Source organism: Puma concolor, chromosome B2 (assembly GCF_028749965.1).
Source record: "Puma concolor isolate L17-30 chromosome B2, mPumCon1.1.hap2, whole genome shotgun sequence".
Classification (NCBI taxonomy): Eukaryota; Metazoa; Chordata; class Mammalia; order Carnivora; family Felidae; genus Puma; species Puma concolor.
In genome coordinates, this window is record NC_141671.1 from 136,631,541 (window position 1) to 136,754,601 (window position 123,061).

The following is a 123,061-nucleotide window of genomic DNA, read 5'->3' on the forward strand; positions in this document are numbered from 1 at the left end:
CTTGGGGACAATTTTCATCTTTAAAATATTGTCTTCCCAGGGTCTCTGGGTGGTTCAGTTGATTAAGTAAGCGGCTCTTGATTTCAGCTCAGGTCATGACCTCACGGTTGGTGAGATCAAGCCCTACATGGGTTCTGTGCTGACAGTTTGGAGGCTGCTTGGGATTCTGTCTCCCTCTCTCTCTGCCCCTTCCCTGCTCATGCTTTCTCTCTCTCTCTGTCTCTCTCTCTCTCTCTCTCAACATTTAAAAAATAAATAAAATATTGTCTTCCACTCAAGAATATATTATTTCTGTGGCGCCTAGGTGGCTCAGTTGGTTAAGTGTCCAACTTCAGTTCAGGTCATGATCTCATGCTTTGTGGGTTCAAACCCCATGTCGGGCTCTCTGCTGTCAGCTCAGAGCCCAGAGCCTGCTTCGGATTCTGTGTCTCCCTCTCTCTGTCCTTCCCCGGCTCACAGTCTGTCTGTCTGTCTCTCTCTCCCTCCCCAAAATAAATACACATTAAAAAAAGTTTTTAAAGAATGTATTATTTCTGTCTTTTTCTGACTTACTTTTGTGTCCTTCAGTAGTTTCCAGTTTTCTTCTTACTAGAAGAAGTTTATATATTTCTTAAGTTTATTTCTGAACAGTCGGTCTTTTCAATCTTTCTCTACCTGATAGGCTGGAAAAAAAAATGTCTCCTTTGTTTTTTTTTAACTTGCATGTATGTTATTACCAATGAAGTAAAACACTTTCATACATTTATTGTTCACTTGTAGTCTCTGCAAGTTGAGCTTCTCATCCTTACGCATCTGAATGGCAGTGAAGGCTTGAGAGGGTCCCCAGGACAAGTAAAATAATTGTTCAACACATTAAAAATCTAGGGGCGCCTGGGTGGCGCAGTCGGTTAAGCGTCCGACTTCAGCCAGGTCACGATCTCGCGGTCCATGAGTTCGAGCCCGCGTCAGGCTCTGGGCTGATGGCTCAGAGCCTGGAGCCTGTTTCCAATTCTGGGTCTCCCTCTGTCTCTGCCCCTCCCTCGTTCATGCTCTGTCTCTCTCTGTCCCAAAAATAAATAAACGTTGAAAAAAAATTAAAAAAAAAAATCTAATTCCTCATTCTCACAAAAGCAGTATCTCCACCTTACTTCTCTGTTTCTGTTAACAAGATAACAGTCCTCCATGATTCAGGCTCAGAATCACATAGCCTTCTTTGATAACTCTTTCCCCCTTCACGTCCTACTTTATCTCATTTGCCTAAAGTGATTTTTTAAAATCTACTACTAAAATTTCTCTTGCTTCTGACTCTTCCTTTTCATGGCCACAGGTTTGAAAAAGTCCTCTATCCCTTTGCCCAGAGATAATTGGCTTTCTGGTCTCCCCACCTCCCCTCTCTTCCTTCTGCACCTGAACAGAGGATACATGAAATACATATCCAAGCATATCCCATTGTTCATAAAACTTGAATGGTATACCACTGCTTCCTAAATCTGTCTTCCAACACAATCCTACTTTTTTCCTATAGTTCAGCAAAACCAAACTACTTAAGGTTCCCAAAATATTCTCTATGATTTCCTGATATACTTTCTCTTCTGCTATCAAATGCACCTGGAATGTCCTCCTTTTTTTTTTTTTTTTTTTTTTTTTTTGCAACCCCATCACTTCCTCAAGGCTCATCTGAAATATCATCTCCAAGAAGCCTGTCCTGTGATCTCCAACTCTTCTGAAGTCCCAGTGTAACTTTGTTTCTCTTAAACTACTCACCCTATTATTATCGCCACTATAAATTGTTTAAGCAAAGAGAATGTGTCTTACATGATGGTATCATGAAAAAAATCCTGGGATATGTGGTCAGAGGATCTGTTGAAAGCCCCATTGTTCACTTACTAATTGGTTTAGATTGGGTAAGTCATTTAACCTCTTGCCCTAAGATCTTTAGTTTGTGAATTGGTGGTGGGAGCAATAATGTGTATAACAAAAGAAGCTGTGAAGAACAAAGAAGATAATGTATGTGAAAAAAACCTGTAAATTGTAAAGCACTGTATAATAAATATTGGCTTAGAATTGATAAATTTAGTGTGCCTTGATTTTCTTCCCATTTGTTCACCATGCCAACGTCAATCAAGGTACCGTATTCCACATAAGACAGTTGCAATAATTTCTAATGAGATTTAGCATCATGATCTAGTCTCAAAAATGGAAATTGTTGGGGCACCTGGGTGGCTCAGTCGCTTAAGTGTCCGACTTTGGCTCAGGTCATGAGCTCACGGTTCATGGGTTTGAACCCCACGTTGGGTTCTCTGCTGTCAGCACCGAGCCCACTTGGGATCCTCTGTCCTCCCATCTCCCTCTGCCCTTCTCCTGCTCATTCTTTCTCTCAAGTAAATAAATAAATCCTAAAAAAAAATGGAAATTGTTATTGGTTGAGAAAAAGACATTTTAAACATTTAAACCATTTACAATGGTTTTGTAGCTGTTTAAACGTGAAGAGGAACCTTAAAAGTAGCAAACACCAATGGCCCCTTTAAAGATAGGTGACATTGTTACAGATTGTAAACAATTGCTAATCATGCTGACAGAAACCTTTCTGAATGAAACATATTTCTATTAAAGAATCTATGATATACGGTGACAGGGAGAGATAAAGATCAGAAGGTTAGCCATTCTAATTCCTGTTTTCAGGTCTAGTCCTGAGGCAAAGGATGTCTGAGTAAATGAAGAAGATTGTTGATTTCCCATGAACTTCACTGAGATTATTCTCCGGAAATAAGTTTTTTAAATCATTCGTAATAACAACATCTGGTGCTTCTCCCCACAGTGGCATCACACAACGCATGCATACCATATTTCATACACATAGGAACATGTGCACATAAACCACCTTACCTATCCTAAAAGAAATAAGACAAAAAAGAATGACTCTCTTCCTTCATATAACTATCTCCTTTCCACGAATTTAGAATCCCTCACCCAACACTCTTACTCTGAGAAATAGGCCCTGCTTTTGGCATATCCGAAAGGTCGGAGGCCCCCATGACCTTTCTACTGTCTCTTTCCAAGCTTAAGTTTCTCTCTATATTATCACCCATCTTTCTCCATTTTTGTCAATGTTATTATTGAAATACAAAATACATCCAGTAAAGTGCCAAACTCACACTGAATTTCAGTATACAGCTCGATAGATTTTTGCATACGTTTGAATCCAAACAACCACCACCTAGATCAAGATGTGGAACATTTCTAGTACCTCAGTGGGCTTCCTTGTGACTCCTCATAATCAAATGCCTCACCCAGAACCCCCTAGAGGTAAGTGCCATTCTGACTTTATCACCATCAATTAGTTTGGCCCGTTCTTGAACTTCACATGTATGGAATCATACAATGTGTACATACTTATGTGTCCAGCTGTTTTCTCTTCCCAGAGTATCTATGATATTCATCTATTTTGTTAATCAGTAATTCATTCCCGTTACATACATAACAACTTTATTAAATATAATTCGTATACCATAAAATTCACCCTTTCAAAGTACAAAATTCAGTGGGTTTTGGTATATTCAGAGTTGTGAAACCATCGCAATATGCAACGTTAGAACATTTTTAACATCCCCAAAGAAACTTTATACCGATTAAGTCACTCCAAATTCCTCCCCTTCCTCCAGCCATTGGAAACCATTAATTAATCTACTTCCCATCTATAGATTTGCCTATAAATGGAATCATACAATATGCAGTTTTTATTGAGTGAGTTCTTTCAGGTAGCATAATGTATTCAAGGTTCTCCTATGTAGTAGCATGTATCAGTACTCCATTCCTCTTTATTGCCAAATACTATTCCATTGATGGAAATACTACATTTTGTTTATCCATTTATGGGCATTTGGGTTGTTTCTATTTTTTTGCTATTATGTACAATGCTGCTATAAATATTTATGTACATGTTTTTTTCTGTGGACGTATGTTCTCATTTCTCTTGGATATATACTTAAGTTTTTAATTTTGATGAAGTTGAATTTATCTATTTTTCATAAGTGACAAAAGAAATAACAGTGGTGACGGAGGCTGTCAAGTTCGAAATCTACGGGATGAGCTGGCAGGCAGGAGACCCAGGAAAAGCCAATGCTGCAGTTTCTGTTCAAAAGCCGTTAGTCTGGAGAACCAGGAAGAACTGATGTTCCAGTTCAAGTCAGAAAGCCATCTGCTGAGGGAATTCTATTTGAGGGAGAGTTGGTCTTTTATTCTACTTAAGTGCTCGATGATTAGATGAGACACATGCACATTATGGAGGGCAATCTGCTTTACTCAGAGTCCATCAATCTGAAAGGAAATCTCATACAAAAACACCCTCACCAAAACACGCAGAATGATATTTGGCCCAGCCAAGTTGAAGCATAAAATGAACCAACACACTTGGGTCATAGAGTAGGCATATGTTTAACTTTAGTAGATACTGCCAAAGCGTTTTCCAACGTGGATAAACCAATTTACACTCCCATCTGTAGCGCATGAGAGTTCAGGTGGCTGTCTACCTTTCTTTGTCAACACTAGGTACTGTCAGTCTTTTAAATTTTAGCCATTCTGATAGGTAGGTAGTGATATGTCATTGTGCTTGCAATTTACATTTTCCTAGTAAGAAATTATGTGAAACACTTTTCCATGAACGCATTGGCCATTTGGAAGTCATTTTTGTAGAATATTGCTTCAGGAGTTTTTCCCCATTTAAAAAATTGCATTGTTCAGTTTTTCATAGTGATTTATAAAAGTATTTTTTTACATATTCTGAATATGAGTCTATTGTCAATATATATACTCAAGTATATTCTCTCTTAAGGGTGTCATTATCAAGACACTCTCTTGATAGTGTCTTTTGATTAGTAGAAGCTTTTTTGTTTTTTAATTTCCCATTTAATTTAGGTCCATGATCCATCTTTTTTTTTTTTTAGATCTATGATCCATCTTGAATTCATTTTTATATATGGTGTGAGGTAGGAATCAAGTATCTTTTCTTTCCATACGAGTAGCCAATTGCTTCAGCACCATTTGTTGAAAATATTATCCTTTCCTCACTGAATTGCAGCAGTGCCTTTGTCATAAATCAAGTTCTATTTTTGGATTCTCTATTATGTTCCTTTGGTGTATTCATGCATCCTTGTGCCAATACCACAGTGTCTTAATTACTGAGTCTTATGATGTCTTTACATTTGGTAGCGTAAGTCTTTTAACTTTGTTCTCCTTTAAAATTTATCTTGGTTATTCTAGGTTCTTAAATTTAAATGAATATTAGAATCAACTTTCAATTTGCATACATGCACACATCCAAACACACTTTGGGGAATTTTCTTCCTTTCTTATTTCTTTTTGTCTCCGAAAATGCCTCTTCTCCTAAAAAATTAAAACTCTCCTTTTGTGTCTGCAGTGTTAATCCCATAGGCTTCTCTTACGTGCTCAAGAGTCATCACGTCATACTTGCACCTTCAATTTTTTACTCTCCTTTGAGTTTTTCCCCTCAGCAGATAAACACAGCTAAATGTTTCTTATTTCCTACTAAAGCAAAACAAACAAAAACAAATGTTTTTCAACCTTTTCAACCCTCACATCACGATCCTCTGTCTGTGCCATTTAATATTTTTAAATATATGCATATACATTTTAATTATAAAATTGCTATCTCACGACACGAAATCTGAAAAACCTTTGTTCAGCCACTGCAAGACAATTAGGATTATTTCATAGCATCTTTATATGCACATGCATGTATACTTTTTGGTGTTGTGATCCATATGTGTTTTTTAAAATTTTCTATCTTCTTCCTTCACTTAATATTATAAATATTTCTCCATACTGTTCCATAATCTTAATAATTACTTTAAATGACTGCATCACACCCAACTGATTACCAAAATCCTAATTTTATTTTTTTTTTAATTTTTTTTTCAACGTTTTTATTTATTTTTGGGACAGAGAGAGACAGAGCATGAACAGGGGAGGGGCAGAGAGAGAGGGAGACACGGAACTGGAAACAGGCTCCAGGCTCTGAGCCATCAGCCCAGAGCCCGACGCGGGGCTCAAACTCACGGACCGCGAGATTGTGACCTGGCTGAAGTCGGACGCTTAACCGACTGCGCCACCCAGGCGCCCCCCAAAATCCTAATTTTAAAACAATAGTATATTATTTTAAATAATCGTATATTCAGAAATTTCTGTTGCTTCAATATTTAGTCTTCTAAGTAAATATTGGTATAAACATCCTCATTCATGTAGCTCTCCCTTTCATGACTATCAAACCTTTTGAAAGAATAGTCTGCATTTCATACTTTAACCTGTCTGCTCATCCCTTAACTCCTGAAACCTACCTGCTCCTACATTACTATCAAACAACTCTCTTAAAGGTCACACTCACCTTCTATTCAGCAACCCAATGTTTCCAAGCCTGCATCATCCTGAATCTCTTCATAGCACTTAATACTGCTGGCCTTCTTGAAATTCTATCCTTTCTCCTTGATTTCTGTATGATATATAGCCTAATTTCGCCTACTTCTCTTGCTTTCCCTGCTTTTACCTCATCCTCCAGGGTTGGGTTATGTGTCCTCCCCACTCTTCTTCTCCTTTGGCAATCTCATGGCTTAATTTATTTTCTCTCCACAAATGACATCCAGTGTATATCCCCAACTGTGATCTTCTTTCTGAACTCCAGTCCCATGTTTTCACGTGCTGATCATTTCCATCTAGATACATCTTTAGCATCTCAAATTAGGAGGACTATCACAAAGATCATCATCTTTCCTCCCACAACTTCTCCTCTTCCTATGTACCCTAGTCTTTTAGCCTTAAACGCTTGAGTCACCTTTGACTCTCACTTCTCTGTCTTTGACTCTTTGACAATTGTTCCCTCATATAAACCAGGAACTGTTTCATGAGTGGGCATTGTGATTCAGTTAAGGCCTAGGAGGGAGGGATGGCAAGTCATTCTGGGTAATATTTTGTCTCTCTTAAGAAGATCTTTCTTCCTCCTCTGGACATTATGACTTTAAGATGTGATCATTGGAACTGCCATTGCCATCTTGCCATTAGCCAGACAATGATGCTAACACTCATGACATTGGGGCAGGGGTGGAAAGAACTTGGTTCTTGATGATATTATTAAGCTTCTGGATCTTTCAAACCTGAAATCTACTCTAGTTTATAATTCCCAAATTTATGAGATCTAAATTTCCTTATTACTTAATCCATTTAAAATTGAGATTTGTTACATGCCAGTGAGAACATCCTTACTATCAATTCTTCATTATCTCTCATTTGGGCTATTGCAATGCTATGTGGTCTTTATGCCTTCAAACCTAATCTATTTCATACAACTGCTGCTAGATTCTCCTTCATAATGAACTATTTGACCTTGTCTTTTTTCTTATCCAAAGACCTTTAGTAACTTCCTATTGCCTAGAGAGTAGTTCAGACTTAGCCGCTCAGCATTTGTGGTTTTATACAGTTCTACTCTGCTTTACATATCTCATGTTACAGATACACAGAATTAAGTGCTATCCCTCGAATATGCCTCTTTCTTTCCTGCTCGTTTCATGTTTTCTCTCCCTGAAATACTCTTGTTCTACCTCCTCCTGTCTATATGCAACTTTCTTCTTGAAGCTGTCCCTTCCCTTCTTCCACCCCCTGCAAAGTAATCTCTCCTTCCCCTAAACTTCTGTGGTCTTTTTTACTGTCTACCTTGAATTGGTATTATTTCTATAGCATTATCTCTTCTACTGTCAGTGCTGTTCCATAGAATTTTCTGTGAAGAAAGTTAATGAGCACTTGAAATATGGTCAGTGCAATCGAGGGCCTGAATTTCTCATTTTGTTTCAGTTAGTTAATTTGAATGCAAATAGCTACAGGCAGGTAGTGGCCATTCTATCAGACAGCACAGTCCTAGACTAAAAGGCTCTTGAATACAGCACAGGGATTTTATCTTATTTTATCTCTGTAATCAACACAGAGCCCTGGAAAGGCACAGTGTGTTTTATTCTCTCTTATTTTCTCCAGAGACTTGTGGCTAATAGACACTGAATATTTATTAGATCATTAAATACGGAAATCACATTTACCAAAACAAGTGTTTCTAGCTATTTTTGTTCCAAATTCAAGTAGATTAAATAGAAGAATGGACAAAACTTGCACCTGTTGCTGAGAAACAATGGCTAGCCCACCATAAAAGAATCTATTTCTATCGCTCTGTCCACCTTGCAACTTTATTCCTCTTAGTCAAGTAGAGGAACTCTGCTGTTTAAGGCTCTTTGGTTTTTAAACTTTTCACTTTGCAATGATTTCAAACTTAGTGAAACATTGTAGGAATAGCACAGAAATTCCCATATTCCCCAAAGCTTTAAAATATTTAAACATTTCTTAGAATTTAAAAATCATCCTGTAGTTGCCAGGGCTGGGGGAGGGGAGGGAGGATTAGTTTTTAGTTGGGTTTAGAGTTTCTAATGTTGCAAGATGAAAAAGTTTTAGAGCTCTGTTGTACAATAATGTGAATATACTTAACGCTACTGAACTGCACACTTAAAAATGGTTAAGATGGTGAGTTGTGTGTGTGTGTGTGTGTGTGTGTGTGTGTGTGTGTGTGTGGTTTAACATGAGAACAGTTAAACCATCTTGGAAAAATAAGTTATAATTTTGTTATAGGCTCCAAAAAGGAAAATATCTTTTCTTTTATCCTGTGAATTATTCTTCCAGAAATCAATCTGTTCCTGCATTTTCAAAACCTCACTTTTTAGAAGTCCTTCCTTATGGCTCATTTAAAATTCCATATTTTATAAGGGAAGCCCTTTTTCATCATATTCCAACCTCAACAGAAATAAAATTGATTCTTTAATAAAACTAATAATAACATAGATTCACCAATTTTTAATTTTATCCATCACTGTCTGTATATGTGTATGGGAGACATGAGAGATGTGCGTGCATGCATGTGCATGTGCGTGTGTGTGTGTGTGTGTGTGTGTGTGTAATTTATTTTTTCTGAACCATTTGGAAAAAAAAAATCCCATAAGGTCCACTTATCCTTTAATATTCCCATATGTTTTCTTATGAATAAGGATATTCTCGGACATATCATATTCGGGGAAATTTAACATGGATATAGTTTTATCTACTCTACAGTCCATATTCCAATTGCATCAATTATCCCAATAATGTCCTTTCTAGCAATTTTCTCCTCCAGTAAAAGATCCAGTTCCAAATGTACATTTTGCATTTAGTTGTCATGTCTCTTCAGTTTCATTTAATCTGCAGCTTTGTTTTGCTTTGCTTTGTCTTATGACATTGGTAGTATTTTAAGAATACAGGCCAGTCGTTTTACAAAATTTTGTCCTTTTTTGCATTTGTCTGATGCTTCCTCACAATCAGGTCCAGGTTAAAGCTCTTCAGTGTATGTTCACACCTATCATACTCATAAGTTTATAAAGCACTGTTTCTCTTAAAATATACATTTATTTCATTAAATAAGTTTTCCTAAAAATATAAAATACGCAGTTCTACCATTTCAAAAACAGTTGTTGGCTCTGTGCTTTTTAGTGGTTTCAAAGACAAGTGAAATTTACTTAATAATAGATCCAATTTCTTTAAACTCATTTATTCAATTATTTTAACATTGAGTATGGAAACAATTCTTCAGACAGGACTACTGCATGTATCAAAGTTTGGTGATTTCTTGTTACCCACCAGTGAATAAAACTACAGCATTTCCATTTTGTGAATCTTTATTTTTACATCTCTTATGATATCAACAGGAGAGAAAATACTTAAATTCTGATATTGTAAATAACAAGCACTTTGGCTTTTGAGGTGGTAAAGGTTTTGAGTTGGTTCTTTATTCCAAGATTACAGGTAATTTTAAATGATGACTGAGGAAAAAGGAACTGAGAAAAGCCCTTCAGCTGTGTAGAAACCTGTACTGCTTAAAAGATACTTTACCAAAAAAATAGTCATGATAGCTATAGCACTCATCTGGAAACAAAAATAACGGTCCTTCAGAATTTTTCTGGGGAATAAGTAAGAATTGTTTTAAGGAAGAAACTGGCAGGGATATGGACATTTTGGACAGGGACAGAAAAAAATGCCGTAGTGTTTTGGACACCATGAAAGCACTAGAATCTTTAAATAAATATTTTACATTGTGAGAAATGTCTGAGTGTTAAACACTTTTTTTTTTATAGGGGAAATTAAACAAATATTTCTTTAAGAAGATAGAAACAAGTCTCCCCTTCTCCCCCCCCCCCCCCCCCCCCCAAGTTAAAGTGTCTTTGGCTCTGCTTCTAGGACTTCTAGGAACGTGCAATTAAAATAAAATCGAAACAAAACCCTTGCAGCATTTCGATTTTTTTTTCCCCCAAGCGCTCTAGAAAACTCCGAGTCCGACTTTTTTCAAGTCTCAAAGGTGGGAGTGCCGACGCTTCCAGGACTTCTCCCACACTCTCTTGGGACTCCGGACTCCGGGCTCCCGCTCGGGTCACCCCGGTCAGCCGACGGCCTCCGCGCAGCCAGGCTCCAAGGGGGTGTGTCCCGGCCCCCGGGGCGGCCGGACACCGCCTCCGCCGTGGGGCCCACCTGCTGCCCCCTCGGGCCCCGGGCGCGCGGGAGGCGCTGAGCTACCGGTGCGCCGGGGCCACCCCCAGCCCGGAGCGCGGGGCCCCTAGCCCGCGGGCGCCGCCGATCGGGGGCAGGTCCCGCCGCCCGCTTCCGGACGGGCCGTGCCGACTGAGCCGGGGTTCCTTTCGCCTTCCAGCGCAAACTGCTACCGGCCCCGTGGGGTGGGGGAACTTGCACTTTCTACACACACACACACGCACGCACCGACATACAGAGCCCTCCAAAGTATGAGAGATCGGGATTTAAAAACGTAGGATCCCGGGCCCTCCCCGAGCTCTTTGCGCCGGCGCCCCCTCTTGCACTGCCCCGGCGGCGGCCCGCGTCGCTGATCTGTGTTCTCCCTCCGGCCTTCACAAGGCGGGCGTGGAGTCTGCGAGTGTCGGGGGAGGGGTGCAGGGCGGAGAAAGAGCATCCCCGCGCCGCCGCTGCGGCGGCGGCCGCCGCCGGCCGGCTGGGGGAGGCCTCGTCACAGCCGCCGCCTCAGCAGCGGCCGCAGATCTCGCGGTGTTTGCCGGCGGCTGCGCCGCCATATTGTGTGACAGTATTTTGATTTGCACTGGGCTGGCGGAGCCGCGGCGAGAGCGAGCGAGAGCTGGGGGGGTGGGGGGAGGGCAGGCGAGCGCGAGGGGGGTGGGGGCAGAGGGAGGTAGGGAGGCCGAGCGAGCCGGAGCCGAGGAGCGGGGAGCGGCGACGCCACCCAGCCAGCGTTTTTGATCTGCAGCAGCCGCCGGCGGGGCGACCCAGCCCGACCCCCTCCCCTCCCCTCCCCCTCAGCCACGAGCGGCGGCGGCGGCGGCCGGAGGGAGTTGGCGGCGGCGGCCGATCGGAGGGGCTGAGCGGGGAGGGAGGGAGGGCTGAGGTGTCCCCCCTGCCGGGTGGAATCGGAGGCGGCGGCGGCGCTGGCGGCGGCCGTGGTGGTGGAGGCGGCAGCGGCGACGGTGGAGACGGCTGCCCTAGTGGGAGAGGCGGCGGCGGCGGCCGAGGAGGAGGAGGGGGAAGCGGCGGCGGCGAAGGGTAAACGGACAGCGCTGCCGGGCCTCGGCGGGATCCCCGGTCCCGGCTCTCCCCTCAGCTTCCCGCACCCCCCTTTCGTCTAGAAGGGGCTCCGCTGACTCGCAGGGCCCTTGCGGGGCGTCCGCTTCTTCCCCTCACTCTTCCTCCCTCCGCCTCCTTCCTCCCCCAGTGGCGAGGAAGAGTGGGAGGCCCCCCAAGTCCTCCCGACCGGGTGGGGGTGGGGAGTCTCGGGCCGGGCCTGGGCTCCGGGGAGTTTGTGTGTAGGGGGAGGGGGGCATTCATTGCAGTCGGGAGCCGGGGAGAGCCCCGGGTAGGGGAGGGTGCCAGGGGGTGGGGAGGGCCCCTGCCTGCACCCGTGCCCCCGGCCCGCCCCTCAGGCATGTGTGAGATGGGGGTGGGGGAAGGAAAACTCCTTTTTGGGGAGCCGTAGTCCGGTCAAGATGATTTAGCCAGGGTGTTGGGGTTAGAGACTGAAAGAGTTGTGTGGCGACGGTGGGGGGGAGAGCTTCGTTCCCTTTGCAGTGTTGGTTTTCTGCAGCCTTCTTGAAATGGGGAGCAAGCCCCGCTCTGAATATTCGGCCCCCTGGATTTCACTGGAGAGTTCTAGTGTTCTGTCCGATCTATCTCCAACCCCTAAGATTGTGGTTGTAGCGGGGAGGTTGAAAGGGTCTGGATATTGCTGAACAGGTGACAGGTGTATCTTTCTGTTGCTGATGCTGTCGGATTGCTCAGGCAGAGCTGTAAACCAAAGTTTCGGGGACCGTGTGAGTTTGTATTTATGTGTTTGGCCACGTTTCATTCCATATATAGTATATTTGAGATGTTAGGTTTCCATTCTTCAAGTCCGCTTAATTGTTGTGGAGAAATTCTTCAAATGTTTCTGATAAGAGGAGTTTCCAGGAGAGCGGAGGGAGTTTGCAGCTTCACAGGGGTTTCTCAGTAGCTCGTGAAATTCAGGTCCCCCATGCGAGGCTGTTTTTAGGAGCCTTTTATTCATTGGAAAGTTCTTGAACACTAAGGTCGTATATGAGGCAACGGTAAGGCAGTATGATTTTGCATCCATTTTGTCTGTTTTAGGTAAGTTTGTAAAGGTTCAAATTTTAGGGTCAGGTTGATTCACATTTTATAAAAGCAATTGGGGCTGTGCTTTAGCTCACTTAAAAGAGTATGTTGCTTATTATGCAATTTCAGACTTGGCTGAGAATTTTGGTGGGCATGGAGTAGAATTTTTGCTTTCAGTTTTTACACTATTAACTGGTTGCCACACTTTTCTTTATACAGTAGCAGAGTATTGACACCTTTTTTTTTTTTTTGTAACCGTGAAATCGTGATTGGTTTTAATAAACCCTGCAGTTTGAAACTTTAGTTTTGAAACCATTGCATTTTCTAATAAAGGAAGACATGCTTTTCATCTTATTGTATGTTTTGGCTGAACACTTAAATTAGAAACAATGGAAGGAATTGTCAGATAAATGAGCTACAAATTAAATTAGGGCCAAGTTAGTTTAAAAGGGATCCTGAAGCATTTAAAAACGTGTATGGAACAAATGTATTGAGTGATGGTACCATCAGTGTGTTAACAGGAAATAGAGCAAAAATTCCAGTGATTCAGAACTTCTGTTGGGGTTTTTTCTCCTTTAAATCTAATCAGTTTCTAATATAGGGTGCTTATGATTTAAATCTTTGAAGGATCAACTGAAAGTTGAATGTGTTAATTAGATGAATAAGTCATCCCCCGAATAGACTCCATTATTTCATTTTTCTCTTGGGTGCATGGAATAACTTTTTCTAAGTTTGGAAGTATTCTCAAAGGACAATGATGAAATGCAGCCCTTCAGCTTCTCTTCAGTGAACTGTCAAATGGTGGAGACTGTGCTTTTGTAACTCATTAAGAAGTGGGTAATGATGGGAGTCTCCTCGGATACAGATTTCCTGAAAAATACGTTTTAACTTAAATCAATCCTGTTTGATTGAAATAACATCTATATTTGGTCCTCTCTTTAATGGAAAGCAGTACTTGCCTTCAACTAAGGATTGTTTAATTACTGCATCTAATGAAATGAAGTTTTTAAACTCTGCGGAGTTAAGTAAGCGCTACCCAGATCCCCAGTTAATGTCCTTGAGTATTCCTTCATTAGTATTAGTAATATGGGTAAATTGTCTTAATGTGACTAGTCTGTGTCTTGACAGAAATAAAAGTATTCTATTTCTGTCATTTTCTCTGTAAGGAAAATTATTTTTTCAGAATATTGTTTAGGATGAAATATACACATATATCTGTAAACATGCCGCATTTTGAAAAATAGGTGTGATGTAGACCATTTACATGAAACTATGTTTCATGCCAAAAATTCCTTGAGGAATGTCAGAATTTTCTAAAACATTTTTAAGAGACATAAACTGATCAAGACTTAAAAGTTTATTTTTAACAGTCATCAACGGAAATTTTGTCTTTTATACATGTTTTGGAGAAAAAGTACCTGGTAATCTTGCCAATATGTAAAGTTTGTAAATTAATTCAGAAAGGCTTCGATTGCAGTAGATCTCTACCTGGCCAGGTTCCCGTCACCCAGAGGAGAATAGTGGTAGCACTTTTCATTGTTTCACTTCTGTCACCTCTGTATTTGGTCCATCTGAGACTGGGACTGTCTGTAATAAAAGGATTATGAGGCAGTAACAGAGGCCAGTGTGAAGATTGGGGCAAAATAATAATGAGGAGATAAGGGATTATTAGATGAAGAGTTTTAGGCAGCTGGAAATACGTAGATGTGGATAGTGGTGGCTACCAAGCATAGGAAAATGATCATGCTGAACTGTACTGAAGAGATCTGCTCTGAATCTTTTGAGAGACTTTGACCATAGGTATGTCATCTTATTTTATAGAAACGGTAAGGATTTGGAGACATTGAAATTGTATGAAATTTAAGTGTATGTTTGTTCATGTTATTTACCTCTGGCTCATATTTCCAAAACACAGTAGTTTAACATTTCATTTCTTATGATTCTGGTCCTAGGAAATCAAGGACACTTGCTTAATCAGAAAGCTTAAAAACCAGAGGAAGTACTCTTAGGGGTAGCCAGTATTGTATTTTTAGCATTCTCTTTTGTTGACCACTAAACTTGACTATGATCTTGATAGAGTCATAGATTAAGAATGGCTTTCTTTTTCTTTGTTTTCTAACTATTCCATCCCTCAAAACAATGTTTAGTACTAAGTATAACTACTAGCCTTCTAGCATTAAAGTTAAGCATTTCACTTAGACTTTTCACTCTGAGTTTTATTGATTCATTTTACGGAATATGCTTTGTTTCTAATTTCTTAGTCCTCAGAAAAGGAATGAGCTACTGTTAAAAGCACAGTAAAAAGTGTCAGCTGACACCTTGATATTTCAGAAGAAGATCCAGGTCACAATTGCCGCAAACTAAAATCATAGATATTAATACCAATGAAATATAACTGAAATTGGATTAAAGTTTAGGCACTAAAAAGTGCATTTGTTCAAAATATAATTTATATAGACCCCTTCCTTATCTCTTGATGCCTGATAAATTGCTGAATATCTTTTGATTTGCTCAACATTTTTAATGTAAAATTTTAATAAATTCTTCCTGCATTTCTAATCATCTGTTCCAGTTCAAAATTTGGTATCAAGGGAGTGATGAATTTTTTTTTGACCTTTAATAGCTTTATGTTAGTCTTGTTAGTGTTTCTTTCATAGTAAAGGAAAGAAAAAGAAACTAATATTTACTAAATGGCTACTGAAAGCCAAGCTTTCGTTCACAATATTTATTGAGCACTTACTGCGTGCTAGGGACCTTTGAGATGCAGGTGATGGCAGCAGTGAATGACATAGACAAAATAGCTGACCTCGTATAGTTTACATTTTAGTAGTAGAAGACAGATGACTAAAATGAATTGTCTAGGAGAAAAAAGTACTGTGGAGAAAAATAAAAGGGGGTTGGAGAATGGACATCGTTTATTTGCTGTTTTCACAACTGTGTAATGAACATTATCCTTGATTTCAAAAGCAAAAACTATCCACTACATAAATTTTTTCTTTAAAAATATACTTCATAACTTGTGCACACATTTATGTTTGTACTTTGGAGTTACAGTTCAGGGGTGCCTGGGTGGCTCAGTTGGTTGGACGACCGACTTCGGCTCAGGTCATGGTCTCGCAGTTTGTGGGTTCCAGCCCCGCGTCGCGCTCTGCTGAGAGCTCAGAGCCTGGAGCCACTTCGGATTCTGTGTCTCCCCTCTCTCTGCCCCTCCCCTGCTCAGGCTCCATGTCTCTCTGTCTCTCAATAATAAATAAACGTTAAAAAAAAATTTAGAGTTCAGTTGATAGCAATTTTCAAAAATTTGTTAATGTTTATTTTTGAGAGAGAGAGAATGCGAGTGGTTGAGGGGCAGGCGCGCGCGCGCGCGCGCGCGCGCGCGCACACACACACACACACACACACACACACACACACACACACACTCCAAAGCAGGCTCCAGGCTCTGAGCTGGCAGCACAGAGCTTGATCCGGGGCTCAAACCCACGAATGGTGAGATCATGACGTGAGTGGAAGTCAGAGGCTTAACGGACTGAGCAACCCACGCACCCCAATAGCAATTTTCTATTGTTAGTACTTCAGAAAACTGCTTTGTGGCTCAATAGAAAATCTGGAATCTGCTATCCTGGTTTTGCCAATGATTAGCTTTGTGCTTTGGAGCAGATTACAATTTGGTGGCCTCTCTGAACTTGTTTTCTTCTCTCTAAAATGCCTGTGATATCAATAAGGTGGTTGTGATTATAAATTACACATTTTGTGTCAATTATCTGGTACATAGAAGGGGCTCAGTAAATTGTAACGTTTTTTGTTTACTGCTTATGGGAAAATTCTGTCAAATACACCTGAAGTTGGTGACCCTTCCAAGAAGCTCTCCTCGCACTCTGTGGGGCATTGTTTAATATATATTTCATTTGAACAGCTAAAGCATTCTTGTCTGATAACATAAGGATAATTAATATATATCTGTAACCTATAGTCACTAGTACTATCCGGAACACTTGTACAGTTGTCTAGTCAATGTGATATTGGGAGTAAACCGACAGTGTTTTTCTGGTGAGGGAACATTGTGACATAGCTTGTCATTTAGGGTGACAAGCTGGATCACAGCATTTTGACAAATACAAATATTGGGTAAGATTCCAGTTTATGCAAATACTTGTGAAACATTTAGTACAGCGTAGCATATTGTAAGTATTCAATAAACGTTTGCTTTTTTCACTCATTACTCCTTATTGTGTGAAGGGTGTAATCGAAGAGTTCAGAAAGTATTAAGGAAAACTTTTACAAGGATAAAAGAATGCAAATTGTTGATGAGTTTTTTTGAGGGAAGAGTGGGATAGCCAAATTGCAGTATTTTTCATTTTTATTCTGGGAGATCACTAACCGAGCTTCTCAAGGACAGACTATGGCTTCTTTTCTTTTTTTTTTTAAAGTTTATTTATTTATTTGAGAGAGACAGAGACACCAGGAGCAGGGAAGGGGCAGAGAGAGAGGGGGGAGAATCCCAAGCAGGCTCCACGCTGCCTGCACAGAGCCTGATGCAGGGCTTGAACTCCCAGAACCAGAAGATCATGACCTGAGCCGAAACCAAGAGTCAGACACTTAACCAACCGAGCCACTTCAGCACCCCTGGACCACGGCTTATTTTCATTTCAGTCTTAATTTCACCATATCTTCAGTGGCTGGCCTCTACTTAAGAGCTCAACAAATGTGTGTTCGATGTTGAATAGTTCTTAGTTTTTCTTTGTATCACAACTCATTTTGGTAGTAAGCCACTTCTGAGTTTGAAAAGTGACAGTACTGGACTTAAGTCTTTGAATCTGTAGTTTAAACACAGACTCAGATGTCAGGCAAGGTCTTCTGAATGCCATGTTTTTTAATCTAACCAAAAATTTGAAAAATACCCTAGAAATTGAGAGGAAGAAATCAGTTATTTGCAGCTAGATTGGCATTTGTTAACCTATTCCTATGAAGTTGTTGACATTAAAGTGAAAAAGTGAATAGCAATGTTTACAAGTAGAGCAGAAAAAATAATTCATGCATAATTACATGTTCTTACCTGTTAAAAGACAAGTTAAGCTTCTCTCTTAGGGCACTTTTGATGAAACTGTCGATTTATACTGGCTTTATGAGTTAAATGGCTCAGTCACGTTCTTACACTCTTACGATGTGGGGAATATTGGTGTTTTCACAGAAAAGAGAAAACAACCCACCCCACCCTACTTTTAACAGTAACCATTTTTCATATGCTTAAATCTTACCATCAGCCAGCTTTTTCCTGTTCTGTGGCAAGTTGTCCTCTGCCTAATGAATAGTAATTTTACCTTTCTTAAAACTCAAGAGTTTTTCAACTTCTGAGACATTTAGTCATTTACACAAACTGTTTCTTGGCTTTTTAAAAACTGCTCCTCATTGCTTTATATTCAAATTTGGTATGTTACAGTACTGTTTTAGAAATGAGATAGAAATATATACAATTGAGTATTTTGCTATTCTTGTGGTTTTTGTTGGCTTGTTTTGAACTGTAATAACCTGCCACTGAAAAGGGATACTTCTACAGTGTGTTAGTGTGAGTGGCTTCAGAAAGAAAGTCTGATTTATCCACAAACAGGTAGAACATAGACGAGGGCATAGACGAGGGAATCTGTAGTATTTTAATTGCGTTGTTAAAGAAAATGACATTCTTGTTTCACTTAAAAACAAAAACAGTCCTAGTATAAGTCACAGAAGCCAAAAAATAGAGGTTGGGAAGGTCCTGCAGAGAAAGACAGGAGAGAAGCAAGAGTAATGTAGAATTTAACAAGGATTTTGGTGGAAATACATGAATACTGGTAGTGATTAATAAGTTATTCAAAAGAATTAATCCATTAAAGCAAGTGACCCCTGCAACCAGTACCCCCAGCCAGTCCTACGAAAACAATTCAAAGCAGTGTCACATTCCTAGATATATTACAGGGGTTAGTGCTACCACCAAAGTCTTAAACATTTCTGGAGGTAATTCTGACCGTTTAACTTGCCTGCTTACTTGGTGCAGAAGACACATTCTGGGAGAATGAGCGAATTATTGCCCCCTCCCCAAAAAACTATGTGACAGAGTCCTTTTTGATTAGTAAATTCTAAATCAGTAAATTTTGATTAGTAAATTTAAATTAGTAAATTAGTAAATTCTCCCTGGTTTATTAACTGTACCTCTATCTGAATTGTTACATAATATTCAGTTATTTTGAGTTTTACCTTACAGGTTTACTCTTAACATTTATATTTAGGAAAATTTCTTTTGGCCTACCTTAATGTTAACCTTTCCAGTGTTAGCAAAACTGAGCATGTCACAGGTTGCTTCTTGTCAGCTTGCCAGCTGGGCAGGCCAGAGATAACCGCCTGCTTCATCCCTACAGAGCCAATGGCAATTCAGTGCAGTGGTTTTCCATTCCCTATCAATGAGAGAAAATACTTGCCAAGACAAACTAAAACTTGAAATCAGCAACTTGACCTTACAGAACCTGGTTCTCACACTAGGCAAGTGCTTAGTCAGATAAATCAACAAAAACTAATTCTGGTATCAACTGGGGAGATAGGAGCTGAAGGGAGTTTACTTAGTTTTGATTCTGTCTGCAACTGAAGAAAATATTACTTTTGACTTGAGTTGATCTCTCTTAACTGGTCAGCTTGTCAACCTCCACCCCCTTTAGCTAATTATCTTAGCTTTTACCATGGTGAGGTTCAGCGAGGTTTAGTAAGAGACCTGAGCTTTAAGGTCACATGAGCCCTAGTTCAGCTCCCAAGTTGTATTGCTATTAGTATGTGGCCTTAGATTAATTGCTCAGACTTTTTGAGCCTAGGACTTTTTTTTAGAAAAATAAGTATGTACACTAATACTTAACTTGCATGGGAGTTTTAATCACATTATCTGTATTTCTTATATTACTTATATACAGACATGGAACCTAGTAGGCATCGATAAATAGTCAAAATGTAAAATATATCCTATGATATCCTGTGCTTTTCAAGACCGCTTTTCTTCCCTCTAACTTTGTTAGCTTCATATTGAGCAATTTCTATTTAGTCAGTTTAATTTTTTGAAGTATTAATCTTTAAAATAGAACAAGGCAAATTCTTGTACTTACATTAGACATCTAGCTTATAATTAGAAATAATAATTTTACTTTTGGAACTTTGCTTTGTTAGGTTTTTCCTTCAGGGTACTTACTTCCTTTATTGTTTTCAATAAATAGTATGAAAAGGGAGTAATTTCTATACAGTTTAATTGACTGTTCCTCTTTAGACCAAGGATGAAATAAACAAACATCACTGTTATTTTTTCATTACAAAATAAATGTGTAACTTCTTTGTATTTTCCTTACCCATTCCTGTGAAAAAGCCTACATTTTTCATTTGAAAGTAGTCCACACTCATAATTAAGTTCTTTTTAATGAAAAGCATTAGAAAATTGGCATGGGTCATATTTGAAAACACCTTAAATATGAGGTTAAATATAATACTATGAAACTTGTGCTACCTAAAAAAAAATCTTGTTACTTTATATAGAATGATCTTTGTACCTTTTCTGTTTTAAATTCCTAGTCAATGTTTTTTTGAGTTATTTCGATAATACTCTTCTGTGTCTGTATTTCACATTCTAAACGGATATAGTGCTGAGTTTCCCAACGTTTATTACTGGATGCTTTGATTTTTTTTTTTCCTAAAATTTTTTTATTTTAATCTATTGAAAGAACTGATGTGATTGTTGTAGAATATTTTGCTCTACTAATTAATATTCAGATCTATTTGCATAAGTAATATTTTAACATATTAACAATACCATTTGTTTATTGATCATCCAGTAAACCTCAGAACTTTTCCTGGTATTGCAGCAATACAAATAACCTGTTACTGAACTGTAAGTCCAATTGCTGTGGTTACTGTTAAGCAGTATGTACCAATCAATCAATCCATCAATAATTGCCTGCACTTTAATAAGTATGTTTAGAACATTTGGTAGTAGCTCTAGAGGTAATAAATACTCTTTGTCTAAACGTGCACTTTTTGTGAGGTCTGTGGTATAAACCTAGAAGCACAAAGGATAGCGGAGATCTAACCATTTATCATCGAATAAATAACATTGTTGCAGAGAGGATTATGAGCTCTGTGTTGGTCTTTCCAGTGTCCTTTCTATAGCTAAATAGTTTTTCTTTTAGCAAAGTCATGTGTAGTGCCTAGGATTATTTATATACACAAAGGTTCCATTTTTATTTTCCTCAAATACTATTATTTTGAAAATTATGTTTTCAAAATTGTTTAGATGGATCGCTTAATGCTAGTAATAATTAGGTCAACAAATTTTGCTTTTTTGCCCTTTGCAACAGAGTTCATCTTACATGTAGCAAATCAATAATCAGTTGCATAAGAATTTAAATTGAAGAAACCTCCCTTTGTCTGTTTGTTTGTTTATTTATTTATTTATTTAATGGTTATTCATTTTTGAGAGAGAGAGCGTGTGCTGACAGTTCAGAGCCTGGAGCCTGCTCCAATTCTGTGTCTCCCTCTCTCTCTGCCCCTCCCCATTTCTCTCTCTCTCTCTCTCTCTCTCTCTCTCTCTCTCTCTCCCCCTCTCACACAGTCTCCAGTAAATAAACATTAAAAAATTTATAACATTCAAATCTAGGGTATAAAATAAGATAAAGATAGATACTGGCTTCCATATTCTTGACTATCTGAACTATCCTGTCTTTCATACCAGCATTTCCTGATCATAGGTTTTTATTGGTACTGAGTCATCCCTAGAAAATAATTGTGGAGAAGATAGAAATATAGGCAAAAAACAAACAAACAAAAAAAAAACACCTTGTTTTTTTGACAGGAATTCTGAACACTGTGTATGTTCCACTTTAATTCATTGAGCACTTTGTATGTATAGTTGCTTGGCTAGTTTTTAAAAGGCAATTAGTGACCTGATAAACACGGACATTTACTCTTTGGAACTGAAGCAGATGTGTATAGGCATTGAAGTCAAGTAGTTGCTAGAATCGAAGAGAACAAGTACTTAGGAGATACCTAAGATAATCATCGTCAAACAAAAGTTGGTGGAAATACAAGTACCGTATATTTGCATTGAGAGTAACTTGCAGTTTACTTTGTAGCTAGCATGTACCCGAATGGTACTTGACTAAGTACTGATGTCCACTTTATGATGATTTTCTAAGGAAATGGAAAAATAAACATGTGGAAATTGGAGTTTCAAAAAAACCCTTTCATTTCCACATGGACAATTACGCTTTTTTACATAGGAAAATGTGTTGACATGTTGGTTGGGCTTGCCAGCTTGCCTTTTCTTTTTTCTTTTCTTCTCTTTTTCTTTTTCAGGATTTTTCTAGGCGAAGTGATTGGCTGGCCCGAGTGAGACATCCTCATTCTTTTCACATCTTCCCCTCACGAACAACGGCATAAATTGACAGGATTACTGTTCAGAGCCATTCCTGTATGTGTGCAAGTGGAACAGGAAGTGCTCTTCCGGGAGTGCTGGTTCATGGGAAGATTGAACGGGTGATCTTCACCTGAACCAAACTACAGGACTAGTACTTCAACTTTTCTAGGTTGTCACGTGATAGGAAAACTAGAAAGAAACTCCACAGCCTTTGCACACCTGTGTAAAACCCAAGGAATCTTGCCCGACTGATTCTTCCATTATGCTTCATCTCTGCATTCTTGATTAGTTAATCTAATTCACTTATCCAATAGTTTTGGAGTAGTTTTGAGTTTCTGCCATGTGCTAGGTACTTTCCTAGGTGAGGGGGATGGAAAGAGGAATAAGATCCAGTTCTTGCCTTCGAGAGACATGTATACAAACTAGTATGCTATTCTGTAACACGTGCAATGAGAGAGTTATAGATTAGGAGTCTCTAGGAGTGAGCATCTGACTCAGTGAGTGAGAAAGGAATAGGAGAGGGAAATCGTCATAGGAAAGGTGAAGCTTAATCTAAGTGTATGTCAGACAAGGAGTACAAGCTGGGAGGAGAGAGGCTATTTCAGAGAAAACAACATGTGTAAAGGGTGAAAATAGGAAAGTCCATACACATTCAGTAACTATGAGTAGTTTCACTGTGTGTAGGCACTAGTGAGGGGTTACTGGAAGTGAGGTGGAAAATTAGAAGACAGGACATGAAGATACTGCCTGCTCTGTAAGGTAGATTTGCCTTCATTCTATAAATGATGGAAGGCAAGTGCTTAAATTAACATCCTTAAAAAGGTATTTCTGGCTGCAGTGTAGAGAATATTTAGAAAAGAGCCAGGCTTGGGAAGGTCAAGGACGTGGTACCTGGGTGGCTCAGTTGGCTGAGCGTCCAACTTTGGCTCAGGTCATGATCTCTAGGTTCGTGAGTTCGAGCCCTGCATCGGGCTTGCTACTCTCAGTGCATAGCCCGCTTCGGCTCGTCTGTCCCCCTCTTTCTGTACCTTCCCCACTAGTGATCTCTCTCTCAAAAATCAATTAAAAAAAAATAGAAAAGAGCTAGGCTTGGAAGGCAGGGGCAGGCCTTATAACCATGTATTTGGATAAGGAACTGAATTAATCAAGTCAGGGATTAAAGAGCAGAGTAGGAAATGAATTTGAGAAGCGAATACCGAGTGTGAAGTAAAACAATGTCATAATGATCACACATGGCCTGGTTTGAGTACCTGGGTATATAGTGTAGTGCCTGCCATTTACCAATATAAGACATACCAGGGCAGTAACAAGTGAGGAATATATCTGAGTTCTTTTTATTGTTTTCAAGGTTCCTATGGAGAGAAAAGAGAAGCAAGACATTGCTTTATTGCGGGGAGGCAGAGAAGACTTCTCTAATTAAATGACATTTGAGTAGGTACCTGATGAAGTGATAAAGGGAAAGAGCTGTCCAAATAGAGGCAATAGCAAGTGCGGAGGCGTTTGGGGGGGCGGGGGGGGGAGTGCTTGCCATATTCCAAGAGCAGGAAGGCCACACTAGTTGGAGCTGAGAGCAAGGGGAAGGGTAGATGAGATTCAAGTATGTATTCCTCATAGTGTCTTTAGATTGTAGGAAGGACTTTAGATTTTATTCAGGATGTGATAGGAAGCCCTAAAGAGTTTTTACGCATGATCTTTGTGCTTTTTTTCTCCCTTCTTAGAACATGTCTATTTGTTTGCAGTTGTATATATATGACTCTATCATTTATCATATGTAAGATTCGTGTAACCATCACAGTCAGGATACAGAACTAGAATTCTTCTGTCACCACAAAAAAACCTCTTTGTGTTACCCTTATATAGTCACACCTTTCCCCCGACCTTAACCCCTGGCAACCACTGATCTGTTCTTTATCGCTATAATTTAGTGCTTCAAGAGGGTTATGTAAATGGAATCATCCATTATGTTATCTTTTGAGACTGTTTTTTTTTTTTCTTTTTACTCAGCATTATGCCCTTGATCCATCTAAGTTAACGAGTGTATGAATAGTTGATTCTATTTTAACACCAAAGAACTATACCACTGTATGGATGTACCACAAGTTGTTCAACCATGGACTGATAGATTTATGAGTTTCTAGTTTATAAAAATAAAACTGTAGAGTTTGTGTGTGTGTGAAAATACATTGTTATCTCTCTGGGGTCAGTCCTCGGGAGTGTTTTTGCTGGGTTGTGTGGTAAATATATGTTTACCTTTTTAAGAAGGTGCCACTTCTCCAGAGTGGCTGCCCTATTTTACATTCCTACCAGCAATGTATGAGACATCAATTTCTCCACATCCTTACCAGCATTTGGTACTGTATTTTTTTATTTCAGAAATTCTAATAGGTTTAGAGTAACATCTCATTAAAGCATCCATTTGCATCTCTTTAATGGTTAATGATGTTGAGCATCTTTTCATGTGCTTTGCTCTCTGTATATCCTCTGTGGTAAAGAATCTGTTCAAGTCTTTTGCTCATATTTTAATGGGATTTTTTTTTTCTCCCTTTTTTTTTTTTTACCCTAGAGAGTTCTTCAAATATTCTGGATACAAATGCTTTGTCAAGTATGTGATTTGTAAATATTTTCTCCTGGTCTGTGGCTTATCTTTTTATCTTCTTAATGGGCCTTTGCAGAGCAAGAAAAAATTAATTTCAATGAAGTCTAATTTATCCATTTTTTTTCCTTTTGTGGATTGTGCCTTTGTTGTCAAGTCTGAGAACTCATTGCTTAACTTTAGATCCCAAATTTTCTTCTAAAAGTTTTCTAGAAGTTTTACATCTTGAATATATAGATCTATGATCCATTTTGACTTAATTTTTATTTAAGATGTGAAGTTTAGATTTAGATTCATTTTTGTCTATGGATATCCAGTCTGTTCCAACACCCTTTGTTGAAAAGTATCCTTCCTCCACTGAATTGCTTTTGTACCTTTGTCAAAAATCAGTTGGTTGTACTTGTGAGGGTCTATTTCTGGATTCCCTATTCTGCTCCATTGATCTTTGTGTCTGTTCCTCCACAAGTAACTATCTTGATTACTGCAGCTATATACAGTATGTCTTAAAATCAGGTATCGAAGTTCCTCCAGTTTAATTCTCCTTTTTTCAGAATTTTTTGTAGCTGTTCCAGTTCCTTTCCATGTAAAATTTATAAAATTTTACAAAAATCCTGCAAAAAATCCTGGATTTTGCTAGGAACTCCATTAAATGCATAGATTAATTTGAGGAAACCTTGTCCATGTTTTGTTAGACTTCTACCTAGGTACATTTTTTTGGAGCAATTATAAATAACACTGTGTTTTTAATTTTGGTTTCTAGTTGTTCATTGTTAGTTTTTAGCAGTATGATTGATTTCTGTTAGTTGACCCCGTATCCTTTGACCTCAGTAAGCTAAATATTCTAGGTGTCTTTTTTTTTTTTTTTTTGCGGATTCCATTGGGTTTTCTAATGTCTCTGTGAATAGAGACAGTTTTATTTCTTCCTTTCCAATCTGTATGCCTTTTATTTGCTTTTCTTGCCTTGATGCTGTGGCTAGTATTTCCAGTATTATGTTTAATAGGAGTGGTGAGATCAGACAAGGTTGTCTTTCTCCTGATCTTAAGGGTAATGCATTCAGTCTTTCACCATTTGGTATATGTTAGCTGAAAGTTTGTGTAGATGCTGTTTATCAGATTGAGAAAAAGCCCCTTTCTGTTTCTAATTTAAGAATTTTTATTATGACCAGGTATTGAATTTTATCAAGTGCTTTCTCTACATCAATTAATAGGTCATGGTTTTTCTTCATTAAACTGTTAACTGATGCTAACTTTCCTTTTTAAAGATTTACTGTGGCTGCTGTGTGGAATAAACTATGGGAGCGGGGCCAAGATATAAGCAGGGAAACCATATTGGAAATTTTTGCAGTAATCCGAATGAAAGAGGATAGTAACTTGGACTAGGAAGGGTGAGAAGAGGTCAGATTTTGGATATGTTTCAAACCTTGTGTGGGCAGGAATTGCTGATGAATTGGATCTGAGGCATAAAAGAGAAGTCAGGGGTGACTCCTAAGATTTTTGGCCCAAGCAATTGGAAGTATGGAGTTGCTGTTTACTGAGTGAGAAAAGACAGTGATGTCTAGCCAGTTTGCGCTAGGCAATCGAGAGTTTGTTTTGTACATGTTAACTTTGAAAGGCCTATTAGACTTGTAACTGGAGATAACAAGTAGGTGATTGGGTATACAAAATAGAATTCTAGCAAGAGATTCAGACTAGAAATTTGAGAATTATCAATGGAGTTGACATATGAGAAATTATAGTGATATTTATTAAAAACTATACCTGTCACCTTTTCACTGAACTGTTATCAGAGTTTATCTATCTGTTAGCAAAATGCCGTATTCTCTTACCATGTGAAGAACTTTGTTTAAATTTGGATTGGTTCTGTTTATCACCAGACTGCTGTGTATCTGACATTACGTGACGTGCACCAGAAATTATGTGATGGGGGGGATATATATTCCCTATAATACTGTATTTAGCCATGCTTTTTGATAGGCAGATGACTGTAATAGTAGTGTGTCTTACTTATTTTCAGAGGTTTGTCCTAAATCTTTATAAAAGGAAGTATTTCTGTGTGTATTGTGAACAGGGTTTGACACTATTTAAATGCCTGATAGGCTTTCTGTGGCAGGATTTCTTTTGTAGGTAAAACAGGACAGCCAGGGAGACAAATCAAAAACAAAAATTAAAAACAGGAGTGCAAAATAGCTAGCAAGGAAAAGACTTCGATTTCTGACTTAGGCCCAAAATTAAATCGCTAAAGGGAAGAGGGTGAGCCTCAATTTACAGAATTGGTGAAAAGACAGATCTTCTGAGTTCCATTCAGATATGTTTACTTCATATAAAAGTGTTTCAGAAAATATTTTTTAAATGCCACAATCTTTGTTGTTATAACTGATTAACTCTAATAATATTTTCTTTTTTTATACTTAAAAATGTTTTTTAAATATTTATTTACTTTAGAGGGAGAGAGAGACAGAGTGCGAGCAGGGGAGGGGCAGAGAGAGAGAGAGGGAGACACAAAGTCTGAAGCAGGCTCCAGGCCCCAAGGTGTCAGCACAGAGCCCGATGGCGGGGCTCAAACTCACGAACAGCAAGATCATGACCTGAGCCAAAGTTGGTCGCTCAACCTACTGAGCCACCCAGGTGCCCCTCTAGTATAATATTTTCTTACTGATAAAGAAATTTATGTGTCTCTAGCACTTTTAGTTCCTCTGTTGTACAATTTACCAAATTGTGTTACAATATTCTGTTTACTTCTCAGTTTCTCCCACTAAATGTCAGGTTTTACAGCATTAGTACAATGCCTTGGCACTTAAGCTCTCTGTAAGTATTTGTGAATGAATGCATGAACACCTACTACTAAAGTTTAAAGCTAATAACCTTGCTTTTGAAAGCAAATGAGTTTTTGAGATTCCAGAGTATGGGTTATGGTCTTAGATCTCTTCTGAGTACTACATTTTCAGTTGATGCTTTCAATGAACATTATACCCCGACAGAATGCGCATAGCAACATTACTAACCCAAAGTCAGTGAGACACACATTTTGCCTTTTGTTATCTGTTCTTTTTGCCCTAGTGGTAATGGATTTATGCAAAATCATCTCAACTTTGGCCCAGACTTGTATTGAATGGCATATGCTTTACAGATAGTAAGCTGAGCTTAGAGTTTAGCCCACAGTTAGTGACATGCCTCATAGGATTTTCATGTGCACGTTTATTACCTAGTCCTTCTCCCCATTTCCAAGTAGATGGTACAATTATAGGCCATGTTTCTCTTCGGTAATAATTATACTTTTAAAAGCATTTTCATATACTCTTGTTCCTTTGAGCTTTACAAGACAAATATACCCTGAGCCTTTACTGTTCCAATGCAGATTTAAGCACCCTGAGAACAGTTATTTTTGCAACCATGGTATTTTATCTCTAAATCCATAGTGTGTTTGTACATGTATGTGTATATATATATACATATATATATATATATATGTATATATGTACGTATGTATGTATCTACATGTACATATATGTCCCATTAGTCCATAACAGATTAATAAAGTTTATAGGAAGAATCTTTCTCTGAAATTGTTGATGTGATAAATGCTTAATAAGTGTTAGAGGTTTATAGAAAACTTTTTCAATTATAACATAGCTATAAAATTATTACCAAAATAATAAACTTAAAACTTTATAATAATTATTGTTATGCTTCTTTTCATTTGGCTTTCTTGACCCCACTCTTTTCTGAATTGTATCTAACTTTGACTCTTTTGTTGTAAATTCTTGGTCTTTAAGTCTCCTCTTTTCCTGCTTAGCACCTTTTCTGTAATTCCCTGGGTCATTGTCACTACCTTCTCCTAAAACTCAGTACTGTGTAATTCTAGAAAACCTATTGCCTGTCTTGGAGAGGCAATTACTGGGTGGGAGACAGATAAGTTTTAGACAGAGAACTTGGGTTCCTAGCATAGCATCGTCAGGCTATTTAGTTTTACTTGTTCCAGTTTCCCTGCCCCGCCACCCCCCAGTCTTCCCCCTCATTCACTCTGAATTCCAGTGCTGTTGGTCTAAGAACTTCCCTTTAGGAAAAGTCATTTCTATTTGGTTATAATCAACAGTAGAAATTGTGTTGTATGGAAACCATCTTTGTTTCCTACCCACATTCCCATTATCCTCCTCTTCTTCCAGTGAGAAAGATTACTTAGAATAATATTTACCACCATCACTCCTACCACCTCACCCCACCCCATCTCTGGGATATTGATACATAAGTTTTTATATTTCTTGAAATAAATGAGGCAACTTGGTAGAGCTCTTTGAAGAAAAAACAAAACTTTATGTAAGGTGTTTGTGATTAAAGCATTAATCAATGAGTAGTGTAACACTTCATTCATCTAGTTTCATTGGTTATAAATATGCTACATAAGATAATTGAAATTTATCCCAAAATGTTTTTTTATAGATTTTGTGTATAGAGATTTTTACAATATATATACACTATGTAGGTTTTACCTGTGTGTGTGTGTGTGTGTGTGTGTGTGTGTGTGTGTGTATACATGTATTTAGTAGTTACAAGTATGTTTCTTTATAATGTTTTTATATGATGTACTACCTTCTGAAATAGGGAACATTCCCCTTGCTCCACACTTAACCTGTTCTGGAAGATAGAAATGGCTTCTTATTCCCAGAGCTTCGGAATGAAGAGTCAGAAACCCTAGGTTCTAGTCCAAGCTCTAACAGTAAATTCCTGTGTGAGATATTTTGGTTTTTTACCATTGAATCCATGGGATCTGGAATAGTGTCTGGCTGCAGTAGGTGCTTATTAGCAAATATTCGTGGAATAAATCATTGTTTTATGTCTACATTAGCACTGCTTTCCTGATTTATTACTTGGGATTCAGTACTACCTAGTAAATAAGCTTCTAAGTTTTTAATATAACAGGAGTATCTAGGTTCTGACTGGGGCGAACTATTTAATTTATATTGTCTTTTAGTTGCTTCGTGGAATTTTTCGCCTTCATGATGTATCTTCTTATATACTTAAAGTTGTCAAATGATTTTCTAATACTTCATTTAATGAGAAGTTTCCTTACCGATTACATTCTGTTTGTCTATATTATATGTAAGCAGTGTCTTATTTACAAGGATATAGCCCATGTCCCCAGGGATCTTATAACCTAGATGAAGAGACACACAAATGAAACTAGAAGACTGATTAAATGTTAGATCATGAAGCACTGACCTACAGGTACAGTGGGAGTTCTAAGAATAGAGAGATCCATGTGGGTTGAAGCAGTAGCAAAAGAATTCAAGAAGGAGATGAAACGAATTGGTCTTGGAGAGTAAGTCAGAGTTTGATAAGCATCGAGATGGAGAAATGACATTCTAAGCCAAGGCAGTAGCGTAATCGGGAAGGAAAACTGGGTTAAACATGTTCAGACAAGCCCGACTGGATTCCTACGGGTGTGAGGACGAGTGGGAAATAAAGGTAGGTGGATTTAGTAGAGTTTTACTCTAGGTTCCATGAAACCGAAGAGGTCTGAGGATAGAATTTAGAGGGATCCCTGCACTTAGATGAGAAAAAAACTCCACATCTTTATGTTTTCACTAACAGAAACCTGTACCTGCAATTTAGCATTTTCTTCTGACAGTCCCGTATTTACAGTGGTTCAACTTAATGATTTTTCAACTTTCTGAAAAAGAGCTACACATTGAATAGAAATCTCACTTCAGAGTTTGAATTGAGATCTTTTCCTTGGCTAGCGATTCCCAGTGCTGGACTCTCTATGCCGCGCAGTGTCAGGGAGCCGCTGCCCCAGGCAGCCACACAATCACGAGGGTGAGTGACTGGTACACTTACAACCATTCTGCACCCGCACGGCCATTCTGTTTGTCACTTTCAGTACAGTAGTCAATAGATTACATGAGATAGTCAACACTTTATTATATAGTAGTCTTTGTGTTAGAAGATTTTGCCCTAATGAGGTGTAAGTGTTCTGAGCACATTCATGGTAGTCTGGACTAACCTGTGATGGTTGGTGGGTTAGGTGTATTCAGTGCATTTTTGACTAACAAACAGTATTTTCAGTTTACAGTGGGTTTGTTGGCACGTAACCCCATCATAACTCAAGGAAGATCTGTACTGTGATTCTAAGCAGTAAAGCAGTGCCTATGACTTTATTACTAATGGTAAAAGCACAGGGATTTTCATATTACTTTACAGTTGTTGATATCTCTGAATATAATTTATACAGGTTAATAACAAATTATGGTTATTAGACTTCTAGATTTTATTTTGTTGAGTGTTAATAAAGAAGCATATATATCTATATCTATATGTATCTATATCTATATATATCTATATGCATCACCAATACAGGTTTTAAAAAAATACTTGGTAACTTTCAGTATAATTGGTTTTCTTTGTAATCACTTATGCATTTAAAACCATCCATATTTTTCACACTTTAGTGAAATTGGCTTTCTTTGTAATCCTATGTATTGTATTTTATGCATTTCAAACTATTCTGAGAGGATATTTGTAGCTTTCTTCAGACTGCCAAAGGGGTCAATGGCACCAGATCTAGTGAAACCAAACAAGAAAAGGCCTTGAGAACCCTACCAAAGAGTTTTAGTTGAAGTGAATAGTAGAGGAGGAACCTAATGAATTTTTCTTTTGTTTTTAATTACAGAATAAATACAAGTTAACTTAGAAGAATTTTTAATTTTCATTAAGTTTTAAAAAGAGGGAGTTCTTTATTTTACAATATAGATAAACATAAGTTTACAAGGCAACCAAAACTTGTATAATCCCACACTCCTTATCCTTACCCTCTTAACCATGTATCTGTTCCAGTTTGTTAAGTTTTTGTGCAAAGGAATGAAATATTTAAAGTGGTTAGGTAGGAGCATTTCTTAATCTGCTGTACTACACTGGGTCAAGCAGGAAGACTTTGGTGTCAGGGAGGTAAGCTGTGGGTCTGGTCAGTTAGATGCTGGATGATTGGGATAGTATGGGTAGCAGTAGGGGTGGGCTAGAATTGGCATTGCCAGGAGGTATTAAGAAAGAACTTTAAAGGGGTTGGTGGTAATCATGGTGGCCGAAATGCATGCAGTGGTGTAGGGGAAAGTACCAGAAAGTTAAGAAGAGAGTGCCTAAATTAGGATTCCTGGAAAAATACTCTACAGGTTCACAGTGCTTTATCTGTAACCCGAGGCCAGCTTTGTGTTTTAGAATTCGAAATTCTTTGAATTTTAAAAAGGAAACATGACATTTATATTGTATATTATGTAATGCCCCCAACAAGGTGTGAGGCATCACCCAGTTATTAAACCCTAATTATTTCTGCAGTGAAGCATGGAAATAGTCACAGTAGGCTAAATAAGCCTATAAATAGCCTTAAGTCAGTAAGTCAGTTCAAAGCAAATTTTTGCCACTACCAGATGAGGTTTTTTTTTTCTTAAGATTTATTTTTATGTAATCTCTGCACCCAATGTGGGGCTTGAACTTACAACCCTGAGATCAAGAGTCACATGCTCTCCCGACTGAGCCAGTCAGGCACCCTGTGCAGAGGAGTTTCGACATGAAGTTTCATGGAAAAAATCTTTTAAGTACTTTTAGATTTCAGAACTATGGAAGTAATTGTAAACTGTATTGATTATAACATCCAGTGAAGAGAGTCTTAGGAGTTGTGTTTTGAGGAATATTGATTATGAAATGGATGAAATTTGAAAGAGAGGTAAAGAAAGGCAAGAGAAGTGTTTAGGTGACTTCAGTTTTCAGGCTAAAAAGAGAGTTACTACTTCTGATAGAAATGGGAAGCTGAGGAGGGAAGCGAGTTTGGGCAGGATTTTAAATTTAAGCTTACTTCCCTTTTATTTTTCAAGTGTTCCATATTGGTAGAATGAGCTTGAAAGTTTACAAGTGGAATGTACAATTTCCTTTTAAAATAAGCTCTTAACACACTGTATACATTGTATGTTAGCTAACTTGACAATAAATTATATTTTAAAAAATTAAAATAAAATAAGCTCTTAATTTTCAGAACTCACAGTCTCTGATGTTGAGACATTAAAGTACTTCGGGTTTGAGAGTGGTTGAAAGGTGTTGTTCCTGGAGCATTAAAATTGTGGCCCTGCTCGCTGGGACAAAACCTGGAAAACATACTGAAAAGGAGTAGAGTAAGGTACTTATACCATGGCAGGATTCTTTGTGTGGCCGGACCATTAACGTGGCCATATTTGTAATGATGTGAACACATACAGAAATGGCAGCTGCAGCTGCAGCGTGGTAGCCGACGCACTTTGAATGCTTACCGCAGGCCGGGCACTGTTCTAAATGCTTTACAGCAAGCAGTCTCGTGCCTCTCTTCCTTGTAGCCCAGGTCATGACTGCATCTGGGTGGGAAGCGTTAGCATAGCTAGCGGTATGATTTTGATTCCCAGTTCACCTTAAAAATCGAGTGAGGGGCGCCTGGGTGGCTCAGTTGGTTAAGTGTCCGACTCTGGATTTCGGTTCGGGTCATCATCTCACGATTCGTGAGATCGAGCCCCGCGCTGGGCTCTGTGCTGACCGCGCAGAGCCTGCGCGGGATTCTCTCCCTCTTCCTCCCCCACTCACGCTCGCGCACGCGCTCTCTCTCTCTCTCTCTCTCTCTCTCTAAGTAAATAAATATTATAAAAAAAAAACTGACCAACTTCAAATTCTGTACATTTAGACAAATTTTAAACATAAAAATCCAGAGTATGGATAATTCATGAATATGTAGAATTGAGTAGGTTTCAACTTTATTGCTATTCTGTGATTTTTTTAATCTACTTTGATACATGAACTCCTATTAATATTGTCACATAAATAACATCTCTTAGAAATAGGAGCAGACAAGTCTTTAATAGAAATGGAAATAAGGACAGACAAGTCCTTAGCAAAAATGAAATAGGGTCCAATAATTACTCTTAAAATTTAATTACTTAGCCATATCTACTGTACATACATATATGCATTTACTTTATGTATAGTTTAAGAAGGCAAATTTTGTCTTAAACCTTTATTCAGATTCTCCCACTGACTTGTATAATACAAAATTGAGGTTTTTAATTAAGTAACGACGTCAGACTGGAGTATATATAAGCGTCCTTTCAGTATCAGACTGTACGGCTGTGAATGTTTAGATTTTATCCAGTGGAAGAGAAGGCCTGAACTACACCTTAAAGGAGATTCTCCTTCGATTATGCTGGAAACAGTACAGAAAAGGTGCCTGAGGAAGACGTGCAAGGACTAGTGTCAAAACTCGGCACCACAGAGTTGTGACAAACCAGAAGCACAGAAATAATGATCCTAGAAAAATGAAGAATGTGTACACTGCTGAGCAGAAAAATTTTCAAGGAAAGAGTGATTAGTAATTGTTCAAATTAGTAATCAGTCAGTCACGTTAATAGAATATAGAGGAAAGGGGGTCTCTGGGTGGCTCAGTGGGTTGAGTGACCCTTGATTTCGGCTCTGGTCATGACCCCAGTGTCATGGGATCAAGCCCCACGTCAGCCTCCATGCTGAGTGTGGAGGCTGCTTAAGATTCTTTCTCTCCCTTTGCCCTTCCCCATTCTCTCCCTCTCTCTCTCTCTCCCTCCCTCCCTCCCTCCCTCTCTCAAATTAAAAAAAAACAAAAAAAAACATGGAGGCAGGAACCCTGTGCCTGGAGTTAGAAAGCCACGGATACATTTCTGGCCCTAAATCTGCCACTGATTGAGGTTTTGATTAGTAAATTACTTAATTTTCTAAACCTTGCAAAATGAGAATAATAACTACCTAGCTTCCTCACTGGTTTTGCATGAGGATCAAATGATATGATGAATTAGAAAGTACTCAAGAAAACTTAAATACACTGTGGAATTAAGTTATTGCAAAATGGTGGATGACGATCCTGAAAAGGGTATTGTATTTGATGATTTGAATAAAACTATTATCAAGGGAGGAAACTTGGAGGCAGATTAAAAGAAAGTTGAAGCCATAGTATAACTACTCTGTAGAGGAGTTTGGCAAAAGGCATGAATGGTAAGACACAGGTGGCCTAGCATAGTGTGTTCATTCCTTACATTGCTAATGCAGATTTTGGTATGTATGTTTGTGTTTCTCACTTGTTTAGGAGGATGTAGGGGGCAGAAACTGTAGCTCATTCTCTTTCCTCAGTGCCTTGAATACAGTAGCAATTTTAATAGCTTTGTGAAGACATACTTGTTAGAGGGCTTAACTGGTAAGGAAATACTTTGTGTATTTCCAGTATATTGTATATTGTATATACCAGTATATTATATATACCAATTAAGGTAAGGAAATACATCCACGAGTTTATACATGGATATATGTTTAAGATGGTTAAGACTCAAACATGTTCATAGGTTGAAGGAAGAACGCTAAGCCCCAGATAACCATTTCAGAGCGTAGAGAAAAAAAACGTAAGCTTCCCAGTCCTTTGTACAGAGCCAGCATAACATGATAATAAAATATGAACATAAAAGAAGAATACACACCAATCTCCCAAAAGTTGGTGCAAAAAATGCTTAATAAAACTACCAAATGGAAACTACCATTACATTAACAGAATAAAGCGTAACCAACTAGAATTCACTCTAGAAATGTAATGATAAATTCATTCACGTTTAGTGGGTGAGAGGGGATTATGAATATCTTGAAGGATACCAAAAAGGGGGAAGTCAACATTTATTTCTAATAATCCTTAGTGAAACCAGGATAAATGAATATATTTAAAATTTTACATACCTCAAACCACAAGACTGCATTTTGTTATTAGACATGAAATACTAGAATTTCTATTTTCGTGTTTAGTGAAATACTGAATTCCTTTTTTAAAGTCATGAATCAAGGAAGATCTGGCCAGTGTTACTATTCTATAACATTGTCTTTGGAATACAATGCAAAAATTAGACCAAAATACAAAATAATTGTTGAAAGGGAGGAGACAGATTTATTATTTGTAGATGATCTTGTATATCTGGAAAAGACAAAAAAAAGAATCAACCTACACATTACTATGAATCATGAGGTTTCATTATAATAGCTAGTAATAAAATACCAAACATGAAAACTAACTGTTTAAAGTATTTTTCCAGGGGCGCCTGGGTGGCTCAGTCGGTTAAGCGTCCGACTTGGGCTCAGGTCATGATCTCACAGTGTGTGAGTTGGAGCCCCACATCAGGCTCTGTGCTGACGGCTCAGAGCCTGGAGCCTGCTTCGGATTCTGTGTCTCCCTCCGTCTCTGCCCCTCCCCTGCTCATGCTCTGTCTCTCTCTCCTTAAAAAAAATAAACATTAAAAAATACATATTTTTCTTGGTGGACTTTAAACTGAAAGTCCATCTGTATGGGTTAATGAATGGGAATCCTCATTCTTTTTTTTTCCTAAAGTTTATTTACTCAAGAGAGAGAGTGAGAGAGAGAGAGAGAGAGAGCGTGCGCATGAGTTGGGGAGGGGCAGAGAGAGGGAGAGAGTGAGAATCCCAAGCAGGCTCCACACTGTCAGTGAGAAGCCTGATGCTAGGCTCGAGGTCACAAACTGAGGTCATGGCCTAAGCCGAAATCCAGAGTCAGGTGCTTAACCAACTGAGCCACCCAGGTACCCCAGGAATCCTCATTCTTAAATACTTTTTTTAATTATTTTTTTTAATGTTTATTTATTTTTGAGAGAGATAGAGCACAAGTGGGGGAGGGGCAGAGAGAGAGGGAGACACAGAATCTGAAGCAGGCTCCAGGCCCTGCGCTGTCAGCACAGAGCCCGACACAGGTCTCGAACTCACAAACTGAGATCATGACCTGAGCAGAAGTCCCACACTTAACTTACTGAGCCACCCAGGCACCCCTAAATACTTTCTTTGGGTTTTTTTTTTTTTGTTTATTTTCCTTCTAGGGAATACACAGACAATTTAATTTTATCATCTCTAAGTAAATTGAAGTGGGTTTTGAATAGACACTTTCCATGTTAACTTTTAAAAAATATTTTGAAATAAAGTTGTAGCAGTGAATAGAATGACTTTAAGGATTTTTTTTTTTAATTCTTTGTTACTTTTGATACTTGCTGTATTACTTGGTAATGCTAGGAAAGGTGTAATCTGATCTTTGAACCATATTTGGTAAATAGTAATTTTGTATGGAACCCGCTGTTCTATCAGTAAGAGGAAAATTATTGCCCAAATGTAAGGCTTTTCTTTGCCCTTAAAGCATTTCCTGACTTAAAAACCAAGTTATATTATGCGTGGATTCTTTTTGCTTTTTTTTCAACGTTGTTTTTTTTTTTTTGGGACAGAGAGAGACAGAGCATGAACGGGGGAGGGGCAGAGAGAGAGGGAGACACAGAATCGGAAACAGGCTCCAGGCTCTGAGCCATCAGCCCAGAGCCCGACGCGGGGCTCGAACTCACGGACCGCGAGATCGTGACCTGGCTGAAGCCGGACGCTTAACCGACTGCGCCACCCAGGCGCCCCTCTTTTTGCTTTTTAAAGTACACTACTCCAGATCTGTAACTTTTTAACAAGAGATGTGTTGACAAAGGTACTTTCTATTTTATTTGGAGGGAGAAGAATTACATTGTTTACCTTGCTTACCACTGATTCCCTTTATGTTCTAAATGTAAATTGTTATATTTGTATTCATTATCAGCTCTCAGAATTGAGCTCTCGGACACATTTCCTTTGTAGTTCTGAAATCAATGTTGATAAATCAGTTGTGTCTCTTAGGATGTGATGCAGTTGAGTTATTTAAACCTAAAGCTTGTTACACACTGTTGTTGTAGTATATATGAAAATGAAAACTTAGGTAGACCTGTATGTTTAGAATAAAAAAATGTGTTTCACTCTGTAGTAATGCAGAAAAATTGATTATCTACTGTGTGCTAGGTTGTTAGCCACTTGTGTACTTTAGCTAATTCTCTTGACAGTCTAGTAAAATGAGGTGTGGTATCCAACTTGATAGAAAAGAAACTTCTGCAGAGAGTTTTAGTCCAAGGCCATGCTGACACAAGATTTGAACCTAGATCTGACTCTGCCAGAATTTTTTCACTGACAATATGCCATCGTGAAAGATGGAAAATTTACATTTTTCTTAAAAACTATTTTGATTCTGTTTTGCTTTGCTGTGTTGCTAGTCACTAGAAATGCAGGGAGTTAGTTCTTTGAATCCTTGTCCTCACTAATTATTATTATTATTATTATTATTATTATTATCATTATTATTTTGTCTTATTAGCAGTTGCCACAATCTGCCATCATTTGACAGTAGCAGAGAATTCAATTCATTTTGAGTGCTGTGGCATTTGTTTCTTAGAGAAGCTCCCTCGGGTGCCAGCTCACCAAGTGTAAGGACATCCTTGCCAGGCTCTCATGCAACAGTCTACCATTTTTAATATCCTACCATTTCTGTAACCTCTGTAGTTGTGTGTGTGTGTGTGTGTGTGTGTGTGTGTGTGTGTGTGTGTTAATATGGACCCAACAAATTTATACCAAAAAGATTGAACCTATTTTGGTAATGGAAAAAGAGAATTTCCAGTGTGGTTAAGAACCACATCTTATGAGCTGTTTTTTTGCCTCCCACTTTAAGAATTACCAAGTATTTTTAAAAATTGGAACTTGAAATTCAGTTCATTGCTTGGATGTATTTCTGAAGAAACCTCTGAGAATTGATTGTAGGAAATCAGGGGAGCAGTTAGAAGACAATTGGAAATAAGATAGTGAAAGAAGAGCAAAACAACCTGGAAATGAGGACTTTACAATTTTAATTTGACCAGTGAAAGTGGATTTGTTGTTTTTCTCTTTCGTCTATTGTCTGTGGTCCCACGTTGGACAGTCTGCTGCTGAAAGTGATCACAGGTCTCACGAAGGCCACTGTTTCAGTAGCTGGAACTGGAAGTCGGGAGTAGAGCTGGGTAAAGAAAGACAGTGACTTAACTCATGTAAATGGCATCTTCTGGGAACTTAACAACTTAAGAGATCCTTTTTCCACCTCAGAATATCTTGTGTGAGACGCACTGGGGACTACATCATTGCATCATTGCCATTAGATCTCATAGTGTTACCTGGTCACGTTTCTCCTTCCGCCTGCCTCTAGTTTACTCTAGTTTCTCTTCTGCTTTCAAGGCTCCAGACCCAGTTCCTGGACCTGCCCTGGAAAAGAAGTATCCGGTAGAGATGAGCTCACTGCAGTTACTTAATTAAAAATTTGTAAGCTGCAAAAATGGCAAAGGGCCAACCAAGAACAGCTACAATTTGAATTTTTCTATTTCCAGGTATGCTAAAGTCCACGGCACCAGTCAAGCTTAGCCTGTGTAACTGCCTTACTGTGACATCTATAATAACCAAAACTTTACTTTCAAAATCTGTGGTCTTCTTGCTTTCAAGTATGGTAACATTCCTAACATCTAGGTAACATGCAGCTACTCTTGACTTTAACTTACTTTTGCCTGAATATTTCTGATTTAACTTGTTTGCTAGTAGTAGCAAACTAATGCAAAAACAACTTAGGAAAAATAAATTGGAAATACTATTGAGTTAGATACTGTAAATGTGCAAAAACTACTCTGGTCTTCAATGAAAAGTAAACATTATCGACAGCAAAACTGTCTTCCTTTAAGAGGTTCACACAGAGTCTGAATAGTACGTGGAGTTAAATAAGTGAAACTAGTTCTCTCAACCATTCCACGCAATGCACGTCTTCACATAGAGTCAGTGTTTTCTTCAGCAGTTGGAAGTAGAACCAAATAATGTATTATATAGTACTTCTACATAAAGAGTTTAATTTTAAATGTAAGTGTGTAACTAATACTTGCTGTAATGATACTTGATTATTCAAAATAAATCCAATAAGAAAGTCATAAGTAGATTAAATTGTCCTGGAGTATAACAACAAAACCAAAAACACGTTTCCTGTTGCTTAAGATTTTAATGGAGTGAAAACTACTTATGAAGGATTCGAGGGCTGAGGTCAGTTAGCTTTTAGGGGCATTTATTGCTTTTACCAATTTGTATAGATTTAGAAACTGGATTAATCCATGAAAGGTGATTTTATTTACTGAATGGGCAGATAACCATACCTATCTTTTGTTTTTAAAGTTCAGTTCAGAAGAATTGATCAGAGAAATTTTATGTCCCAACTGTGATTTTAAAAGATGATTCTAATATCCTAGCTTCTGCTTCAGAAATTCTCTCCTCCACTGTTATTGTATAATGAATATGTCAGCCAGTCTAGTCACCATTGGGTCCCTGATTATGTCCCACATGAATTGTTTGGTATTGAAAGGATTGAATCTCACTGAGTGTTGTATTAGGACCGGAAAGAGAGCTACTATCAGAGTTATTACAGGATCTTTACTGCCGATGGGTGAATTGGGGGAGAAATTGAAGAAAGAATTGCATTTGAATTTCAAGTCTTGTTTGTTATCACTGGGAGACTGTTAGTAATGGTGAAATTTTTCTACATTATTGAATGCAAATTTTGTGTAAAACACTGTACTAGGCCCAAAGGGATGTGCAAATGAATAAACTTTGCTTTCGGTGAGCTCACAGACAAGTGATACCAAAGAAAGTACCATAACAGGAGTGCTAACAGTATACAGGAGAGTACCAGATAGAATCAACTTTGTGGGGAAGGTAACATTTCTACTAAGCCTTGAGGGATAGATAAAAGTCTTTGGAGAGAATGGCAAGAATCTAGAAACCTTAGAAATCTAAGTTATAGAAATGAAAGTATATAGGGGCACCTGAGTGGCTCAGTCGGTTAAGCTTCCGACTTCGGCTCAGGTCATGATCTCACAGTTGGTGAGTTCGAGCCCCACATCAGGCTTGCTGCCATCAGCACAAAGCCCTCTTCAGATCCTCTGTCCCCCTCTCTCTGCCTTTCCTCCACTTGCACTCTCTCAAAAATAAGTAAACATTTTAAATATTATTTACTTCTTTAAGAAGTAAAGAAAAAAATTATTTTTAAGTGTATAACATGTTCTAGAAATTGTGAGCAGTCCAGTGTGCCTAGAGAACAGTGGAGTACAGGATGTGATAGAAGACGGAGCTGTGTCATACTTTTGAATGTCAGGTGAAAGTTTTTGGACTTAATTCAGTAGCAGGGAATGGGTATCCATTGAAGATTTCTTAGCCTTGGTGCACTTAAGTCTGTGAGTCTTTTGAAAAGCTAACTGTATTAGAGTAATTGGCTTGATGAAGTTAGATTTTAACAGTAGTGGTACCTCATTAAGGACACTTATTGTTATATGTGCCAAACGTGTGAAGAGTTTTTCCTGCAGTTTCTCATTTAATCCTTACTACAGGAATGTGCAAAGTAACTGAAATGATACATGTTAGGCATTTAGCATAGGACCTGGCCCATAATAATGGTGAACCAGTAATGCTGAACCATAGCGTTTATACTATAAACTTAGAGAAAAGTGTTCTTGTCCACCTTTATGTGTTATAACTTTCTATAAAGTATTGTGTTTATTGAGGGACTCTTAGGCTTAAGATAGTAACATTAAACCTCTTTTTCTACAACCCCCTACCTCTTTTAAACAATTAAACCATCTCTTTGGTGGATGAGTATTTCTTACTCCGTTTGAGAGTAACTCAGCATTAGTTCACGTTGAGTTAGCCCTTGGTTGAAAATCAAAGGGACCTGGCTTTTTTGTTTTAACAGGACTGAGCATAGAGCTAGTCGTGCACCTAAACATATAGCCTGCATGTAACGTTTAAATCAAAATGTAACTGTAGATCTCATCTTGTCAAACATCTGGAATATTGTTAATTGTTGTAACTGTTAACTGTAACAGTAACAGTCTCAGCATAGATAACATAGGCTTTATTATCTTAAAGTACATATAGTTGGCTAAGTATAGGTATTTTCAAATTATTCTACTCTTACTCTCCTGCTCAGGTATCAGAATACAAATACTGATGGACCATCTTCCATCCATGTAACCTTTTACCTGGCCTCGCTCCATCTCCAAAATAAGTGTATATTCTTTCAGAGTCTTTCCTGTAGATACATACAAACTATCTTTTTAAAATACATTTTTGTATCCCTTTTTTAAATACACAGATTCTGCCTCTTTTTTCATTCATTAAAATCTTCTCTTTCCATTTAATTATTTAGATATCTTATTCCACCAAAACACACACACACACACACACACACACACACACACACACACAGCTACCTGGTATTCATTAGTGTTGCTATACAGTAATTTACTTAGTCACTTCCCAATAGCAGTTGTTTTTAGTAATACACACTAAGGAGGTGACTTTCTGCTCCTCTTGAAACACATGTGTTTGTCTCTAGATGAGATGCTCTAATTTATATAAAGAGACCTCTGGTACTTTATTATCTGCAACAGACTTCATTCAGCCTGCCTCACAGCTGACTGCAGTCGCAGTGGGGGTTGACACCACAGTTGTGCACGGCCGGCCTTGCAGACTAACTTGGTGGGAAGTGTGTGTATAGATGTCTCAGTGTCTCTCTCCATGATGCTCCTCAGTTAAAAGGAATATAACAGTTGTCCTCTGTGCCTCACATGTGGGGAGGATAAGGTGAGATAATAGACATGTGCTGATAAGAAGTCCCAATATAAATCTGAATTCTGCTAGATTATAATCTTCTCAAAAGCAGGGACTATATTTTACTTATCTTTGCATATTTAAAGCACATCGCCTGGCTTATAGTCGCAATGTTTATAGAGTGGATCCTAGAAATGAAGGTGAGCCAAAAAGTCGTTCAGGCCCGTAGAATTTTCTCAGATGTATTTTCTACATTATCTGGAATCTGTACATTTTTCACTGAAACTTTCCCACCTTTTCAAACTTCACTCATTTTTCTACTCTACTCAGCTGTAATTCTAATTTATCATGTTCTTTCGTGGCCTTTCCCTCAACACAAACAGTTGTCAGGGATATCCTTCCTGCGAGACCTTTATTATTCCTCTGTAATTCCTAAGCTCAAGCACGACATTCTTTGTGACATTTTTCCTGCCTTTCTTCAGTTCCTAAGTTTTAGGCACTTCTTCCCTTGACCTTCACTGCAGCTTATACACCTGTAAATGGCACAGAGTACTTGTTGCTGTGTGCTGGGGCATAGTGGTACATCTTGTGGCGGGGCCTGGAGCTTCAGAGATAAATGACCTGAACGGAGAAGGTGAGAGGCATGTTTTTGCTGACTTGTGGGAGGCAGCATGCATGATGCAGAGAGCAATGAAAATCTTCTGTGATGTGCCCCTCCTTACCCCACTTCTTCAGCCTCGTCTTTTGTCACGCTGTCTCCTTGTGAGTCTCACCCCCCGCAGGTCAGCATTAGCCAGCTCCTTACGGTTTCCTGAACTTGCCACGCTGCTTCACCCCGTTAGGTCTTTCCCTAGGCAACTACCTATGCCTGAGTTACTCTTTCCCTCTCGCCTGTCCAAGAGAACACATTTTATCTTCCAAGACCCAGCGTAGGTGTCCCCTTGTTTAATGAATCCTTTCCTTCAATCCTCCCCTTCTCCTAGAATTGGCTGGTCCCTCCTTCATTTCTGCTGTTTACTGCATATTATATCTGTATCCATTATTACATTTATTTGTTGAATGTTTGTTTTCCCCTACTAAAATGTAAATTAAAAAAAAATTTTTTTTTTTTAATTTTTTTTTTTCAACGTTTTTATTTATTTTTTTTGGGACAGAGAGAGAGACAGAGCATGAACGGGGGAGGGGCAGAGAGAGAGGGAGACACAGAATCGGAAACAGGCTCCAGGCTCCGAGCCATCAGCCCAGAGCCTGATGCGGGGCTCGAACTCACGGACCGCGAGATCGTGACCTGGCTGAAGCCGGACGCTTAACCGACTGCGCCACCCAGGCGCCCCTAAAAAAATTTTTTAATGTTTATTTATTTTTGAGAGAGGGAGATTGACAGAGTATGAGCAGGGGAGGGGCAGAAAAGGGGGGACACAGGGTCTGAAGCAGGCTCCAGGCTCTGAGCTGTCAGCACAGGGCCTGATGCAGGGTTCAGACTCACGGGCCATGAGATCATGATCTGAGGCAAAGTCAGAGGCTTAACCGACTGAGCCACCCAGGCACCCCTAAAATGTAAATTTCTTGAACATAAGCAACTGTGCTTTTATTAATTTTAATACTTTCAGCACCCACTATGGTGTAGAGTAAGTATCAGGCACTCAACAAAGTTTGAGCTATATATATATATACACACACACACACATATATACATATATATATACATATGAAAAACTACATATGAAAAATGTACATATGAAAAAATATAAAAACGATAAATTAGAAAATGGGTTGTGTCATAAATAAAAATGTTAAGTAGAAGATCACTTTAATATATTTTTACAGTTCAGATTTCCTACTTAATTAGGAAAGCCTTTGCTGCAGATTTATGGGTAGGTATTTGTAGGATGTGATTTCTGTTTCTTTATTTGATTATGTTATACAACTAAAAATATTAAATTGAATATTCTCTAAGGGTATCTAATTTAGAGATTTGTGAAATAGATTTGTATATAATAAATTTGCTGATAAAAGTTTCTGTAGAGTTCTGAGATTATTCTTGACCATCTAATAAAAAATTCATTCACCATAACTATAACAAGACAAATAGCCAACTATATACAACAGTTTCATAGTGTTAGATTGAAACTGGCACATACTAAACAAAATTACAGCATGGTGTTGTATTTTAGAAACTTGATTCATTTAATATTGCCTTACCAATTTTAACTTTGCTCTTTTGAATTCTCTGTGATTTCCTTTTCAGGTTCTGAATAATCTAGTAATGAAATACTTTATTTAAATGTTGGTCTTTACATATAGATTTGTATATATTTTCTCCATTAGCAGGCTTAGCAGTCTCTATTAACCACAGTTGTATTACCAATCAAGTGTATGTGTATAATTTTCAAATTGCCAATTTAACTTTTCGTTAGATATTAAAACATTTTAGTAGTTATTACGAAAGCACTAATGGGGAGCCTGGGTGGCTCAGTCGGTTCAGCCCCCTGACTTCGGCTCAGGTCATGATCTCACAGTTCGTGGGTTCAGGCCCCATGTCAGGCTCTCTGCTGACAGCTCAGAGCCTAGAGCCTGCTTCAGATTATGTCTCCCTCTCTCTCTGCCCCTCCCCTGCTCATTCTCTCTCTCCTTCTCTCTCTCTACCCCCAAAATTAAATAAACATGAAAAAAATTAAAATTGAAGAAAAGACTAAGAACTGTCCATTTACACTGTGTCTGACTCATGAACATAATCGACCTGTGCCCTGTGCTATAACACACACACATGCATACATCTACCAGGCAGCCAGAAGTCCACTTTGGGGAGAAGTCAGCTGAGGGCCATGACATTAGAAGGAAGATGGGCAAAATTATATGAGATGAACAAAAAGAAAGCATGGGGCCAAGCGAGTGATTAGAACTGCACAGGGATCAGTTGATAAAACTTCTCATAACTTTCTCTTAATCTGCATATAAAGATGCCATTTTAGATTAATATTTTAACCAGATTATTATAATTTTCACATGCCACTGAGTTCATTGGTTCGTTCTAAATGTTGATGGTTGATACAAGATGCAAACTGGTACTTCCAAGTGCTTTCATTTTCTTTTATCCTCTCTTTTTCCCTTTTACCCATAATAGGAGCTTCTTGTCATATCATTTATTTATATCATGTTTTCTTTCCAAGATATTTATGCACAGGACGGATTATCCAAAAATTACAGGGAAAAGGGAGCACTGAAAAATAACTTTGTCTCCATCTTAAAGCCCTAATATATTGGAAAAAAAATAGTGAGATATGAATTGGAAAATACACACAAGGTAGTTAGTTATATAATATGTTTTGATGAATTATAACCATTCTGTCTTAGATTTATTGCACTTTTCTTGATCCTTAGAAAATGGTAGCACTCACCACAAAACCACAGTACATAAATTGCCAAGTGTGGCTGACTTGCACATTCCTTTAGAAGAACTTAAAACTGGTAAGACTTTTATCCATAAGGAATGGCCAACATTCAAGGACTTGAGGCAATGTAGTAAATGAAAAAGTCGGGAAGTTTTCTTGTTTAGAGAAGGAAGTATAGATCATTATGTACTTCAGCCATTAGTGTTAACCTTTTCTTTTACAAAGTAAATTATTGCAGTGTTATAAAGTTGAGAAATCCATTTTCTGCTACCAGTCCCTTGCTCCTTTCAAGCTTTTAAATAACATAAAAGCTGAACATGATAGCTAACTTCATGTAGCATTTAGATGACTGATTTGGTATGTTTACTGTTACTTTTGCAAATAACTAGCTATCTATGTAAAGTGTTTCAGTATTACAATTCTTTCATGCTAAAATTTATGCTAAAGAGGGATTATGATTCTTAAACAGTGATAGTATTTGAATTTTAGATTTTGATTACATGGCTACAATTCTTGCATTTTTTAACTCTTTAGGAAAATAACTTGATATTATAGATTGGTGGAGGGTGGATGGGGGGGGGAGGAGTTTGCTTTGCCTTAGTAAAGTTGTCATATCATGCTCCAAGAAATATAACTCCAATAATTTGCTGTTAAAATTTTTTTGAAAGTTTTTATGTTTAATTAATGACATTTGTAAATTCTTTTGAGGTTAATCAAATGTGAAGTACATCAACTGTTACCTAACTGGCATTTGATGAGATACTTAGATAATGCATGAGTAAAGTAAAAGGTATTTAGAATAGTGTGTGTATGATTAGGCATGGAATAGACTTCTTTATTTTTAAGGTTTAATTCTGAAATCTTATTGGGGCTAAAGGTTTCAAAATTTGCTTTAACTTTAATTTTAAAAATTGTAGGGGCGCCTGGGTGGCGCAGTCGGTTGGGCGTCCGACTTCAGCCAGGTCACGATCTCACGGTCCGTGAGTTCGAGCCCCGCGTCAGGCTCTGGGCTGATGGCTCGGAGCCTGGAGCCTGTTTCTGATTCTTTGTCTCCCTCTCTCTCTGCCCTTCCCCCATTCATGCTCTGTCTCTCTCTGTCCCAAAAAATAAATAAACGTTGAAAAAAAAAAATTAAAAAAAAAAAAATTGTAGCACCATCCAGCTACTCTTACTGTGTATCAATGCTTCGTTCTATGATACTCTTTAAGAATAACTCACTGCACAGTCTGGTAATGTCATCCAATCCACAGAAAAGACACAAATTATAATCAGTTATAAGAAACTATTAACATCATTTTGACAACCAAATAGATAAAACATTCTGCCTTCCCAGTAGTCATCCTGGGGAAGTTACTGTTCACAGTTGTTAAGGTCAGAGGGGCTTTGCAGTTCAGACAGTTCTGTTAAAATTTAACATCTGTGTTTCTAAAAATCACCATGCTATGCAAATCATGAAAAAGAAAAGCCACAGGGTTTATGGAAAAAGTGGAGTTCCAGATACAACACTCAAAAACTTTATCAGAGAACATTTTAAAAAAGATAGGATCCTTAAAAAATGACAGTATAGTTTTACCCATGTTAAATGACTAAGAAATATGTACTCCTATAACGTACAAATACGGTACTTTGGAAAAGATCTGAAGTTGGCTTATGGAAGTGAGCCATAGATGTGGCAATTTGTTATCCTGAAGTGGTCAAAGAAGGGTTTTCTGAAATCAGAAGGAAAGTTGTAACACAAGATATGGCTAGCTGGGGCCACATGCTCATAGGCCAGCTGAGGCAGCTGGCGGATGTTTGAGGTGTGTTACATTTTGTGTATTCACATGCAGCTTGTTTCAGTTGAGCGTGGTTTTCCGCATCCAACTAGTATTTCTAGCTGGTAAATAATGCTCAAATTGTTCCCTATTATTTCAATTGCATTGGAACAAATTTGCAGTTTCAAAATAAGTACTAAGCAGCACCGACTTAAAGCTGAGGGTAAGGGAAACGCTTGTTTGGATAGATAGAGACCACTTTTTATACTAGTCTTCAAAATCCAAGCATTTTCTGACACGCTGGCTCAGTCCGTAGAGCCTGCAACTCTTGATCTTGGGGTCGTGAGTTCAAGCCCCACGTTGGGCATGGAGCCTACTTAATCAATAAAATTATTTAAAAAAATAAATCTAGGCATTTTCTGATATGTAGAGATTTATTGCAGCAAATATTTACTGAGCATCTACTACTTAGCACACACTTTCTAAGTATTTAGGACACAACAGTGAACAAGGTAGTCTTTCCACTTTGAGAATAACAGTACTTTTGTAAAGAATTTTGTTGTCAAGGGTCAGTTTTAAGAAGTGAAATTACACACGTGAAAGGAGAAGTCTAGCAAGGAGTCTATTGGACAACAGGCTTTTCTCTAACCTCTGAAATTATATACTTTCGCAAGATAATTTCACGGGGTCCTCTCCCACTCAAGATTACATTGTTTACAGAAAAAATTATCATCTCTTAAGGTTATTAACCAGAACTAAATTTTAGGATGGTATATATGTTAAAATGGGAAGACCTCCTTACCTTCTTGTCCTATAAGCTAAAAGAGAATCCTAATGCAATCGAGAAGTAAATTTTAGTTTTATATATTTCATTCCATTTCTTTCTGATACTCAACATGAACTATAATTAAATGTGTTTCAGTAAAATTCAACCATGCAAGAATAGGGCAAAGATAAATGATAGTTTACATAATAATATTAAAACTTTAGTGTTCTTATATCTCAAGGCCTTTCTCATCTCCTGTAACTACCCCCCCCCAAACTCCTTCTTCCTAATCCTACTGTCCCTCCTTTCTTCTAGCCAGACAGATGACTATCTCCAGAATCTGCCTCAGATTTGGTTGTTTTGCTTCATACTTTTTTAACCTTCTTTTTTAAAAATGTTAATTCCAGTTTAGTTAACATGCAGTTACATTAGTCTCAGGTGTACAATATAGTGGCTCAGCAGTTCTGCACATGACTTGGGCCTCCTCACAATAAGCGTATTTCACTCGTCCCTCCGCCCACCTTCCCTCCGGCAACCATCAGTTTGGTCTCTATAATTAAGAGTCTGGTTTTTGGTTTCTTTCTTTTTTCTTTGCCCATTTTGTTTTGTTTCTTAATTTAAACATATGAGTGAAATCATTTGGTGTTTGTCTGTCTCTAACTGACTTATTTCACTTAGTATTGTCCCTCTAGACCATCCATGTTGTTGCAAATGGCAAGATTTCATTCTTTTTTATGTTCTTAAACTTCGAAAGTAGCCATGATTCTATGGCCTCCCACTCGCTCCCTCAGCCCAGAGAGCCCTTTAAACACATACAGCACAGTTAATACCACTTAGGTAGCACTCGTGTACAGCCTAGACCCATATATCCTTACTCCCTCTGTGATACATCTATTTTGATGTTTTAAAAGTGCCCCAGACTCGGCATGTTCAAAACCAAACCCGTAATCTACCCCTTTGTTTTCTTGGGCCTGTTCTATCATTTGTAGATGGGACCGCCATCCAGTTGAGCAGATCAGAAACCAGTGTTGACACTGACTTCTTCACCCCAATATTTAATCCATCAACAAGTTCTATTCATTTTTCCTTCCTAAATATCCTTTCAGTTTTTCCTTTTACTCGGCCTCCATTGCTGTTTCTGTAGTTATAAGCTATTAACCTTTGGCAGCTAGACTACAACAGTAGTTTTCAAACTGAGTTGCTCATATATTTTGCCCTTTTCTCCATTCTGTAGCTATTCTTCATACATACATGATTTTTTGATCATGTCCCCTTCCCTGCCTCTGAGCTTAAATCTTCAGTGACTTCCCATTACTCAGAAGATAAAAGTTCCAAATTTTAATGACCTGCAAGACACATCATGACTTGGAGCCTACCTTCTTCTTGCTCTCTGCTCTCTACAATTTTTCCTTATGCACAGTGCTCCTTTCTAATCCTTTTTTGAATGTGAAAGAGATGAAACCAATGTGATAGCAACAGGCTAGGCTGGGGTGGCAGCAGGAAGTAGACAGAAGGTAAAATAGTGCCCAAGTTCGAATAGCTACCTAAATTACAAACTTGTGTTGATGTGCCTCTAATCCAAGAATTTCCGTGACCTGGAGAGCAAGGGCATTGACTAGTACTTGTATCTGCACATTCTAGACACTCCTTAAGTGTGTGGGTCATGGCTAATTAGACTAAATGATTGTCTGGTTTTCAATATTCTGTGTATCCAGTTGCCTCATAAATGCCCATAGTTAGCTGCGTTATATTTCATACAGAATCTAACATTGGTTTGTTTCAATAATGTGTTTAGTTGTAAAATTTATTTGCTTACCGCCAAAGGCTACATTAAAAATAGTTATCTCGCTTTGTTCTTAAGGTTTACTTTTGCTGGATATAGAAAGTGGGTTGATGTTTTTTCTTGCAACACTTAAATTATGTCATTTGACTATTTTCTGGCGTCCACAGTTTCTGATGACAAGTCAGCATTATTAGAATTGTTCCCCTTTGTGTCATTTCTTTTGCTGCTTTCAACATTTTCTTTGTCTTTGATTTTTAGCAGTTTGACACTTATACCTGTGCGTGGTCTTCCTTGGCTTTTCCTGTTTAGGCTTTGATATTCTTAAGTAAGATCTTTTTTGCTGCTGTTGTTGTTGTTGTTGTTGTTGTTGTTGTTTAAAACAAGCTCTGGCCAGTTTTATTAAAGACAACTTCTGCATACTTTTCACCAGTCTGTTCTAACAGGCTTCTAGTGATATCAGAATCACCTGGGTCAGGGCATCCTGTGCAGAATTTTCCACATGCTGTGCCCAATTCAGTAGTATGGCCACTGCAGAGATGGACACGAGTTTTGGCCAATGTGACATAGTACTGCTTCAGATTTCTTCAAGGCTGGGCAGCTGTTGGCCGATTGGCTAGTTTTGCCTTGCCTTGTCTGGTCATTTTTAGAGTCTGCTCCAACCCCAGCAAGGACTTCCCACTTTTCATGAGGAGTTGGAGCCTAGAGTTGATGGACTCCAGCCATCATCTTCTGGATGGTGTTGCAGCCACCATCTTCTGCCTGCTGTGTGGGATGACCCCTGACCAATAGCAGCCACACATGTCTGAAGTGACCAAAGTCTTAACTAACTTGGGGAAATCTTTAGCCACTACTCTTCAAATAGTTTTTTCTACCCCATTCTCTCTCCTTTATCCTTCTGGCTCTCCAGTTACAAGTACCTTAGACTTTTGGATATTTACCCTTAGGTTCTCTTCCTACCCTCACCTACCTGACCCCATCCCACCCTCAGTCATTTTTTTATCCTCCATCCCTTGGGTGTGAATAATTTCTATTGCTTTGTCTTCGAGTTTACCGACTATTCTGTCATTTCCAATATATGGGGAATCCACCCAGTGAATTTATCTCAGACATTTATTTTTCACTTTTTGAAGTTATGTTTGGTTCTCTTTTTTAAAAGAATATAGTTTCTGGCTTTTTGGTTTTTTGGGGTTTCAGGGGAGTGGTTTTTTGCTGAAATCCAAGCATGTGTGTCCTTACATCTTTAAGCATAGTTAAAATAGCTCCTTTAAAATCCTTATGTGCTAATTCTAGCACCTGGGTCGTCTTGGGCTTGGTCTCCCTTGGTTGCCCTTTCTCTTGAGTATGGGTCAGTTTTTCCTGTTTCTTATGAATGGCATGTAGAGACTCTGGATTCTATTGTGTGCCTTCAGTAGTGAGTATTGATGTTTGGTTGGTTTCCTTCCTTGCTTGCTTGCTTTAGGAGGCAGTTAACTTGGCTGAACTCCCAGCTTCAAACTCTGAAATCTCAGTTATTTTAGCTTTGGCTGGGCTGCTTGGAATCTCACATATGTGTAGTTTGGGGATCAGAGATGTGTGCAGAATTTATACATAGGATTTGGTGCTTCTCTCCTTGCTGTGATTTACTTACTAGGTTTTCAGCTGTTGTGGGTATGCCAGAGTCTACCCTTTGGTTCATTAAGCTGGTACGGCTGTAGGTTTTCTGTCTAGGTTTTAGCCACCCGAACCAGCTGAGGCCTGCTCTCTGGCTAAACGCCACTAAAAAAAATGGAAAATCACCCCATGCTGTTAACCTTCTAAGTACTGACTCCTCCTCCTCCCCACCATCTCTATTACTGGTTATGCCTTCTGCTTTCATGTAGTTGTTTTTATACTTTGTCTAGTGTTTATAGTGTTTATGAGAGAAATGAGCTAGTAGGAGCCATTCAGCCATTACAGGAAATGAAATCCCTGAAATACAGTTGTACATATGAACAATTTTGTTGTTTGTGTACTTGATGGTCTTTATTAGAAAAGCAAGTGTGATAAGACTTTTTCAAAGAATTTGGGAACTTTATGCTTTAATAATGGGATAAGTTGAAATTTATTTTCGTGATTCATCCTCTTCTAATAAAGGTGGTCCTGAATTAGACTGAAAATTCATTTATTTGCCTCTCCCTCAAATTGTGCAAAAATTTCCACATCTAGATCATTTGAAAAGTGTTTTAGAAGCAAAGTAATGTGAAGAAACCATACAGTAAAACTTTCATTTCATGCAGCAGATGTTGCATGTTTGACCTAGGTCCTGAGGTGGGTATAGCAGTGAATTTCAAAGTTTTTGATCCTGTGGAGTTACCATTTTGCAGATAGATGGAAAATAAATAAATACATACATATCAGGTATTGACACGCTATGAAGAAAAGTAGGGTGTGAGGTTGTGAGGAGGAGACTTGTGGCTTTATTCTTGGGAGATTGGTCAAGGAAGCTACTGTCTCTGAGGAAGTGACATTCCATCAGAGATGTTAATGAATTAAGAAAGGGGGCCGTGCAAGTATCTGAGGGTAAAATGTTCCAGGCAGAAGGAGCAGTGGTGCAAAAGCCATAAGGGAGGAAAGAGTGGCTTTTTCGAGAACTAACCAGAACCGAGGGGACTAGAATGGTAGAAGGTGAAGTCTGAGGGGTGGTAGTTAGCCATGGGCCTCGTGTTGTAGGACTGAGCAGGGGATTTTGCTCTGGTTTACTTTTCACAAAGATCCCTCGATAGAATGAGGGGCGGAGGGGGAACAGAAAATGAAGGCAAGGGACGAAACAGGAAGAGACCTTTGCAGTGGCAGTCTGTGTGAATTACAGTGGTGGCTTGGACAAGAGCAGTAACAGAGGTGGGAGAAAGTGGTCAGATTCAGAATATTATTTTACAGATCCAGCCAACAAGACTTGATGATGGATTAGATCTGGGATCTGAAAGAAGGATCAACTGGATGAATGATGGCACCATTTACTGAGATGAAAAAGACTGCGAAAGGATTGGCTTGAAAGGGGGGAAATTAAGAGTTTCCTTTTGGACATAGTAAGTTTGAAGTGAGCTTTAGATGTCCAGAAGGAGATGTCAGGCAGGTAATTGGCTAGATTAGTGTGGAACTCAAGGGAGAGCGCTCCCTTGACATTGGAGATACAAATGCCTCTGTTTAAAGCGGTATATTTGGATGAAATTACACTGCGGAGGAGTGTAGGTATAGTTGAAAAGAAACCCTAGATCGAACTCCATTGTCCACCAACATCTAGATGTGCAGGAAAGGAAGAGGATCTGACAAAGCTGAGAAGGAGCTGCCAGCAGGTAGGAGAAAAACCAGAAGAGTAGAAACCTCAGAAGCCAAGTGAGGAACTTGTTCAAAGGAGGAGATTGGTTGACTGGGTCCTCAGCTGTGGTTAGATGAGGACTGGGGACTGCTCATGAGGTCTGACAGCCTGAAGGCCTGCGGCAGCTTTGAGAAGTATAGTTTCAGTGGAGAAAAACTGCGAAAGCCTGATTGTGTAGGCTAAAAGAGATTAGGAGGGAGAAAGGGAAGACACTGAGGTACAAACAACCCTTCCTTTCCAGGAGTTTTAGCCCAGAAGAGGGAAGGGGCAGAGAAATGAGCTGATGGCTGGAGTGAAGTCAAGGGAGGCTAGCCCAAGTTGAGCAGTGTTGTAGCTCATTTATCACCCCTTAAGCTATTTTAAAATACCATTTACTAATTTTCAGTACTCCTCTTTTCTCCTATAACCCATTGTAATTTTTACCTGTGTGACATAACTAAGCTGAAATCACATAGACGAAACAATTAAGGAATTTAATTAAATGATAATAAAAAGCTAAAAGGCTTTACTATGCATGATGTCTATATATTCTGTGGAAGACTCAGAAGTTCTACCATAACTAAATTTAATAAAAAATATTTTAATATCTACTGTTATGCTGAACAGTGCTTACACAGTGCTAGCTACATGAAGGGAACAAAAGAGACCTAATTCCTATATTGATGGAGTTTACAGATTTGTATTTTTTAAGCTTATGTTAATTAGCAAGGTTAAATGAGAAATACTACAGATAAGAAACCTGTTTCAAAGAGATTGTCTTATTGTTAAATTTATCATAAAATGACATGATCACACAAATAGCATTATATTTAAATATTTTCATGTTATTTAGGTTTAATATACTTACATACTATTTATATGCCAAAAGGGCTTTCAAAATTAAACGTGGTTTCCATTAGGAATAAAAAGAAGGTAGGTAGTTCTCAACTTTGGCCACACCTTAGAATTACTTGGGGAAGTGTTAGAAATCCATATGCCCAGGCCACTCCCCAACCAATTAAATCCAGACCTTTGGGGTTGAGCCTCAAGTAATAGTATATTTTAAAATACTGATTTTATTAAAACAGAGGGAATAAAATGCCACTGATCCCCTGAGAATGAATTCATTACACATTTAAGGATTAAGTATATCTGGAAATTAAGAAAATGTATTGGGTTATATAGCTCATTATTAGACAAAGCATGCAAAGTCATTTTTAGAACCAAACTTTATCAGGTTCCAAACTTTAAAAATTTTGAGTAAATAAGATAACTCACCTCAGATTCTCTTCTAATTATTAAGAAAAATGTCAGTAATGTTACTCATTTTCCCCGTTTAGAAGAATGAGGGAAGACATCCTTGACAATAATTTCTTAAATGCCTTTTGGCACAGCCATTATAAGGCATACAAATAGGGATTAAACAATCTAAAAGTTTGACATCAGGAGTTATAAATTGAAACGACAGTATAACTACATGGAAAACATTGTAGGACTAAATAATATTTTGATAACTTATATTAAATGTTAGGTACTAAAGCACGTGCCCTGTGTATTGAAATTTTAAATCCACAACAATATTCATTCTCTAATCAGTTCTCATTAAAATTTTTTTCTTTCTTTCACAGAAAATGCTTGGACAGAAGAGATGAGTACTATTTCCACTAAGGCCTAGAATTGCCTACTGTACAAATAGTCCTGATCAGGCAATATACGAATGGCCCAAGGAAGCCACCAAATTGATTTTCAGGTTTTACATGACCTGCGACAAAAATTCCCTGAAGTACCTGAAGTTGTTGTATCCAGGTGCATGTTACAGGTCAGTGTGCAATGATTTCTGCATTCATTCATACAAACCTGGGTTGTTGTTTTTTTTTTAATTAGAAGAAAACTCTTTTATCTTCCTGTTGGCACTCGTGTGCTCCGATGAAAAGAAATGAACTTTGGTGTCTGATAGCCGTGTGGCCTTTAACGAGGTGTTTAGACTCTATGGAATACAGGTAGTACCTACCTTGTGAAGTAGACGTGAGGACTAAATGAGAGCCCAGTATAAAGCCCTGATACATGGTCCATACTTACTCTGAGCTCGCTTCACTTTTCCCCTGCACTTTTTAAAAATTCCAGATCTTCATATGAGAGTCAGGAAATCATTAAATAAGGAGTCAGGAAACTTGGGTTCTGATCCTAAATGAGCACCCCAAGCGCATTTGGCAAGTAATATGCCTTCTTTATACTTTAGTTTGCTTGTCTGTGAAATGAAGGAATTTGACTTCAACAGTGCCTCAGGTTCCAATTTTAAAGACAAAAGTTTGTTTTTATATGTTTTAATTTAATCTGTAGGTTTTCCAGTTGTCACTAACCATCTAATAAATGTTTGCATTTTTCTTGCGTGTACAGTCTTAGAAATCCAGAATTCTAAATATTTGGTGACAGTTGTGCCTTCTCATTTGATTAAACTGGAAATCTCTCCATCAAAAACTGCTTTTCCAAGCTTGTTAAAAATAGAGATAGAAAAAAGTAATTTGGGCTCAGACATACTTTCTCTTGATAAATTAATTTAAAAGTTTGAAATTGTATGAAATTGTTAAAGGCTCGATATCTGCTTGATACAAGTGACTACATTTTGTTCATACTCCTGTCACCTTTTATCTGTGCATTTAATTGCTCTACCTGCCTGTAGCCTAATCCAGTTTTGGTCTCTCCAGTCCTCCTTATTACTTCTGCCAACGTGTCTTTCTAAGTGCAGATTTCATCATGTTTTTACCTGCTTAAAAACCTCATGATTGTTTTTTCATACCCTTCAGAATAAAGTTCATATATTGCGAAGAGGGCATACCAGGCCTGTGATCTGGAATCCTGCCTTCTTCTGCAGCCTGGTCTCTTGCCCAGTCCTTCCTCCTCACACCCTATGCTGCAGACGTCCTCAGCTGATTGGAATTCTCTGAACATGCCTCGCTCTTTCTATAATATAGTGTTTAAGAGCATATGTTTTGAGTTAACAATACTGTATTGTATACTTGAAATCTGCAAAAAGAGTGGCTCTTGAGTGTTCTCACCACCACTAAAAAAATGCACAGAGACAGAGACAATGTGAAGTGGTGAATGTGTTAATTAACTTGATTGTGGTAATCATTTCACCATGTATAACTATATTAAATCATAACATTGTACACCTTTTAAAAAATCACATTGTACAACCTTAATATATACAGTTTTCATTTATCAATCATACCTTAGTAAAATTGGGGGGAAATAAATAAATAATAAAATTTTGAAATAAATAATCAAAAAATAACATGTTTGGGGTGATAAACAGATTTGAGTTCAAGTTTTGACAGTTACTAACAGTAATTTAATTATCCTCTCTGGCCCTCATTTTCCTAACTATACAATGGGAATAAAAAACTTAACAGTGAATTAAATATGATAAAGAAAGTAAAACCACCAGTAGGATACCTGAATCATAGGAAGTGCTTAATAAATATTATAAAATATTATAATAACAATAATAATAGTAGAAGACCTATAATAAATATTTGGTGAATGAATCAGTAATCCACTAAGAGTGGAGTCAGAAGTTAAAGAAAATATGGGGAGGAGCAGAGATAGTGGGGAGTGTTTCCCCCTAGAATCCAGGTACTTCTTTCTAACTTTTCAAATAGACTTTTGTAATAAAATAACGCTATGCTGAGAGATAATAAAATAACCCTATGCTGAGAGAGTTCAGTAAGTCATTGAAAAATAGAAAAATAATACAATTTCTTCAATAAAATGTTATAAGACTTGATATGAAAGAACTGCCAATTTTTTAAAAATGTAGTCAGTAAGCATGTATTCAACTTTACCAAAAAATAGAAAATAAATGATTTTGAATTCCTTTTGGGCGCCCTGTAGTAACACTTTTACCATGTTAATCTGGTTTCACAAAGCAAACTGCCCGAAGGCAAGCTTCCTAACACCTAATGATAACTGAAATGAAATCGGTTTTGCTTGCAAATTACCCATGTGACAGATCACGTTCTTCTAAATTGAGTTGATGATCATTCCGGGCATCCAAATAATGTAATTTGTATGTGCTAGAACAAGAAATGTTAAAAGAAAGGGATGGGGAGAGCTCCTCTGAAAGCACAGCTAGGGTGCACATCTTCCCAAATTTGGGGAGATATTTTTAAACTGTAAATTTAGCTACCTCTAAGTGTACTTCTAAACATCTCTTATTTGGTAACAGCCTCTTCTTTTGGGAGCTGCTGTCCCTTTCCCAATTGGGTAGGCTTCTGTCCTTCCTCTGGAGGGAACCTCCCTGTAATAAATACACTGGTTCAGAACTTTCCTCGATGGAAAAAAACACGGTAAAGAAAATATAAGAAATTAGTTGTCAAAGGATCATGCCATGCTGCCACTGTGTTTACATGCTCTTAAACATCTTGCTTCTTCTTTTTTTTTTTTTTTTAATACTTATTTTTGAGAGAGAGACAGAGCACAAGTGGGGAAGGGACAGAGAGAGGGAGACACAGAATCCGAGGCAGGTTCCAGGCTCTGTGCTGTCAGCACAGAGACCGATGCGGGGCTCGAACTCACGAACCACGAGATCATGACCTGAGCCGAAGTCAGACACTCAACTGACTGAACCACCCAGGCACCCCAAACATCTTGCTTCTTAAGGACAGAAATATCTACTGTTCTTTTCTTGACTTTATTGACTGCTCAGATTCCTCTGTTTGGAACTGCCTGTATCATTTCCTTGCGCTGTGGATTCTCTAAGATGACAATATTATCAGCAGGTATAATTCATATCTTTAAAGTTTATATTTGTTAATTAAATATTAGAATGGTGTAAAAATACTGCATCGTTAACACTCTGACTTCCTTTTTTTAACTGAGTTTTTCAGTTCTCTTAAAATGACAATTGAATCTATAAGTTTAAAATTTGCTATTCTAACAGTAATGCATTAAGTAGTGTTTATTTAGTATTTGTAAGACTTAATATTAAGTACCATACATATCCTTAGGTGAAGTCTTCTCAGGTGACCTCTGCCCATAGTCCTTATCCCTACACCTATCATTCTTTATTCTGTTTGTGAACACATTAATTTCCTCTACCAGACCAGGAGATCCTTAGCAGTAATTGTATTTCTTTCTGTTTGCCTAAGGGAAGTTCAGTAAATTGGTTGAAGGGGTGAATGAATCAGTTAGAGAAGGATGATCACAGAGGATATCACTATCTGTAATCTCTGGGTCTGTGTAAGAAGCTTGAGGAAAAATGAAAGAGGAACTGGAAATAATGAGTCAGACCTTTTTGTAGCTTTGAAGAGAATGCAGATTTGCATATATACAAAAAAGCAATGATTTTCAACCTTTTAGAATCTTACCCCACACCTCTTGTTACACTTAAATGGAGTCCCACTAAAAGTAACTAGGGCGTCTTTGAGAAATAGGTGATTCCTCTAGGGTAGGAAGTGTACAAGATGATCTTGGACATCTTGTCATATGACAAAACAAGCTATGAAAGGCTACTGGGTTCATGTCATGTATACACATGGACCAACTTGAAGTCCTTTCCACCAGCCTAAAGATCAAATAAGAATGACCACAATCAATAAACATCAAAACATTAAAGATGCTGGAGTTTGTGATGATACTGAAAATAAATCTTAGTAACTTTTAGGGGTTGCTAGAACACCAATTCATTATTCTAAAAACCAGTAGAGAGAAAGAAATTATTTACTCTGTTTCTTCTGTGCAAAGAGTACCAAATAGTTGAAGACAGCAAGTTCTTTGAGGAAGCATTGCAGCTAATACATGAAGAAGGAATCTTAGGGGCACCTGGGTGGCTCAGTCAGTTAAGCATCTGACTTTGGCTCAGGTCATGATCTCTTGAGTTCAAGCCCCGCGTCAGACTCTGTACTGACAGCTCAGAGCCTGGAGCCTGCTTCACGTTCTGTCTCCACCTCTCTCTGCCTCTCTCCTGCTCGTGCCCCCCCCCCCAAAACTAAATATTTTTTTAAAATTTTTAAAAAAGGAATCTTACAGTTGAGATATCCCAAATATCGGCATTTTGCAATCCCTAATGAAATAAAGATTCTAAATAGCGATCATCAGTAACTGCTAGAAATCATTAGCTGTATCAGGCTGATAATATCAGAATCTACCAATCAGCTTGAAAGTCATAAAAGGACAAGGGGACATTATTATGCCCCCTTTGTGATGCAGTAAGTAACAGACGCTGTAAAGAGTCTTGCCAAAAATTTGTATATGAACCTGCTTATACTTAGAGTTACAACTACTAATTCACGATGAAATACAGGGGATATTGACACCACAGAGTGCACCCATCCAGTCTAGATGGCAAATTCTACTGGACAAATGACTGTTTTTCAACAAACAAATGGCTAGAGAATTTTTTAAAGACGGGAGGATTAATTATTATTAGAAATTTAAGAGGCATATCAGCCAAATTAAATATGTGGACCTTTCTTAGATCCTCCTTCAGGCTAACTAAAAAGACGTTTATGACGTAGGATTTCAACACTATTTAGATATTAAGTGATATCAAGTATTGATTATTTTAAGGTGTGATAGGGACCTTGTGATTATGGTTAAGTCCCTATTTTTATTTATTTTATTTTATTTTATCTTATCTTATCTTATCTTGAGAGTGTGTGTGCCTGCATATGTGGGGGAGGGGCAGAGGGAAAGAGAGCGCGAGAATCCCAAGCATTAGGGCTGCATCCCAGGACCCTGCAATCATGACATGAGTCTAAATCAAGAGACACTCAAACAAGTGAGCCACCCAGGCGGCCAAGTCCCTATTTTTAAAAGATACATATTGAAGTATTTACAGATGAAAGCGAAATAATGTCTGAGACTTGATCTAGCGTTGTGAGGGGAGTAGCTGGGGCATATACATTGGGTGAAAAAAGATTTTGATACTGTTACAGATGGACGATGATATAGATGAGTTTATCGTATTTACTCTTTAATTTTTAATGTTTTAATTTTTAATACATTTGATAAAAGGTACATTTCCTTTTATCTTGTTATGGCCTTATAAAATCCCTGTAAGTATACTACTTGTCAGTGTTTTTCTGATAAGAAAGTGATGTCTGTAGAGGGTAAATAACCTAAGTGCGTGTGAGTTATGACATAGCTGGGATTAGAACATATTAAATAATCAGATTTTATAAAGGATTGAAGGGATTTTTGAGAGCTCAAGAGAATTAAGGAAAAAGACTTTGTAAATAGGAGTATCTCTTTTAAAAAAGGAAGTGTGGGATTGGATTTAGTAGACACATTTTAATTTGGGGATGTTGGCAGAGAAGAGACGAGAAGATGGGGTCTTTGTGAGCTTTGGTTTAGTAGGGAGAATTTGCTAGGAATAGCAATAAAGGTAACTTGAAGCAAAAAGCACCATTTAGGTTTGGCAAAAGGTAAGGTCTAACTATAGTGAGTAATTGGTTGATAAAGATTGTGGTGACTTTTAAAATTTTATTTGAAAAACTAATATATATCAATTCAGAGTTATGAGTAGGGTAAAAATTTTTACAGCATAAGAGATTTGAGCTTTCAGGGCGGAAATAAGTCAAGCCTTGCCCACTATATTTTGCATTACCTGTTCAAACTGTGGACTGTCATTTCTTAACAAGACTTCAAGATGCCTTTTGTAGTTCAGTTTTCTCTAATAAGGTATTATCTCCTATCAAACCACCTGTAAACATTTTAACTTGGTTACGTATCTTTTTTGTGTCTAAAACTGACCTCTTTCTGTCAGGTTCCTAATCTTCCAACCTCTCTGAAGTCTCTTTCTCTCTTGTAGACAAATTGCATTGACTGTTTATTTGTAATCCTTCGTAATTTGTGTCTACTGTCAAACAGTCCTTATTTCATGTCTTCCAGTGGTGGTCTTATCCAGAAGTTGCCCCTTTCCTTTTCATATGAAGTATCAACAGACCACCCTCCCAAAATACCCTGTGTCTGCACTTCTCTGCTCATTCACGTTCAGTGGCTCTCCCCACAGCCTATATCTGGTCCTAACTTTAGTGTGACTCATTTTTCAAAACCCTCAATTATAGGCATACCTTGGAAATATTAAGGGTGTAGTTCCAGACCACCACAATAAAGCAAATATCATAACCGAGCCAGTCAAGCGAATTTTGGGGGTTCCCAGTGCCATATAAAAAGTATGTTTATACTGTAGTCTATTAATGCAGTAGCATGATGTCTAAAAAGAGAATGAGCATACCTTAATTAAAAAACACTTTGTTGCCAAAACTGCTAGCCATCATCTGAGCTTTCTGTGAGTCACAGTCTCTGCGCTGGTGGAAGATCTTGCCTTGATGTGGATGGCTGCTGACCGATCGGGGAGGTGGTTGCTAAAGGTTGTGGCAGTTTCTTAAAACAATGAAGTTTGCTACATCAGCTGACTCTTTCACAAACGATTTCTGTGTCGCACGCAAGGCTGTTTGATAGCATTTTACCCACAGTAGAACTTCTTTCAAAATTGGAGTCCGTCACATCCTGCCACTGGTTTCTCAACTAAGTTTATATAATATTCTACATCATTTATTGTCATTTGAGCAATCTTCACAGCATCTTCACCAGCAGTAAATGCCATCTCAAAAAGACCACTTTTTTTCCTCATCGGTTAGTTTTAGCATGAGATGACCCATTTCAGTCACTTCTTCAGGCTCTGCTTCTTATTGTAGTTCTTCTGCTGTCCCCACTACATCTGCAGTGACTTCGTCCACTGAAGTCTTGAACCACCTCAAAGTTGTCTGTGAGGGCTGGAATCCACTTCTTTCTCACTTCTCTTAATGTTGGTATTTTGACCTCTCCCCATGAATTACAAATGTGTTTAATGGCATCTAGAATGGTGAATCATGTCCAGAAAGTTTTCAGTTTACTTTGCCCGGATCTATCAGAGGAATCACTGTCTGTGGCAGCTATAGCCTTACAAAACATATTTCTTAAATAATGAGACTTGAAGGTCAAAATGATTCCGTAAGCCATGGGCTGTAGAGTGGGTATTATGTTAGCAGGCGTGAAAACAACATAAATCTCATTGTACATCTCCATCAGAGCTCTTGGGTGACCAAGTGCATTGTCAGCAGTAATATTTCGAAAGGAATCTTTTCCTGAGCTGTAGGTCTCAACTATGGGCTCCAAATATTCAGTAAACCATTTTGTAACCAGATGTGCTGTCATCAAGGCTTTGTTCCCTTTTTAGAGCAAAAACAGAACAGATTTAGCATAATTGTTAAGGGCCCTAGGATTTGGGGAATAGTATATGAGCATTGGCTTCAACTTCAAGTCACTAGGAGGCGTTAGCCTCCTAACAAGAGAGTCAGCCTGGTTTTTGAAGCTTTGAAGCTGGGCATTGGCTTCTCCTCTATAGCTATGAAAGGCCTAGATGGCATCTCCTTCTAATAGAAGGCTGCTTCATCTACACTGAAAATTTGTTTAATGTAGCCACCTTTGTTAATTGTCTTAGCTAGATCTTCTGTATAACTTGCTGCAGCTTCTATATCAACCCTTGCTGCTTCACCTTGCACTTGATGTTATGGAGATGACTTTTTTCTTAAACCTCATAAACCAACCCCTTCTAGCTTTAGATTTTTCTTCATCTTCCTCACCTCTCTCAGCCTTCACAGAATTGAAGAGAGGTTAGGGCCTTGCTCTGGATTCAGCTTTGGCTTAAAGGAATGGTGAAGCTGGTTCCATCTTCTATCCAGACCACTATAACCTTCTCATATCAGCAATAGGGCTATTTCGTTTTCTTATCATTAGTATGTTCGCTGGGCTAGCACTTTTAATTTCCTTCAAGAACTTTTCCTTTGCACTTACAACCTAGCTCTCTGGCACAAGAGGCCTGTCTCGGCTTTCAACATGCCTTCCTCACTAAGCTTAATCAATTCTAGCTTTTGATTTAAAGTGAGAGACGTGGGTGGCTCTTCCTTTCACTTGAACACTTAGAAGCCATCGTAGGATTATTAATTGGCATAATTTCAGTATTGTGTCACAGGGAATAGGGAAGCCCAAGGATAGGGAGAGAGAGTAGTCGGAACATACAAATTTATCGGTTAAGTTCATCATCTTCTATGGATGTGGGTCGTGGCACATCCATAGAATTCGTGGCACCCCAAATCTATTATAATAGTAACATCAAAGATCACTGGATCATGGATTGCCATAACAAACATAATAGTATGGAAAGGTGTGAAATATTGCAACAGTTACCAAAATGTGACACAGAGACATTAAGTGAGCAAATGCTGTTGGAAAAACAGTGCCAATACGTTTGCTCAATGCAGGCTTGCCACAGACTTTGAATTTGTAAAAGAACAACACTATCTGCAAAGCACAGAAGCACAGTAAAACGAGGTATGCCTAATTTAATCTCAATCTCTTTTTTTTTCTTAAAATCTTAAAATCTCCAATAAAACCTTTAGTTCCAACTAAGTCTGTTGAAATTACCTTGTTTAAAATATGCTTTTGTTGATCACACTTACATCTGTCTTTACTCCTGCCATTCCCTTCACCTGGAATTCTTTGTTCCTATCCAAGTCGTGTATAAACGCATATCCTACTATATATAAAACCCATCAGACTACATGTCCCTTAATAACAGTTCTTTGTACAGTAGCCTACAGTACTGACTCTGTCGAACTTCAAAACCACTTGGCACATACTCCTGTTTTAATAATGTTACCTTTTCATAAATCCATGGTTTGTCTCCCTAATCGAGTTCCAGAACTCTTCTAGGGAAAGTTTGGTTTTATAGGTCATTGAGTTTTTCCACAGGCTCAGACTACTGTGCATATTTCGGGTGTTCAGTAAATATTTTTATGGATGATTTATGAGTAATGATTGGTCAGTCTCTTGAGGATTCTTTGGAAATAATCTGGTTGCTTTTTTGTTTTTGTTTTCATTTCTGTGGAGTAGATTTGTATGGTACTGTCTAAAGGCAGAGATACGAACTCCATTACTCTAGGGCCTCCCTGGAACTTCCATTTCCTATATATGTGTGGGGTTTTTTTACACAGGTTAAGAGGAAGCATGTAAGGAATTGAGATGACTTTGTTGTGAATTTTCAGACTTTTTATATTTAAACACTCCATACGTGATTTTTTTAAAAAGTCATTAGTTTAAAACAATTGATACAGCATTTGAATGCAGGACATCTAATTAATATATAATACTCGAGTGGTTATGTTTTGTTCAACATTCAAATCGTGTTTTTAATTAGGTTATACTTTTACTGTATTTGCATGAATCCATTTTACTTACAAAACAGCTCCTAAAACAGAACCGTGACCTGGTTTGCTGTCAGCTATTGCTAGAGAGCTTTTCCATTAAGTTAGCAGTGAGGATTTTTATAATTCCGTCATTTGCACCAAAAATAGTTCTTCTCAAATTAAAGATTCCAACAGATCTGTTAGAATTGTATTAACTAGTCGCTAGTTAATCACGTAATATTTTAGTAGTGATGAGCATGTGAGCATGAGCTTCTGGTTGTTAACACCAAGCTGTTTTTATTTTTGTTTTATAGAATAATAACAACCTGGATGCCTGCTGTGCAGTTCTCTCTCAGGAGAGTACAAGGTATCTTTATGGTGAAGGAGACTTGAACTTCTCGGATGACTCTGGAGTTTCTGGCCTACGCAATCACATGACTTCTCTCAACTTGGACTTGCAGTCGCAGAATGTTTACCACCATGGGAGAGAAGGACATCGAGTGAACGGAAGCAGGACTCTGACGCACAGCATTAGTGATGGACAACTTCCAGGTGGTCCGGCCAATAACGAGCTATTTCAGCAGGAGCCACAGACAGCACCAGCTCAAGCTCCTCAAGGCTTTAATGTTTTTGGAATGTCTAGTGCATCAGGTGCTTCAAATTCAGCACCGCATCTTGGATTTCACTTAGGCAGCAAAGGAACATCTAGCCTTTCTCAGCAGACTCCCAGATTTAATCCCATAATGGTGACATTAGCCCCAAACATCCAGACTGGTCGTAACACTCCTACATCTTTGCACATACATGGTGTACCTCCCCCTGTACTGAACAGTCCACAGGGAAATTCTATCTATATTAGGCCTTATATTACGACTCCTGGTGGTACAGCTCGACAGACACAACAGCATTCTGGCTGGGTATCTCAGTTTAATCCTATGAACCCTCAACAAGTCTATCAGCCTTCACAGCCTGGCCCCTGGACTCCTTATCCTGCATCTAATCCTATGTCACATACCTCAGCCCAGCAGCCAAACCAGCAAGGCCACCAGACCTCTCACGTCTACATGCCCATCAGTTCACCTACTACTCCACAGCCACCGACCATTCATTCATCTGGGAGCTCCCAGTCTTCTGCCCATAGCCAATACAACATTCAGAACATTTCGACAGGACCTCGAAAAAACCAGATCGAAATCAAACTTGAACCCCCACAAAGAAACAGCTCTTCAAAATTGCGTTCCTCTGGACCTCGGACCTCCAGCAGTTCCTCTTCGGTCAACAGCCAGACCTTAAATAGAAATCAGCCCACTGTTTACATAGCTGCCAGTCCCCCAAATACTGATGAGATGATGTCCCGTAGTCAACCTAAGGTCTACATTTCGGCCAATGCCGCCCCAGGAGATGAACAGATCATGAGGAATCAGCCCACCCTCTTCATATCCACAAACTCCGGAGCATCTGCGGCCTCTAGGAACATGTCTGGGCAAGTGAGCATGGGCCCTGCCTTTATTCACCACCACCCTCCCAAAAGCCGAGCAATAGGCAATAACTCCGCAACTTCTCCTCGAGTGGTGGTCACTCAACCCAATACAAAATATACTTTCAAAATTACAGTTTCTCCTAATAAACCCCCTGCAGTTTCACCAGGGGTGGTGTCCCCTACCTTTGAACTTACAAACCTTCTAAACCATCCTGATCATTATGTAGAAACAGAGAATATTCAGCACCTCACGGACCCTACTTTAGCACATGTGGATAGAATAAGTGAAGCACGGAAGTTGAGTATGGGATCTGATGATGCTGCCTACACTCAAGGTAATAATACGGAAGGTGGGGTCACTTTCCATGGTGGGCTTATTGGTGTATATTGGATTTCACCGTAGACATGGCTGTCAGCATTATTACTGCATCTTTTAAGTGTTGCCCCAACTCATACTGTTTTTAAAACCTTTGAGAGTATTCATATGAGCTTTGAATTTCAGTTTTATTATTGTATAAGTTAAAGTTTGACTGATAGGGTTATCACAACTTCAGAACAATCCACTCTTGTTTGTTTACTTTTTTTTTTTTTTTTAATGCTTATTTTCTTACTTGAGAGAGAGAGAGAGAGAGTGCATACGGGGGAAGGGCAGAGAGAGAGAGAATTCCGAGCAAGCTCCACGCTGTCAGTGTAGAGCCCAACACGGGACTCAAACTGACAAACCACCAGATCATGGCCTGAACCTAAATCAAGAGTTGGATCCTTAACTGATTGAGCCACCCAGGCACTCCTGGTCTGTTTACTTTCTTAATGTTTGCTTTTCAGGTAATTCTCTTCTCCGTGGTGATGCTTACCTGCCCTTTAAAATTTCTACAAACACACATCTTAGTAAGAGATGAGTGAATTCATACAGTAAATCTGCCTTCTTCAACCAGGCGAATTCTCTACTTACTCTTAAGGCATTTTCATTTTTCTAATATGACGTTGTTCGTCTTATTTTATGTCAAAAGCTAACTTCTTCAAGTCCTAGAATAATTTAACTCAGAGATTTGATTTCTATTCTAGATATTTGTCTCTTTCAGTCACCCTTAATCATCCATGAATGCAGCCTTTCTTTTTATTTGGAATTGTGAATAAAAACATTAGTTTTCAGTCTGTCTCTCTTGATTATCCTTTTCTGAAATAGACTAGTTGATACTGACATAATACTAAATGATATCTGTATTAGTTCAAGTAGAGATAATTTCTGTCATACATATTTTATTTGGTCCCTTAAGTTACATAATCTTCAGTAGGAAACTGTTAAATTCATTCAGATAAGAAAGTGGAGGGTAAGTGTCTTCTTGACTATTGATGTAGATTTGTAGATTGGCTGCGAGTCCTTTAGAGTAACAACATGTCGTACTCATCTTTGTGTCCCCAGTGAATTGTTCCAAGTACTGTAGGCAGGAAAGTACTATATATATCATCACTCCCACGCAGCCACCTACTACCCCTAGTACCACTTGTCCTTTTAAAAATTCCTAAAAATAGGGGCACCTGGGTGGCTCAGTTGGTTAAGCTTGCGACTCTTGATTTCAGCTCAGGTCATGATCTCATGTTTTGTGAATTCAAACCACTAATCAGGCTCTGCACTGTCAGTGCAGAGCCTGTTTGGGATACTCTCTCTCTCTCTGTCTCTCTCTCTCTCTGTCTCTCTCTCTCTCTCTCTCTCTCTCTTAATAAATAAACTTAAAAACAATTCTAAAAATAATGATTTCACTGCTGAGTTTCTCAGAAGAGCCTGATTGTTTTGGCTTATTTTATGTTTCAAGCAATTAGATTCTTGTGATTTTCAACTCAAGCTGGACTGTGGTGTTTTCAGATTCCATAAACACCTGTGCAGCTTTCAAATTAAGATGCCCAGGTCTTAACCCAAACTTGCTCAGTTAGAATCTCTGAATGGTGAAGCCTAGTGTACATGTGTGTTTTCAAAGGTCTGTGGGTGATTCCAATTGCACTAAAAATTGTGCTAAAACTTCTGTTTGTTTTCCATATATCTGTGACTAAATTGGACCCAGTTTGTTTGTTTGTTTGTTTATTTTTATTGTTTACTTTTTGAGAGCCAGAGAGGGACAGAGGAGGGGCAGAAAGAGAGAGGCAGACACAGAATCCAAAGCAGGCTCCAGGCTCTGAGCTGCCAGGACAGAGCCCGATGCAGGACTTGAACTCAGGAACCATGAGATCATGACCTGAACCAAAGTCAGATGCTTAACTGACTGAGCCACCCAGGTGCCCCAAACTGGAACCATTTTTGTTTGGTTTCAGTGGTATATGAATTTTAATATACCACTATTTATTCCACTGATACTTAATTCTTACTCTTCTCCCAAAGTCCTCCCTTCTCCTTCTCTCCTTCCATCAAAATAGCAGATTTCCTGTATTCATATAGTTTGCTATTTCTTAAATGGAGAATAAATTGTTGTATGGAGACGATTTGGTAAAGGGAATTTTCAATTGAAATAGACATGATGATCACATTTAACTGGATTGTGAATATAAAGTGTTGCTTAAACTTGCTATCTCCCAGTTTTTCTCATTCTCTTTGGAATCTACTCTAGTCAGGATTTTTTCCACTATAGTCAGCTCTTGTTAAGGTCATGAGTGACAGCATTGTTACAAAACCTATCTGTCTCCTTTCAGCCCTCATCTTCCTTGATGTGCGTACAGCCACATTTACCAGTGAAGCACCCTCTTCACAGTGAAACATTTTATTCATTTGACTTCTAGGATACTATAAAATTTCCACCTTCCTTTTTATTCTTTGCTCGTCCTCCTTCCCTCATCTCTCATCTCTTCATCCTTCCACTTCTCAAAGAAGTGGGATCAATGCCTCAAAGCTTAATCCTTGGGCCCCTTCTCTTTTCTGTCTGTACCATTCCTTAGGTGATTCATTCAGCCTTATGACTCTATAAATACTATGTGCTGATGATTCCCTAATTCATAACCTAGACTTAATCCCGAATTTCAAGCCAGTTTATTTAACTACTTATTTAACATCTCCATTTGAATGTTTACTGGCCGTCTCAAGTTTTCCGTGTCTGAAATACCTTCTGATATTCCCTCCAGCTTACTCTCCCTGTAATCACTTTTCCCATCTCAGTTCATGGCAATTTAATTTTTTTTTTTTTTAATTAGGCCAGAAACTTCAGAAACACCCTTGACACCATCTTTTTTTCGTATTTCACATCTAATCTGAAAATCTATCAACTCTAACCTTCAAGGTGTATCAAGAATTCTCTCTTCTTACCACCCCATTATTATCACTCTGGTCTGAGCCACCATCATCTCAAGTGGATTATTGCAGTAGCCGACCTGCTTTCACTCTGCTTCCTTATGGTCTTCTTTCAGCTCAGCAGCCAGACAGATGCTGTTAAAAAACGTAAGTCAGATTATATCACTCTTCTGCATATGATGGCTATTTCATTCAGAGTAAAAGCTATGAAGCCTTATTTGATCCACTGCCCATCGCTCATCTCTTTTCCTTCTGCTTACCACTTCCAGCCCTATTGGTCTTCTTGCCATTGGCCTTCCTTAAACAATGGAAGGGATGCCTTAGGATCTTTGTACTTGCTGTTCTCTGTCTGAAATTCTCTTCTCCCAGAATCCAGTTAATTCCCTTTGGATCTTTACTCAGATGTCACCTTTTCAGTGAAATTATCCCTGGTCTCCCTGTCTAAATCTCCATGCCAGCATTTCCCATCTTTCCATCCTTGCTTATTTTTGCTCAGAGAGGGGAAAATGAATAATCTAATAGTAAGATACATAATAACTAATAAATACCTGCTGAAAGCTTACTATGTGCTAGGCACTTTTCTGAATGCCCATTTATTTCCCACAACCAACTATAAAGCAGACACTAGTATTATTCCTGTTTTCAGATTAACATACTTAGAAACAGGGTAAATACCTTGCCAAAGGACAAATGACAAGATTCTAACCTAGGAAATTGACAGTGGAGCCCACACTCTTAAACCACAGCACTGTAACCTCTTTCCACATTTTAAAAATAAACCCTCTGGATAGATGCTTCAAGTTTGTCTTGTAGCTTCACATAACCCCTGGTTCACCACTGTGGGGGCGACATGTGCCCCAGTTTAAGAAGCGTGAAGCTAAAAGATCACTCAATAAAAATAAGTAAAACAAAAACAGGCAGCTATAGGGAAAGAAATCACAATATACAGATATAATTAGAAAAACGACTTGAAAAAATAAAGCAGTCCCCTGGAGAAAGAAGTATAGGGAGCACTAGACTTCAAAAGGCACCTGAACATTAAAGAAAAAAAAAAATGCTGATGAGTGAAGGCCCTGGTTTGAGAGCCCAGAGCCTACCCAAGTAACAAATAGCAGGGTTCCACGGAATCCGCCGCTCAAATTACTTCTCTACACTAACAGCCTTCAGACAGCTGAAACAACAGCACTCGCTTGCTTTGCACATATGTACATACATGTGGAATTTCATAACATTCGTGTGGCTGCGTATCCTTGTATTACCTGGTGCGTGCACACCGGATTGGCGGGAGTACCGTTCTCCAGCCCTTTCATCTTGTTTCTTTCTGTTTAGTGTGGAACTGCTGTTGACCTAGATTTATGCATCATCCAGTGACAAAATTCTTGATCTCGTGTTTCTTTGGCTTGGTTCTATTCAAATCAAAAGATTATTCGGGACGCCTGGGTGGCTCAGTCAGTTAAGCAGCCGACTTCGGCTCAGGTCATGATCTCGGTGAGTTCGAGCCCCGCGTCGGGCTCTGTGCTGACAGCTCAGAGCCTGGAGCCTGTTTCAGATTCTGTGTCTCCCTCTCTCTGACCCTCCGCCGTTCATGCTTTGTCTCTCTCTGTCTCAAAAATAAATAAACTTAAAAAAAAAATTATTCTTTCCTGAAAATGTATCTTTTGTGAGGTTAACTTATACGTGTTTGACGCTCTACAGTTTATACAGCACTCACTATGGTACTTAATGCGGTGACCCGAATAATAGTGATCTTTAAGAAAAGACCTGAATTCTGATTTATGTGGCATGGGTAATAAAGAGAAAAGAAGTGTCTCTGCCTCCTGCAGTGAAATTGATCTCTCTAAAGCTCCTGGAACAGACTATTTCAGAATAGAAAGAGAAGTTGAGCCAAGTACCAGAGTCGTAGGAAAATATTTTTCTCAAGTTGAGGACAGAACATACATAAATAAATTTGGTACACTAAATGCATTCTTTTTCATTTGTATTTCATCTAACATTTAAAATCTAAAAATACTACAATAAAACATGTCAAAAATGAGAATTTATGTCTATAAAAGATACATTGATTGATAAGCCCTCTGCTATCGAATGAGAAGAAAAAGGGATAAATTAATGAAACTTTCCCAGGTCCTGCTCATTTCATCACCCAAGTCTACCAACACCACTGCTAAAGGAATTAAATTACACTTGAGTCCTTATCAAAGTACTACAGGAACCAGAGACACAAATGAATGCCCAACAGAAAAGACAAATTCAGGTTAGAGAGAAATGCCCTTTTGAAGTCTGTATATAAAGAAGACTCCTATTCTATCTGCTAAGAACAAATGTTAAAGTAAAAATTGCTTGCCAGTAGTAAGGATACTGTGTGGCCACAAGCTACGTTTTCCCCCTTGAGTCATACTGCCTGACTGTACCTAACTTCTGAAAAGTGCCAGTAAATATTTTATCATTCACTGTATTCTGGGACTTTCTGGTGCCCTCTCGCATTCATAGATGTACGCTTTTAGTAATACTGGCAACTTCTTTAGGTGTGAAGAACAAACATTTCATTGATTCAAACTAATTTACATTGTGGGGGATGGAAGGAAAGGCCTGCTTTCTATGTTTTGTTATAGCAGGCAGAGGCTCTTACCAGATTACCACTGGTGCCAAAAATTATGTCTTCTTCTCTTTTATTTCTGAAGAGCCTCGCATCAGGCTCTGTGCTCACAGCTCAGAGCCTGGAGCCTGCTTCAGATTCCCTCTCTCTGCCCCTCCCCCACTCACTCTCTGTCTCTCTCTCTCTCTCAAAAATAAGTAAACATTTTTTTAAATTTACATATATAAGGTTATAAACATTTTTAATGATTCCCTACTACTTTTTCCCCAATTATATTTATGGTCCTATCATACTGTTAAGTAGTAGCCTTGACTTTGAACCTGAAATACAAAAACAAATAAGGAAAATTACAAGATGAAATTTAGCTCCTTGGACTTTGTATGTCTCATTCCTTGTCCTTTTTTTTTTTTTTCAATATATGAAATTTATTGTCAAATTGGTTTCCATACAACACCCAGTGCTCATCCCAAAAGGTGCCCTCCTCAATACCCATCACCCACCCTCCCCTCCCTCCCACCCCCCATCAACCCTCAGTTTGTTCTCAGTTCTTAAGAGTCTCTTATGCTTTGGCTCTCTCCCACTCTAACCTCTTTTTTTTTTTTTTTTTTTCCTTCCCCTCCTCCATGGGTTTCTGTTAAGTTTCTCAGGATCCACATAAGAGTGAAAACATATGGTATCTGTCTTTCTCTGTATGGCTTATTTCACTTAGCATCACACTCTCCAGTTCCATCCACGTTGCTACAAAGGGCCATATTTCGTTCTTTCTCATTGCCATGTAGTACTCCATTGTGTATATAAACCACAATTTCTTTATCCATTCATCAGTGGATGGACATTTAGGCTCTTTCCACAATTTGGCTATTGTTGAGAGTGCTGCTATAAACATTGGGGTACAAGTGCCCCTATGCATCAGTACTCCTGTATCCCTTGGGTAAATTCCTAGCAGTGCTATTCCTTGTCCTTTTTTTTTAACCAGTGCTTCCCTCCAAATCACACTTTCTATTTAACAATATTCAATAAATATGCTAATCATGACAAAAATTGAGAGGGCTAAATATTCTTTTCAAGAGGAGATAAAATTTAAATTAGTTTTGAATCTGCCCTACTTCTCATAGGTTCTTCCCAGTCTCAAGACTTACTACCTTTCTTAATTTGAAATCTCAGGATTGGAAGAGACTTCAAAAGTCATTTAGAATTGTACAACTGTGTACAATTGTGCAGAGGTCATCCAGCCCACTTGCCCAGTTAACACTTAGTCCTCACGATCCCTAGTCATTGTAAACCCATTCTGTACGTACTTCAATCCCTGAGGAGAGAGAAGCTGCCTCCCGAGGTAGCAAATCCCACTTTGCACAGTTCTGCCTTTTGGCAAGTTATTTCTTGCATTAAACTGGTCTCTTTAAAAAGTATTATGCAGTAACATATGCACATGATAAAAGAAATTTCAACTCCCCCCCCCCCCCAAAAAAGGAAGATAGGATTACAATCTGTCTCCTTTCAACACCTGCCTGTGTCTCCCCCCCGGCCCTCCCACCATTTAACTATCAGAGGTAACCTCCACTAACAGTCTTGATCCCCCTTCTCTCTGTAATCATACACGTACACACACATACTTTTTGTAACGGGAACCCACTATACACATATGGCATACATAGATACACACATGTGGGATTTTATAATACATACATAACCTACCGTATGTAGGACATAAACACTGGAGAGGTACGCTCCACAGTTTTTGCTTAAGATCATTGCATTTCAGCCTGTACAAATCTCTTTCATTCTTTTAATATACTTTTTAAACATTTTTATTCATTTTAGTAGCTTTATTGAGATAGAATTTACACCCATGAAATTCACTTACTTACGGTGTACAAACCAATGATTTTGGGCAGAGTCACATGTACAACCATAGCCACAACCAATACTAAACATTTTTGTCACCTCAGAAACTCCACACCCTTTAGCTATCAGCTGCCTGCCCCATCACCCCTACCCTCAGCCTTAAGCAACCACTAATCTACTTTCTGGCTCTAAATTTATATATTCTGGACTCTTACAATAAATGGAATTACCTAATATGGAGACTTTCATGACTGGCTCTTTTCACCTAGCATAGTGTTGTAGAATTCATCCATGTTGCAGCATATGTTATTACTTGCATTCTTTTTTTCAGCTGAACAACGTGCTTTTGTATAGATGGAGACCACATTTTTGCTTGTTCATTCATCAGTTGATGGACATTTAGGTTGTTTCCATCTTTTAACTATTATGAATGATGCCGCTGTAAACATTCATGTACACCTTTTTGGTGGACATTTGGTTTTATTTCTCTTGAATATATACTGGGAGTAGAATTCCTGATTCCTATACTAATTCTGTGGCTAACCATTGGGGAACTGCCAGACTGTTTTCCAAAGTGGCTGTACCATTTTGCATTCCCACCAACTGTATGTGAGTATTTTGATTTTTCCACATCATCAATAGTTGCCATCATTTGACTTTGAATCTTGCTATCCTAGTAGCTATGAAGTTGTATTTCTTTGTGGTTTTGATTTGCATTTCTCTGACGGCTAATGATGTTGAGGATTACGACATGTGTTTATTGGCCATTTGTGTATTTTCTTTGGAGAAATGCCTATTTATAGCCTTTGCCTTTTTTAAATTGGGTTGTCTTTTTATTATTGAGTTGTATGAATTCTTTGTGTATTCTGAATATAAGTCTCTGATGATTTGCAGTTATGTTTTCCCATTCTGTGAGTTTTTATTTCAAGTAAGCTCTATGCCCAATGTGGGGCTTGAACTCATGATTCCCACAGTCAAGAGTTGCATGCTCTGCCAACTGAGCCAGCCAGGCCCCCTATCTTTTCATTTTCTTGACTGTTGTTTGAAGCACAAAAGTTTTTAATTTAGCTGCAATCTAATTTATCTGTTTTTCCGTTCATTGCTCCTGTTTTTAGTGTCATATCTAAGAATCAGTTGCCAAAGCAAAGGTCATGAGAATTTACTCCTATGTTTTCTTTTAAGAGTTTTGTAGTTTTAGTGCTTGTATTTTGGTCTTTGATGTATTTTGACTTAATTTCTATATAATAGTATGAGGTAAGGGTCCAATTTCATTCTTTCACCTGGGGCTTATCCAGATGCCCCAGCACCATTTGTTGGAAAGGCTTTTCTTTCCTCGCTGAATGATCTTGGCACCCTCATAGAAAATCAGTTGACCATAAACACATGGTTTATTTCTGGACTCTCAGTTCTTTTTCATTGATCTATATGTCTATCTTTAGGCCAGTACTACACTGTCTTGATCATTGTTACTTTGTAGTAAGTTTTGAAATTGAGACCTGTAAATTCTACTTGGTTCTTTTTCAAGATTCTTTTGGCTATTTGCAGTCTCTTGCTGTTCTATATAAATTTTAGAATAAACTTGTCAATTTCTACAAAGAAGTCAGCTGGGATTCTAATAGAAATTGTACTGGAGTATTTTTCTACATATACTTGATGTTTTGTTTTGCTTTGTTTTGTTTAAATGCAATCAGAACAAAAGGGTTTGTAGTGAAAAGTTCATCTCGCCAGAGGCAACTGATAGCTATTCACAAATATTTCATTTTGCATTCTTCTAGAAACTGAAATGTAGCAAATCAAGGTATATAGGTATATAGATATATTTTTATACAAATGAAATATAGTATCTTGTGTTTTGTGTTTGTCATTTTTTTTTCTTTATCACTTTGAGAGCATTCCATGACAGCAGGTGCAGATAGATCTCTTTGTTAAAAAATGGCTGCACAGTAGTTTGTACCATAATCCATAACCAGTCCTTTCTTGATAGATAGACATTAAGGTCTTATTTTTACAAACCACTGCAGTAAAAATCCTGTACATACATATTTATGCCCATGTCCAAGTATGTTGGCAGAAGAGATTACCAGGAGTGGAACTGATGTGTCAAAGGATATGTGTATTTTTAATTTTGATAGATGTATCATTTAGGCTTGGTTATACGTCAGTAACAAACCGTGTCTTTAACAACCAAAGTTTATTTCTAGCTCACTTGCCACAGTAGATTAGCTGGTGGGCTCTGTTCTATATCATCCTCACTTAAGGACCCAGGTTGAGGGAAGCGCCATTCCACGTTTCCATGATTGTTCAGATAAAACAAAGGAAAATCAGCAAATCAGCACTGATTCCTTAAGCTTCTGCCCTGACACATGTTACTCTTTAGCTAAAGGAAGTTACACAGCCACCCGTAACCACATCTAATTCCTGGAGAATGGGGAGGCATAATTCTACTGTATATACCTGGAAGGCAGAGAGCCAGAAATATTTGGTGAAGGACACCGATGACTATCACAGAAAATATTGCCAGTTTTGAGACTCTATCTAGCTACCAGTTTATAATCTCATATTTGTAAACGGGGAACACTTTTGACAACATTTGTAAGAATGTTCTTTTTCTCCTTCCCTCCCTCGTGATGAATATCATCACGATATAGGTGATTGAAAAAAAAAATACATCTTTGTCAGTTTGGTAGGTAAAAATTTATTGCTCGGGTTTTTTAAAATTTGCATCTTTGAAAATGAGTGAGGTTGAGCACCTTTTCATGTGTTAATTTTTTAAGCTGTTTGTATTTTGTGAACTTGTCTGTTTTTATAAGATACCTACTGTTTTTTTCTAATACGTTGTTTTAACTTGGTCAATAAATTTTTTTTATTTTATAAAGTTTCTTACTTTTATATGTTCAAACTTATCAACCTTTTTTTTTTTTCTTTCTGGCTTCTGGGTTTTAGGTCTTATTTAGAAAGCCTTTCACCATTCCAAGATTTTGAAAAAAGACCAGAAATCTTGCACATATCTTCTCTTTATAGTGATATTCTTTGGAACCCTATTGAACTGGACTCATTTCTCTTTCCTGTGGCAACCCTTCAAAACTTTTCTAAGCTATAAACATCCCCCAGTTCCTTTAATGGTTCATCCAGTTGTATTTCTTTGAGGCTCTTTTGGTATCTCTAGGCCCTGGTTTTCTTTTTCTCTATAACAGAAGTTTTAGACAGTGTCTCTATCTTAATGCTGTAAAATTATATGTAGAATCTTACTTATACACACAAATAAAGGCCAACAAAGTGTTTATCTAGCAGAAGCCTAATCATAGGAGTTAGGCATCATTCCTTATAGTTTTGTTACATCTGTGGCCCACATTAGAGGCCCAGTTTCAGCACTGTTGAAAGATCTGATTTCAAACTGTCTTTAAAAATGGCAAAAGTAGGGGCACCTGGCTGGCTCAGTTGATTGAGCGTCCGACTTTGGCTCAGGTCATGATCTCATGGTCTGTGAGTTCGAGCCCCGCGTCAGGCTCTATGCTGACAGCTCGGAGCCTGGAGCCTGCTTCCAATTCTGTGTCTCCCTCTCTCTCTGCCCCTTCCCCACTCATGCTCTGTCTCTCTCTGTCTCTCAAAAATGAATAAACGTTAAAATTTTTTTTTTAAATGGCAAAAGTAGATGAAAACATCAGGAAACATAATTTTAATGAGTAATTGCCATCTCTCAATCTTTTGTGACTCCATCACTAAATAAGTGACAGTAATTATACATTGGCATATAAAACAAATACCTCTGCTGTCAACAGTTACAGTCTAGAACAGTTTTGATTTATTTTAGAAGCTGACATTGTACTTTGTTAGGTACAGTGACTTAGGCACATAACTGACTTTGGCATGTGAAATTGTCATGACAGACAAAAATATAAAAGATATTAGAAGTAAGTACCTATCAGATTTCCAGTTGCAAATTTCTCTCTCTCTCTCTCTCTCTCTCTCTCTCTCTAATAAGCCAAAGATCTTTATATCCATAAATACCTGGTACATTTTCCAGTGGCAAAGGTATTCTTTTAATATGCACTTTGCATCCTCTTTTTTTTTAGCAAGTTTTTTTTACTGGCACCAATTAAAAAGAGTAGGCACCTGAGAAATCGCGTAATTTCCCCACAAGTTCAAGTCAAACTTTTTGTCTAAAGAAACAGAATGTAAGAATGATGACTGAAGAATTAAACTACTTTTGGGGGGAGATGGGGTAAACCCTTAAAAACTGTAGGATAAAGGAATTTTCTGTAAGAATTATAAAGACTTGACATTTGTTAATAATACAAAAGCTGCACATTTGTCTAGTGCTTTACCATTTGTAAAATAGTTATGCAGATGCGAGACCTACGTGGGGCTTAAGAGAGGCAGTTGAAAAAAAAAAAACTGTGAATAGCTTAATTAGAATTACAATTTTTCCTTCTTGAATGTCAACCCTGTCATCACCATTCCCGGACAACAGTGGTGATTCCATATCTCTTCACCTTAGGTCTCAAGTGCATTTGTTCTCTTCCTCATTTTCTCTTACTTCCCACCCCCACCCCCCACAATGGAAATGCAGTTTTCAGAATGTATGCTACGTTCCATGCTGTTATTTTAAAAGCTTAAGTCAGACATTTTCTTTTTTCTCTTACCCCCCATTTGGGAGGAGAACAAATCAAAATTAATTTTTGGTTCATTTTATGGTTAACCATTTTTACTGTTCTTTCTTCCATTACTAATTCATATACCCACATTTCATAAGAAGAAAAAAATCTGACCATGCTTTGAATGTCAGTGCCACAAGGGATGGGATCTCTTCTAACTTGCTCCCTTCTCTCTGTAATGCTTGTACAGTGCCTGAAACATGGTAGGTAGACAGTATCTCTTTTTTTTTTTTAACTTTTAGAGAAATTACATGTTCTTTACACTATAAAAATGTTATGCCCAGAATTCGTGATCCCCAAAGACCACTAGGGAGCCGAGTCCGATGCAAAAGCAAAGAGCCTTTATTCGAACTAGCTCGAGCTCAATCCCCTACCTGCACCGACGCAGCGGTGAGATACCAGGGAAAGAGAGCGAGTTTCAAAAGGACAAAGGTTTTATTGGGGCCTGGGGCAGTTGGTGAGGTAATGGCTATGGCCTCAGCCGATTGGCTGGGGAAGGGTCCTGGGGAAGGGTCCGAGTCCTGTTAGGCAGGTGAGGGGGGGTTACTCAAGGGGAGGAGGTGTGGTCAAGGTGAAGGACACAGAACAAGATGGAGTCGGCTGGCGTAGGCCCGCCCTTTCAAAAAATACCTAAAATTATGGGGCGCCTGGGTGGCTCAGTCGGTTAAGCGGCCGACTTCGGCTCAGGTCATGATCTCTCAGTCAGTGAGTTCGAGCCCCGCGGCAGGCTCTGTGCTGACAGCTCAGAGCCTGGAGCCTGTTTTAGATTCTGTGTCTCCCTCTCTCTGACCCTCCCCTGTTCATGCTCTGCTGCTCCCTGTCTCAAAAATAAATAAAACATTAAAAAAAAATTTTTTTTAAATACCTAAAATTAGTAAAGCTAAACACCATCTGAAACTTGAAGTGTGTTTTTCTAATTACCAATAAAGCTGAGTAAGAAATTGTGTCCATCGTTCCTGGAAGTTGACAAAAGCTGGGTAAAGACTAAGCTTTCTAAACTGCTGCTTTAAAAAAATGCCCGTAGGACTGGTTTAAGGGCCCCAGTATTTGAATTCACTAATACTTATTTTAACAACCACAAGAGGGAGTTGTATGCTTAAATTACCTTTATATGTTAAAATGTAGTTTTGCCTGAAAGAGGATTTATAAGGTACTGAATGTTTTTTTCCACTACTTGTTATTCCTTCTCTTTTTTGTGTGTATATCTAAAAGTAGATAGGTAGGTTTTGAAACCAAAGTCAGTGTGTGATTGAGGTGTTAAATACATCACTTAGGTTATTGCCTAGGCAGAACTAGCATATAAAACAACGCCACCTTTCTGCATTGTGAGCGACTTAAAAGTCTTGCCAGATTTCAAAATGTATTCAGCTGTGTTAAGTGAAAAATACTAAAACTAAACATTCAGGGAGAACTCTAAAATAAATTTCATGTTTCTGTTTTATCAGTATTTCTGTCTCTTGGGCCTAAAATTGGTATTTTACTCCACCATTCATTAAAAGTCAATTGTTGTCACTATTTTACATGTAATAGATATTTATCAAGTGCCTACAATTGTCGACATTTAGTACTAGATACCAGGTGGTACAAAATCAGTGTTTACCCTCAAGGACCTTGAGGTTTAGTTGAGAGATGTACTTGATAATGAAAAATCTAAAATGCTGAATTTTTCCTAGTGTGAAATGAAATGGACTCATCTAACAAAAAAAGTTGCTTCTCTAATGGGATACCGATTTATAAATACAAAGTAATAGTAATAGTATTTTTATAAATACAAAAATGCTCTTGAAATAGTTCCTTTAACTTTGTTCCTTCCTTCACACTTCCTTCATACTTCACACTTCAGGGTATTAATTTATTTAATGCCCTTTGAACAGGTAGTATAGAAATATACTTAAGCTCCTTTACTACTAAAATTACCTTGGATTTCAGAATACTAAAAATTTAATTAATCTGTTTTTGGCTAAACAAAATACTGTTACGATACAAATACTGCTAGAGCAACTACAGCACAGTCTTTACTCATACATGATTGGATATATTTTAATTTTATACATTTATATATGTTACATTATATTCTGTATATTCTGTAGATGTATATATACATATTCTGTATATAGACACAGTTATGTCTAGGTGTGGTGTTTTTTTTTTAATCATCCTTGTTTCATATTCAGTGAACTCCTGTTGAAAGGCTTATTTCTCCCTTCAGTTCTGGAAATCCCCTCCTGAGTCCCAGTTTTTCCATTGTCTCTTTCTAGAGCTTCTCTTACTCAGCTATTCAACATCCTATACCAACCTTCTACTTCTCATAGCCCTGTCCTCAGATATCCTACCTCCTTATCTTTCCCATTATATAATTCAGGAGGTTTCCTTAATTTTTGTTCCAACCCATGTATGAAGTTTTCATTTCAGCAGTGATGTTCTTAATGTATAAGAGCTATTTCTCGAATTCCTTTTTCATAGCAGACTATTGTTGCATGGGTGCATGAATGTCTTAGATCTCTTAATGATGCTAATTAGAATTTAAGTTTTCGTCTAGCTCCTAAATCCTCTCTGCTTAATCTGGGTTTAGTCTTTCTCTTTGTTTATATAGATCTTTGACATGTCAGACGTTTCCGAAATGTATGGTGATCCATGGCTGTTGGTTCATATTTAAAATTTTTTTTCTTAATGTTTATTTATTCTTAGAGAGACAGAGCGCCAGTAGGGGAGGGGCAGAGAGAGAGGGAGACACAGAATCTGAAACAGGCTCCAGGCTCTGGCTGTCAGCACAAAGCCGGACACAGGGTTTGACCTCATGGACCGCGAGATTATGACCTGAGCCAAAGTCGGACGCTTAACTGACTAAGCCACCCAGGCACCCCAATTTATATTTGAGAATGAAAGACTGAGAAAACTAAGTGGAAACCTACGTGAGAACGAGGGACTTGTCACTTGGGAGACTTTGCTATGTGATGAGTGAGGAGCCAGCTACTAGGAGGGAACACTACCATCACGGCCTAACGTTGTTTGTATATGGGGACCAGCTTGAGAAATCCATGTTGGGTGGCCGTGAGAATAGACATGCAACTGTCTGTCCCACAGGATAGGGTAAGGCCGACTGTTGCATAAACAGATATCCAATTAAAGCCTTATTTCCTTAACTTCGGCCTCCTGTTGTCACCTGCAGTCTTCAGTCTGGAGCCTCAGTAGGTCTCTGCAGTGCAGATGAGCTGCTGCTTTGTCCGAGATTGTAGCTTTCCCCACCCTCCTTCATTAGCCTGCTATTCCATCTACTTTCAGCCTTCCAGAAATTTGTTGAAATCTCTTGTCCATTAATTGCCTTTTTCCCCTTGTTTGTTGTTGTTGGATTGATGGTTTTATTCCTCTGTCATTGTCTTGGGGATTCAGGAGGTGGAAAATTATATAAATACAATGTTTAGTCATCTTTAAATGGAAGTCCTGGCTAACAATCGATTCTTCATAGCCTGGCTTTTTAAGTCCATATTTGTCTATATCTAAACGAATGACAAGAATGGAGAGAGAATTTTTCCTTTAGCTTACCCATGGAAGTCTGTGTAACAAATCACCCCTCCTCCCGTATAAATACATATTACTAGATAGCACATGAGCCCAAATTATCCTTATGTGTGGTTGATGTGATTGTGTTTGTAACACTTTCTTAACATGTCAAAACAAAGAAACAAAACCCAAAAACCAGTCTCAGGGATTTCTCAAATCCCTTTTCAAAGCCATTTCTTGTAACAGAGGTGAAATTTTCTAGCCTCACCCCACGACTGCAGCCCAATTTTGTAAGCCTGCCTGACTCTCTTTCTAAGCTAGTTCCCTTCTTTTGGACGCCAGAAGTATAATTGTCATGTTTCTTGCTCTGTAGTTAACACTCACCCTTTTTTCATTTCGTGGGGCCTGATCAGAGCAAAAGTGTCTATAAACAAACACTATAATGACTTTTCTTCATTATGAGTCTAATAAGGGTTCTTAATGATATGTACTGTGTAATGGTTTATATGGTGAAGATTAAAACTGCAGACAGACCACAACGAGAGAAAAAGTTTATTACCTTTAGCTGAATTTTCATAGTGATTCATCTGACACCCCTATTTTGTCATTCATCTTCCTGAGATTTCTATCTAAAACTCCCAAGCCACAAATGAAAAGTGAACTGGGCACATAAAAATCCAGGCACTTAGAAGAAATAATTGCTAAGAAGTAGAGGGTCATATCTCTTTCCTACTATCTTCAGAGCACTTTTTATCTTGTTTATAATCAACAGACATACTTAAGAGATCCTGAAGAGTCTATAAACTACATTTTTCATTCCTAAGTAATATAACATAATATAATTATAACTCTGCTCTAAGATTTTGTCTTCACTGGAAAGAAATCTCTCAAACAGAATTTGAGGTCATGGATTCACAGTATTTTACTTTCGGGGTTCAGTCTAATCATAAATGTATCTTGCCATTTTTCCCCAAAGGCAAGCCATCTACAGCCATTGCAGAAACTCCATTCTTTGTGAATCCCCAGGGATGTAATAACATTTTTCTGTTGCAGAAACATTCTGAAGAATTCACTCCTTAACTTCAAAATATGCCCACAACCTTCAGCAGCTGTGGCTGCTTCAGTGACTGTGGCTCCTCTATTTTTCCTCAATTTTTTTTTAACCAGATTTCTGCCTTGTTAAAGGATCTCTGCTACCAATATTGGCCTTCTCAGCTCTGTGGTATACTTTCCTATTTTGGTAGAAGGGATTACTAATACAGAGAATTACTGGGAAGAGTGCTTAGCCCCCGTCCTAGAATGTATGTCCTGAGATGGATTGGTTGGAAAATAAAATTGAAACAGAAATAAAGTTGGATGGTTGGAACCTTCCCCCTCCACACTTTTATCACTAAGTAATAAGAACCCTCTTTATGTCTCATATTTTGCCCTAAAGTCATCTTTTTCTGAAATGAATATTACTACACTCGCTTTATTTCAATTTTACATATTTGCCTGCTGTGTCACCTTCAAAACTTCCAAGTGGCCTTCAAGATGGTGTCTGGTTTTCAGCAGTTTGACTATGATGTGTTTGGTTTTTGTTTAACTACTGCTTGGAGATCTCTGGGTTCCTTTGATCTATGATTGATTGTCTTTCATTAATTTTGGAAGATATTTGCCCATTGTTTCTTTAAATATTTCTTCTGCCTTGTTTTTCTCTTCTCTTTAAACTGATTACATGTATATTAGACTTTTTGATATTTGTTCTTTTTTCCACTTTTTTCCTCTTGTTTGGGCAATTTCTGTCTTCCAGGTTAACTGATTCTTCTGTATCCAGTATGCTGGTAAGTCTGTTGAAGGAATTCTTTATCTCTGATACCATATTTAATTGCCAGCATTTGACTCTTTTTTGTGTTTAATTTCCATTTGTCAGATTATCTGTTGGGTCCTGCCTGTTTGCTATCCGTCTTTTTAACTAGATTTTTTTTTTAACATATTAATCATAGTTATTTTAAAATTCCCTGTCAGGTGGTTCTAGCATCTAGATCATCTGTTGGTATGGTTCTATTGATTGCTTTATCTCTTGGTGAGAAGTTGGATTTTTCTCTTGCTTTTCGGGTGTCTCATAATTTTTTGTTGAATGCCAGTATTGTATGAAAAAAAACAAACAAACAGAAGAGACTGAGATAAGTAGTATTTGCACCCGGAAATGAGAACAGCTCTTTTTTTTTTTTTTCAGGTTATTAGTGTGAAGACTTTAGTCAATTCAGTCAGGCCCGGAGCTGGATTTGGGTTTTGTTGTTAATCTTTAGTGTACCACTGCCTTCAAATATCTCCAGCAATTGACTGCTCTTACTTTGCATCTCTTAGAGTGGTACCCGAAGTGCAAACTATTTATTTTACTTTAGTCCTTTTACTTCCGACCTTTCTGTGCTATGATGGGTCCCCACGTACTCAGACTTCCTAATATGATCAGCAAGTCTCCACATGATCTGATAAAGGGCCAAATAGTAAACTATGTCTGATTTTGCAAGCCATGCAGTTTGTCACAGCTATTCAGCTCTGCTGTCCTAACACAATAACAGCCATAGACAATAAGTAAACAAGTGAGCATAGCTGTATTCCAGTAAAACTTTTTTCACAGAACCGGCAGTGAGCCATACTTGTCCAATGACCATAGTTTGTTGGCCACTTGTTGAGAGCCTTGTTCTTCCACTCCATCACCACCCTCCCCACCACCACCATCACCCCCCCCCCGCCCCAGTCTCTCCTACCTCTGTAATGTAAGCTCTGCAAGGGCAGGGATTTTTGCCTGTTCTTTGATTTGACAAGTAGGCTCTCAACATAATAAAAGAATGGGTGAGTGAATTATATTGTGTGTTTCTTATGAACAGTATATAGCTGAATTTTAAAAATTTAGTGTGCTGATCTCTTGTATCTAAACAAATACATTTAATTTTTTTTTTTAATTTTTTTTTCAACGTTTATTTATTTTTGGGACAGAGAGAGACAGAGCATGAACGGGGGAGGGGCAGAGAGAGAGGGAGACACAGAATCGGAAACAGGCGCCAGGCTCTGAGCCATCAGCCCAGAGCCCGACGCGGGGCTCGAACTCACGGACCGCGAGATCGTGACCTGGCTGAAGTCGGACGCTTAACCGACTGCGCCACCCAGGCGCCCCCAAATACATTTAATTAAATTGCAGTTGTGATTACTGATATATCTGGGATTATTCTTGTCATATTTTTTTTTCTACTTCTTTCTCTTTTTTCCTCCTTTCCTACCATCTAAGTTTAATCAAATTTTCATTCTCCTTTTGTTCAGTCTTTTTATTTAGAAGCTACATTCTATTTAGCTTTCTCTAATAGTGATCCCTACACATTTAATATGTGTGTGTGTGTGTGTGTGTGTGTGTGTGTGTGTGTGTGTGTTTAAGTAGGCTCCACGCCCAACCTGGCGCTCGAGCTCACAACCCCGAGTTCAAGAGTCACATGCTTTACCGACTGAGCCAGCCAGGTGCCCCTAACATGTAGGTTTGGTTTGGCAACATTTTAGAGTATTCTTCCTAAATACTTTCAAGACCTTAGAATGCTTCTCTGGGCTTCATATTTCCAATTTCTTGTTATTTCTTAATGTTTTAGTTTTACTTTGTTTTAAGCAGTTTATGCCACCCTGCCCACTGCCATGGTCTTTCCCCTTTTTTTAGAGTTAGAACTTTAGATTTATTCATCTATTCTTTCCTTTTGTATTAATCTCCTTCTTATCAAAAAAAAAACATTATTAGTAGTTCTTTCAGCAGCAGCCGGTGGTTGGTGAATTCCCCCAAACTTTACCTGAAAATGTTTATGCATCCATGCTCCGATAATTTAACTAGATGATCAAGTTATGCTATTATCTTTGAGAATCTGTTATTTCTCTTCTTTAGTTTTAGAAGCTTTTTCAGCAAGCATCTCTTCAAAGTTTGCCACTTCCTATCCGTTGTCTCCTTCAGGAACTCCTTTTTTGATTTATGTGAGATTTTTTCACCCCTCTTTCATGTTTTCTGTCACTTTATCTCTGTGTTCTGGGTAGTGATCTTAGGCTTATCTTCCAGATCACTAGCTGTGTCTTTGACTGTATACAGTCTACTGTTTAATCTGTTTGACTTTTTCATCTCAGTGGCTACTTTTTATTTCTAGAGGTTGTTGATGGTACTTTTGCAAATCTGTCTCTTTTATTTATAGTATCTTTTGCTGTATTTTTACGTACTCTGTTATCACTGTAGTCATCTTAGGCTTTTATATAGCTTCTTTCAGACTATTACATAATCTCAACATTTGGGGGGGGCTCCTTCTAGGCCATGGATCCTCATGGGAGATCATTTTCTTGTTTGGTCAGACTTGTCTTTTGAAAGCTTCTCTTTATGGAAAGGATGTTTCCTCCACGGATCGCATGGTAATAGCTTCCTGGCGGTGGAAGTGGCTTGTCACAGCAGCTTGCACTTGCCTCTGCCCGCCCCTCCCAGCACATCACCAGCCTGGGGCTCATTGGCGTCAGTATTTCTCACCCTGAGGTTCTCTCTCTGCCCTTAAGATATAAATTTTGACCACTCAGATGTGTTTTAACTTGGGTTTCAATTTCTCAGGAAATCTCTACTCATCCTTGCTTCATAAAGAATACTGAAGAATATCGCAGATATGTATCTTGTTTTAGAATTTCAGCATAAAGATCAGCCATCATTTGGTCATCAGCGGATATTAAAGGATTTAGTCATTAGGGAGAAAACCATCATTAAATTTAAGAAATGCTACTTTTAAGTAAAATAATCACTAATTTGAGCAAATTTCTAATTAATGCCCTTGAGACATGTTGTTGGCAGGTGGTTAGAGTTTAGAAAGTATGTTATTCCCCATTTTCCTTTGCTCTGTCCTTCATTCTTACTGCAGTCCTGCCTCCGTCTTTTCTTCTCTTTCTGTCTCCCTCAATAACGTCCCACATCCTCATCTTCTCTTAAGAAAATAAACCCTACCGTAGAATTCTTATATTTTGGAAATAGGTAAAACTGCAGTTCAAATAAATAAGTCAAATTGATAAAAGCCTGACAGAACAAGCTTGATAGGTAGGGATGTACTATAGACACAGCAGGTTTTCAACCAGGAACATGTGTACCTCCAAGAACACCTCCCTGCATTTACAGAATATATATTAAAATGGGAGAAAGGTTAACAGGGTTTTCATGTTTATCAGAATCAGCCATGCTTTTTAAAACTTGAAACATAATGCCCTAGTATTTATTTCTTCCAATTAATAAGAAAGGAAAATTACAGAGGGAAGCATTTGTGGATTATAACAGTGTCAGATTTTGTTGGGAAAAATTCTCTACTGTTTAAAGTTAATTTTGAAGTCCTTGATCCTAACAGCCTCCCAGACTCCACACCCTAATTCTGGCTCTAGAATACAGTACTCGATTGGCCTGAATATGTCTTAATATGCCATAGCCTTTTCCTTATTTTTTTGATTCTTAGAAAATGAGGTTTAAAAAATTAAGTAAAATAAAGAAATCTGAGTTTAGTTTAAGATGACTGTTTAGCATTAATCCAACCTGTTTAATCTACTTGACTTCTTCATTTTAATAACTATTTTTCATTTTTAAAGATTGTTAATTGTACTTTTCTAAATCTGCCCGTTTTCTCGTGGTAGAATCATCCCACATTGCCTTTGTATAGAAGTAGATAAAGGCGTCTTCACTTCTAGCCCAGTATCCTAAAAAACAAGGCCCACATTGCCTAAGGATTGATCACAAGAACACACACTAATTTTTTGGCTTAATAAGGTTTCCCAAGCAGCTTATCATTCATGCTACAAGATTAATTGCATACTTTCTTTCTTTAAAAACCTTAGGAAAATATTTTCACAAAATAGAAGTGATTTCTTTAAATGGTATTATTTTTACTTCGTGATTTGAACAATTTAATGTTAGCATTTAACACTTTAATGTTAATATTCATGTGGATTGAAATCAGTCTGTCTTATTTGTTGGCATTCATCAAAATGGATTTGGCCTAACCCACATTCCCTTCTAAAATGTCCATAAAGTGTTCACATTAGAATACCTTATGCATAGTCCAAACATGTCAGGCTTCTTGGAGTAGGTCTTATCTTTCAGAGGGTCAGACGCAAATTAAATAAGAGTGAGTAGGTTAATTAACTAGACCGGAGCCTTTATAGAAGTAATAGGCTATAAATGCTGGCCTTAGCCACAAAGTGGGCTTAGCCAAACCGGTTTTTTTTTTTAATTTTTAAATGAGTAGCAACATTTGTCTGCTTAAATAATTAAAATAATTTTCAAGTTAACAATTTTTTAAATTTTAAGTGTTCAAACTCAAAATATTTTGTTTTAGTGTATCTTTGGGATTCTTGGCATACTCTTGATTGTCACAGAAACACTATTTGTTTTCCCAAAGCTGCTTAAAGGTTAATTGACGGAAGTTGAGTGGGTCCTCATGTTTGCTAATATGTGTTGCAGCTCTGTTGGTACACCAGAAGGCCAGGATGGAACGACTTCAAAGAGAACTTGAGATTCAAAAGAAAAAGCTGGATAAACTAAAATCTGAGGTCAATGAAATGGAAAATAATCTAACTCGAAGGCGCCTGAAAAGATCAAATTCCATATCCCAAATACCTTCAGTAAGTCTTTCTGTAATTCTTGTGACCTCTGTGCTTGGGAACATGAGAATAGGCAATCTGTCAGAAGTATAAAGAGTTGATCTAGTTTTCTAGAAATGCTCCTATTAACTCAGACTTGTTTCTTTGCCCTTACCTTCCCTTGCCAAACTCCACGCTTTCTTACCTAATGATAAGAGAATCCAATGTAGATCCTTCTCACACGGAATTATTTTTCAGCTCGAAGAAATGCAGCAATTGAGAAGTTGTAATAGACAACTCCAGATTGACATTGACTGCTTAACCAAAGAAATTGATCTTTTTCAAGCCCGAGGTAAAGTTCAGTGCATACTCAACTTAAATTCATTGTATTAATTTATCAACTCTTTTCCTGTGGCTGAAAACAAACTTCTCAGTTGTAAGCTTATTGTCTCAGATTTGACTTTGGAGCCAGATAGTACTAAAGAACTATTGTGTTTTTCTTCCCCACCCCCACTCCAAAAGAAATTATATATTTGGTTTAGGAGTAATTTGATAAAATTTGTATTATTCAAACCCGCTTTAGTCGTGTGTTAAGGGAAGACAGTAATTAGTATGTCTGGCTGTGCCATCAAAAGTATTACTGTTATGTATTAGTAGAATCTATAATATTTATTGTAATATTTATTAAGATTAAAATAGAGGTATGCCTATGTCTCTTTCCTATTGCTGTTTTTCCTTTTACCTCTCAAGAATCATGCTTTTTTTAAAAAACGTAATTAAAAGGCATCCCCACCCTAATGGCACTGTCTTAATTAATAAAAGAGAGTAAAAGTATGGCCTGTACTTTTTTAGAACAACTTATTATGAAGCTTGAGCTATTAGTGATAAGCCATAATTGCTTATTGTAATAAAAAAAAATCTTGACAGTTTAATTCAGTTCCATAGACAGCTGAAAGGAAATTTTATAACTTAAACCTAATTCTGAAGTTAGGGAAATAATAGAATGTATGAAATGGAAAAGATAGGAAAAAGAAAGGAAGCCAACAAAAAAGAAGTCCTTAATTACTCTTGAGTGTGTGCCAAAAATCCATCAAACTGAAAGATGGTGGTTGTGTTTCCTTTTAAAATGTTAATAAGTCATGTTTGACATTCATAGAAAATGCCATATTTAACTTTAAAGAGAGAAAAAGGAATTTAGTGCGGGTCTAGCAACTATAGTTTTTGAACCTGTTCCTTTTATTTAACATCTGAACCATTATATTACATTAGTGGAAGGTTTTAATATGTATTTGGAACCAAGCTATTTATTTAGTTGCTTAAGACCATGTTTGATTGTTTGAAATTATATTTTAAATTGTTACATTTTAAGTTATTTTAACTTGTCACATGGAATAGTGGTCTAGTTCTACATCTGTCACTGTCTTACAGTTTCATTTGGCTTCTTCCCTCATTTACCACTTAGACCTCTGTTGTGAGTAGTGTATTATACCTTCCTCAGCTGTTTTGACATCCTTACATGTAATTTGAGATTGGAAGTGCAAAATAAATGAAAGACATTTCTTCTATTTATACTGTGATCTTTTTTAGAAAGAGTATGTTTGCTTTTGAAAAAATAAAATTAAGTATTTTTGAGCTATAAACATTGATATATTTACTTTTTATATATTTCAGGACCACATTTTAATCCCAGCGCTATTCATAACTTTTATGACAATATTGGATTTGTAGGTCCTGTGCCACCAAAACCCAAAGGTTAGTGTCTCCATTAAGTGTGAAAACCATTACATCTTGAAAAACAAGATTTTAGAAAATTTTGTTTTTAGCAACCTTCCACTCTAGAAGTGCTTCAAACATTGGAATTCATGGATGAATTCATCAGGAAGATAGTTGCTTATTTTCACTTATATGCTGGGGATGGGAAAGGATGCAAAAGTGTTATGTACTTAGCTCTTTAAAAGTAATATGCAGGTCCTTAGGATTCATTATATACCCCTCTAAAACAGCAAGTCTTGGCAAAAGAAATCATCAGGTGCAAAAATTTGTACTCTTTAAAATTTTAGATAAATGAAGAGGAAGACACCTTAGGGAAGTTTACTTTTCGTGAGTATTCTGTTGATGCATAATTCTGCATAATCAAAATACTCTAAATTCCAAATGAATCATTTTTAAAAACTAAGGGGCACCTAGGCGGCTGAGTCGGTTAAGCATCTGACTCTTGATCTCAGCTCAGTCTTGGTCTCAGGGTTGTGAGTTCAAGCCCTGCATTGGGCTCCACGCTGGGTGTGAAAAAAAATTTTTTTACCTACTATCATTTTACATCATTGATAATCAGACCATATGCACACCAAACCAAGATGTCAAAATAGGTGTGTGGATTTTTTTACTCTAGGAATTAAAAGAGAGAAATGATAACAAGAATGAATAGGTATGTTACTAGCTCTTTGGTTTGTTAGAAGACTTTTCACATTAGCACTCAGTGGAGTTCTCTCCACTCCATCATTTTTGTTTAAATATAATTGTATTGGGCCTAGCTGTACCATCTTTTTTTTTTTTTTAATTTAAACGTTTCTAAACATAGTTAGCTGGAATGCAATGAACTATTATTCCAGAGCAGCAAAAGTGAGATTAGGGCATTTGTCACAGTAAGCAGTGGTTAAAGTACTACATGCTATTTGGATGTTAATTAAATAGAGTAAAGAAAACAGTGGCATAGCCTAGCTTCTTAAAATAAACAAAGTGGGTATTTCAGACTCTGAATAAGTTGCTTTAATATAATCTTTTCACTCTCTTTCAAAAAGTAGAATTGTTCTTATAAAAAGATTCCTGTTTTACTTCTACTTAATCCAGTACTTATGTATTGAGAGTAGGAGGGAGTATAGATGGAAGGTAGTTGGAAAGGAGGTGAAATGGAATCAGTCATGACAGTTGTTGAAGCAGGATAAGTACATGAGGGCTTAGTTTACCGTTCTCTCCACTACTGTATATGCTTGAAGTTTTTTGTGATAAGAAGTAAGGAAACGTGGAACGGTGAAAGCAAAGGATGGGAAGCCTTTCCTTAAATTTACAACATATCAAGGGAAGGGGTCCAAGATGGTGTCCTAGGAAGACTCTGAACTTACCTCTTCCACAAACACACCAAATCTACACCTACATATGTATGGAGCAGTTCCACCTGAAGAAGAACTGGGGGGCTCATTGAACAGCTCTGCACGACAAAGGGTAGAAGGACCACATAGAGATTGGAAAGAGAGATAGAGACACAGGAACCATGGGAACCCCACCCCCTACACTACAAACTGCAGTAGGGGGAGATAGCACTGAGGAGCCCACGCACAGATTTGCCCACCTGGCCCCAGAGGAAAAACAGAAAATAAAACAAAGATGTGTTTTAAAGGGCAACGGGAATATAAGTGAGGAAAACCCATTTACCAAACCTAGAGCATCCACCAAATGGTGAGGGAACTGCTGCAACTCTCTGGGGTCAGAAGTGCCAGCAAGCACCATGTTTACCTGCTCCCACCACTATGATAGCACAAATGGGAGCAAAGTCTAGCCAACCTGCCCTCTCAGCAAGACTCGGGCCTCTTCCCACACCAGTTCTAGCCATCCTTCCAAAATGGCCCCATGCGCCTATGCCTACCTGAGCTCCAGCCATCCCACCAAAGGGCCCCAATGCAGTGCGCACTGGTAGACGCCCAGCCTGCACCCACTGCAGTTCCAGCCGTCCTACCAGGGCACCTCTGCATGGAGTACCCTAGGTCTCCGCTCACACCTGCTACAGGCTCCAGCCAGCCAGCCAAGGCTGCCGGGCATACACATCTTTATGGGGACATTCCTACACAGGGCCACTCCTTCAAGACTGGAAAAGGTCTTTTTTTTCTTTTGCCTAATTCATTGAAATAAACACAGAAAATCAAACAAAATGAGACAGAGGAATGTGCTCCAAACAAACAAAGACAGAACTACAGAAAAGGAACTAAATGAAACAGAAATAAACAATCTACTTGATAAAGAATTCAAAGTAATAGCCATAAAGATGCTCACTGAACTTGAGAGAAGAATGGATGAGTTCAGCGAAAACTTCGACAAAGAGATATAAAATGTAAAAAGAATCAGAGTTAAAGAATGCAATTACTGAAATGAAAAATACGCTGGAGGGAATGAGCAGATTAGAGGATGCAGAAGAATGGATAGACCATCTGGAGTCAGGGTAATGGAGAGCACCCAAACTGAACAGCAAAAGAAAAAAAAGAATGTTTTAAAAAAGGATAGGTTAAGAGACTTCTGGGACATCAAGAATAGTAACATTCAGGGGCACCTGGGTGGTCCATTCAGTTAAGCATCCAGTTTCAGCTCAGGTCACGATTTCACAGTTTGTGAGTTCAAGCCCTGCATCAGGCACTATGCTGATAGCCTGGAGCCTGCTTCAGACTCTGTGTCTCCCTCTGTCTCTGCCCCTCCCCTACTCATTCTTGTTCTCTCTTTGTCTGTCTGTCTGTCTGTCTGTCTGTCTCTCTCTCTCAAAAATAAATAAACATTAAAAAAATAATTTAAAAAAATAGTAACATTCATATTATGGACATCCCAAAAGGAGAAGAGAGAGAGAAAGGAGCAGAAAACTTATTTGAAGAAATAATAGTTGAAAACTTTCCTAACCTGGGGATGGAAACAGACATTCCGATTCAGGAAGCACAGGGAGTCCCAAATAAAATAAACCCAAAGAGGTCCACACCAAGGCACATAATTAAAATGTCAAAGATTAAAGATAGATAACCTTAAAAGCAGTAAGAGAACAGGAATTAATTGTATATAGGGGAAAAACTCCATAAGACTCGGCTGATTTTTCAGCACAAACTTCGCAGCCACAAGGGAGTGGCATGATATATTCAAAGGGCTGAAAGGAAAAAACCTACAACCAAGAATACTACTTAGCAAGATTATCATTTAGAATTAGAGAGGTAGAGTTTCCCAGACAAAACTTAAGAGTTCACCACCACTAATCCAACCTCATAAGAAATGTTAAAGGGACTTCTTTAAGCAAAAAAGAAAAGACCATAACTAGAAATAAGAAAATAATGAAATGAAAAAATTTCCCAGGTTAAAGCAAACTTATGGCAAAGATAGTTGATCAATTGCTTATAGAGCTTAGTATGCAGGCTAAAAGACAAAAGTAAAATCAATTATATCTAAAGAAAATTAGTTAAGGGATTCACAAAATAAAAAGATAAAATATAATATCTACATGAAACATAGAGGAGGAGTAAAAATGTAGTGCTTTTAGAGTATGTTCAACTTAAGCAATCATTGACTTAATATAGACTGCTAAATACTTAGGATGTTACATATGAACTTAATGTTAACCACAAACCACAAACCAATAATAAATACACAAAAAGTAAAGAGACAGGAATCCAAGCACAACACTAAAGAAAGTAATCAACACATGGGAAGAAAGCAAGAGAAGAAACAGAGAAGAACTACAAAACCAACCAGAGAACAACAAAATGGCAATAAGTACATACCTATCAGTAATTACTTTAAATGTAAATGGTCAAAATCCTCCAATCAAAAAGAAATAGGGTGACTAGATGGATAAAAATAACAAGGCCCATGTATATGCTCCCTACAAGAGACTCACTTCAGACCTAAAGACACTGAAAGGGATGGAAAAAGATACTCTGTGCAAATAGAAGCAAACAAACAAACTGGGGTAACAATACTTATATCACACAAAGTAGATTTTTTTTTTAATTTTTTTTTTAACGTTTATTTATTTTTGAGATAGAGAGAGACAGAGCATGAATGGGGGAGGGTCAGAGAGAGAGGGAGACACAGAATCTGGAACAGGCTCCAGGCTCTGAGCTGTTAGCACAGAGCCCGACGCGGGGCTCGAACCCACGGACCGTGAGATCATGACCTGAGCCGAAGTCAGACGCTTAAGCGACCAAGCCACCCAGGTGCCCCTTAAACATTTTTTTAATGTTTATTTATTTTTGAGAGAGAGACAGAGACAGAGTGTGAGTTGGGGAGTGGCAGAGAGAGAGGGAGACACAGAATCTGAAACAGGCTCCAGGCTCTGAGCTGTCAGCACAGAGCCCAACACGGGGCTCGAATTCACGGACCACAAGATAATGACCTGAGTCAAAGTCAGATGCTTAACTGACTGAGCCACCCAGGTGCCCCCAAAGTAGACTTTAAAATGAAGACTCTAATGAGACAAAAAAGGGCGTTATGTAATGATAAAAAGATCAGCAAAAGGATATTACAATTATAAATACTATGCACCCACCAATAGAGCACCTAAATATATGAAACAAATATTAAGAGACATAAAGAGAAATTGATAGTAATACAATAAGAGTAGGGAACTTTACAACCCCACTTACATCAATGGATAGATCTTCCAGACAGAAAATAAGGAAACATTGGCTTATGAACAACCCATTAGAAGACATGGACTTAACAGAAAATTTCATCCAAAAGTAGCAGAGTACATATTTTCAAGTACACATGGGACATTCTCCAGGATAGATCACATATTATGCCTTAAAACAAGTCTCAGTAAACTTAAAACTGAAATGTGAAGCATCTTTCCAACCACAGTGTTACAAAACTAGAAGTCATTTACAGGGAAAAAATTGGGGAAAAACAAGTATGTGGAGGCTGAACAACATATTAAACAACCAATGCATCAATGAAGAAATCACAGAGGAAGTAAAAAAATACTTGCAGACAAATAAAAAAATGGCAACACAGTTTCAAAATCTCTGGGATGCAGCAAAAGCAGTTCTATGAGGGAAGTTTATAGCAACATAGCAATATAACCTCAAGAAACAAGAAAAATCTCAGATAATCTAACCTTACACCTAAAGGAACTAGAAGAAACACAACAAAACCAAAATTAGTAGAAAGAAGGAAATAATAAAGATCAGAGTAGAAATACAATAGAGTCTAAGAAAAACAATAGAAAAGATCAATGAAACCAAATCTAGTTTTTTGAAAACATAAGCAAAATTGATAAATCTTTAACCAGACACATCAGGAAAAAGAGAGAGGACTCAAAATCAGAAATGAAAAGGGAAAAGTAACAGCCAACACCCACAGATATACAAAAGATTATAAGAGATTACTATGAGAAATTATGTGCCAACATTTCGACAGCCTAGAAGAAATGGATAAATTCCTAGAAACAAACATTATTCCAGGACTGAATCAGAAAGAAACAGAAAATCTGAACATTTCAATAACTTAGTAACGAAATTGAATCCGGAATCAAAAAACTCTCAACAAACAAAAGTCCAGGACCAGATGGCTTCACAGGTGAATTCTGCCAAACATTTGAAGAAGAGGTGGTACCTATCCTTCTCAAACTATTCCAAAAAATAAAAGAGGAAGGAAAACTTCCAAGTTTATTCTACAAGCCCAGCATTATATCCTGATAGAAAACCAGACCTTTTAAAAACACTACCAAAAAAAAAAAAAAAAAAAAAGAAAGAAAATTACAGGCCAGTATCCCAGATGAACATGGATACAAAAATCTTCAACAAAATATTAGCAAACTCAGTTTCAACAATACACTAAAAGGATCATTCACCACAGTCAAGTGAGATTTATTACAGGGATGCAGGGATGGTTTAAAATCTACAAATCAATCAACATGATATACCACATTAACAAAATGAAGCATAAAAACCATATAATCACCATAATAAATGCCGAAAAGGCATTTGACAGAATTCAGTATCTGTTCATGATAAAAACTTTGAACAAGGGGTCCCTGGGTGGCTCAGTCAGTTGAGCGTTTGACTCTTGATTTCATCTCAGGTCATGATCTCATGGTTCATGAGACCGAGCCCTGTGTCAGGCTCTGCTCTGAGAGCACAGAACCTTCTTGAGATTCTCTCTTTTCCTCTCTCTCTTAAAATAAATAAACATCAAAAAAAAAAAAAAAACTTTAAACAAAAGTGGGTTTGGAAGGAATATACCTCAACATGATAAAGGCCACATATGACAAACCCGCAGCTAACATTATAATCATTGGTGAAAAGCTAAAAGCTTTTCCTCTAAGATCAGGAACAAGACAAAGATGTCCACTTTTGCCATTTTTATTCAGCATAGTACTGGAAATCCTAGCTGCAGATTCAGAAAAGAAAAAGAAAAGGCATCCAAATTGATAAGGAAGGAGTAAAACTGTCTCTATTTGCAGATGACATAATGCTATATATAGAAAACCCTGAAGATGCCACCAACAAAACTGTTAGAACTAATAAATGAATTCAGTAAAGCTGTAGGATACAAAATTAATATGCAGAAATCTATTGCAGTTCTATATACTAGCAACAACGTAGCAGAAGAGAAATTAAGAAAACCATCCCATTTATAGTTGCATCAAAGAAAAGTAAAATACTTTGGAATAAATTTAACCAAGAAGGAAAAAATACCTATACTCTGAAAACTATAAGACATTGATGAAAGAAATTGAAGACAACACAAACAAATGGAAAGATGTATCATGTTCGTGAATTGGAAGACTTAATATTGTTAAAATGTCTGTACTACCAAAGCAGTCTACATTGAGATTCGGTGCAGTCCCTATCAAAATACCAATAGTATTTTTCATAAAACTAGAACAAATAATCCTGAAATTTGTGTGGAACCTGAAAGATCCCAAAGAGCCAAACGAATCTTAAGGCCAAACCTGGAAGTATCAGAATCCCAGATTTTAAGATACGGTACCAGCACAAAAATAGACACATAGATCAATGAAACAGAATAGAAAGCCCAGAAATACCCACCCATATATCATCAACTAATCTACAACAAAGGAGGCAAGAATATAAATGGAGAAAAAATAATCTCTTCAATAGATGGTATTGAGAATATTAGACACCTACATGTGTCTAAAGAAAGAAACTGGGAAAAAAAAAAAAAAAAGGAAACTGGACCACTTAAAAATAAACCCTAAATGGATTATAGACCTAAATGTAAGACCTGAAACCATAAAATCCGTTAAAGAAAACACAGGCAATAATCTTTTGGACATTGGCCTTAGCAACATTTTTCTAGATGTGACTCCTCAGGCAAGGGAAACAAAAGCAATATTGGGACTACATCAAACTAAAAAGCTTTTGCACAGCAAGGAAATCACCAACAAAATAAATAGGTAACCTACTGAATGGGAGAAGATATTCACAAGCAGTATATCTGATAAGGGCTTAATATCCAAAATAGAAAGAACCATACAACTGGACACCAAAAAAACCCCACACATCATCCAATTTTAAAACGGGCAGAGGACCTGAGTAGACTTTTTCCAAATGCTACAAATCACTAATCATCAGGGAAATGCAAATCAAAACTATAATGAAGTAACACCATTCAGAGTGGCTAATCAAAAAGACAAGAAGTAAAAATTAAAAACTCAATTTGAAAAAGACCAGAAATAACAAGTATTGATGGGGATGTGGGAAAAAAGGGAACCCTTGTGTACTGTTGGTGGGAATTTTAATTGGTACAGCTACCCTGGAAAACAGTATGGAAGTTCCTCAAAAACTAGAAATACCATATAGTCCAGTAATTCCACTGCTGGGTATTTACCCCAAGAAAATGAAAACATGAACTTGAAAAGATACATGCATCCCTATGTTTATTGCAGCATTATTTACAATAAGCAAAATATGGAAGTAGCCTAAGTGTCCATTGATAGATGAATAGATAAAGAAGATGTGGGGTGTGTGTGTGTGCGTGCACATGTGCACAATGGAGTAGTATTCAGCCATAAAGAAGAATGAAATCTTATTCATGACAACATGATGGACCTAGAGAGTATTATGCTAAGTGAATAAATCAGAGAAAGACAAATACCATATGATTTCATTTATATGTGGAGTCCAAAACAGCAACAACAACAACAACAAAACAGATGCAGACTAATAAATACAGAGAACAAACGGCCTCTGGGGTGGAGGGAGATGGGCAAAATAGGTAAAGGAGATTAAGTGGCACAAACTTCCAGTTATAAAATAAGTAAGTCACAGGGACAAAAAGTACAGCATAGGGAATATAGTCAACAATATTGTAGTAACTTTGTGCGGTGACAGATGGTAACTACGTCATGATGAGCATTGTGTAATGTATAGAATTGTTGAATCACTATGTTGTATACCTGAAACTACTAGAACACTGTATGCCAACTATCCTTCAATTTAAAACATTCATAACATGTCAAATGATGAAATATGGCATATTATTATTTCCAAAAAAAGAAAGAAAAAAATTCTTACTAGCTTGTTCGCAAAAGATAAAAATTTGTATGCTATTTTGGGGAAATATAGAATCAAACAGTCTTCCCTTAGGGCTAAAATAGAGAATTATTTATTAGTTTCATTTATAGAGGTTTATTTAGTTAGAAATGATTTTACAGTTCTGCTTTACACTGCAGTGTTGTTGTTTTTTTTAACGGCTAAAATTAGTGTGGAAATCACAAGCCATCCTTTGCAATCCAACTTCCTCCTTTTAAATTCTGGTTTCCAAATACCTCTAATAAAAAGATTGGTAAGTTTAAGTACCAAATGAGATTGTGCAGATATAAGAAAACCATTGGAGATTTTTCATAAAAAAAAAAAAAAAAAAAATTGTAGGTCCCTAGGGGCGCCTGGGTAGCACAGTCGGTTAGGCATTCAACTTTTGGTTTCAGCCCAAGTCATGATCTCACAGTTTTGTGAGTTCGAGCCCCCATCAGGCTCTGAGCAGGCAGTGCAGAGCCTGCTTGGGATTCTCTCTCTCTGCCCCTTTCCCACTCGCACCCCTTACTGTCTCTGTGTCTCTCAAGATAAATAAATAAAGCTTAAAAAAATTTTTTTTTAATTTGTAGTTCCCCTATTGATTACCTTAGATATCTAAATAATGAAGATAATGCTGGTGTTTAATAATAGATTAAAATGTTAATACAAATAGTACCCCTTCCTAAAAACTTTTGTAGTTAAACAAAAAGGATAGACAACGTTTTTTAAATGTGCCAGTTTTTTAAATGTTTTCTAACACCTAAGTGAGACCAAAATTCTAATTAAGTAGGATGGAGCCCGAGATTAAAACAATTATTCAATAAAAGTGTTTCCCAAGTGTGAAATGTGAAATCATTTTAAATGGTAAAATGTCAAAATAAATCTTAACTATTTATTTTAATGTGGGTAGGAAACATTAACTAGTATTTTCAGACCCTTGATTTTTCAAATATTTTCATTTACAAAACCCTTAATTAGATATTTTTAACTTACTCGATTTAAAGAAAATTACTGGATAAATAACACTTTCGGTTGCTCTTGCATATGGCAAAAATTGTCATGATGCCTAAAAATTGCTACCAATGCCTGAAAGTCGACAGTTTTGCAATAAAGTAAGTATTCTTTCAGACTAATCAGTAAAAAAGATGCTGCCGAAGGGGGACAGAATACCAAACATCACTTAATTATTTTAAATTTGTTATAAAAACTTGACTTCCTATATTTTATCTACTAGATACCGCAGTGTGTATTTTAGGTTATCTGAAAAGCTATCATTTAGTTACCAACTCAGTAGAGTAGGTGGAATTTGCAAATTAATAGACAGCATTTTAACATAGTTTGAATCTTTACATTGTAAACCTCAGCAGGAGATTCCAGCAAGCAACACGTGTTTCTTTTACCTTAAACCTCCCTGAATAATTTGCAGGAACTCTATCCTAACATTTCTAATGGGATTCCCACAAGAGTAGTTTCATAAATGTAATTTCATCTTAGATACAGCCTTGGAGGAATATAATTATTCTTGATATTTAAGATACCTTAATCCTTTCAAGCAGTCTAGAACATCGGCCTCTTAGAGCTGCAGTGGCTTTAGTTTATGAGAAAGATCAGACCTGGAGGGTGTGTGGTTTATCTGAGATCACAGAACAAAGCCATGAATGAGTAGCAGACCCAGGAACAGAACTTCACCTCGTGTTCTGTCTACTGTTCCATAATAAGTAGGCTTTTAAAATGAACTGAGAGATAAAGGATGGTAAAATGTTTATACTCAATTTGCTTCTCCAAGTCTATTGTTGAGACATAGTGAGGATTTGAGAAATTAGCTCATCTTTTTATTTTTATTTGTGTTGGTCAAGGCTTACATTCATTCTTAGCAGATAGAGGACGTTTAACAAAACGTCCATTCCTGGAAGAAAACAGAAATAAAAATACTGCTTCAGTGGGGAATGAAACTCTAGCATTAATGAGATATAAACTTTGTCAGTATTGCAGTACGATGGATACCTTTTCCCAGTCTTAAGGTGACATGGGAATTTGCTGTTGGGTCCCCTGTGAGTTGATTCCGGTTTTCTCCTGCTATATATAAATTGGAGAAAAGATGCTCTTTTCCCCTGAAGGACATAGCGGGGTGACCCCGTCATGTCCATGTTGGCTCCCCGGCACAGAGCACCGGCTCCCTAGAGGTTGGAGAGAACGGAGCTTTGTGTCAGTTTCGGGTCGAGGCTTCATTTGCTTGACAGGCTGCTTTCCTGCTGTGCAGTTACAGTGTCTAAAGTTGCCAGTAATTGATGACTTCATGCTTTTTGCTTCTAAAATCATTCTTTTGCTTCCTTATAGATCAAAGGTCCACCATCAAAACACCAAAGACTCAAGACACAGAAGATGATGAGGGGGCTCAGTGGAATTGTACTGCCTGTACTTTTTTGAACCATCCAGCCTTAATCCGCTGTGAACAGTGTGAGATGCCAAGGCATTTCTGAGCCAAAAGGCCCTATATCTCTAAAACCACATCTGAAGTTCAAGAAACTAGTCTGTCATCAGGGGAAAAGTTTCACTGCTACATAGGATTTTGTCAAATTGAAGGTGTGACAGGATGGTGTTGTGCTAATGGTAAATGTCAGCCCACAGAGCTAATAATACCTCAGTCTAATGTCATGGGCAGTTGAAATTCATCACATGAAAGGTAATCTGCTGAAAGACTTGGTTGCCCGCTGCCTAACCATGTACAGTGTTACCAGTAGCCCGTTATGGATAATTCTCAATCTATTAATGCCTAGGTGTTCCCAGTACCTTTTCCCCCTCATGTCACTACTGAATTTTGACAGGAGGAAGGAATAGAACGATGGCTTTTTTTTTTTAAAGCTTTCGGTGAAACACTACAAACATGAAGAAAAGGAACAAGGTTTAACTATTTAAAAACTGTTTGCTGCCGCATGGTGCCAATGGATGGGGGAAGAACTTCATGAATCTGTGGTACTCTTGGCCTTGTCTTTGTCTTCCCTGAAAACGTCTCCACTCTGTGAAGCCAGCATCTGGGCTCTAAAGATGAAAAGGAAAGCAGCATGCATTGTCTGTACAAACATGCAGTGAAATATCCCAAAGCTTTTCCTACTGTACAGATCTCTCGAGTCTGCTTTAAGTGATTTCTTTTCTTCTTTATTATTTTCTTATATTTCTATATGTATAGTGTAATAGTCTTTTGTTAACTAATTTTCTTTTTTCCTTTTAGTGATTAAGCACGATCATGTCCCTTTTTAAGCCTTACCTGAGAGAAGCAATGCCTTAAAATAAAAAAAAAGCATTAATGAAATGAAGCTGTGCACAAAATAACCTTCCTCTACTCACTCTGTACTTTGCCCTCATGAGTGCCGATGTTCTGTGAAGACATTCAGATGCTGCCCAGTGAATTGCAGGAAATATTCCAAGACTTACGTCGATAAGTCACACTATCTGTACTGACTTCGGCAGTGGGTGGCACAACGGTGTTTGATCTCCCACAGGGAAGCTTAAAACAAAAGGTATTTTTAACCCACTGACAGAGCAACAAGGTTGAGCTTGCTCCATCTGCCTGGTGTCCCACAGAACTCTCACGGGAGATTACGATCGGGAAAGTACAGTTTGCAAAACCAGCAACAGCGGCCGTACCTACAGCCCTGGTGTGGGGAGAAGTTTAAATGCTTTACTGTTGGGGCAGTCCATTTCTAAACCTGACTTGGTGGCAGTATCATGCGTATTTATAAAACGAGGCTAGTCATATTTAGGACAACTGAAGGAAAGCTGGAAAAAAGAAAAACAAGCAAACTTGAACACTGAAGCAACCTCAAGCATCTCTTTATTTTGATGATCTATTTTTATAAGGAAAATAAATATTCAGATGATCGGGAATGTATATAACTAAATGAAATCAAGAAAAAGAAATAACAGTATGCATTTAAGAGCAGAATTATGAAATTATCTATCAGTGCTTAGAACGGGGCTAAGGGAAGTGCTGAAATGTAGCAAAAAGGTAGGAGATAATGTTGACTGTCACCCACTGTAAATGTCTGCAAATGGATATTTTTTAAATAGGCAGGATTATTACAGGTGATCTGTATGAATGTCAGAGCCTCGACTTCCGGGCTTTGCATCTTGTATATGGGAAGAAATAGGACAATCCTAGTTAATTAGCCCATAGACCCAAAGCCCTTACGTTTGATACGTTTTGTTTTAAAACTAGGCCTTGTTTTTCAGCTTCATCTGCAGTTCTATGTGAAGATTGATAAATCAGTTTTTACTTGTTTTATTAATAAAACGTAATTTGGATATCTTGAGTTGATGGTTTTGTGATTTAGCTGGGTAAACTATCTTTGTAACAGATAAGTTATTTATAAAAATTAAAAAACTTATATTCTAATGTGGATTTTGTGACTTGTTTTTGAAGTTTGTGGGACAGAAGACAGTTTCTACCCCAGCCGAACATTTGATAGTTAATTGAAATCAGAGAGAACTCATTCCCTAGAGTCTTCTCGTGACAGATGGCATTCAACTGCATCTCTTGGACGATTTTTCGCCATTTCCTCAGGCTTCTTAACTAATGAAAGAAAGCGACCCTGTTTCAACTGAGCCAAAAACAATGTAATACTGCTTCTTTTTCGTCGTTACTGCTTTTCCTTTCATTTCTTTTTGGGTTTTTACCGTTTACCTCATTGGAAGCGTGATATCTTGGGCCATTAGGCTGGAGGAGTCACTTAGTATCTACTTTATCCCATAATGTGTAGGTGCTGGGGATCCCAGTGGTGCTTCTCTTGAAGAGAATCTCTATATTAAGACTTTCCGAAAACTATAAGTTGGTTTTTCTGAGTATGAAAAAAAGAAAGTAGCGTTTGCTGATCTCTTTATGTCGTAACCGTAGAAAGCCCTGCCTTGCCTCGATTTGTGTTTTAAACCTAGTGAGACAGAAATACCCTTTGCCAAGGAATATGAGGCCTGGACTTGCTGGTGGTCTGGAAACCACCTTCAAGAATTACTGCACTAAAATAGAATTACGGACACTAAGAACCTCAGATGGAAAGATGGACTTCTGTTTCTCATCACTGTTATCCTTGGGTGTTGACGTTCTCTTATTTAAAGGTGAGGTGGGCAGTTAGTTCGGGGAGTCTGGATTTCTCAGAAAAGCTTATATTAACACAATAGTGGCCAGTATATGCTCTTATAACTAATACATTATGCAAAGATGTATGTCATATTGCAGGTTTTTGTGAAAGTATGAAAATTAATTTCTTTTAAAATTTACATTTACTTAAAAAAAATTTTTTTTTTTTTTTTTACATTTATTTATTTTTGAGAGACAGAGAGACAGCGCGAGCAGGGGAGGGGCAGAGAGAGAGAAGGAGACACAGAATCAGAAGCAGGCTCCGAGCTCCGAGCTGTCAGCACAGAGCCCGACGCGGGGCTCAAACCCACGAACCGTGAGATCATGACCTGAGCTGAAGTCAGACGCTCAACCCACTGAGCCACCCAGGCACCCCCCATTTACTTTTTTAAGTGACCAATCTAGATGAATCTGCAGTCTAATATTGACTTTATATTGGAGAATTGAAATTGTGCACAGAATCATATCCATAGGTAGTCAAAACTATGTTGGTTATTAACTTTAAACGTATTTTAAAGCATTTTTAAAGCGCAGACTTCCCTGACATTTCATCATACCTCTATCCCAGTTAAATGTTGACGGGACAGTCCAGTGAGCGGTGATGGGTTTAAGAAGTGAATGGTGTAAGCTATAATATTCAGTCCCTGAGTGATTGAAGTTGGCTGTATTGCCTTAGAAAATGATGTTAAATCTGTAGTGGCACTGAAGGCCGTTCCAGATTTAATACCTTCATGCTGGGTGTTAGCATAACTTCCCTTATGATATTACAAAATACTTCTATTTCTCTGTGACAAACATATTTTTGACTCCAGTTTTTAGAAGCTACAATTATTATATCCATGTTACTTGAAGATGAAATGGTTTGAGGCTGCATTTTAGTTTTTATTGCTTCCATCTGAAGTAAAGCAACTGAGAGAAAAGACTGCTAAAGAAAACACAATTTTGTAGCTTTATATTTGTTAAAGGAGGATTTTCCAACCCTCAGTATGCAATAGACTGGGTTTGTTTTTTTGTTTTGTTTAAGAGAATGTAGTTAATCATACAGAAATGATTGCTGTAATACCTTGTCTTTACAACTATAAATCTCTTCCTATATTCTAGGTTCAAAAATAGAACTGCCCTGTTATAATGGTTGATTGACTTACCTAGTTCTTTAGAAAGGTTGTGAAAGCACTTGGAGGCTATTGATTTTTTTAATTTCGGTATAGTTAACATACAGTGTTCTATTAGTTTCAGGGATAAAATATAGTGAGTTAACAACTCTATACTCTGTGCATTTGCATTTTTAGCACTATGGCACCTTGTTCCCTAGACCCCTCATCTTAAGAGTCAGGCCAGTTGAGGTCCAATTCTGGCATCTCCCTAGATTTACCCTGTGACCCTAGGATAGTTCCTTGCTTTTATTTCCCTGCCTTGTTAAATGAAGATAATTATATTAATTATGTTAAGCCTGCCTCACAGGAGTGCTGAGAGCCTTAAGGTGAAACTATCTGAGCCAACCCCTTCTCACTAGGAACTTCCCTATCCTTAAGCAGTGGGTCATGTTTTTGAATGGGTTTTGATGCATTTTTCTCATCAGTGTGAATGAATGAAACGGTAAGTTTGCTATTATTTGTCTGAAGTGGCCTAGGGACATCACGGTGGACCAGAATTTGGGATTTTGGTCACTGCGATTAAATTACTTCTTGCCCTTTAATGTCAAAATTTACTTGTTTTGCCAAGATTATCAAAGGCTAACCTGAAGATCAAGTGTGTTTATATTTCTGTTGTGTGTCCAGCTATCTAAAGAACGTGTATTTTATGGTGGAGTATGACATGATTTCTCCAGGAAAATAAACACTTTCTTCAAAGGACTTACTCCAGTGTTTGCACATTTGCATATTTGTCTCAAGGCTGAAATTGACCGAAGGTACACGTCATTCTAGCCTCTCTCTTTACCAATCCCCTACTTTACCTCCTTTTTTTCCCCTTTAGGGCAGGAATACATCCTCCCTCTGACCCAAACTATATTCCAAAAGTGTTTATTGACCCTCATAGCACAGTGGGCAAACACTAAAATATTTCTGCCATGGAAATGCTTTCCAGAGATTTTTAAAAGAAAAAAAAAAAAAACCAAAAAACCAGACTGCCATTCCCACCTGTGAGCCCACCCGTCATTTCTTACAGCTAAGTGCCTTTTCACACCGCTCTTCCTGGTTCTCCTGCCTCCTGTTTCTTACTCTTCCTTGCACTGTGCAGCCAGGGTTAGAGGTAACACCATGCCCATGCTCCCCTGTTTAGAAATCTTTATTGTTTCCTGACAATAAGCTGACTGGGTTTACTTGTAAAATTCTGTAGCTTGTCTTCAGGATGGTTTGTTACTTTCCAACGGAATACTCTTAGAACAATCAGCCTGTTCACTTCCCTTAGGCTTAGGGCACATCCCCACCAAGGTACTTTTGTCCATTCCACTTCCTCTCTCTGAGTTTAAACCTTCAAGGATCAGGTCAGGGGTCAAGGTCATGAGGCCTTCCCAAGCTACCTTCTTGTGGCACTTGCTATATTTTTTGCCCACTTGGCATTTATTGCTGCTTTGACCTGTCCAGTCATAAACTGACAGGGTAGGTATTAAGACGTAGCCCTTTGTGTCTCCACAGTAAATACCCGTATGCATAGAAAGAGGTCCGTAACTGTTGATGGTGATGATGATGATTGAGGGCCATTTCTAACATTTAAACGATGGGTACAGCCGCTATGTTTCACATAGGACCAATATAAGTTACAGATTCCCAGGCCAGCCAGTAGTTAATAGGAATGCTTTGCATTTAAAATACTAGGATATGGCACAATGCTATTGGGATATGTAAATGCAACAAAATAATAGGATGTTTCAGTTATCTTCTGTGTGGAAAAGTAGAGACCTTTGTGGATATTCTGGAAAATACAGACATTGGCATTTGAAATTGAGGCCCCTGATTCTGTTCTATCTGATTTTACTTCAAAGCTTAAATTTTGCCTTTTCTTGGAGTCAGATATTTGAGTGGCTTCTTGTTCTTAGACATGATAAGGATCAAAAAAACTTTTTAACTCACAACTGAAGCAGAGGGACGTGAGAGAGTTTTTTGTTTGTTTTGTTTTGTTTTGTTTTTCTGAGAACACTGGTCAAGAGAAGAGAGAAAAAAGAAAATTGAATGAAGAAGGTGTAATAACCCTCTCCTCCTTTTTCCCAAGAAAGGTGAAAAGGCAGGCTTCTGACCAGGTGCATGACAGCAAAGAGTGTATTTGTGAATTGTGTATGTAGGACCAACACACTGCCTGTGTGATGACTGCCATCAAATGTACGTTCTATTACCAACAGTAATTAACTACCTTTTGGGTTTTTAATAGAATTATTTCACAAACCCATATGCTGAAGAACCAGATTCTTTCCATAGAACAGTCTACACATCTTAGAACTACCAACCCGGGCAACCTGGCTCTATGAAGCCACTGAATGAGAAGTCGTACACACAATCTCATTGCAGTGAATGATCATAGGTGATTTTTGTTAAGACTGTGAAGTGTCCCACAGTTACAATTATATTTAATATCAAAACGCAAAAACATACAGCAAAAGTGTTTGGAACTTGCACACTTGTATTCCTCTCTTTACCAACCACAATCTCTCTTCCATCATTCATAACCATTAATAACCTACGGTTAAATGCAGTGGGTTCACATTACATGGAACAAATGGCCCCCACATTCTAAGACAAGTGAAATAAAGAAAAAGCAGGACTCACTGAAAACCTTAGGCCAACTGTCACTTTTTCCTCTGAGCATCTGTGCTGTGGAATCTACATTTGCTGCAGTGCAGAGATCGTGAGGACCCCCTCCCCAGAGTCGTACAAGGCTTCCATTTTCATGGCATTTTGACAGACCCGTCCATCCACAAGTAAAAGGATTTTATTGCTGTAACGCGTGTCACTGATTCTATTTCCTCTGTTTTCTACAGGCGTGATACTGAGAAAAAAAGTCCTTCATTCTCAGAAAGTGCAGGTTGGTAACATTTCGGCTTTGTCCTCTCTAGACAGAATGACGAACTGCCTTCAGTCTTTCCTTACACCATCTGTTTTAGTGAGGGTCTAGCTTCCTCTACCGTGTTTTATGGAGTATAGTGGGACGTGGGACCTCTTGCGTCCTGATTTGCTTGGAGAATGGGCTTAATGCTTGTCTTCTGGTGAGGGAGCAGAATGGCCATCCTGATGCTTAGCCCCAGGACCAAACTGTGATTCAATCTTGCGGGGTCAGAGCATCTCTTCTTAGCACATCCTTGAGTGGCCAAGAGCGCATTTTCCTAGCCAAGTAGAAGTAACTACCTCATGTTTCATTTACCTGTTTCCTCTCACGGATGTAATCAAATTGATCTGACAAGATCTCCTTCTTCAGCAGATAAATTGTCTGCTATGCAGTATTTCATTTTTTTAATGTTTATTTATTTATTTAGAGAGAGAGCACTAGTGGGGGAGGAGAAGACAGAGGGACATGGAGAATCCAAAGCCATCCAAAGCAGGCTCTGCACTGAGAGCAGAGAGCCCAAGACAGGGCTCGAACTCCCAAACCGTGGGATCGTGACCTGAGCCGAAGTTGGACGCTCAACTGACTGAGCCACCCAGGCGCCGACGGTTTTTTAGATAGGACTAACGTGCTCACTATGTGAGGCACGATTCTAGATGCTTTACAAATATGAACTCATGTAATCCTCAGAAGAGCCCAAAGAGCTAGCTGTTCTGATATCTCCATTTTACAGACCAGGAACTGAGGCAGAGGGATTAAGTGACCTGCCCAGGGTCACACAGCTGGTAAGACTCAGGCCCAGAGTTCCCACTCAGGCCTCTGACTCCCGTCCCGCTTTTAACCACCACGACATGCTGCCTTCAGGCGTCTCCGTCTCCTGCGAATGGATATTTATTCCTACTTCCTCCAAAGTGGCTATGGTAAGTTATCAGCTCTCAGTCTCTAGAATCATCTTTACATTTTAGGAGACGCTTTACTTCCAACTTGTGCTGCTTCCTCCTTTGCCAGTCTTCCGACTCTTCCTCTGATGTGTGAGGCCGAGGTCTCTTTCTGTGGTCACCACCGTGCACCCTGCTCCCGGCGGGGACCTGGCACATAGCAGACGCACAGCAAATTTTAAGTTCAGCCCGTAAATCTGGTGAGCTCGCGTAACTGTGTTTTTCTGTTACTTCCCTCAAATGCTTCTCCACTCAAACGTGTGCACGCACAGCCCTCACCGTTCTCCCGTTGTGCAGCTTGTGACTTTGCCTGCTCGCTATAGCCGTTCGTGACATGTGCAGGTCAATGAAACATTTCCGTCTCCTGACGCTCACATTCCCAGCTGAGGTCAGACAAGGTTCCAAAGCTCTGCCTCCCTGCTTGGGCTTTCCTACTGCAAACAAGGGTCCGTGTTTACGGTCTAGTCAGTGACATGTGCTGCACGTTTGTGGTGCTTTTTCTTGGCGATTTTGCTGTTTAAAATGAGCCCCAAGCAGGGGCGCCTGGGTGGCTCAGTCGGTTAAGCATCAGACGTCAGCTCAGGTCATGATCATGATCTCCCGGTTTGTGGCTTCGAGCCGTGGGCTGAGCCCTGGGCCGACAGCTCGGAGCCTGGAGCCTGCTTGGGATTCTGTGTCTCCCTCGCTCTCTGCCCATCCCCCACTTGTGCTCGCTCTCTCTCTCTCTCTCTCTCTCTCTCTCTCTCTCGCTCTCTCTCTCTCAAATAAATACACAAACATTGAAAAAAAAATTTTAAATGACCTCCAAGCATATTGCTGCCGTCTAGGGCTCCTTAGTGCAAGCAGGCTGTGACGTGTCTTACAGAGAAAATGCATTTTGTTCGGGCCTAAGCCATAGTGCTGTGCAGCCTGTGAGTTCAGGGTTAGTGAATCAATAATGTATTAAACAGAAACACATATAAAACAACGTATTGATTGGTTGATGAAGATGTGAGCAGGGCCTTGTGGGAACCTCAGCCTGCATTTGCCCCAGGAGCAATGATTTAGTACTTGCTAATTCAGTGTTTGTGAAGACTATATAGGACACAACCACCACAAATAATGAGAATCAACCGGAATTATAGCGGAAGGCAAGTGCTGTCCACAGAGGTACAGCGTTCAGTGAAGGGAGAGATGACTTCTAATGGTTGAGTCCGGGACAATTTATGATGGAAGCATTTGAGATGGGACCCAAATGGTGGGTGAGGATCTGGTGGAGGCGGGGGAAGATGCTCCAAAATGCAGAGCATAGAGTGAACCATGGTGGAGCCCAAAAACCACAGGGGCCCCGCGGAGATCTGCAGGTAACCTTGGCTGAAAGAGGAGCACGGGAGGGAGAGGTCATTTGAACCATTCTGCGAAGCAAGATGAAGAGTGTACTTTATTCAGTGAGCAAAAGGAGCCATGAAAATAATTTGGGTGGTTGGCCCCCGAGAAATGAAAACACTGCCATCAGTGTTGATAGCAGCTGTATTCATAGGAGCCAAAAAGTGGAGACAACCCAAACTTCCATGAATAGGTAAAGGGATAAACAGATGGTGGTCTATCATTGCATCGGGGGTGTTAGCATCAAAAAGGGACAAATATGGTGCAACAATATCAATGAAAGTGCATTGAGAGGCGTGAAAAAAACCAGACACAGGAGTATATCTGTAGGGTTTCGTTCATATAAAGTTATAGACAGGACAAAACTGTGGTGACAGCAGAAACAGGGATAGAATTCACTGAAAAGGGGCACAAGGGAACTTGCGTGGGGTGATGGGAATGTTCCACATCTTGACTGTGGCAAGCCTGCATGGGTGTATCCACTTGTCAAAATTCGTTTAAAAATGGGTGCATTTGGGGGTACCTGGGTGGCTTAGTCAGTTAGGCATCTGACTTCGGCTCAGGTCATGATCTCACAGTTCATGGGTTCAAGCCTCACATCGGGCTCTGTGCTGACAGCTCAGAGCCTGGACCCTGCTTCAGATCTGTGTCTCCCTCTCTGTCTGCCCCTCCCCTGCTTGTGCTGTCTGTCTCTCTCTCTCTCTCTCTCTCTCAAAAATCAATAAACATTAAAAAAATTTTTTTAATGGGTGCATTTTGTTACATAAAAATCATGCAAAGTATATGAGAGTATATAAATTAAAATAAGAAATTTGTTTTAAAAGAAGCTTTAGGAGGGAAAGCATCTGGTATATATTTCAATACCTTTCCCACATCCTGACAAACAGACACCTATGAGAAAGGCAAGTAAGTGGAAAAGCAGAAACACAAAACAAATTACCACTAGATGCTCCCTTAGTAATGATCGGGTATAAAGTACAACCCCGTCATATCTAAAGCTAAAAACTCCCCGACGTAATCCAGTTGGGGAATGTCCATGACCCATCCTGTTGCTAACTCGGATTTGATTCACAATTTCGTCTTAGTAGGATAGATACCAATTCCTCTCTATCACCACTAGCTATCTGGTGACCAATATACCTGGCGGGGTTTCTTCTCAAACTGTAACACTACTGAATTAATGCCGAGCAAGACAACTGCATGGGGCCATCTGTGGTTGGGAGCGTCATGTTCTTCAAGGGAGCTCGCGTGAAATCGGTGAGCGCTTCTGCACTGTGAAGAGGCCAAGTGGACCCTGCCGTGTGTAGACCGACATCAGCACCAGCCTAGTACTTTGGTTCTTCTGATTCTTCCACAGGATCGTTCATTCTCAGGGAGGTAAGAGCTGCTCTGTTCTGGCGGTGCTTCAATGCCCATGCAGCCACCGTCTGATGTCCCATAAAGCGTCCCCAGCATCCACGATGCTCCCACTGCAGGCACCACCTCTGGCCTTCAGCACAGACAGATTTCTCCAGGCAGCTACCCACCTTTAGTTTTCCCAGTTACAGGTGTGTTTTCATGAAAGTACATGTTGAACTCTATAATTCTCTTCTCTGTAAAATTAACATCTCTGGTAACATTCGCATGCAGCATCTTAGGCTGACAAATCCAAAAAAACTATCAGAGGTTCCTGCTTTCTCAAGTTAAACCTTGACTTAGAAATTTGATTTCTTTTTGATTCACCCAGACAATGCACTCCTGTGTGCCAAACATTCTGAGTTCTGGTCACATAACAGTGAAGAAGCCTTAGTGTTAATCCCCGTGCTCATCTGTCCCCTGGGCTCTCCCATGACTGAGCTGTCACAGCGCCGGGCTCATTATGTGCCTGCCCTATATGCTGCCCAATTGCTTTGAGAGTAGTCTTACAGGATTTTGTTTTCAGGTTCTCTCCTAAGGAGCAAATGCTCAAATTCAGAAGAATAAATTTCTGGATGGGAGTGAACATCGCCTTCACTGAAAACTATAAACTTTAAGGCTCTTTGCTTCTGCTTTGTGAGATAGTAAAGAACCTCAATAGTCAAGGGGGTGTTACTAAATGCTCAGAACAGTAGCTTTTAATCACTTGAGAACTGGTTTGTGGGTGAGGCGGGGTGGCAAGCGAAGCAGGCAAGTAGCAGCATCCGTGTCCCAGCTCCCTGAAGGCTCGTCCACGTTGCTCTAAACACTGCACGTCCTGTATCTTGCATTTGTGGTACGCGGGGCAGCATCTGATTTTCTCTTTTGAAAGCTGGATGGATTCCTAAATCTGACTTTTTTTGTTTCTTTTTCGCCGTCTTTCCGTCAGTGTTGTCTTTAATAAGGAAGGGAGAGTGGAGGGCATCGCAAAGGGATGATTCCCTTCTACCTAATGCTGCGTTGGGGAAACCACACGTGTGGTTGGTTTCTTTCCTTGGGCTCCACGTTCTTGCTTTCTAAGCACATCATGAGGGCGTCTTTCACCAGCTGAGTCCAATGTGGCACCGTTCCTAACTGCTGAATAAACAGAATGGAAGGCAAGCAAGAAGAAAAGCACCAGTACACGCAGAGGCATAATTACAAGGGAACGTTTTTAAGTTGAAAACATTGCTCACCCGGAAAAAACTTGACAGAGAGGAGTTTAAGCTGTTTTCAGTTTTCCCTTCAGAAGAACTGTTTTCTTACAAGGTTGGTATTTCCACAGTTCAAAAGAAGCTGCTAGAGCAGAGGATTAAAGTTTTGATTAATTCCAAAAGACGGCACAAACACTGTGTGGCGGGCTCCCGAGCACCTGACGCTGCAACGAATGCTAAGCAGAGGAAGCCACGGTTCGTCGGTGGGGGGGGGGGGGGGGGGGGGCTCAGGGCTCGAGGGGAGCCATCAGCACCCCCCACACCGGCCCCTCTCAACTCCATCTCAGGAGGGGCGGTTAGAAAACCCACGTGAAGCCATCACCTCCCCTGCGTGAGCATACAGGCGTTCACACGCCACCTGTTAGCTGTGGAGGGAGGGGCATTAAACTGGAGTGAGACCTGTCCCCACCGCCCGTCCCCACCGCCCTCGCCAGGCGCTAACGGGAACCAAAGCAGCCGCGGCGAAGTAACCGGCTCGGTGCCCCCCACGGCGCGCGGCCCCCAGGGTAGCCCGCTGGGGTGCCCTGTATGCCTGTGGCCCCCACATGCCGAGCTCCCAGCTCTCTCCCCACCCAGCCACCACCGGTTCTTTCGGTGATCCAGGGCACGTGAGAAAAACGAGAACAATGCGCTGAATTCGCAGAAAGCAAAATGGATTTCGGCTTGAAGTCTGTTTTTTGTTTCCACGTCTGTAAACTTCCCTATAGACCCTGAGCCCCACAGAAGGGGCCGAAGGGTAGAGCTTCCCAAGCAGAGCGGCCCCAGCTGCGGAGAGGCCGGGCGGAGCTGCTGGGTGGGGGTGGGGGTGGGGGCCCGCGGCCTCGGGGAGGGGAGAGGAGCTGCGGGGGACCAAGTGCGGGGGTGGGGGTGGGGGTCAGGGAGAATTGCTGCGAGCTGCGGGGTCGAGGGGAGCCTAAAGGGAGGGGAACGGGGCTTGGGGGGAAAGAGGGGGAATGGGCCGGGCTGCGGCGGGCGGGCAGGGGGCGGGGCCTAGGGGAAGGGCAGGCGGAGCTGCGGGGGAGCCGAGGGAGAGGGGGGGCGGAGCTGCTGCGGGGGTGGGGTGGGGTGGGGGTGGGGGGGCCGGGGCCAAGGGGGAGGGGAAGGGCGGGCGGGGCGGGTGAAGTAGGCGAAGCTGCGGGGCCCGGGAAGGGTGGAGCTGCGGGGGGCGGGGATGCGGGGGCGGGAGGAGCCCCGGGCAGGTTGCAGGTGGGGCCGCGGCCGCCGCCGCGCGTCGGAGGAGTCCCGCGTCCCGGCGGAGGGGCCTAAAGGAGCCCCGGTGCCCGGTCAGGGGTCGGAGACCGGAGGGAAGCGCCGGAAGGCTGGGCGCGGAGGGGCCGGTGCGCCTGCCGCTGTCACCGCCCGGCCTTGTGCGTCGCAGACCTCAGTGTCCTCACTCCGCGCGCTTCCCCCCCGCCCTTCCCGAGGACCAGGTTGGCTCCTGTCACTGCGGAGGTCCCGGGGCCACAACCACGGCTGCCCCTTTCTCCTCCGCCGTCCGTTCTGAGTTTCCCTCACCAAGGCTGTCACCTCGGCAGGTCTGCACGGTGGCCGCGGCGGTGCGATCCGCACCTCCCCCCTCTCCTTGGCGGCCCTGCCCGTGGGCTGCAAACGTCTGTGTGGCAGGAGAGTGCCAGGAGGTGGCCGCAGGGATCGTCGGGGCGCCACACACATTACCTCCCTGGTCCCATCTGTAAAACGCAGCCCCGCCTCCTCCCGCGCATCGGGACGGCGACGCCTCACCTGCTGGTCGCCGGAGACCAGGGTCGCAGCGCCCTGCCGCGGCAGTACCTTGTAGTTCCGTGGGACCTGCTAGGACCTGCAAGCCTGGAGACCCCAAAGCTGGGGGACGAGAAGGGCACAATCTCGGATGGGTCACTGGTACTCCTGGTGAGTGGAGCCACTTCTGTTCCCCCCACCTTCGTTTCCCAGCCCTGTGTACCCTGGCTGGGGTCACTACCCTGGACAGGTTTCTGACTTAATGCCTGAAAAGATGGCTCCGTCTTTTCCGAATGCTACTCCCGAGCCAGTGCGCAGCTGAGCAGTCGGGGGGGGGGGGGGGTGTCCTTTCTCCGGAGCCACCTGCTTCTGCACTGGGGCAGTGTGTGACGGGACCAATGGCTCTGAGGATCAGGGACCGCTCCCACAGCTCTTACTCTGTGACGAGCATCCCCTTGTCTTAGGTTTGCTGTGTGGGACTCTGTGCCCATGGGTGAGGCATCCAGGAAGCCCCCGATGATGAAGCTGGCTGAAGCTCTGGGGGCAGGGAAGGCAAACACACACCAAGAATGTGTATCTACCTTGACAGCCCTCCCAACACAATGGGCCAAATGGGGCTGGTGGTTGTCCTTGAGGAAGAGGGCCAGGCCACATCAGGGGCTCAACTTCGGCCTCCAGTGCTGACAGGTTAGAAAGTCAGAGGCAGTTAAGTAACTCAATTGGCCTTGGTAAGTGACAGTTTTCGTGCTGGGCATATATATAACCTCCATCATGGCAACCGTAGCCACTCCATTCATGTGCCCATCGTGCCAGTTCCAGGGGGTCAAGAACAAAACCTGACAGACGTCCACTGGCTAAGTGCTTGTCTCCTTCGTTGTTCAATGCCTCTTCCAGTGGACATATGGGTGGTACAAAAATCTTATTTCATGCCGACTTCCATGTACCCTTCACGTGCCTCTACCCCAGACCTCCTTCTTTCCCATCGTCCAGTCATTTTCTTTCCAGGCACCTGGTCAGACAGCCAGGCCATTGACTACTGCCCAGAGATCAGTATTAGTCCCTTGGGCCACTTCTCCTTCCACTTAAAGTACATCACGACTCTATTTAGGCAACTTCCCTTAGCTTTCTGCTCTTCCGTTCTTGACTTTTTCTGTTACAGAAAAAGTTGGCTCTAGGGTCCCCATGATCTAGTAACCACCTCTGTGATTCTTGCCAGCCAAGTCCCCATGGCCACCCCTTCCCTCTTGCTGGTCATTATAGTGATTGCAACCTCCCAGCTTCTGGTGGTTAGTGCTTCCATGGCCTCTATGGCTTCATGGGGGTGGGTGGCCATCCCTTCGCCATCAACCCTGGGCTGCGGGGGAAAGCTACCATTGAACCTCCTAGTGATGCTGGGTCCCTGTATCAGTGCATTTCCTAATGGCCTGGAGTCCTCTCTGGAACATTTTCTCTGTCCTCCCAGTCTTCCTGCCTCAAATAAGATATGCTTTCCAGTACGACCACTCCCCTCTGTCTCTTTATTCCTTCCTTTCCCGTCTGGGGCAACTCGGACATTTTCACTTCGCTCAGTGTTGGCCACCACACTCCCAGGCTTCTAGCGGCCACCTCAGCAGGATTTTGCCCTCTCCCCTGGAGGCCTTGTTACGGTGTTAAATCCTGTGTCCAATAAAGCGCCCCCCAATCAATAAATTCTCGCTTCTCCAACTTTAAATTCTAGCCCCCTTAATCAAGCCCTTCAGCATCCAATGCCAGAGATACTCCCTACATCCTGTGCATACTAGCTAATTCTTGCTCTTCTTCTGGAACATAATCAATCATTCTCCTCCCTGGCCAAGTGCAGTCTGTATACAACCAAATTATGCTGGGATCGAACCCTAGTTACCAGTCTGCAGGCTGGAGAAAAGTCAGCTCTGTAGGACAGAGGCCTCTGCAGCGTCTTTCAGCACAGGGGACGTGCTCTCTTACTAGGGACGGGCTGGCCACCTCTGCAAGCCCTGAGGGTTCGGGGCGGGGGGTGTTCAGCAGAACCCACATTCTTGGAGGCACCCATGGGGATGCCACGTCCCCCTCCCATGCTTGCGGGCCAGGTTTTCCAGTGAGGGCAATGAGTCTAGCGACATGACGGACCTGCCTTGACCAAGTTCTGAAACGTCTCTCAAGTTCTGTGACGTTCGGGTCCTCCATTCACCGTTCAGCTGTGTCCGTTCTTCCCCCCACAGGAGACAGAGGCGTCTTTGCAAGGAGGCCCTCTGGCTCTCACACCCACCCTCTCTGTGCTCGTTAAGAGCCCTCCGTCCTTACTATCTTTCTGCAAGGCCTCAATACGTGCAGCGGTCACCAGCTAACACGGCGCCCCCTGGAGACACGGTCCCCCGTCTCCCCCTCCGAAGGATGGGTCCCACAACCTCGGGTCACCACCGCGGGATCTTCATAACGGGGCTGCCACGACGTACCAGGGACTCTCTGCCTCACACACCCCTCAGGGCGGTGCCCTCTTCGCCCTCTGGGGAGTGAGCCGTCCGGTCCTTAAGCCCCTCTCGTGTCCCCTGTGCTGGTTCAGGTCCTCTGAGAAGGAGCTACAAAGACTGGTGAGTTGTGTGAGACACATCCTGGGGGCAGAGCCCTGAAGGATAAAGAAGGAAGACGCGGGAGACGACAGGAGAACCTTGGAGGGCAATGCAGGAGGAGAGAGAGCAGGAAAGAGGGCTGAGTCCTCTGACGGAGGAGATCTGTCTCTCAGGAAAGGGGCTGAATGAGTGCTCCCGCCATGCTGTCCTTGGCTGGGAGCAGCTCGTTGGAAAAGTGGCCTTCGGGCAAACACAGCGGTGGACCCAGAGGGGAGCAGTTAGGCCTGTCATCTGTGCTTCCCGCAGGGAGAGATCCGAGGGATGCATGGCTCCGGCTGTCGCAGCAAAATCCCCCTCCCACCTCCACCATTAGCTCCAAGGACGGCGGGCTCTCAAAGAAAGGCAGATTTAGATAGCTCCCACGGAGGGTGCTCCCTGACAGTCGGACAGGGTGCTCTTCCTGGCCATTGGGGAGCAAGGGGACTCAACACGGAGCCGGCCTAGGTGAGATGAGTCAGAGAAAGGCACATGCCATATGATCTCACAGGTGGAATCGTAAAAAGCCAGACTCTGACACGGAGCCAGGGGTGGGTCGGTCAAGGGCCACTGACTTCTGGGCATCTCCTGCCCAGCCCGGCGATGACAGTTTACAAGACCGTACTGTCTACTTAACAGTCGCTCAAAGAGTACATCTTAAATGTTTTTACCACAAATGAAGGGGGGGTAAATATGTGAGGCGGTGGTAGTGTTACCTAGCCCTACTGGGGTATTCATCTCACAATATAGACGAGAATGGAATCATCACATCGTGTGTCCTACGCTCACGCAATGTTCTAATATAGCAGTAAAGCCGGGAGAAGGGGAATCAAGCACCCTGATTTGCTTCGTTTTGTTTTCTGTTGGGAAGCACAGTGTGTATGAGACTTAATCACCTTCTCAGAAAGGTCTTCATTAGCCATGAAAGAGAATCTCTACCGACGGACAGCAGTAAGGGACCTCAGACGGCTTGGGTGACAGTGCCCGTCATTATATGTCCTTTTTAAATCTCGTGATATATTGAGATGCTGTCTTACCTTCCCAACTCTTACCACTCTTATCCAGCAAGGGCCTGAAGAGATGGGGTGGCTGTGGCACCAGTTGAATGAGGGGAACAGGCTGGGGAGAGATCCAGGACCTGTGTGCCCAGTCACTTGTTCTGTCATAAACAAGACAAGCGGGCTTCCAGGATTCAGATTCGCGGGGTGGGATGGAAGGACCCTGGAGGAGGGAGGCTGCCAGGAGCCCGCTGACCGGTGAAGGGACCCTGGGACTCCATGCTGTTCTGGGCTTGGAGAATTTCAGGAGTTTGGAGGGGAGGTGGGGCAGGAGCAGAGAAAATTGATGCAAAGGCCCTGTGGCAGGAAAGATGTGGCATATGTGAAGAACTGACAGAAGTCCAGGCAGCCTGGGGTCCAGAGAGAGGAAGGGAGTGTGGCCTGCACAAAGGTCACAGTGGGAGGTACTGGCTGGATGTGCGGGTCTGCGGCCACATCATGAGTTTGGAGCTTTGAGAGGCCCAGAGGGGTGCTAAACAGAGTGGTCCTTTTCTAGAAGCTTGCTCTGGCGGCAAGTGTAAAGAATGAATTAGGGGGGCAAGAGGCTCTTGGATGAGCAAAGGCCACAAACAGGCACTTCTCAGACATGGAAAACACAACAGCCAAGGCTCCAGGGAGAAGAGCTAAGCCTCACTGTAAACAGGAAAGTGCAAATTAAAACCACAGTGACATCAACGAGAGAAAGGATAAAAACCATATGATCATTTCAATAGATGCAGAAAAAGCATTTGACAAAGGACAGCATCCATTCATGATAAACAAACCTCAACAAAGGTGGTTTAGAGGGAACATACCTCAACATAATAAAGGCCTCATATGAAAAACCCACAGCTAACTCATAAGTCAATGGGGAAAAACTGACAGCTTTTCCTCTAAAGTCAGTAAACAGACAAGGATGTCCACTCTCACCGCTTGTATTCAACACAGTTCTGGAAGTCCTAGCCACAGCAATCAAAAAGAAATAAAAGCCATGCAAATGGGTAAGGAAGAAGTAAAACTTTCACTCTTTGCAAATGACATGACACTATCTGTAGAAAACCCAAAAGACTCCACCAAAAAACTACTAGAACTGATAAATGAATTCAGGAAAGTTGCAAGAATACAAAATCAGTGTGCAGAAACCTGTTGCATTTCTATGCACCAATAATGAAGCATCGGAAAGAAAAATTAAGAATACAACGCTATTTAGAGTTGTGCCAAATATCATCAAATACTTACAAATAAATTTAGCCAAAGAGGTGAAAGACCTATATCCTAAAAACTATAACACCCTGGTGAAAGAAACTGAAGATGACACAAAAAAAAAAACGGGAAAACATTCCACGCTCATGGATTGCAAGAACAAATATCGTTAAAATGTCTAGACTACTGAAAGCAATCTACAGATTTAATGCAATCCCTATCAAAATGCCAACAGCATTTTTCACATTAAGTAGGACAAACAATCCTAAAACTTGTATGGAGCCACAGAAGACCCAGAATAGCCAAAGCAATCCTGAAAAAGAAAAACAAAAGTGGAGGCATCACAATCCCGGACTTCAAGCTGTATTACAAAGCTGTAGTAATCCAAACAGTATGGTACTGGCACAAAAATAGACTCATTGATCAATGGAGCAGAATAGAAAGCCCAGGAATAAACCCACAATTATATGGTCAATTAATCTTTGACAAAGGAGGAAAGAATATCCAATGGAAAAAAGACAGTCCTCTTCACCAAATGGTGTTGGGAAAACTGGACAGCTACATGCAAAAGAATGACACCGGACCACTTTCTTATATCGCACATACAAATAAACTCAAAATGGATTAAGACCTGAAACCATAAAAATCCTGGAAGAGAGGAGGGGCAGTAGTTTCTCCGACACCGGCCATAGTAACATCTTTCTAGATGTGTCTCCTGAAGCAAGGCAAATAAAAGCAAAAGTAAACTCTTGGGACTACATCAAAATAAAAAGCTTCTGCACAGTGAGGGAAACAACCCACAAAACTAAATGACAACCTACAGAATGGAAGAAGATATTTGCAAATGACACATCCAACAGAGTATCTAGAATATACAAAGAATGTATGCAACTCAACACCCAAAATATAAATAATTCAATTTTAAAAATGGGCAGAAGACATGGACAGACATTTCTTCAAAGAAGATGTGCAGATGGCCAACAGACACATGAAACAATCTCAACATCACTCATCATCAGGGAAATGCAAAATAAAACCACAATGAGATATCACCACACACCTATTAGACTAGTTAAAATAAAAAACGCAAGAAACAAGTGTTGGTGAGGATGCAGAGATAAAGGAACCCTGGTGCACTGTTGATGGGAATGCAAACTGGTGCAGCCACTTTGGAAAACAGTCTGGAGATTCCTCAAAAGGTTTAAAATAGAAACTACACTTAGATCCAGTAACTGCACTACTGGGTATTTACCCAAAGAATACAAAGTCACTAATTCAAAGGGATACACGCACTCCTGTGTTTATAGCAGCATTATAGCCAAACTATGGAAGCAGCCCAAGTGTCCTTCGATAGATGAATGGATAAAGAGGATGTGGGGTGTCTGTGTGTATGTGTGTGTATGTGTGTGTGATGGAATATTATCCAGCCATGCAAAAGAAGGAAACCTTACCATTTGAAATAACATGGATGGAGCTAGAGAGTATAATGCTAAATGAAATAAGCCAGTAAGAGAAAAAGAAATACCATACCATATCACTCATATGTGGAATTTAAGAAACAAAACAAATGAACAAAGGAAAAAAGACAGAAATTAAAAAAAAAAAAAAAAAAAAAAAAGACTCTTAACTATAGAGAACAAATGGTAACCAGAGAGGAGGTGGGCAGAGGGATGGGTGAAATAAGGGAAGGAGATTAAGAATACAATTAACTTGATGAACACTAATAATGGACTGTTGAATCACTATGTTGTACACCCAAAGCTAATATAACACTACACTGGAATTAAAATAAAAAAAAACAAATAGGGGCGTCTAGGTGGCTCAGTTGCTTTAGCATCCAACTTCGGCTCAGGTCATGATCTCATGGTTTGTGGATTCGAGCCCCACGTTGGGTTCTGTGCTGACAGCTCAGAGCCTGGAACCTGCCTCAGGTTCTGTGTCTCCCTCTCTCTCTGCCCCTCCCCTGTCTCTCTCTCTCTCTCTCTCTCTCTCTCTCTCAAAAATGAATAAACGCTGAAAAAAAAAAAGAAAGTTTTGGAGTGGTGATCCAGGGAGTCCAGGAGAGAGTTCCATGGGTGTAATCACAGCAGAAGCAAAGAAAGGGCAGGTAGGAAGCAGAATGGATGGGATAGTTGACGTTAGAAAGTGGAAAGTGTTTCAGGTGCCTGGGTGGCTCAGGAGATTAAACGTCCAACTTCTGCTCAGGTCGTGATCTCACAGTGAGTCTGAGCCCCGCGTTGGGCTCTGTGCTGACAGCTCGGAGCCTGGAGCCTGCTTCGGATTCTGTGTCTCCCTCTCTTTCTCTGACCCTCCTCCACTCGCACTCTGTCTCTCTCTTGTCTCTCAAAAATAAACACTAAAAAATATATTTAAAAAAAAAAAAAAAACAAGGAAATGGAGAAGGGAAGGTCAAGGATATCCTCCCATTTCTGGCAGCCAGGTAGGCAGTGAAGACAGGACACAGATGGAAGAGGTGTGAGGGGAAAGTCATGACATCAGGTTTAGAGCATGCACCAGTGGGTCATCTGAATAGAGCTGTCCTGGGGACAGAGCAGTGGGGGGGGGGGGGGGGGGGAGGGGAGGCGGGTTGCTGAACCCTGAGTGTGTTCCAGGCTGGAGAGGCAGCTCCCTGTCAATGATGATTCAAGCACGTAGTGGGGTCACCAGCAGAAAGGGTGAGAAAAGAAGGGCCTGACCAGCACCCCTGCACATCGTGGTCAAGAAGAACAGGGGAAAGGGGCTGGAAAAGAATGTGAAATGTCAGTGTATCAAAACAGCCAAATTCTAGAAAGCAAACAGAGGGAAATGTCTACAACAAACAAGGCAGACAAAAGATTACCATATTCAACATGTATAGCATTCTTACAATGATAAATAAAAAGCACGAAGACCTTGATGACTGAGTAGGTAAAATGCTTGAATAGTTCACCAAAGAGGAAACATGTGTTGATCAAAGATGGGGAGTTTAAACTGTTCTCCTATCAAGTTGTTGGTGTGCTGGTGCTGCTGGTGGGGGGGGGGGGGGGCAGTTTTGTTTCTAATCAGTTCTTGCTGGTGGAGGTGATTAAGTCAGGCCCTCGCGCGTTCCGGGGAGGGTATAAATTCACCTGCCTTTTTGGAAAGCAATTTGACAATAGGCATAGCAGGGCTTCCAATATCAATTACTTTGCTTGCCTCCAGTAATTCCACTAGGGGTAAATTCTGAAAAGGTGAAAAAGTGGGGTGCCTGGGTGGCTCAGTTGGCTGAGCATCCGACTTCGGCTCAGGTCGTGATCTCACGGTTTGTGGGTTCGAGCCCCGCATCGGGCTCTGTGTTGACAGCTCAGAGCCTGGAGCCTGCTTGGGATTCTGTGTCTCCCTCTCTCTCTGCCCCTCCCCCACTCACGCTCTGTCTCAGCCTCTCAAAACTAAATAAATGTTAAAAAACATTTTTTTTGAAATGGTGAAAGAGCTTTAAGCCAAAGACACTTATATATACTTCTGGCAAAAAAGAAATAAATAATGTTCAGTAAATTGTATATGGAAGTTATGATATCGTTCTAACCAATGACGTTTACAAAGATCATAGTAAGCTGAGGAAAGGCTCATGTTATAATTTTATAAGGAGAAAAATCCAGAATTTTATTTTTTATTTTTTTTTTCAACGTTTATTTATTTTTGGGACAGAGAGAGACAGAGCATGAACAGGGGAGGGGCAGAGAGAGAG

At 39.5% G+C, this 123,061-nt stretch overlaps 1 protein-coding gene, 1 long non-coding RNA gene and 1 pseudogene across 4 annotated transcripts; 1 reads left to right on the forward strand and 2 right to left on the reverse strand.

Moving 5' to 3' along the window:
- The first annotated feature begins 11,252 nt into the window (after nt 1-11,252).
- On the forward strand, nt 11,253-103,002 carry TAB2 (TGF-beta activated kinase 1 (MAP3K7) binding protein 2). Of its 2 annotated transcripts, XM_086708103.1 has the most exons (8): nt 11,253-11,634; nt 38,823-38,971; nt 54,861-55,051; nt 64,778-66,278; nt 88,299-88,459; nt 88,676-88,769; nt 90,089-90,169; nt 101,038-103,002. In XM_086708103.1, exons 3-8 carry the CDS (start codon nt 54,950-54,952, stop codon nt 101,178-101,180), a joined length of 2,082 nt encoding a protein of 693 aa, XP_086564229.1. In that variant the 5' UTR covers nt 11,253-11,634; nt 38,823-38,971; nt 54,861-54,949; the 3' UTR covers nt 101,181-103,002. The 2 variants fall into 2 exon arrangements, with proteins under 2 accessions (XP_086564229.1, XP_025781483.1); XM_025925698.2 differs by lacking the exon at nt 38,823-38,971.
- LOC147581286 (uncharacterized) lies at nt 38,445-69,348 on the reverse strand. Of its 2 annotated transcripts, XR_015251639.1 has the most exons (4): nt 57,422-57,537; nt 56,069-56,193; nt 38,762-38,849; nt 38,445-38,588 (listed from the first exon to the last, which is right to left on the reverse strand). It is a non-coding gene; the product is annotated as an uncharacterized LOC147581286 (long non-coding RNA). The 2 variants fall into 2 exon arrangements; XR_015251638.1 differs by lacking the exons at nt 56,069-56,193; nt 57,422-57,537 and adding an exon at nt 69,200-69,348.
- On the reverse strand, nt 50,294-50,671 carry LOC112862599 (large ribosomal subunit protein eL30 pseudogene; annotated as a pseudogene).
- Nucleotides 103,003-123,061: the final 20,059 nt, after the last annotated feature.

What these genes read in the sequence shown, in the direction of transcription:
- TAB2 (XM_086708103.1), top strand. Translation starts at nt 54,950, where the DNA reads ATGGCCCAAGGAAGCCACCAAATTGATTTTCAGGTTTTACATGACCTG. An exon ending in TATCCAGGTGCATGTTACAG is followed by an intron (nt 55,052 to 64,777) that starts GTCAGTGTGCAA and finishes TTTGTTTTATAG; the next exon opens with AATAATAACAACCTGGATGC. An exon ending in TGATGCTGCCTACACTCAAG is followed by an intron (nt 66,279 to 88,298) that starts GTAATAATACGG and finishes TATGTGTTGCAG; the next exon opens with CTCTGTTGGTACACCAGAAG.